The 121,896-nt window shown below is 44.3% G+C and overlaps 1 protein-coding gene and 2 long non-coding RNA genes across 3 annotated transcripts; 1 reads left to right on the top strand and 2 right to left on the bottom strand.

Annotated features, from left to right (window-relative positions):
• Nucleotides 1-7,843: 7,843 nt before the first annotated feature.
• Rap1b (RAP1B, member of RAS oncogene family) lies at nt 7,844-42,501 on the bottom strand. Its single transcript, XM_076554193.1, has 8 exons — nt 42,361-42,501; nt 17,109-17,190; nt 15,315-15,383; nt 13,798-13,854; nt 13,019-13,159; nt 12,207-12,350; nt 11,247-11,363; nt 7,844-9,167 (listed from the first exon to the last, which is right to left on the bottom strand). The coding sequence occupies exons 2-7, from the start codon at nt 17,163-17,165 to the stop codon at nt 11,277-11,279; spliced, it is 555 nt and encodes a 184-aa protein (XP_076410308.1). The 5' UTR covers nt 17,166-17,190; nt 42,361-42,501; the 3' UTR covers nt 7,844-9,167; nt 11,247-11,276.
• A 15,862-nt stretch (nt 42,502-58,363) lies between these two features.
• Nucleotides 58,364-62,251, bottom strand: LOC143269202 (uncharacterized). The gene is made up of 4 exons (XR_013045619.1): nt 61,890-62,251; nt 61,341-61,415; nt 59,405-61,117; nt 58,364-59,186 (listed from the first exon to the last, which is right to left on the bottom strand). It is a non-coding gene; the product is annotated as an uncharacterized LOC143269202 (long non-coding RNA).
• A 37,376-nt stretch (nt 62,252-99,627) lies between these two features.
• LOC143269201 (uncharacterized) lies at nt 99,628-100,568 on the top strand. The gene is made up of 2 exons (XR_013045618.1): nt 99,628-99,694; nt 99,907-100,568. It is a non-coding gene; the product is annotated as an uncharacterized LOC143269201 (long non-coding RNA).
• The last annotated feature ends 21,328 nt before the right edge of the window (nt 100,569-121,896 follow it).

Raw genomic sequence — 121,896 nt, 5'->3', positions numbered from 1 at the left:
AAAAAAAAAAAAAAGAGAGAGAGAGAGAGAGAGAGAGAGAGAGAGAGAGAGAGAGAGAGAGAGAGAGAGAGAGAAAGAATCAGCCAAGATTCCCTTGATCTCTAGGCTTTACTCTCAATCTCATAGACATCCAAAGTGTTTACTGCTTAATTTGGAAGTCATTTTTTTTCACAACAGAGGTTTTCATTTTGTGTGCACACATTTCATATATCGTGCACACTTGCCACAGCCACGTGTGGTGACCAGAGGACAATTTGGTTCTTTCTCTCCCACAGGAGGTCCAAGGCATCGAACTCAGGTCACACAGCCTTTGCTTGCTGAACCATCTTGTTGGTCTTGAACTTCTCGGTGGGTTTTTGTGTTCGATGCCAGTGTCATATAGTAACCAAATCCACTTCTGAACTCTTGTCTTCTCTGCTGATAATGTTTTTTTTTCCCTTTCACTTATTTCAAGATCAGAGTTGAAATGTATTACATTAATATGGAGAAACTAATGTTTTTGACTCCCTACTAAGTATGAGTTGACTTATGCTCTTCACTGTTTCATAACATGTTATCTTTACAACTTGACCTTTACAGTTTGAGCTACAAGGGTGGCACCCTGGCCTGAACAGGAAGTCTCAGGAAAAGGCAGTGTGGTGTGTCTGTCAGTTTCCCCTTTTCACTGGTTTGTTCCACTGATGCAGACCCCGCTACCATCCTTTTTGACATCACAGAACCTGGCTTCTTCAGCCTTCCCCATGCCATGTACTGAGGACCAGTGATTTCCCAGGAATCTGCAGGCCTGCAGCCGCGGCATCCAGCCTCAGGATCCGAGCAGCCACTGGGTTCTGGAAGCTTCTCCAGCAGAAAGCTAGTCACTGGTGGAGCTACTTACTACCCTGGCTCTACTGAGTAAGCAGTCTAATAAACCCTCACTGTCAGTTCTGCCCCTCTAAAGAATCCCAGCTGACGCAGAGGCCCATCAAGAAAACCTTTCGGTTCCTAAAATTTATTACCTTTCCCTTTCAGAGTACAATAAAGCAGTCATGCCATCAGTGACTGACTCCACTGTTCCCCAACGAGTTTTAGGAGTAACTGAGATAAAAACAACAACAAACCCTGTAATAGCCTCAGGAAGATGGACAGTGTCCAACTGACAATCCTGACGGAGGTCGGGACGGTGGCACTGAAAACGTGTCAACTTCCCAGGGCTGACATGCTTGGCATATGGTATCCACCATCTGAATGACATCCTGAGACCAGTGCTTTATTTTTTCTTAAACAAGCGTCTAGGGCAACCAAGCCCATCCATCTGCACCTGTCATCAGCCACATCCTGTCTAGATGCCCTGGCCAGAAGAATATCCTGTGCTGGTTCAGAGCGATGGGGAAATGCATGGTGGGTGGATGCCACTTCCTCCTTCCAGGACGTCCTCTAAATATTGGTGTAATACGATGAGTGAAATGTTAGTGGCTAACAGCATTAAAGTCTCTGGTTGATTTCTTCTTTAAAGACATGGTCTCACTCGGTAGTCCAGACTTGCCTCCAACTCCCAAGAGCTCGGCCTGCTTCTGCAGTGCTGGGATTAAAGGTGCACCCCAACACATCTGACTCCAGTTCAGATTTCATTAGGTCCACGCCATGTTTTCCTGGAGTCTAAATACTCAGCAAAGAAGTAAATACCTGTGTGTGTGTGGGGGCAGTATGCCTTTTAAGTCAGGCATGGAATAGAGAGAGAACATTAAGAAAAGGATACCTCGCCGGGCGGTGGTGGCGCACGCCTTTAATCCCAGCACTCGGGAGGCAGAGCCAGGCGGATCTCTGTGAGTTCAAGGCCAGCCTGGTCTACAGAGCGAGATCCAGGAAAGGTGCAAAGCTACACAGAGAAACCCTGTCTTGAAAAAAAAAAAAAAAAAACAAAAACAAAAAAAAAAAAACCAAACAAACAAAAAAAGATACCTCCTCCCCTGCCCATCAATGCTTGAGGCAGGTGGGAGAGCTGCCCCTGCCCACCACCAGCTGCAAGGGAGAGCAGGACCTGCACCTCGCCTGGGCAGCATGAGAGTCAATCCTCTTGACAGAGGTGGGAGACGAGCATGGGAGAGCTGCCTCCTACTCCCATCAAGGCCTGAGGCAGGAGAATGCAGGTGGTGAGGACAAGGGAGCTGGCAGGCTGACCAACCCTCCAACTACCCAGGCCCAGAAACAGGTTTATGAGTTGGCCCACTCCAACATCCATCCACCCCGTGATCTGCTGGAGCACGTGAAGGGATGGGTCCTGCAAACCGTAAGCTGCAGGATCTCGACCCAGGGAACAACAGGATATCCAAGAGGAGTCCCAGTGATGGCCCAACATCGATAGTGCAAGCAGAAACCAGAGGCCTCGGACCAGACCAGTAATTCTTTGCAATGAACACTATCAAGTAAAGATATATGGATGAAAGGGTTTACCTAGTGACTCACTGTGTCACGCTACGGTTTCTGTGATGACACTGATCTTTCCTTTTTTCCCCCCTTTTTTTCTCTTAAATTTTATTTCATTTTTGGGGGAGGTTGCAAGGGCAGAGAGTGGATATGAAGGGACAGAGAACTGAATGGGATAGAGGTGCATGACATGAAAAATGAATTTTTTTTTTTTAAAAGAATACTCCTAAGAATCAAAGTGGGCTGTAAGCTGCTGTGGGACGGTCTATATGTCAAATTGCTCTGATTGGTCAATAAATAAAACACTGGTTGGCCAGTGGCCAGGCAGGAAGTAGAGACAAGGAGAGAGGAGAATTCTGGGAAGCAGAAGGCTGAGGCAGAGAGACACTGCAGCCGCTGCTGCCGCTGCCATGGCCAGCAGCAAGTGAAGATGCCGGTAAGCCACCAGCCACGTGGCAAGGTATAGATTTATAGAAATGGATTAATTTAGGCTATAAGAACAGTTAGCAAGAAGCCTGCCACGGCCATATGGTTTGTAAGCAATGTAAGTCTCTGTGTTTACTTGGTTGGGTCTGAGCAGCTGTGGGACTGGCGGGTGACAAAGATTTGTCCTGACTGTGGGCAAGGCAGAAAAACTCAAGCTACAGTAAGCTGATACTTTTTAAGTGCCAAAGTATCATTTAAGAGTCCAAAGCTGAGATCATCTAATTCCTTCATTCACTCCTTTCTGGAGTATTTACAGAGGATCATTGCTATAGTCTTGGGCAAAAGCTTTAGCACGGAGCCCCACCTGTAACCCCCTTTCTCCTCTGTGACAGGTTTTGATGTTCTCAAGGCTGGTGCCCTTCTGTTTCTTCCTCTTGAGCACTAAGATTTTAGGCACATGACACCATACCCAGTTTACCTCATTTCTTAAAATACCCCGCCCCCGCCCAAGCAGCAGGACAGGGTAGAATTAAAATCTTGGAAATAAACACCACCATTCAGGCTCTAAAGTTCTTTTCTACCACGGAGCAAATGTCTGATGGGGTAGTGACTCATGGATGCCTCACCTAATCCTAGGATTGCTCAGAATACCTGCAGAGCAGCTTAAACCCAGGACTGCCTGAGGGGCTTCTGACCTTTAGGGAGGTCTGCTGTCAATGCCCCCCAAAGGATATGCTGGCACCCCACATCTCAAACCTTTGATGGTACCTGCAGATGCAATGGAAGGTTTGGCCAATTATCTTGGGTTATCCAGCTGGACTCTGAATGCCATCACAAATACCTTTAGATGCCCCAGAATGGGCTCTCTTCTAGACCCTCGGTGCGTGTGCAGGCCTACTGACATTCTGATTTGGGAACGTGAGAGAACACGCCCCTGGCTTCAGTCACCACAGCTGTTAGAATATCCCTCCTGTTCAGGACACAAATATATCTTTTCCAGAGAATCAGATAAATAGAGGTATAGTTCATCATAAAAAACGCAATTAATACTCTATCTCTGAAACATTTCTGATGAAGTGCCAAAGCATCGTTTAAAAAGAGTAAGAGAAAAAGTGGGTACATGATGGGGAAGGTATGTGGAAGAATCTTGAACTGTCCCATCTGTGGCGGTGACTTGTATTGGTAGCCGTGACACAGCTCAACTTGGATGTCTGCTAACAGTAGCCCTGGGCACTTGGCCGGTAGAGATTCACACAGGCCCAGTATCAAATAGGACGGCATTTCCAAAACCGTCCTATCATTTCCTTAGATTAACAGTCAATTCCCCACCAGAAAGTATACGAGCGCAGGAATGGTGATGTGTGTGGTGAGAGACGACATTCGTGACTGCCACCTCCTCTGCCATCAATCTACCCTTGTAATCCAACCCTTCCACCCCAAGCCTGCTTCTACCAGGTTTCCACACTTGTTCTTAGGAAAAGAAACTTCACCTACACTTACTTACGAGTGGGGGCAACTGTTCAAATGTGGCTATCTAGAGAAGACACACTCGACATAAAACCACCCTTCCATATTTTTTTTTTTTAATGTAGGCGTAACTACAGCTCCTTGCCAGCTTACTTTATCTTCATTGCTGATCAACCCCTTAGCTCCATACCATCCTCAGACATCCCGTTTCTTTCCCTGAGCCTTGACACCCAGGCCATTCCAGTGGCTCTCAACCTGTGGATGGTGAGCCTCTATCTCCAAAAAAATTATGATTCACAACAGTAGCAAAATTACAGTGATGAAGTAGCAACGAAAATAATTTTATGGCTGGGGTCACCACACCATGAGGAACTGTATTAAAAGGTCGCAGCCTTAGGAAGGTTGAGGCCCAATTGGTTAACTAATTCTCCAGTCACTCTTGGTTTTCTGGGTTTCCCCTCTATCAGAGCAATATTCCCAAGTCACTTCAGGGTGAAGTCTAAGTCGACCATCACTCTTTCCCGGGGATCCTCCCTCCACACAGCTGTTTGTTGCTCGTCCCTGGGGCAACTGTGTTCTCTGTAGCGTGCTCACGTGACTATGAGCCGTAGTGGATTCCACTGGTCCTTCCCACTGATGAGAACTTACTAAACCTGTCAGCAGACACCAGATCTACCTTGGCATTACTTCCCCAAACCTAGAGCACATTACACGTTTGACAGTAATAGTTTCTTCTCCTGAAATTTGTACTCACAGGGGACACACACACTACCACACTATAAATAGAAATCCGAATGGGTAATCGGCAGATGACAAGACCATGAAAGGCTTTTTGTTCTCTGCCTATTTAAAAACTGCTGTAACCTTTTAACTGCAGGAGACACGTTACTCACACAGAAATCTCCAAAGAGCAGTGTGTAGTTTCCACAGATCTCAAATGCCGAAGATGCTGCAGAGCCAAGGGCTGCAGATGAACAGTTACCTCACTCACCAACAACAGTGAGGAAGACGAGGCTAACCCAGGTCCATCACAGGTGGACAGTATCATAACTACAGTTTAAAATACACTTGTCCGATAAACCACAAAGTGAAAGCACACTGACAGTTTGAGAGAGAGAAACCTATACACGGTTACTGTTAAGGTAGCCGGAATATCAATCACATTTCCACTCGCCAGTCTCTGTGCATGCTAGTCAAGCACACCGAGCCACACCCCCGGCCTCGGTGACACACAGTACAGGAGCTAAAAAGAACACCTGTCTGTTGAATCTAAGATAAGATGATTAAAGGAAGAAAGCAAAAATTTCACAATGGAATTTTTAATGTCAATTTATGGTAAACAGTCTACGTTTATCTATTTAATTGGAAAAAACAACAACCCTGAACTAGTGTAAAAACCAAACAGCTGCTTAGGGTCCGAAGAGAGCCAGCTCAGGAGGAGGTACGGCACTCATCACGCAGCTGTGGCGGCCGACTGTGATCTCAGCGCAGGGGAGGGAGGCAGAGGCAGGACCCAGACAAGGCAGCTGGCTAGACTAACAGGACCTGTGAGCTTCGGTTTCAACTGAGAGATCTTGGCACGATACAGAAGGTGGGGAGTGATTTTGGAAGACACCCAACATAGATCTCTGGCCTCCACATACCGGAACACACCAAGTGCATCCACACACATTCGAACATGCACCCCACACCGCACACACACAGACCAAAAAGCAAGACCCACAAGTTTTTAATGTTTTTACAAAAGCACATGAGAAAATGGTTTTCTTCCTAGAACCCAGCTTCCTCAACTATTCTCGGGAACACGAGTAGGGGACTCTGTCCCCTGTCCTTTTCCTATCTTCCTATTATTCCTTCGAACCCCCAGGGAAGTCCACCTACACGTTATTTCCATACCTTGGATGCAGCTTCTACTTTTGTACAAGAGAAATGGTCTTTATATAACCACAGCCTACTCGAGTTCAGCAGCTGGACAAAGCTGACCTACAGGACTGCACGACCATTAATCCCCAGGAATGCTGTCAGCACCCTCATTTAGCAGAGGGAAGGCTGGGGGTGCAGCTCAGATGGTGGAAGGTGAAGCCTTGGGTTACAAGAGAAAGGGTACCTAACCATGGTCACATGGGAGGGAGTGGCAGGGTTAAAAACCCAGAAAACCTACTTCCGCTTCTTGTTTGTTTTTGTTTTTCAAGATGGGGTTTCTCTGTGTAGCCCTGGCTGGTCTGGAACTCACTCTGTAGACCAGGCTGGCTTCAATTCACAGAGATCTGCTTGCCTCTGCCTCCCGAGTGCTGGGATTAAAGGTATGCGCCACCATCACCCAGCACTTAGTTCTGGTTCTTGATTCCATATTCTTATTTACTATATTCAAGTGATCATGTTGTACTCCTAGTACTTATCTGCAACTAAGGTGTTTTCTCCATCGGATCAGCTGTAAACTAGGAATTCTAGGCCAGCACAACTGAAGCACATCAGTTTATTCACTATAAACTGGGAATGAGAGGTCTCATCACATCTAGTGGGCACCCCCAGGGATGCTAGTTTAAATTCTACAATATGGAGGGCAACCCTCACAATACATTACCTAGTACGAAACGTCCACAGTAGCAGGGTTAAGAAATCTTACAGATAGGGACTCTAATAGGGCAGCACTTGAGTTGATCTCAGTTGTTGCTGTATCTGTAATCCCAGCAAACGCTTCAATAGTTCTTGACACTTGGGTTTTATCTGCTGGATGAGTACTTACTGCTCAACAGATCAACAGAACACAGTCAACTGAACTGATTTTAGTGTCCCACTTCTGGAGACGTCCCCAAATGATTATAAAGAAAACAAGCTTTACCAAAACATATCTCTCAGGGATAAAAGAACCCAAGTGTCTACAAGAACATTTTCTTTAGGCCTTCCAGGGCACGGAACTCTGTGATTTAATACGTAACAAGTAGGACTGTCTCAACGAAAGCCTTTAATGTCCCATTTCAAACAGCATGTGGTGAGGATTGGCACACACCTGCAAATTAGAAGGTCTCACTAAGTAATTGCTCCAGCAGCTGGGAAATACTATGAAAAAGTGTAAGAGCTTCTTTACAAATTTCACAAATTCAATGCACACATAAGACAAACATTATTATCTAAAAGAAAAGTAGCATGAGTCCACATAAAAATTTTATAACCTTATTAATATCGTAAGCATAATTGGTGCAAACTTCTGTGTACTAGTTCCCCAAAGATTTGCATTCTGCATAAAAAAATCCATAGTGCAGTCCCCCAAGTATCTGAGTCCTTCCTCCTCTTTCCCACCCCAAAGAGCTACTGAACACCAGCCAAAGGCATTTGTTCCTAAGGAATACTGCTTGATTTACAACATTCTTTCTCAAGGAAAAGTTCAAAGGGCGGTTTTATGTGGATACTCAAACAATTCTAGAGAAGAAACAAGAAACAAACCAAATCCTGACATCTTTCATTCATCATTCTTGGGATTAATTTAGAGTCTGGTTTACCTGTATGCTATAAATTATGAAACCACACTGTAAAATAACACCTATCACATTTAAAAAGGTAAACCCATATTTATTTACTAGCACTGTTAAAACATTACACAAAACACATTCAAGTGGCAAGTAATTATACTGCAAGCCCTTGCACGGCAATCCAAATTTATTGAACTACGGATGCTAAGTTATACAAAATTGCACCACTTTAATTAAGGCTTTTAGTTTACATTTGGCCACCTCAAAGTCGTTGTAACATCAGGTTGGTCAATTTCAATACTGTGGCTCCCTGTTGGATGGACACACAATCTTTACACCCAAACGTTAATGCATACAAAGCAACAAGGCATTGTTAAATAAAACCGCAATAGTTACTGCAATTCGGCCTTGTGACCAATTACACATGATTAAAATTACTTCCCACATTCACATCCACAGTACTCGTCCACCAGTTAACAGCTCAACCAAAACGTTACCCATGTGAAACAATCACTAACAGGCAAAGATACTACACCTGTATATTTGGTATTGCAGACACACATATGCATGAGCAAGCAAGGGAGTCACAGTGAGAATCTACAGCTGCAGAAGCCTGGAAATGATTTACAAAAACTGTTAAATCATTAAAAAATTGTTTGAAAATATACACTTCTTGTTGTAGACCCCCACTGTACACACAACTATAAACATTGTTCCCTATGTAAACAAAAAAGGAAACATATAATAAGGAGATTTGAAAAGCCTGGACATTTCCTTCCCAACAGATATTAAAGGCAACGTCTTTAATCTAAGACATTATACTGAAAGGACTATCATATTTTAAAGACAAGATCACTGTCTCCACAGGTTTTTGAAAAATTAAAAAAACTATATAGCTGTGTTAATCAAAGCGCTTATTTTGTATAATACAATGATAATGACCTTGAATTTAAAAAAAAATTACAGTAAGCTACAAGTATCAAAGAAGCGAAGTTATCTGGAGTAGTCTATATAGGAGCTCTTTGGACTTTCTTTTATTATGCTAAAATAGTGGTGCTTTTAGGATTTACATTATTGTACTCTCCAATACAAAGTCTGGGTGTGTTAAAGTATACAGTACACCGTTTTCATACATGTACAACATTGGTGGATGAAGAATGTCTCTTAGCAGTAATACTGGATGATGTAGCCTCTGGTTGGACCAGCTGCGTACTCTACAACTATTATAGAAGTAAAAATCTCTCGGGATACTGGAAAGTGATTAGAATGTGCAAACTGATAAAGTAGCTTTCATCCGCCTCTTAAGGGTACCACCACAGGAAAGTCCATGGAAGATGTTGGTAGGTTTAACAAGGTTGGAATGCTGGCACTGTTGAATTGGGCAACAGTTCTTCAGACCTGTGGAAGGGGAAGAATAAATACATTACCAGACAACAAGGAGCTTAAGGAGCCAGCGAGACAAAGGCTCTTGTTCTAGTCATTACATTAACGACAGCTAAGGCATTTCTATATCTTTATTCCAAAAAAGGTGGCAGTCTATACCACTGCCTCCTGGAAGCCAGACAAATGAAAATTCTAGGCCCAAAGAAGGAAAAAAGCCCTGTGTAAATTTCTGCATATTACTTTCCAAAGACTAAAAAGAAAGTGGAGGCTAGAGAGAGTTTAATGGTCAAGAACATTGGCTGCTCTCCCAAGGGACCATGGTTCCATTCCCCAGCACCCACATGGCTGCTTACAACTGCCTGTAACTCCAATTCCAGGGTATTCAACACCCACTTCTGGTTTCCTTGGTCGCCAGACATACATATGGTACTCACACATGCATGCACACAAAATACTTATACACAAAAAACAGAAAAAAAAATCTTAAAAAATTGTTTATGATCCTAGAATTACATGTGGGATACAAAATGTACGTCTAATCAGGGTTTCTAGCACCTATTAGAAAATGAAGACCTTGACTTCCCATTTCCAGCAGAGGCCAAAAAGCTGGTTCAGTGAACTCAACAAACTGAATTTATTTCATGACAGTTCTATACTACTTTATAGTTTATAAGTTATAGTTCCTAAATCCACATTTATACAGATTCAATCAACTTGTAGATGTAAAAATAAAAAGCTTGTTCTATACTAAAATTACATGTAATCATGTTTTTTGAAGGAAAATTAAAATTAAAAAATATTGAAGTAGCCGGGCGGCGGTGGCACACGCCTTTAATCCCAGCACTTGGGGGGCAGAGGCAGGTGGATCTGTGAGTTCCAGGAAAGGCACAAAGCTACACAGAGAAACCCTGTCTCAAGAAACAAACAAACAAAAAAATTGGAGTAATCTGGAGGAACAAAATCTGATTTGTCAGGCCAAAACCTGCTTACTTTGAGTGACTTTATAGACGCATGCCTATGCTGAAATACCTTTTCTTCTATTCACTTGAGATAAGCACTCGATATGTAGCACAGGTCGCCCTTGAACTTGGAGACCCTCCCTGCCTCAGCATCCTGAGTGCTGGAGTTACTCAAATAAGACAGACAGACAGACTCTCTCACTCTCTCTCTCTCCCCTCTCTCTCCCTCTCTCTCTCCCTCTCTCTCTCAAGATGGAGCCAGGTGTGGTGGCACAAGCCTTTAATCCCAGGCATGCAGATCTGTGGGGTGTGAGGCCTGCCCCTTCTGCACAGCCAGTTCCAGAAGAGCAGAGCTATGTAGTAGGGAAAGAGAAACCTTGTCTCAAAAGGAAACAAGTTCTCAAGGCAGTGACAGAATGCTAACTAAACAGGAGACACTCACCACTGGCACACAGTCCTAACTTTACACACGCTCATCTCACGCAGTGCCTCTGTAGTCTACAATGGAAGGTACCCTCCTTAGTCTTCCTTTGGTTAGACTCCGAGGTTGTGGGGGTCGTCCTCTCTGCCGAGGACTTCCACTTGCTCTTCCTTGTACCTCTCACCTTAACGCTTCCGATTCTCACATATGTCCCCTAAACTAAACTCTTAGTTAACATACTAGTTTGGGGCCCCGATCACGGGCCTCTACAGAACCCATAACAGTATGGCAGAAACCACGGACTCAGAAGCTGGGCAATCTACTGACATTCTGGCTCTGCTGGTGCCACTGACTGTAGGGCTGGGCAGTGCTCATTAATCCTGGAGTTAAGTACAGACAGAGAATCTGTTTTGTGCCCAGTCTCCTCATCTGTCATGTCTTGCCTCAAAGGCTGGTTTTCAAGTGTCCTCCCCGCTCGTGGGTGAGTAGAGGCATCTCACCAGCCTACGTTGCCATACCACGCAGGTTTTAAAACCGTCTCTCTTCTACTATCACTCAGTTACTTTACTTCTGATGACAGAAGTACCTCGTTAATAATCGAGTTCCCAGTATTATCACACTAAGTCACAGCACCGATTTTTAAGGGCTGACATCATTTGCTGGCTTTGCTGGCAGTCCCTGGAAGGAAGTTAACGTAAGATGGATGTCACATACCTGGCTCAGAGCTACAATGCACCCAGGACATTAAAGCAGCTGACACGATGACTTTTTGCGGGCTTTCCCAGGCACTGGAGTTTTCCTGTTAATTTGCCGCACTAGGTCATAAAAGATCTGTAAAGACATTATTATTATTTATTTATTTTTAAGAGGAAAAACAAGCTCAAAACCCAAAAATGAAAAAGTGAAGCAAGAACAAAAAGCTCCTTGCAATTCCTACAGCTATAAGGAAAACCCTAGACAGCCAATATTCATTTGCAGAATGGGTAAAGTCAGTATTCTTACAAATACCAAGTTTTTTTTTCTGAGAAATTTAAAAATGTTTTCCTTAAAGTAAGTACTTAGTTGAAGGAGCTGCAGAAATCTATCCAATTCAGGTAGATCTCTCCTATCCTACCAAAAAAGAAAAGAAAAAGAAAAAAAGCCCCTTTACTGTCTCAGATCTTTCTGTACGCCTCTGCTCTACATGGCTCTTCCCCCTTCAAGAACCACGCCCGTCGTTCTGAGTTTCAGAATGACAAATACTTTTCCCTCAAATCCTCAATGAAATTAATGTTTTCCCACACTGGCCTTCTGCCCAACTTTCCCTTTAACAGTAGTTTCCTTGTATAAGCATTACAAAGACATTGAAATATTGTTACTTCTTTACATGCATATACTCAACAAGACTGTTTTGCCTGTAAGAGAACCTATTAACTTGGAGTTCTATTGCAGTACTTTCCCATTAATTGAACATTCTTTAGATTTTATGCGTGTGTCTCCTCATGAGTTTATGCAGAGGCCCACAGAGGTCAGAAGAGAGCACTGGATTCCTAGGAACAAGAGTTCCAGATGGTTATGAGTTGCCATGTAGGTGCTGGGAATCGAACCCAGGTTTCTCTGTAATAGTAAGCTCTCTCAAATGCTCTCAAGTGTTATATTCAAGATAAAAAGCTTCCTACACACACGTGCACATACCTCATTAACGTTTATCTTTGACTTTGCAGAGGATTCTAAGAATGCACAGTTGTTCCACTGTCTTGCTAGGTTCTGGCCCTGCTCCTTCCCTACAACTCTTTCATCTTCCAAGTCACATTTATTCCCGACCAGAATCATGGGAACCTACAAAGACATTTGTGAGGGTGAAAACAACAGAAACAAACAACAACCACCAAGCTATATACTGCTTACAAAGGAGGGAAGAACTACACCACAATGGACTCAATCACAGTGATCAGAACCACCCTTTAAGAAGGAAGTACAAAGGGTGTTACCATGAAACGCCAGCATATTTCAACACTGGAAACTGTTTAAGGGTGTGAATCTACTTCACGGTTTTTTGGTGTCCGACACATATTTAATGAATTGCACAACACAAAAAGGAGAAATTAAGGAGGCCCCCAGAGCAGAGACTTCAGCTTCTCACAGTCTCAGCGGAGCCGCTCACTTTCCTCCGTATGCGATGAAGAAATTAATCAACTCAGTAAAGTCAACGTATTTATTAATGGTATCGCAGGTTTGGACAGATCTAATGTTTGGGATTTTAAAAGAGCAGTATAGGGAAAGAAACGCTTATTTTGTCAAACCACTAATGACCATTTAAAAACCAGTTTCTAAAGTACACTTCGGAGGGAAAAAAATTCAAAGAAGAATCTAGGCTTTTAAAAGAAATTTAAAATTTTTTTTTATAAAAACTTTAATCCAATTGGTAGAAAAACAGACCCCCACAAATTCTCAGTTACAGCAGTGTGAAAATGAGGGCATCTACCACAGAAGTCAAGCCTGCTTACATCGTCCGTGTCTTTAACCCGGAGGATCTGCTCTCTCAGATCTTGTAAATCGTTAAACGTCGACTGTGCTGTGATGGAGTAAACCAGCGCAAAGCCCTGTCCGTTCTTCATGTACAAATCTCTCATTGCTGTAAATTGTTCCTATAGTAGAAAGATTGAAAGACAAGGATGTGTTTTGATACCAAGTCACAGAATTCTAAAACCTAACTTAACAGCTTAATGAAGAATATGGTAGTATTAGATAACATTTCTTAAAATTATAGATTTATAGCAAGATACTCTCTGAAAATTGCATTATAAGACAGTTCTCTAAAAGTGACACCACATATTTATAGACAACACTTGTTCAACTGGAACAAAGACATTGTGTCTCTAGAGCTGCTCTAAAGCAACTTTTTTTTTTTTCCAAATGGTTTTTCAAGACAGGGTTTTTCTCTCTGTAGCCTTGGCTGTACTGGAACTTAACTTGTAGACCAGGCTGCTAAATGCATTTCATTACAGCAAGAGTTGATACAGTTACTTAAAGTACCTTCAAGAAGGACAACTACCAATCACAACATTTCACACAGCCATCAAAGAATAAACGTGTAACCAAGCATCGTCAACATTATCTGAAATATGTACCATAGTCTTTTAAAGGGACTAGTACAGCCACAGACCATGACATTTTCCACTCTGGCGTTTTAAAAATTTCTTCAATAACTGACCCAGAGCATCTAGAAAGTGCAACATTTAAACCGATCCACACGGCATAGCCTTTATCGTTTTAATTTACGTACCGTTCCTGCAGTATCCAAGATCTCAAGCATACACTGCTGTGCATCTACTTCAACTTGCTGAGGAAAAAAAAGGAAGACATTTCTTTACTTTTGGCGGCTGCAAACTACGTTAAAATACCCGGAACAGTCAAGACTATCTGCTCGATCGATCGATTGATCGATCCAAGTTCCGGCACCTTTGCAGGGTGACCCTGAGCAACAGCTCACAGCAGCCCGGCCACTGTGGCGGCTGAACGAGGGCGCCCATAGGTTACGGCGGCAGCGGCACCAGCACATGGCCCCCACTTGGTAGGAGGACAGCACCAGGACCGGCTCTGCGGTTTCAAAGCCACATCTCACTGCCATTCGCTCTCTGCCTGATGCTATGACTGCCACCTGCTGCCCCGATGCACTCCACCAAATACATCCCTCTACAAGTTGCCTTGTTCAGTGTTTATCACAGCAGTTGAAAAGCGCCGAATGCAGTCATCAAGCTTCAACACCCCCCAAATTCTAGTCAGGCGCAAACTGCCATGTACTGAGAAGTCACTGAGATTCAGCCACAGGGTGACATGCTCCACACTTAATTTTGGGAACAGAAATGCCTTCAAAATAGTTTAAGCAAAAAGCAACGGTTCCAACAATGTCAGCATGACTTTGCCTATGAGCTTTCCTATAATACTTTGGGCATGCCTTTATTTCTCCCCTAGACACCTTTTCTCATCACAATGGAACACAATTTCTGGTGACAAGGAGGCAGGGTCATAATAATGAAATAAAGCATATATCCTTTCTAATATTATTCCTTCGAATATTCCTAGCAATGAAATTTATTTAGAATTAGATCTGGAAGGAAACAGAGTACTTCTCCACGCTGGGGTGTGGAAGGCATTTCCGGTTTTGAGGTAGGCAAATGGAAAAGACAGAAACACAGTAACTTCACCATCAGAGGGCCAGGCGCTACAGGAAAGTAGAGACAACTCTAGGTATCTCTTTGGGTGGTTTTTTGATCTCGCTCTGTAGCCCAGGCTGACCTTGAACTCACAGAGATCTGCCTGCCTCTGCCTCCTGAGTGCTGGGATTAAAGGTGTGCGCCACCACCGCCCAGGCCCTAGATACCTGTACACTGTTTTATCAACATGGCCGTGGTCGCACACAGCGATTCCCTCGGCTGCGGCAGTCTCAGGGAGGATTAGAGTAGGGAGGACAGGAGACCCACTGTGGGCTGTCTCTAGAGAAGAGAGCCGGAGGCCCGTCTTTCCAGTGAGGGAGGCCTGGGAATACGGGACCGCAACCCGAAGTGACGGGCAAATTACGACTCTGGGGTCAGAATTAACTGAAGAGTTCCACAAACATGTGCGTATAAATGCTCACGAGCCTCTGAGAGCAGTAGACAAGTAACGCCAAGATCTACACATGAACTTTCCAACTAACAAACATCTCTTCATCATACTTTATATAAAACATCCGATAACTGCAAACTAAAAATTAAGTATTTACATTTGTATTAAAATCAAGACTTTTAAAAAGTAACATACCTTTCTGTAAGAATCTTCTATCGTAGGATCATATTTTTCAACAAAAATTCCTTGAACAAACTGTACAGTCTGGAAAAAATTAACATAGCATTACATTTCTAAAGAAAAAACACCAAATCTATATCTGTAAATTTTATTTATTTATTTATTTATTTATTTATTTATTTATTTATTTATTTATTTATTTATTTAATTTTGAGACAGGTTATGTATCTCTGGCTAGTCTGGAATCCAATCTGTATACCAGGCTGGCCTTGAACTTGCAGTGATCCGCTGGCCTCTCCCATCCAAAGACGAGATTACAGGCTTGTACCACTATGCCCAGCCTAAACCTGTAGTTTTACACTATGAACTATTTGTATTTGTTACCTCAGGGTTCTATAACCTCAGATTTAAACAACTATGGATCAAAAATATTTGGGGATAAGGACAAATCGGATTGTGTGTGTACTAAGCATAAACATTTTGTCACTGTTAACTATATAACAACTCTTCACTATAGTACACAGTATAGGAGCTGCTCAAATAGCACTTATGTAATATGTAATGGTAGCATCGTACTCCCTCCCCCCGCACCCCGACAGGGTTTCTCTGTGTAGCCTGGCTGTCCTGGATCTCGCTCTATAGACAGGCTGTCCTCAGAGACCCGCCTACCTCTGCCTCCCGAGTGCTGGGATTAAAGCCATGCACCACCACAGGGGGCTTTGGCATTGTAATTTTAACCCATAAACACAGCCAACACCTTCCCATCACTGCAGATACAAATAAAAAAGCAATGTCATATTATGTACACTTCTCAGTTTGATCTAAGCATGGTCAAGTTCTGTGCTAGAGGGCCATTCTAATGACCAAGTAATAAATGACCAAGTAAGACGGTTTCCCTTATTAGCGGTACACAGAAAGTCAACCTGTTTGTTTTGTAGCCCAGGCTAGGCTCTCACTCACTTCAGGCTCCAGTGCTGGGACTGCAGGCATGCACTATCACCTTCATCCTGATCTGTGCTCTTCTGGTGTTCTGCTAAATTCTAAACTATTTAAGGGGATTCTGTCTTTCTCCATTCCCCAACCTTCACTGTATCAACCTGTTTCTTCTTTCTTGCTAAAACTAATCCTTGCCCATTAAAATAATACAAAGCGAGATAGTCAAAGATTCTGAAAAAGACTAATTGCAAATATATAGTACATGCCTATTTATAAATTTAAAAAAGTTAATTCCTGTATGGTACTAAAAATGCAAACACACACATGTACAGGCTGTTACTCTGGAAAGCCTAACCACATTCTCATGTACCTTAACCACTACCCATCCAGATACAACTAACAATTGCCTAAAATAACAAGAAAAATTTTATACTGCCTGTAAAGTTATGGGATAACTTAATTAGATAAACACAAATGACCACAAGCATATTTTAGAAGAGTCAGCTGTGCTGGCACACACCTATAACCACAGTGTAAGTGAGGACTGTCACATACTGAGGACCAGCCCAGTCGACCTGGCAAAAATCATCTTAGGAGACAACAAACACCCACAAAAGCTGGGCTGCAGTCCAGGTGGTGGAGAGCTGTGCCACCTGCATGGAGCCCTGTGTTCTATCCCCATCGTACATAAAACGGGACGTAGTCTTTAAAGCTATAACCTCAGAGTTCCTGGAGGTGGAGGCAGGAGAATTGGGAATTCAAAGTCAAGGCTTCCATTGGCTACACACTCAATATGAGAACAAAACAAAAAATACCTCAGTAGAAAAAGACCATTCTAGAGTAAAAAGCTCCCACTGAGAAAGAATAACTTACCAGAGCCGACTTTCCAACACCTCCTGAGCCAAGAACCACCAGCTTATATTCACGCATGATGCAAACTTGTTACACTCAGTACCTTGTTAAAGAGAAGGGAAAACAAACAAACAAACCGTAAGCCTTGGTATTTACATGTTCTTTATAAGACAGTCAGAGCGGCAGACTGACACAAAAGGATTACTAGACTCGACTGCCACGGGAGCACGGCACAAATCTACTACAGAATTCAAGTGAAGGGCAAGTGTGCTGGCTCAGTACGTACTTTCTATGATGCCTGCAACCTGAGTTTGAGTCTCCAAATTCAAGTGGAGGTAAGAGCCACCGCCACAAGTTGCCCTCTCGTTCACCTGGGTCCTGCATGGTACATGTGCCCACACATGCATGTCACACACACAATAGTGATGGAGTAAAACACAAAGAGTTACTTTTAGCTCTCTCTTAATGAGGCATAGGAGCACAGGGAATAGCTTATCGACTTGTGACACATGCCCCTCATGATCCCGCCCCCAGGTACTAGGCACACAGACCCCTCCCCTAATAAGCCCTAGCATTCCAGGACCCTGCTTGCACACCCCTCCACAAACAATAGAGTAAATTTCTAAAGCTCCCCTGACAACTATTCAAATATATTCCTGTACATAGCCAGGAACAGGAATGAGGGGGCAGATCCAGTCTGAACGAGTTTTGGTACAACTAGTTAGGCACACTGTGCTTAGTGAACTTTTAGAGAATTCCTATAATACTATTTCATGCCTACCCATTACTGGGCGTTACATGTGGTTAAAATCAGGTGCATCACAGGAATGGACATGGGCAGTGAGCAAAGACTCACATAATCAAAGCTTGTCAAGCAAAGCAGAGAAACCACCCATGCTATTCGCCTTGGCGAGCCAACTCTTTCTCTTCCTCCAAGACCCCACGAAGCAAGGCTGGAGTCACTCAGTGTCCGCTCATCCTCGGCAGCACATCTGACCTGCTCTGCAACCTGTGTGCACTTCCTTCCACTCACTGATTGAGACCCAAGAATCTGGAAGCGCCGAGAATAGTGAGTGATTTCAATTAGAGTATCAAAGGGGGGGGGGCACTGAGAAACACCACTAAGGGCTTTCTACAAGATAACATGGCATATCTACTCTTTTCTCAAGCCATCTTAAGACAAGAGGAGGCAATATCCCAAACCACCTACAAGCAGTTGAGTGTATAGGGTATACTCAATGAACAAACTAGAGAAAAATCCCTGTTCTCATTGGAGACAATGTTCTAGAAGAATGTTTGGGGGCTGGAAACACACCAGCCAGGTATGACAGCGCACCCTGCAATCTCAGAACTCAGAACAGCTTCATTTGTGTACTGTCTGGTTAGTTCATGCCACAGGAACAGAGCTAATAAACAGGTAAATATTTACTGTCTTGTCAATCACGAAGACAGGGGCCTGGGTAACTGTAAATAAGCCTCCCAGGGGGCACTTAACAGCAAACATCTGAATGCTCATCAATCAACCACTGTTTCACTCGAGTCACGGTGCTTCTTCAGCCCACACTAATGTACTCCTACCTTTGGAAGTTGGTCAGTCTTTAAGTTTCATAATTCCCCTCAAATATAAAATCAGCAGTTTGCTCTGCCCAGGGGAAGCAGTTTTCTAATACGGTCAGTTTCTGTGCTTAAGTAACCAATAACTGCACGTTTATGTTTCCTGCTTCAGATACTTCCTGCACTCTTCTCATGGCATCATCTCAAAAAGCTCCTCAGCTCTAACTTCTTGCAATCTGTACCAACACTGTTGGAGGCTTCCATCTGACTCCTTGGGCTCATCTCCGGGACAGCTGCCTGAGGACATGTAACCACACAGGCCTTCGTAGAAGAAGGCAACTGGCTGGCCGATTCTCTTTGAATTGCACCGTTTGGTTAGTATTTGTGCCATTAGCTTGATTCTGTAGCTACTTTAACTTCTGCTCATCTACTTGTGAGGAGTTTGGTCTCCCCTGTTTTATGTTGGCCTGGATTGTCTTGCTACTCTACAGAGGCCCCACAACCTTTGGTGCTGGTCAAGCTGACTGACTGACCGACAGCGAAGATGAGTAAAGCCAATGAGCAATTCAGGCGAACGTGGGGGGTTATGATCAAATTCCACAAAACTCGGAGGATGACAATTGTTTCTCAATTTGTAATCGGTTTGTCTTCTAACATCCGCTTTGTCAAGGAACCTCACAATCTGTTAGAAACATTTTTTTCCCTTTGGTTGTGCAGTAAGGTCTTATTCCAGCCCACGATGGCCTTGAACTCTCAGCTCCCTTAATACTCGGTGGATTAGGTGTGAGCCACCATGCCTCACTCAAGGAAAACATTTAGCCCCTTGATATAAGAAAGCCATTAAAAGCACCAAGATAGGTGATAGATACCAAGAGATGTAAATAACCCAACATATTCCCCAAACTGAAACCTGTGAAGAAAATCTTCCAGGCGGCGGTGGTGGCGCACACCTTTAATCCCAGCACTCGGGAGGCAGAGGCAGGCAATCTCTGTGAGTTCGAGGCCAGCCTGGTCTATGAAGCGAGTTCCAGGAAAGGCGCAAAGCTACACAGAGAAACCTGTCTCAAAAAAAAAAAAAAAAAAAAAAAAAAAAAAAAAAAACCCAAACCAAACCAAACCAAACAACAACAACAAAAAAAAAGAAATCTTCCTTAGGGATACACTGGTCACAATTCAAAACTGTAAACAAAAACGACCTTGCTATGTGGCCCAGGCTAGCTCTGCACTCATGGTCCTGCCGCCTCAGCTGAATGACAGGCATGAACCCACACCACATTTCATTTAGTCAGCAATGCTCTCTGGTGTAAGTTGGGTTTATCCACATTTTTTATTGTGTCTATCAATAATTTGTTCATTCTTCTTTTATTTAAAAGTAAGCCTAGGGGCTGGGTGTAGTGGTGCATACCTTCTATCCAAGCACTCAGAAGAGAGGCAGGCCATCTCTGTTCGAGGCCAACCTGGTCTACACAGAGAGTTCCAAGCCAATCAGGGTTACACAGACCCACTGTGGTAGTTTCAATGTAATTGGCCCTGATAATCTCAGTGAGTTGCACTATTGAGAGGTGTGGCTTTGTGGTCTTCTATGCTCAAGCTATGCCCAGTGTCTCAGTTCACTTCCTGTTACCTGTGATCAAAGATGTGGGACTCTCAGCTCCAGCACCATGTCTGCCTGCAGGCCGCCATGCCCCACCATGATGATAAAGGACTGAACCTCTGAACTGTAAGCCAGCCAATTAAATGTTTTCTTTATAAGTGTTGCTGTGCTCATGGTGTCTCTTCACAGTAGTAGAAACCCTAACCAGACACTCATCCTGTGTGACACACACACACACACACACACACACACACACACACACACACACACACACACACACAGAGTAAACCCATGGGGCCAAAGGGATGGCATCTGTGGGGATCAGCACTCAGATGTACACACCCACAAACTGACACACACATAATTAACCCTTAGCAGGTGGTTTACAACTACCTATAATTCCAGTTCCAAGGGATCTGACACCCTTTTGGCCTTTCAAGCACATACATACATACACTTAGGCGTACAAATACAAGTGGGCCTCAGTTATATAATGAGACCCTATCTGAAAGCAATCCCCAATATGTTTTTGTATATTTTTCATTTAGTATTTTTTTAAAGGCCTGATTTTAATGCCACATTTTTGTCCATGCATACACTACCCATAACTAGGAAATCTATTAATACTTCCGGGTACTCAACCAAAGTTTTCTTCTTCCTCGTGGTTTTGTAGCTCACTAATTTCCAAAATGCTTCAGTGCACACCCTTCTAATTTCAAATTAGGGCATGGACATCAAAGGTTTTCTCGGGAAATGCATTTCTCTTCCACTTTTACCCCAAATGAAGATATCGCTATATAAGAGATTTTATATATATACATATGTCATGAGGATTAAGCTGAGGTCTAGTGGTCCAGGCTTGTAATCATGACACTCTGATGTTTTGTGAAAGCAGGAGGACCACAAGTTCAAGCTCACCCTATGTAGTTAGTTCAAGGCCAGCCTTGGTTATGTGAGACCTAGACTCAAGAAAAAAGTAAAGGAAAAGTCTACATACCAAATATGGGGGTGGGGGAAGAGAGAAAAGTAGACTAGGGGATCACAAATTACCAGATTATATTGTTAAAAAAAAAACAAAAATCCTGAATACTGTTTTTAAAGAACACTTTCATTTGGGGCTGGGGAAACATGGTTAAGAATATATACTGCTCTTGTAGAGAACCATTCCAGTTCCCAGCACCCACACTGGGCAGCTCACAACCACCTTCAGCTCCAGTTCCAAAGGATTAGATTGTTTCTGGCCTCTATAGGAACCTGTACACACATACTCTTTAAAAAAAAAAAAAGAATGCTTGGGGGCTGGAGAGATGGCTCAGGGGTTAAGAGCACTGACTGCTCTTCCAGAGGACCCAGGTTCAATTCCCAGCACCCACATGGCAGCTCACACCTGTCTGTAACTCCAGTTCCAGGGGATCTGATACCCATGGCAAAAACACCAATGTACATTAAAAACAAAACAAAACAACAACAAAAAAGCCCACAAAAAGAATGCTTGGATTCTGTTCAGGATAGAATATAGACAAAAGGAATCAGAAAAATGAATCGACAACTATCTTGGAAAGTAAATAAATTGTTGCCATCTTAACACAACAACAACAACAAGGCTGACCCACATTTCACTAACAAAGCAATCCTGTATTTTAAGACGGAACCAAACAACCCCAGTGATATTTTTTGGTACTTCCTTAACCAAGAGAGGCCAGTGAAGAAGTCACTTGGCTGCTTGGAAGACCACATTTAGCTTTTCCTTATATTCATTAAACATCATTCTTTCTTTGTAGCTCGGGATGGTAAAAGATGGTGAAATATGGAAATCAGGGGCATAGAACTGGCTATCTCTGTAATTTACCAGAGGAAAGTCACTTAGTTCTATGCTGGTACTCTTAATTTGTGAAACACAGACTATAACCAATTTTACAGGGTTGATAGACAGATTTTAAACAAGAATTCCATTCCTGATAAAGGCTTTCACCAACAGTCCTTACCAACATTAACCAGGAGAAAAGTGGGTCTAGATCATTTTGGTGATTAGTGTGTGGTCTACAATTGTTTAATGAATGAAAGACTAAAGGCTGGGAGTATAGTTCAGCAGTACAGTGCTTGCCTTAGAACGCACAAGACCCTGTGTCCAAGCCCCAGCACCACGAAACCCCAAAACACTGTTGCAGCACACCACTGACCCTTCTACTCTACAGGCCAGGCCAGGAGTGTAGTGACTCTGAAGCTTGTCAGGGTTACAGAACTAGATCCTGTTTCCAAACACCAAAGCCAGCTGGGCAGCCTGGACTACACAGCAGTGTTTCAGGGCGGCCACACAGTGAGCATGTCTCCACAACATAAAACAAAAGACCCAACCAACCAAAAAACCCTACCCAACCCAACATAAAACAACTCCAAAGAAGAGGTTGCACTTAAGTTTTGAAAAGTCAACCAATTATTTACCTTTATAATAGATACACTCCCATTTAGTTCACATCTAGTATTAACAGATACCATGAAGCCCAACTGAAGACAGCCACACAAATCTTGGTGTTAAATACAAAGGTTTTCCATTTGACCCCCGGGAACTGGTCTAGTTGGAAATGAAACACCCTAGAACAGGAGCAGTGTTAAAACCACCAGCTTTTATGTTCTGCAGGTATGTGCACCCTTGGACTTAAATTCACTCTTTAAATCTTAATAATAAATGCACCAAGTGGGTCAGGAGAAGAACTGAGTCTGAAAACTGAAAAACATTAAAAAATATTTACTGTTGTTTATTTATGTAACCATATGTATGTCTACATATGAGACCAGAGGATGCCAGATCCCCTTAAGCTGGAGTTACAGGTAGCTGTGGCATCCTGGTATGGCTGTTGGGAACTGAAATTAGGTTCTCTGCAAGAACAATATGTGTTCCTAACCACTGAGCTATTTCTTCAGCCCTGAAAAGCAGCATTTTAAAGGCCTGGTATTTTTCCAGTAGAATACTATGTCAAAGAGTCTACAACTAGCTGCAGACACACTTTGCCCCTAGAACGCTGGTAACAAGCAGTTTTCTTATCCCCAAGCTGTTTCGTTTTAACTCTCCTCCCTCAACTGAAACTGTGATCTTAAATTATAAGGGCTATGTAAAACCCTTAACTACTAGTTCCTGAAGTCAAGTGACATCGCTTCTCTCGCTTCTCCCACTGAGCGCGTTCTGTAAGGGAAGCACTTGACTTCTTTCCGCCTCCAACTCCCAAAGTAGCGTCTCATCACTTACAGATAATCACCAAGTTCTCTTCTCACTTCCAAAGACTAACGAATTCAACAGGAGGACACAGTCCTAATCCTGACCTGCTAGGCACAGAAAAAATGCAGAACTGAGCAGATTTTAAAATTATCTTTCAAGAAAAACAGAGCCAAATATCCGTCAGAAATAAAACTCTTAGCCAGGCATAGTGGCTTCCACGTGAGATCTAAGCACTTGGGAGGTCGAGGCAGGGCTGCTTGAGTTTGGGGTTACCTGGGGCTGCAGTGTGAGGCTGTCCCAGGACACAGAACGTAACAAAATAACAAGCCAGTATGAAGCTGTTTATAGCATTCTGTCTATTCTGACCATGTTTAATACTTCGAATAGGGAAAAGTCTTCCCCTGCCATTTTCAGGGGCATTAACGGTTCTAGTAAATAAAGCTCACTCCATCAATCCTGCCAAATCTTTCACTGGCCTGCAGATCATGGTTTCCAGTTATCACAGCAGTCACCTTTTAGTTCAGGACTGGAGCCTAAGAAAATACATTATCTAGAACACTACAAGTATCGGCAATCTGACAAGCATAAACACCAATTTCTTAACAGATTTCTCAGCGAGTGACCAGGTAAAAAAAGGTAGTGACCAAAAAACCAAACCAAACCAACCAAACAAAAGCAACAATCCCTTTCCCCGTCTTTTAGACTCAGCCGTATATTCTATAGGCAAGCATACACACTCAAAACATGCTATCTGTGGAGTATAATTTTGATAGTTGGAACACAGACATTAATTTACTATCTGCCATAGATACTAGACTATGACAAGAAAGGCTTTAGTTAATCGTCTGATAAAACTGGAAATGTGCAGCAACGGTTGAGACCTGACAGGACTGGGCATGACGTTTGCCATGTTATCCGACCTTTCTGTATGTCATTTCCTTATCTGAAAATGTGAGTAACAGAATCTCCTCTTTAGAGTTTTAAGAGTCAAGTGAAATAACTTGTATTGCACAAAATGTTAAGAGAATGGACAAGACAGTAAGTAAGCAGTTGGTAAATATTAATTTGCTAGTTTTAAAAATACTAACTGGCCTAAAAAACAAAAACAAAAAACAAAAAAGATTCCCCTGCCGATCACCAGACTGCTCCCTGGAGCTCAGAGCCTAAAAAACAAAAACAAAAAAAGATAAAAATCCTAACTATAGATGGCCGTTTATAGTGCTTGAAACTTGAAACACCCAAGGACACTAAAAGCAGTGCTGGAGAGATGGCTTATGGGTAAAGAACTTGCCAATTAGGTGTGACACCCGATTTTGATTCCCAGCACCCAGGCCGAGGCCTGTAGCTATCATCTGTATCTCAGTGTGTTTATGAGGAGGCGGAGGAGAGGGTCAAGGACTGCAGGTCAGCTAGTCTGGCACAGGCAGTGACAGACCTTGTCTCAAACAAGATGGAAGGTAGAACTGACACCCGACATTGCTCTCCGACCTCCGCGTGCCAAGGTGCGCCACACTCATGCCTACACTGACACACATTATTAACTCCCGCAATGCACATGGATTTTTAAAAGATACCATTTTAGCTATGACGGATGTGGTGGCATGCCAGCAATTCCACTACTTAGGAACCGGGGACAGGAGGATTTTGGGTGTAAAGCCAGTATGAACTAGACTGTATCTCAAGAAACAAAAGGAAACAAAAAGCATACAGTTCTAAAGGAAACAGTCTATAAGGAGGTCATCATCGCTGGTTTTTCCTGCTTTCCCATTAGAGTCTGGTTCCTTCTCCCTCAGTACCTCCCTCCCGTGTTCTCCACTGCACTGTCTTGCAAACATTTCTCATTACACACACACACACACACACACACACACACACACACACACACACACACACACACACACACACACACACTGAGGGGAAAGATGAACACACAGCTCTGCTGTACACTTGAGTTTCCATGACCACAGCAGGCTAGTAAATGTTTCTGTGAGACAAACTGGCCTGGAACAGGCTATCCTCCTGCCTCAGCCTCTGGAGTACTAGGACGACAAGCACGCATCGTGCGTATTGCTTTTGTTCCTTCCCTTCTCCTTCTCTGTCTTGTTTTTCGAGGTAGGGTTTCTGTGTCGCCCTGGCTGTCCTCAGAACTCGGAGATCCGCCTGCATCTGCCTCTCCAGTGCTGGGATTAAAGGTGTGCGCCGCCGCTGCCCAGACCTCCCTTTCTTACAGGGCCTCATGTCAAGCCTAGTCTTAAATCCTATTCCCACCACTGTCTCAACCACTCTGGAGTCCTCAGACTAGAGGCCTAAGCCACGACACTTAGATCAGTATATTTACGTGTCGAGCCTGCTTCTGACAAGGCCACCAGGTGTGAGTACATGTCGAAGAACAATTATGTCCTCCTTGGTCTTTTTTTTGGTATTAAGATTTATTATTTTATGTGTATGAATGTTTGCTGGTATGAGTATGTATAAACCACATGGGTTCCTGGTGCCCTGGGACAAGAGTTACAGACAGTTGTGAGCTTTCACGTGGGTGCTGGGAACTAGACCCGGGTCCTCTGCAAGAATTGCAAGTGCAAGCCGGGCAGTGGTGGCGCACACCTTTAATCCCAGCACTCAGGAGGCAGAGGCAGGCGGATCTCTGTGAGTTCGAGGCCAGCCTGGGCTACAGAGTGAGATCTAGGACAGGCTCCAAAGCTACACAGAGAAACCCTGTCTCAACCCCCGCCCCCAAAGCAGTACTTTAAACCACCTCTCTAGCTCCAACTCTGTCTTATCTGCTGATACAACAACCTGCAAAGTTTTAGTAGTCAACTTTTTTTTAAAGTCCTATATCTGCTATTAAGGAGAGAGATTGACTTTGGCATTCTATGATTTATACAACAGAAATACATACAAAAGCCAAGCCAGGCAAAGGAATGAGTAAGCACAGATTCTCTTATGCACCCATTTACAGTCTCTACATGCCTGTGGCCAGTGAGTAGGCCACCATGAAAAGAAAGGAGGGGAACTTTCAGGCTGCTTTATCAAAGCGTCATCCAGCAGACTATACAGCTTCCAACTAAGAATTCCGAGTAGCAACACTTTCTAGAAAAGCAGCACACTATATACCACATGTAAATAGCCCACTAAGTGGGAGAGTAAACTGATTAAGTACACAGCATCTGAACATTTAATAATCTAAAATACTGCATTAGAAATGTAAAGCCCAGAGTGCCCCCAGTGCCCCTACAATCGACTACTACTGGGCAGTGTATTTCTGTGGAAGGACACGGGAAGAAGATGGCTACAGCACAATATGAAGGAAATCCTGACAGGTGTTTGCTTCATCTTACCTCCGTCCCTCCCTCCCTCCCCCCCCCTCTCTCTTTCTTTCTTTCTTTCTTTTGGTTTTTTGAGACAGGGTCTCTCTGTGTAACAACAGCCTTGGCTATCCTGGAACTCACTCTGTAGACCAGGCTGGCCATGAACTCAGAGCTCCATCTGCCTCTGCCTCCCGAGTGCTGGGATTAAAGGCATGCACTACCATGCCCGATTACATATGTCAATTATAAAGGGAAACAACATACTTGTTCTCAAGAAGATTGTGGGGGAAGACAAACACAGCAAACAGTCCTAGGGATATGGCTCACTGCTTGATTATAACCTGGTGTCAGGGTTTGGGCTCAGACTGTAGTGCCACCAAAGAGGGAGGGGCACATATTATGAGAATCACAAAGTATGCTAGGAGTTCAAGTGGAAATCAGGAACTGCTATATAGAGAAGGTAGCATCAAGAAAAACTACAGCGTGTCAATTAGAAAAAAGATGATCAGGGCCAAGAAGAGAACAAAGGTACCAAAGGAAGTCTAGCACAAACTTCAGGCTCTCCAGAGAGCACAGCCTGACCCTGATCCCAGGGCGCAGGCACAGGAAGAGGAAAGACACAGCAGAGTAGTCACAGGAAGACAAGAAAGCTCTGCTGTGAAAAGGCTCAGCGGCTCTGACTCTGAGAAAGTGGAAGACACCTGAAAATCACAAAGATTCTAAGAGTAGTAGCAGCTATTAGTAATAGCAGGCAATGGAACAACATATCACATTCATATTAAGATTAATATGTGGTCTACTTTTAAAATATATGAGCCCTGGCTTGAAACAAAAACCTGTTTTATATTGATGAAAACCAAAATAAAAGGGCCAGAAGTAATATACCACAAACAATATACCACATAAAAGAAACTGCAAGAAACTGACCTAAGGACAGTTAAGAAAACTGGTGTTAACTTTACTCGACAGTATTATTTAAATGGCTGTGCCGTGCCTATTATATACAATGAGAAGAATACCAGATACAGTCAGGCTATTTTCCGGATACCACAGTGTCTGATGGCCAAAGCACACCGAGGCTGTGGTTAGTTATACTGCTACAGAACACGGCACCTAAGGCATCTTCCTGAGGTCTCACACAGCTTCCCCACTTCACCTTAAGAACAACTATGGAGGCTAGCCATGGTGGTGCACTATTTTTATTTTTTAGTTTGTGAGACAGGGTTTCTCTGTGTAGTTTTTGGTGCCTGTCCTGGATCTCACTCTGTAGACCAGGCTGGCCTCGAACTCACAGAGATCCGCCTGGGTGCACTATTTTTAATCTAAGCATTCAGGAGGCAGAGGCAGGAGGATCTTTTTCAGTTCCAGGCAGTTAGGGCTACATAGTAAGACCCTGTCCCCAAAACAAAACAAAACAAAATAAAACCAATGAATGAATATTGGCTAAAATGTTCTTGAGGCTGTATGTGAGGCACATAAACTGTCTTGAATTTGTCCAAATGCACTCAAAGTTAAGACTTACTTAAATATGCTGTGGCCTAGTATCAGGTGTCATATTCACTGCTGTATAACAAAAACTTAATGCACAGCCTGAAACAGAAAAGACACCTGGAGATCGGACCCAGGACCTGGTGCATCCCAGGCAAGCACTACACCACTGAACTTCGTCTCCAATCTACTGGCTGTGTCTGAAAACAACTTAATTGGAACCCAGGCATGCTCATTCAGTGTATCATCCATGGTTGTCACTAGGCTAAGATGGCAGAACTGAATGGTCCTGATAAGGACAGTTTGTCAACAAAACCTAGATCATTATCCTGTCCATTACAGAGGCCCCAGAGCAGATGGGTGTGACCCTTTCATACAGATCTTAATGTTGTGATGACCCCCAACCATAAAATTATTTGTTGCTACTTCATAACCACTGTTTGTTACTGTTATGATGCATAATGTAAACATCTGAGAAGCAATCCCCAAAGGGCTGGAGACCACAAGATGAGAATCACTGCCTTCTAGGCTAGCCCCGAAAGAGATGAGGGAAGATTCTGTACCTCACTTTAATGGTGACAAATTGTGTACATATGTGTACCAAGTGTAGTAATGAGAACAAGTGTGAGAACAATCCAGACTCATGGGACTCCAAGGGAGGAGTATAGCTCTTCCTTAGCAATGTCTACTGAGGTTCAGGCAAAGGACAACAGGGTGGAAACTTCTGCAAAGAAAGATGATAACCCGTCCAATGGACAATATGAACTATCTTTTTGCTTTGCAAAGAGACAGTCCTAATTCCGCAGACCTCCATCCATCGATTCTTCAGTAATTTAAATAACCATTCATATTCAAGTTTACGTAAGTCATGGGGGTGTGGTAAATCTCCAAAGGAATAACGTTTGCTGGGGGGGTACACTATAGTCCTCAATGTACATAATTTAATGCTACCATCAAAGGTGGACATCTGCAGGGACTGCAGAATTATAAGTAACTATTCATCCACCGAAAAGGCATCCCTGAGACACTGGTGAAAAGATGTGCACTAATATATTTTAGGCAAGCATAAATCCAGTTTGGAAATACTGGGAGGCAAAGTATAAGAAATCAGAAATCAGGCTATCAGTACTAGTTTATAAGTTAGGAGTAGGAGTAGGGATTTTTGAACAAGTCACACCCATTTTTGTGAATGGAAAATATCATACACATTTCTTAATATAAACACCTAGTTTTTACCTTGTACAGGATAAAGTTGTAAAAACATCATTTCAGTCTGTTTCAGCATAAGGCTGAATTCAGAAATATAACCAGCATCTTCCATGAGAATAGGAACACACAACTACAAAAATATTCCATTTCCCATTACCACATAACTAGGAGCAAATGACATGCTTAATTGACTGCCCCCAGTGTATTAAGAAGCCAAGAGAATATCTTGATTTTAGCTTGTGGACTCGAATCTGCACAACTTTATGCCACACAAGAAACTTCAGGACCAAGATATTGCCAATGGAAATACCCCAGTAAATCTGCCAGAAGTGCAGAAGAGAAAAACTAACTATGAAACAAAGAGCACAGGAAGCAGAAGCACCTTCCATGATTTCCTACTAGTTTAATATTTCAATCTAATCAGCAATTTATGCTGGCCACTTACTGTCCACATTGGCTTGAGTAATTTAACAGTTATTTTGTATTTCTCAGTTTACTCAAAGATGCCTTTGATAATTAGTAAAGGACACTTAGAAAAAAAAGGGGGTGTCATATGTGCCTGGGAGCCATCAAGAATGTCTCCCTTCCACTGCCATACACAGTACCTGCTTACTCACTGGCATAACTACTAGGTTAACAAAATGCAGCTTGGAGGATGGAGAGCCAGCTCAGCGCAGAAGAACATTCGCTGTACTTGCAGAAGACTGGGTTCAGCTACCAGCACCCACATGGTGGCTCACAACCATCTATAACTACCTTTCCAGAGGATCTGTTTCCTTCTTCTGGCCTGAGGGGACCAGGCACGTTACACTGTGCACATACGCACAGGCCAGCAAACACTCAGACATAACATAAAAAGAGACGAATCTTTTAAAAGGTATCTTTAAAACGTTCATCTCCCGCTAAATTTGAGATAAACTATTATTCTCCCCCAAATCACATGCATACATGTTATAGCATATTTTTAACATTAGTGTATCCACCAAGTGAAAAGTCTGGATGTTAGTCCGTTACAATCAGCAGACCACACTGAGGAAACAGGAAGAGTGGGCAGACACTTCCTGTTAAGCACGCTGAGTTTCAAAGTACCCACTGCAGCTCTTCTTCTGTCACTACACCAGGCGGTTCCACTCGGGATTGGAAAAATAAAATCTCTTTTAGGTTTACTTACTTTATGGTCACAAGTATTTGCCTTCATAATGTACTGCACCAGCTGGTGCCCGAGGGTGTCAGGAAAGGGTGTCAGATGCCCTGGAGTTAGTTACGAATGGCTGTGAACTACCACGTGGGTGCAGGGAACTGAATTTGGGTCCTCTAACAAGAGCAACAAGTGTTCTTAATGGCCAAGTCACTTCTCCAGCCCCACACCAGAGATCTAAGAAAAATTCTTTGACTACATTCACTTTGTGTGTGTGCATGCATATGTGTACCTTAAGAGCACAGGCACCAAGATTTGCACGTGGGGGGCAGAGAACAACTTCAGGGAGTGGGTTCTCTCCACCCACCATACGGGTCCTTCCTGAGACAGGAGCATCCCTGTGGCTTTCTGGACAGTCGGTATAGAATGGGTGAGCTCTAGCTTCACTGAAGCCTCTTCCTGGAAAACTACAGTGGACAGGGACTGAGGAAGACACCCAATGCTGACTTCTACCAAGCTCTGAGTTCCAGTAGACTGTTTTAAGTTGCTTGAAAGTACCATTTCCATATCCTAATGTCTTCTTCAGAGAAACTTTCTATTTCTAAACAATCTGATGAATACTGGGTCTTCTCACCTGGTCTCCTTTAAGTGCTCACACTGGACCTCAACACTGATGTGTGACTGCTCATGTTCCATATGGATAGCACTTTACCTTCCTCACTGCACTAGGAAAGAACCACCCCACCAAGTCTCAACATGAAGACACCTATCAACAAGGGCTACAGGTGAAGGGCTATATCAGCCTACAATCCACTTCACAGACCTCTACCAGAGCAGGGCAGCAGCTACCCACCTTGTGTTTTGTACTACTGTGTCTGTGTGTGGAAGTCAGAGCACAACTTTCAGGAGTCAGGTTGTCTTGTTGGACCCTACAATCCATTTCACAAACACCGACTAGTATAGAGCCTGTTCCAAGAACCTCTATTATTACCCATCTTATTATACTGTGCACCAATTCCACTTCATTTTTACCATTTCTCTTAACTATAACAGCTAAGAGCTGTCAATTCTGGCTCCAAAAACACTTGTATTACTAACTGGGTATTTATTTACATTTTTGTATTTTCCTACCTTTGCTAAAACCCTTTGTGTAAAACTGTTTAATTCAATTCTAACATGCAAAAGCCACGAACAACCGGCTCTCAATAACATGTAGCCAGATGGACTAGTTCTCAAGAGACACACCCTAAACAGAAACAAGTTGGCGTGGTAGTGTGTACTTTTAATCCTAGAACTCTGGGGAAGCTAAGGAGCTCTGTGAGTTCAAGGCCAGCCTGATCTACATAGTGAGCTCCAGACCACCCAAGGTTACATGAGATCCTGTCTCGGGAACAAAAACATAGTTGAACAATCAGATACAATACTTTCAAAACCAAGTGCAAGAAGCAGCTTATGCAGGTCCTCAATAAAGACAAACCATCAAATTCTTTATAAACATTTTTTTTCCAATTAAGAGTTTTTAAAGTAGAGGGCTGGAGAGATGGCTCAGCAGTTAAAAGCCATGCATTACTCTAGCAGAGAACCCACTCAAGGGGCTCTGCCCGCTGCTTCTGACACCCTGTGGCACCTGCACACACATGGTTCACACACCCAGGCACATATGTATAAATAAATATTAAAAAGACTAGATCTGGTCAACATTAGGAGGGGATTATAAACTCTTGGAGAGCCCAAAAAAGGCCTCAGCTATTCAGTCTAACTTCTCATAGGAAGATAAGCTCCTAAAAAAGTGAACAACGATCACAGGCAGAGGCAGAGAGAACTGAACCTAAGACAAATCAATGTCAATAAACCACAACTAACCAAGTCCAGGACTGTGCATGGCAGGAAAAATGCCTCAAGCTGAAGGGTAGCCTGGGCTACACAGTGCGCTCTAGACCAGTCTGGGTGGTAGAATAAGGCCCTATCTCAAACCAAAACAGGAAATCAACCGAAACCCAAAACTAACAATAAAAACAAACAAACAAAAGACAGAACCAAAGGTTAGCAACTATCCAAAACACACAGCACTCCTGTAATGCCAGCACCAGGGGTGGGGCTGAGGGCTGGGGAGAGCTCAGAGGCAGGAGACGGCAAGCTGGAGATCAGCCTGGGCTCTGGCTTCAGTGAGACCTGGTCTTAAGAAACAAAAACAGTAGGTATCTAAATAATTTCCCTGATTTATCTTATACTCCCAGGAATCAGCTAAAACATAAAGAACAGTGAGATGATGTCTAATGTGGTTGCCTGGGTGTTTAATGTCCAACAGGTTCTGTTGGGAGCAAAGGCACTCACTGTCAGCTCAGAGGCAGAGAACGCTGCATTACTCTTTGCACAGGGAGACAAGGGAGCTCTACCATTTCTGCTGAACCACAGCAGTGAAGACTGGTGGCCGCAGTCCCGTTCATTCAAACCAGAACCTCCTCAGCACCCTCTTCATCCATCCTCCCGTCTTCCCACGTCCCGCTCCTCTCCCCTTCATGGCTATTATCAACCATCACGTTCTTCTAAACAACGCACGTAGGTCCTAGTGACACACACCTGTACCCTCAGCACTCAGGAGGCTGAGGCAGGACAGCCACAAATTCAAGGTCAGTAAAGGCTCTAACTCCCATCTCAGAAGAAAACCAACAAACAGTAATTTCACACCCCAGAGAAATGTTATCAATTCTTTTCTGTCAGCTTACAAAAGGCCTGCCATGGTGGTACACACCTTTAAAAGCAGGAGGATTTTCAGTTTAAGGCCAGCCTCTGCTACACAGGGAAGCCTCAAAACCTCAAAAACAAACAAAGCAAATCTCTCTCTCTCTCTCTCTCTCTCTCTCTCTCTCTCTCTCTCTCTCTCACACACACACACACACACACACACACACACACACACACACCCCAAACCCCACCCCCGCAAAAGGCCAGTAAAGTCTATGATTCAAGTGATAGAGCTCGTGGCTGGGGGGTGAGGGTGGGGGTTGTCCGCGGGCAGGCGTGGGCACAAATGTATAAAAGCTAGCTAAAAATGGAAGACATTGCACTTAGTTTTTTAGTGGCAACCTGTGATGACTTTGGATGTCCTGGACATAAAATACGATCTCAGCGTGTTCCCTAACTCAGAACCGCTGGACCAGCTGAGCAGTTAATTACTTAATACAAGAAGCACGGAAGCTCCTCTTCACCTTCCTCCCCCACTGGGATTAGCTCCTGCAGGCAGCAGCCCTCGGTACCTAATCCCTCAAGTGGGCATTGTGTGTCTAGTCCTTCTCTAAACCACCCCAACCCTGCCTCTGGTGTTAACTCTGTCCTTTAAAGAGTGCCATCCAATAACCTGAATTCTCTTCAGAGCATGTAAATTGGCCTTTTACTAAAGGTTTCAGTGGGAAAAAAACAAGGCTGGTTTTTAAACCAATTTGCTTTTCATTTTTAATATCTGTGGTGGGTAAGTATTGCATGTGCCTGAAGAAGAGGCCTCTGAAGCTGGAGTTACAGACAGCTGCAAGGAACTGAACACACCCAGGTCCTCTACAGAACAATACCCGATCTTATCAGCTGAGCACCTTTTACTAAATCCTAAATTGTGTGTGTGTGTGAAGGTCAGAGGACAACTTATGGGAGTCAGTTCTCGCCTCCCACCACACGGGCTCCCAGTCATGCAGCAGGCTTGGTGGCAGGTGCCTTTAACCGCTGAACCATCTTGCTGGCCCTATTAACCAACTGTTTTGAGGTCTGGCTTTCTATGACGGCATTGTAGAACAGGCAAGTGTGTTGGTTCCTTTGTAGTTGAAATAGACTGCAGGAGGTCACAGGTCAGGGCCTTTTTCTGTCCTGCTAGTTAGTAGTGAGCTGGCTACACAGCAGGGACATCCTCTCTCCTTCCTCTCTGAGGTGACCGGTGCACAGCGCACCCACAACCTACTCGGCTACCTTTCTGCCTGCTTTCACTGTCTGAAACTCACAGAGCTAGACCCAGGTTACTCTAAAAATCGAAAATTTTTACTGTTTAACCAGATTGCTACGATCGTTCCTAAGTAAACAGGGAAAAGAAACAGCATTTTAAAAAGATAATATTGACATGCCAAGTAACTACCTAAATTTATGTGAGCAAAGGTGACGGGCTGCCTAGAGAAGACCACAAAGAACTCCATCTAACCCAATTTCGTATCAGTAAGGATTCGGAAACAAGGCCACAGCACTCAAAACTTCTTACAGTATCTTGTGCTGGTCACTTTAAAAATCCTGGCTTATAGTCACACAAATTTTCAAGTAACAGCTCATTCCATTATACACTTCTTAAAATGTTCCTCACTTTCACAGAAAGATGTTCCCCTCAGTACTAAGAGGCTATCAAGTATCAAGGGCCCAGTGCTGAGAAAAGCTTTCCAAAATCCTAATGTTTGCTTAAGAGCTATTTACAATCATTCAGAGATACTGTTACAATTTTCCTCAGGACAACAAGCAGCCTTGTTTTTAACAATATGTCAGGGGCTGGAATTAGCAGCTAAGAGCACTGCTGCCCTTCCAGAGAAAACTGGGATTCAATTCTCAGCACCCAGAGAGCAGCTCACAACTGATTTGTGATTGCAGTCCCAGGGGATCCAATGCCCTCTTCTGGCCTCCATGGGCACTGCACGCAGGTGGTGCACAGACATTTAGACACTCACACATATAAAACAAATAAAAAAATTTTAAAAAGCTTAATATTCAACTCTGAGTTTGAATATTTATCAAGCATTCCTTTCTTTTCTTTTGTGTTTTGAGACATGTGTTTTTTTTCCCCCCTCGGTGTAACTAACAGCTCTAGCTGTCCTGGAGCTTAACTCTTTCCTGCCTGCACTTGGGAGGCAGAGACAGGCGGATTTCTGTGAGTTCGAGACCAGCCTGGGCTACAGAGTGAGTTCCAGGAAAGGCACAAAAGCTACACAGAGAAACCCTGTCTCGAAAAAACAAACAAACAAACAAACAAACAAACAAACAAACAAACAGAGGCATGAGCCACCAATGCCCAGGTTACCAGGCATTCTTTCAAGCCAAATTTTTCCTTTAAAAAGTGAGTGGTTCAGGGAACAGAAGAGGCTCAGCAGTTAAAAGCACTTGCTGCTCTTACAGAGGACCTATGTTCAATTCCCAACACCCAGGTGGCGGCTCACAACCAACCAGATACGACTCCAGTTACAGATGATTCGACCTCTTCTGACCTCTGAGGGCATTGCACACACAAACATGCAGGCAAAACCCCCCAAAAGCAAAAGAAAATCTAAACACAAGCGAATGGCTCAGCCTCTGAGCCTTGATCACTTTTCTTGGAGACAATCACTATGCTTTAGTGGGAAGCCAACGTGTTTCAAGCATTCTCCTATTGTCTTATTAAAAAGACCTGTGCACAGGGAGAGAATCAATTCATTCCTAAAACCTCAAGACATTTAGTTGGAACTTTTTTCTTTCCTTTAAACAGTCAGAGCAGTGAAGAACACACCAGACTCTAATCCGATTCCTTCCAAGGTGTCACAAGCTGTGTGCACTTGCCACTGGTCTTGCACCATGGAAACAGATGTCAATATACACTAGAAAGGGCAAGGGACATCCTTGCATTAGTAATATAATAAATAGCTTTGTTCTCGCAGACTCCCCATACACATCTACAAGATCTGCAGGGTTCCTAGGATCACACTCTGATAATCACTGAGCGAAACAATTCCTATGTAAAACTCCTCAAGTTTGGGGATGCACATGGCATCTCAGTCCTTTCAAAGCTGAAGCAGGAGGAGCCCGAGTGGGTAATACAGTAAGACCTTTTCTCCAAAGCAAAACAACAGCTCCAAAAACAATTCACAAGCCACTGTTCGTTCATTCATGCCTTTTTATTTAAGATAATGCTAGAGAATAGGCACTCTATCTAAAGAACGAGTATTACATGAGTATGTCCTACGATTTGCAAAATGTCTACAAATGAGACTTGACTTAATCCTCAAGTGCATCATCTACGTGTCATCTTGCCCAGGGAAAGCCTCAGAGAGGAAAGGCCATGCTTCCCCAAGGCACCAGAGCAGTGCAGAGATTAGAGACACTCATGCTCTTACCCTCTCTATTGTATTTTAAAACCGTAGAGCTGAACATTTGAAATCTCAGCCAATCTTAGCCATATAAATGTTGTGTAGTATCTCCAAATAAGAGAAATTCTGAGTGTGAAAACTAATAATAGTACACATATATCTTGTCCTGATCCCTTTTTATCTGTACAGTATAAAATTTAAGGTTTCCACAGATGTCAGAGTTGTATTACTGAGAAGTCAATTCATTACCTAAAAATCACAGATGGTTATATCTGTAACACATAATGTACTATTAGCACGCATGACCACCGTACCTTAAAACACAGGGTGATGAATTGTATGGAGTACACAGGCTATCTGCTGTCTCAAATTACTAATTGAATGAAAGTGGTTTGTACTTATAATATTCTTTTTTTTTTTTTTAAACTGAAACCTCTAGTTTCATTAACTTGGATTTACTACAGACTGACTCTGAGGGGCTGGGGATGGAGCGCTGTAGTCCTCTGTCCAACACACGGAAAGCCCTAGGTTAGAGTCCTCCACATTCAAACACCTACGATGACGGCTACGAACAACACTCTAATGTGAGGATAAACTTCAGAAGACAGGCATTTGGAGCCCACCTGTAGCTACCACTTCCGGCCTCTCCCCAAGTCCACCTGACACTCTACTACGCAGACAGAACACTGCTTTCCTTTTTTTTCTGATCACACAAGGCAAAGAGGAAAACCACAGGAGGAAGACATAGCCCACCAGTGAGGCAATCAATTGCCTTTCCATTTTCAAAATAGTTATGGTTTAAGTAAAGGAAGACATGCGCAGAGACACAGTCTCCCGTAGCCCAGGCTGGACTGGCACTTGCTGTGTAGCAAAGGCTGACAGAAGGATTGCCCTTCCTGTACCTCCTCAAATGCTGGGATTACAGATACAGACCACCACACACAGGTGGGGACAGGGGAGGGGGGAGATGACATTTTATAAACATCCAGTTGCTGAGATAAATTTTAGATCCTGTACTTCAAACTGCTTTCACTCTGCGCTGCTTGTAACAGGCGCCTGCCTCTTCCTCCAACATCTCCAATAGGCTTTATCAATCTGCATCCTCAATCTGCATCCTCAACCCTTGGTACAGTTCCCCTAGCAAGTTCCCTCCTCAAGTCCCGATCTAGTTTAGACAGAATAGTTTCACTGCTATAAAGCAGCACAGCTATAAAGATATGAAACAGTATTTAACAACCAGAGCCTTAGGAACCAGTTCAATATGTAAAAACTCAAACTCAGGCTGTAGTTAGAGAATGATACTCTTAATCTAGAAATGAGTGTTTCTACTATTCAGGTATCTTGAATGTAACCAACTTTAATATTATCCCTCTGTATAATAAAAAACAAGATGGAAATTTTGTAATTCCTGTTGCAAATATTTTTAGAGAATTTAAATGTAATTTTAAAACCTTATACCCCTAAAGTTTCATGTCTTTCTTTTAGAGTTTTAGGGCTCTCTGGAAATGTAATCAACTGCTGTGTACCCTCAATTTGAACATTAGGAGTAAGCACAGCACTGTTTATGAAGTGTGGGGAAAATAAGTAACATTCTTTGTCTTCATGAATTTTAAAATTGTACTATTTTCAGGTGGCAAAAAATTCCTGATTAACTTTTTACAAAACAGAAACTCTATTGCTAAAGGGATTGATCTTCGAATCCAGTCAAGTTGGTTCAAACAAACGACAACAGATTATAAAGCAAGTCAAACTTTTACTCTAAATGGTCAGTTCCTTCTAGTCTCTCTTTCTTAGTTATGCGTACCTGAGTATATGTGTGTGAATGCACATGCATGTGGGCATCTGAGGAGGCCAGAAGGAAGGTGGCTAGAGTCCCCCACCCCCACAGGTGCTTGGGAATCGAATTCAGGTCCTCTGCAAAAGCAGCAAGCACTCTTAACCCCTGAGCCATCTCCAGCCCTTCATATTCTATTCTATGTAGCTACTGTTTCCACTGTATCCTTGAGATTTCTAAAGAACTAATTTCAAGACTTCAGTCCTCAACTGGTAATCAGAACCTTTCAACACTCCTGCAAAACATCTCCAAGTACTGAAAAGATTAGTTTCAGTACAAGAGCCACACAATGCTGCTTACACACACAGCACAATAAAAATTTTGTCTAGTGTTACAATGCATCAAGCCATCGCTTAAGACATTGTTCTTGTTCAAGAGAGTTCAGTTTGGAAAGACAAAACAGTACAAGCTTTGGCCTAATCTATGTGACTAAAGGGTCCACAAAAATGAGAAAAAACAAAAAACAAATATAGAAACAAAACAATACATACCCTTCACATAAGAACTAAACCAAACCCAAATACACAAAGTATATTTAGTTACAACTTTAAAAAGCCCTAGACAGTTGAAGTGTAATTATTTTTTTTCAGTGAGGGATTGGATCCAGCAACTTGGAAAACAGAGGCAAACACTTACCACTGAGCCACATCCCCAGTCAGAAAGATGAATTTTTATGGACTCTACAGAGACGATATGACATCATTGCTCTAGAGAAATAGTCTTTGACTACTTAAAGCATAAACACTAAATGAACATAATAGCAGTTCAAATCTAAATACTACAGATCGACATCTATCTACCCCTTAAAATTTATTTCCTGGGAACGACACATGTAAATCACTAAGATCTCCCTGACATTCAATAATAAAATGCCAAATATAAACTACACTTTGGGGGTGGGAGAGGTAAAATCAGTTAAGTTCTCTCAGATCTAATTTTACAGGTTAATTTCATTCAAGAACTATTTATCAAGTACCTTAACAAAAAGCAAAGAAAGCTGAACATGAGTCCAATCTTAGACTTTACACTTAAAACAGCATGTACAACCAGTTACATGTAATCAACTTCTGCATAGGCATAAGTCTTCCAAAGATCTTCATAAAAGTAGATCAAGTTATTTATGTATTTACTTATACACAGGGTTTCATTAGTGCAGGCTAGTCTTTAATTTATGGCAATCTTCCTGCCTCAATCTCTTAACTGCTGGGATTATAGTTGCAAGAATACCATGCTCGGCACCACTTTAAAACACACACACACACACACACCAACAACCTGACAGCCCTTACAGGCTCTTTGGTGGGAGGACTCTCTTTCTTTCTATAGGTCAAAAGAAAATAGTGGAATCATTATAAATGAACAATGATAAAATGATGATCAATTTGTACAGAGTGAGACCAAAAAAAATACAAAAGCAATTCTTTTTGAAAAGTTACACTGTTCTCTTTGGTCTCTTTGGATTTTCCATTAATCTCTAAATTTAAGCCCCAAACATCACTAGGGCCCAGGTAAAAATGCTAGGATTAAGAATACAACAGAATTCCTATCCTCATGGTGTCTTCATTTAATTCCACTTAACTTCCACCGAGAATCTATGTAAACAGTAACATGCTGGTCATCTGAGGCATACAAAAGAAACAGATCCCGTCCTTGGCCTTTACAATGGAGGGGACTAGATAAAGATACACAACAGTCACAGAAGTTCGGAAGTGATACAAGCCGCGGAAAGGAAGAGGGATAAGTTGGACAGAAAAAGGGGAAAGACACAGGCATCCTTTCTGTGCTCTGGACCGTAGACTAAAAATTAAGCTGGCTTAGCACTGGGCCCTTCAGCTGTTATTAAAACCCAAATAGCTACACGTTCTTCAGCAGTTCACTTTGTGGCTTCCACAGATAAGGTTCTTCAACTACTGTGAATGTCAACCAGAAAGTACAAGGGAATATAATGTACTATAGAGATTAAAAGTATGGATGAGCTCAAACAAGACTGTCATTAGGGATTCTGTGTCTTTAAGTAAAATTGTTTCCTCCCCAGAGTATTAACTTCTTCTAAACCCAAACCTGGGGATGACACTACCTACGTGATTATTCCACACCATTTAGCTAACCAAGGCACTCTACCTTGGAGAGGAGAGAGTAATTGGACTAGCAATCTTTGCAAGATGTCACTCACCACTGCAATGTCACATTTCTTCCTGTGGGTTCTTTTATGAATAGACCACTGCCTTACGAGTCAGCAGACTCAGGTAACTGGTTATCTTATCTATTGTAGGCCTCAGTTTCCTCCTCCATAAAATGACAGGGTGGGACCAGATGATTTAAACAGTCCCTTTCCGGCCCTTAAAAAGTACCAGGACTCTATTAGGACTTAATACATAGATTCCAAGTTAGCTTTTAAGAATGATGAGCTTTAAATGAAGAGAATTTCCCCATTCAATTAAGTTACTTCTTGCTAAGATAAATTCCTGGTAGGCAAGTCTCAACAACGTTCTAATTATACAAAAGAAAACTGCAAAAAAAAAAAAAAAATGAATTTACAAGTTAGAAGCACTCGGTATATGTTAATACACACTGTCAGCAAAGCAAACATTCAGACGAGGCTCAATTAATTTAAAAATATTAAAAGTCCAGCCTTCGCTGTAATGTCAACTTTTAACTCCGTAAAAATGTGATTTCCTATTCCTGTCATGTCAGGAGTCACAGGGCCAAAAATGTCTTTCTAAAGTACTGGAGGGTGGGAGGAGGCAAGCGAAAAGGAAAGTAAGCCCATCCGCTCAAACTTTGAGGGGAAGATCTTTCTCCCCAAAGGTATCTTCCCCCTCCACCCCAAGGAAAATCCGGAGGGCTCAGTTCCCTCGGAGCAGTTTCAAAGAAAATTCATGGCGCTGATAAGTCAGTTTCAGAATCAGACATATTGAGAGGGTGGGGGAAAAAAAAAAGGAGAAGAGAACAAACTTCCTAGATTTTTTTCTCTCTCTGCAAGAGAAAAAGGAGATTTCCTCTTGCTGACGAAGGGAAAGGCCCCTTTAACATTTTTTTTTTCTCTCTCTCTCCTCTTTCTGCACGGTTGGCGGCGGCCAGACTAGGTGGGGCTCGCTCCGTTTGCCTTCTTCCTCCGGCCACTTCCCGCAACAAACGAAGCCAGCCAGCCGCGATCCGGGCAAACTTTTTCCCCCCGTCAGGCTCGATCCGGCGGGGCGCCGGGGAGTGGTCCCTCTCCCCCCCAACCCCGCTCAAGGCTCCTCCGCCGCCGGGCCCCGGGAGCTGGGAGCAAACCCCCGGGGTGTCCCGCAAAGGACAACTTTTCTGGTTTCCGCTCTAACTTCCCACCCACCCCGCGGCGGCGGGGCGAGCGGGGCCGCGGCGGGGCAGGGCTGCGGGGCCGCGGGCGGACGGGCGAGCGGGCGAGCGCGGGTGGGGGTTCCTCGGGCGCTCACTTCCTCCGCCATATTTCAGACATTTGACCCCTTCCGCAAAAGCGCGCCGCCCGCTCCCCGCCGCGGCTTGGAGCTTCCTCCACGGGCCGCTCCGAGGCGGCGCGCCCGCGGAACCGAGGGGGACGCGGTGGGGTGGGGTGGCGGCGGCGGCGGCGGTGGCGGGGACCCCCGCAGCCACCTGCCGCGCGCCCGGGCCACCATCGCCGCCGTGGGAGCTCCCCCCCCCGGCTCGCACACACACACGCACGCACACACACACGGCGCACACGCACACCGCCCGGCCGCCCCGCCCGGCCCCGCGCCGCACCCCACCGCTCCCCTCCAGCCGGCGCCCGTCCTCCCCCGCCCCTGCCCCCGCCAGCCTCGCCAGCCACGCACGCGCCCGCCCGCCCGCCCGCCCCGCTCCGCTCCGCCAACCTCTCGCGCTGTCACCGGGTCCCCGCCGTCGCCGCCGTCGCCCCGCGTTCCCTTCGGGTCGCTTGCTCCCGGCGCCACGGCGGTCTCTGCCGCCGCCGCCACCGCCGCCGCTGCCTCCGCCTCCGCCGCTGCCGCTGCCGCTGCCGCCGCCGCCGCCGCTCAGGCTGCTTTCCACGCCTGACTCTGGGCGAGGTTTGGCGGTGTCGCCTTGACGTCAGGCGTTCAGCCTCGCTCTCGCTTCCGCCCGCGGGCGGGGCGCGCAAGGAGCGCAGCCCGGGAAGGGGGCGGGGCAGAGGGCGGGGCCTGGCCGGAGGGGGCGGGGCCTCGCCCTCGCCTAAGGCCTCGCCCGGCCTCTGGCCCGGCCCGGCTGAGCTGGAACCGTGGTCCTTCCCCATCCCCGGTTCACTGTCTGCGTCCCCGGGGTGCTCCGATCCGCTTCGCCTCCGCCCGCCTGCTGGCTGTCCGACAGAATCGGGAGTCGGTCCCCAGCGGAGCGTCTTCCCCTCTCGGCCCCAGCGGATAACGGGGAGCTCGGGGCTTAGAAACCCCCTGAAAGCCTCCTTCGCGGGGCCTCCCTCCCAAGTGCACACTGGAATTCAGTCGCCAACGCCCCCCGCCCCCCAGGCCGTCGGTGTTCGCGTGGTCCTTTGTGCTGCGGGGAAGTAGCTGGAGAAGTAACGGAGAGAAGCGGTCCCCACTCTCAGAGCGCAGTGGAAGACCCTGGCGAGGGCAGCTTCTCATTTTTCTATTGGCCTTGCTTTTGGGTTTGACGAGTATTTCAGCCTGCCGTGTGTGTCTTAACCAGGGCGAGCCGTCCAGATTACCCTGCCAGACGCAGTTCACAAATGGATGGTTCCCAAGCATGCTTAGACCCTGTACCTAAATGAACACTGTTTATGAGAATTAAGAGGCGTGGTTCATGGCAGTGCACTCCTGGGACAGTATAGATTACTCATAGGTGTGAAGTCTATAATGTGACTCCTCCGGAAAGCACTGTCCAGAAATGTCCTGTTCCAAAGAGCACAAGAATTCACATAGACTTAGATCATTAGAATATTTTCACACCACCACCTTTAATATTAGAACCAGCCCTATCGGAAGCTTTGTTTTGGAGAGTTTGTTTCTATTCTTTGTTTTCCCCTCATTTTGTAGTCCTGGCTGGCCTGAACTTGCTATGTAGACCATGTTGGCTTTGAACTCATGGAGATACAGCTGCCTCTACCTCTGGAGCGCTGGGATGAAAGGCACGAGCCACCGAGGCCAGCTACTGAAAAGGTTTTGATGGGCAAAAAAGACTTAGAGAGGAAAACACGGAGGATGGTAGGCAATTTAGCTGGGCACTGTACAAATCATTCTGGAAATGTATGAACTCCGGAAGAGAAGTGGAGAGCGTAATTTCACTCTTTTAAGAAGTGACAGCTAAATTAATCTGGCTTAAGTGAGTGGGCATGAACGAGTTGTAACTGGGCCTCAGGACACAGGTCTGTGAGAGCTTCACTTTTCTGCAGGCTGAGCAGGAGGAGGTTCATTGCAATTTCTAGGGTGGCTGAGGCCACAGAATAAGTTAAAACCAACCTAGAGAGCTTTGTGAGCCTCTCAAAATAAAAAGTAAAGGAAATAAAAAAAAAAAAGGTAGGGATATAGCTCAATGGTCCAGGGCTTGCCCAGCATGTGTGTGAGTGTAGTAAGTCAGCTCTTTAGTACAACAAAAAGGAGAAACATTATAATTAACGTGTGTGTGTGTGTGCTTATGCACACCTGTGTGGGCACAGAGAAGCCACAGTTCAACACCAATTAGTCTTTTATCACGTTCTGTTTTATTTTTGTGAGACAGGATCTCTCACTGAACCTCAATTAGGCTCCAGTGACTGGCCAAGAAGCTCCCAGGATCCCCCTGGCTCCATCCCCCAGTGCTGGGATTACAGGCATGGGCCACCGCTCTGGATTCTTCTGTGACTGCCGGGGACGGAGCTGAGGTTCTCATGCCCGCGTAGCGGTGGGTGTTTCCTAGGTGTTCTACCGTGTATATTACTTAAGTAAGCACGCCACCTATTTCAATAATTGTTATTTTCTCAGAACATTTTTTTAATGGAAGTTTCAAAGGCAAATTTCAGAGCAGTCGATTGGAATTGTCATCAATTATGAATGCATAAATTGCAAATTCAATTTTGCTATCTTATCAATTATTGAATGAAAATTCGACAAGTCTGAAAGCCTGAAATTTTGAGCAAGAGTACTGAATAAACTTTTTTTTTTTTTTTTGCTTTGTTTTTAAACTCTTTGATATTTGGCCTTTTTTTCCCCCTTTTCATTCAGAAAGCGAGTTGTAGTACAGTTTGTAGAATTGCTTATTTTAAAGTACTTCTATCGTCTCACTTGGCTGATCATCAGTGCATCTTGGTTGACACTGGGATTGGTGTGTAGAGAACGGCCGAGCTCTGTATCTTGTCGCCCTGGATTCACGTTTGAATTTGAACCCCTTGCCCTATTTTCCTGCCAGACCAGAATGTCTTCCGCTGGCAACTCCACTAACCCCGCGTGCAAACTGAGCTCATTACCATTGTCACCAAACCAGTTTGGTCCCCTTTTCCTGGGCTGATTGGGCCACCATCTTCCAGCCTGTCACCCTTCCCTGCCTTCTCTTGAATAATAATCCATCAGCTGGCGCATCTGTTAGCAGCAGTTGGACAAGATCGTCCAGGCTCCCCTGGTCTGTTTCAACTAAGCCCACGCTTGTTTATGTTGACACAACTTGGCTCCCATGGACGGATGTTTGCAGCCTAGTAGCTTCCAGCGGCCTACTGTGACCCATTTTACACATTGTTGCCAGATAAATTATCTTAAAGCAGACTCAGTAAGTCCCTCCCTTCCTGAAGAAGCCTTCAATCCCTCTCCTCTGCAAACAACAAAGTTATGTCACACTTTCCCTTTTCACTTAAAACTTCTCATGGACTTTCCATCTTGTTCAGATGGGTTACTTTCTTCCCGCCCTTCCTCTGGGTAGAGGTGATTTCCAGTGTTTGGAATGCCCCTGCCCATCCCATCTCATTTCTCAAGGCCCATCTATTTTCTCTCAGAAATAATTCCCCCCACCCTGCTGTGTCAACCTAATGGTGTGTTTCTTTCTCTTTTGAATCCCACAATGCAGTACTGCTTTCCTTCTGTCAGCTGTGACTTTCCCTCTAAACGGGGTTTGCACACTTTTTCTGCCAAGGACCAGGTAGTGAACATCTTAAGTCTTTGGCACAGAGGGTCTGTGTTGTAGCTGCTGAAGTGAGCGGCTACTCATTTCTGCAACAATAACACAAAAGTAGCCATAAGTAATGCAAAGGGGGCCAGCAAGATGACTCACTACTTACTTACAAGTGTTTGTGGTCAAACTTGATAACCCAGGCCCCGCATGGTAGAAGGAGAGAACTGATTCCTACAATTGACCCTTTGACCTCCCCACTCACAGCACAACACACACACACACACACACACACACACACACACACACACACACACGTTAATGTAAAAGAAACTACAAAGAATGGATGTAATTGTACTTCCATACAACTTGACTCATGGATAGGGGCTGGAGAGATGGTTCAGCCTTTAAAAGAGATTTTTTTTTTTGCTCTTGTAGAGGACCCAGGTTCAATTCCCAGCATCCACCTGGTGGCTCACAACCATCTATAACTCCAGTTCCAGGTCGGAAGCCCCTCTTCTCACTTCCACAGACAATAGGCAAGCATGTAGTGCACATGTGTACATTCAGGCAAGACATTCATACACATAAACTAAATAAAAAAACAAAAAAACAGCAACAACAGAAAAAAACCAACAAAACCCAAAACTTTACTCATTGACTTTAGAATGTGCCTTTCATGTAATTTTTATCTGTCACAAAGTGATTTTTTTTTTTTTTTTTTTTTTTTTTTGGTTTTTCGAGACAGGGTTTCTCTGTGTAGCTCTGGCTGTCCTGGAACTCACTCTGTAGACCAGGCTGGCCTCGAACTCATAGAGACCCGCCCGTCTCTGCCTCCCAAGTGCTGGGATTAAAGGCGTGCGCCACCACCGCTAGTCTGTTATGTTGCTTTTTAACACTGCTGAGCTCTGTGCTGAGCCAAAGTCATGGACATGACACTCACGTAAGTAGCCCTTGTTCTTAAAAGGGGCCCATGGCTGCTTGAATGTTGTCATCCTACCATGTTGACATTTAAAAGTTTCTGTTTATTTATTCATTGATTTCCATATTCATTTTTCATTTTGTACTGACTCAAAAGTTATGGAGCCGATCCTGCGTGTGACAGTCAAATATAATACCTAGCCCAAGATGCATATTTCTTACTTTGTCACTGTCGGCACTGGCGTGATGCTAACCACATAACGGGGCTTTCAAGATACATTTGCTGGCACATCCTGTTTCTAAAGTAGTGTGGAACAGGAGCAGACTCGAGAGTCGGTTCAGCGCCACGGTTTTTGTGAGTGGAGTGGTCCTGGGTAAATTCTGTAACCACGAGGTGACTTTTCTCTTCTACCAGGTGACCGAGGGATGACAGCATCCGCCTTACAGAGATAGGGGGTAGAAAGTAGCCAGGCCTCAGCCCCCCCTTCTCCCCAAGCAGAAGCTTAAAGCTAGTTTTTCCTCTTTCAGGAAGAGTAAATTACCAGACTACTCACCGACCGCCATTGCAAAGTTGAACCTGACACACTACTTCTAATCTTCTATGCTTTTTGCTTCCTTAAAATTTTACTTTTACATCTATACTTACTTTAGTCTAGATGTTACTTTCATCTCAAAGCACAGGAAAGTATAAGAGAATAGATTATTATTATTATTATTATTATTATTATTATTATTATTGACAAAGTCTTGCTATGCAGCTCAGGCTGGCCTTGAACTCACAGTATCCCTACTAGCTTTAGCCTCCCAAGTGCTGGGATGACAGACATGTGTCACCACACCTGGCTCATTTAAATAGGTTTAAAAATAAGAGCTTTCAGCTAAATGTGGTCCACGCCAGAGCTCCAGGCTGAGGCAGAAGGATATTGAGTTCTGGAGCTATATAGCAAGATCCTGACTCTAAAATGGGAAAGAACATGAAAGCCCTAAATGTATTATTTTTCTTATCAGTTAACGATTATCAGCCTAAACAAGGCTCATTCTGTGTAGCTTCCAGCCAAGCTTGTCAGGAGCACTAACCTGTATTATTATGTTATTTCATTCACAAATGTAAGTACTGAAAAGTGAGCCTTGAAAGGCAATGTGTTGTTGGCTGTTCTTTTAGTGTGTGTGTGTGTGTGTGTGTGTATGTCAATATGAGTATATATATATATGTGTGTATACACACACACATGCACACACATATATGGTTCTGCACCTTTCCTTTGCAACTACCTTCCACGGCAGGAGTTGGAGGTTGAGAAGGTTAAGACCACTTATTGGATGCAAAAGTGAAAAAAAAAATCGTGTCTTAAGTTCCCAGTTAGTTTCCCACAATGTTCTTGGTCAAAGATTGCATTCCAAAGTCTACATGGCTATTTTATAAAGTCTGTCGTAATCAAGTAATTAGCCAGGAGACCAGGTAAGGGCATCGGAGGCTCTGCCACTGTGGGGAAACATCTCAGAACTTGCAGTCTCCTAGGATACTTTGTGTACCTCTAAGATTTCTGTTTGGGGGGAACCCTGTACTCATAGGAAAGAAAAATGAAGCTTGGCACGTTCCCCTCTGTGTAACAACTGTAATAACTGCTTATCCGTCTGCAGTTATATTTCAGATTGTGTCTGACCTCCCCTGCAGCAGTTGTGGGTTTGACCAACAAACCTGCCTAGACTGCATTAAATAAATCTAACGGTTCCATAATCTTGTCATTGCTAATGTCTATGATATAAAGCACAGATTACACCTAAAATTTCCTCTGCTAGAGCCTTAGCTGAGAAAAGCCATAAAAATGAAAATGACATTCTGAGAGCCATCAGAAAACCACTGCAGAAACCGACTTCATGAAATACACTCTGTCATGAAAATTTCATAAGCAATTTAAAGAGCCGGGCATGTCGCTCTGAGGAAAAACCGTTTGCATCCCATGTGTGAGGAGGCCCCGTGTTCCGGCCTCGGAACACCGGGGTGGCTGGGTGGGGGTGGGGGGTTGGGTGGGTGGGGGGAGCAGTTTAAATTTAGAGAACCTTCGAAAGCCATATGTAAGGCCCAGCAGACTCTAGGCTGTCCCCGACTCAAACAGTTAATACGCAAACGGTGCTTGAGAGTCAGACGAGTCCTGGAACTTTATCATCAGGCTAGTAATTACTTCCTAGTCCCCATTTTCTCCAAGTCCTGTAGATAGGTTTTAATGGCCCATCATACAGACAAGAAACCAAAACTTAATCATCCAAAGCCATATAGAAATATGTGGCGGAGTCGAAATCTGTATTCTAGTTTATCGGCTGCTTTCTGGCATCTGGCAGCCCTGTGTGTTCCTTTATGAATACCGTTTGTCAGCCAGAGGGGGGCGGGAAAAATCTCTCATGTCTATTTGATACTCATCTGCTTTTCTAAATCTTGCTCCTTCTTCAAGGCACAGTGGTCTCTGAATTTCTTTAATTACGACTACGCTGCTCATTCGGTGCTTACTATTCATTGCCTGCCCCAAGGTGCTTCTATGTCCCCTCCGTACTGCGTTCCTTGAGAACTGAGTCCAGATCTCACGCTTGTGTATGTGCCATATTGCTGGGGCCATAAATAAGAAGTTAATGCCACTTTATAAGGGTTGCCAATCCTGGTTATAGGCTCTAAAGTAGTCATGGTGGGCCTGTGACCTGTGGTGCTTACTTAACTGTGTTTCTTTTTTTTTTTAATTATTAAGCTTTAAGATATAGGGCTTTAAAGCAGTATTTAAAATAGAGGGTCAGGTATAAATTGGAAGTATGGTATAGCCCCGTGGCAGAGGACAGGCCTACCATTTGTGAGGTCCTGGGATTGCTCCTGCACCGCAATAAGTGAATGAAGAAATAAACTGAACAAAGGAAGGAAGTAGTATAGAGTAGTGGCTGGGTGGGCGGGCTTTGCAGTTATTGTACATGCTGGTGTATAGACTCCTCTCGTCTCGAGGAACTTACTTGTCGTTCTTTCTTTCTAATGTAAGTCACAGCAATCGAAGCTGTGTTCCAGGGTGCAATGGGATTGACTAATGCCAAGCAGGCAGTACCCACGGCAGAAGGGGTCCACTGCAGCTGCTGGCGGCCATCATGTGAAAGTTCTCAGTAAATGTGGCTTCCTGCTGCCTCCTCTGGTACAATATTCACTTTGTGTGAACTGTAGGAGTTCAACAAATGCTGGTTAACACATTCCTTTTCATTTGTTTTTTTGACAGTCTTCAGTTAAGGATTACTTGTATTATGTAGTTTATTTCTCTCTCTCTCTCTCTCTCTCTCTCTCTCTCTCTCTCTCTCTCTCTGGTGTATATGGGCAACTGTGAGTGTGGCTGCACAAACACGTGTGTATATGTGTGCGTAGAGGTCATAGGTCAACACTGGATGTCTTCCTCAAATCTTCATTTGGAGGCAGGATCTCCCACTGAGCCTGAAGCTTCACTGATTTGCCTAGACTGGCCAGCTAGCCAGCTCCAGGGATCCTTTTCTCCCTGCTTCCATGTGCTTGGATTGCAGGCACCTCGCTGTACCCCGCTTTTATGTGGGTGCTGGGGGGTGCAGACTCAGCTGGACTGGACCTAGAGATACTCACGTGTAGGTGCTGAGACGAGAGGTGTGCACATCATCAATGGCTTCTGTGGTTTTATTTTTGTAGGTAGTCTGTGACTGGGGATTATGTGGTCTTTGGAAACAGTATTTGATATTTAGAGTGTGTGTTCAATAACAGGACTTGTTTGTTATTGTGACAGGGTCTCACAAAATAGCTTTGGCTGGCCTTGAAATCACAGAGCTCTGCCTTTCTCTCTGCCTCCTTCGTGCTGGATTAAAGGCATGAACTCATACCTGACTCAATGTGACTCTTCAAGGAAACTCAAAAGTGAGGCCTGTTTTAATCCACAGATACTGAAAGCACAGTGTTAAGAGTCCCCTCAGTCATGACTGTTCAGCATTTCTATTGCTGATCTCTTGGTTTTTCTCGATGCATCCTTCTCCTGCTCCTCCTTCCTTCCGTTAGCTACCCTGCCTCAGTCTCGCTTTGGGTTACACCTCCCTCAAGGCTTGTTCCCGGGCCCTTTCCTTGACTGCTTTTTTTCTGGGCTGTTTTGTAATTCCACCCTGACTTTCTACGCTACCTCACTACCTCGATGCGGTGACTCACCTCCCCATGAAGCAGCGCCAGCTGCCTCCTGGAAAGCCAACCCTGGCTGACCTCTTCCTCCAGGAATCCTCCCACCACTAAATGGCATCAGCTCCCAAAACAGAAATCCGACACTTCCTTCTACCTCGTTCCCATATCAACTTCGTCCAATTCTGATCGATTCTACCTCTGAGCTCTCTCACATCGGACCCCTCGTTTCCCTTCCCAGGGATGACTTAGTTTATTGATATGTTCCCCCTTTTGTCTCCCTTTCCATCCACTCGCTGGCTGTAATGATTTGATTTTCTTGTATTTGTCTGTATGCGGCACATGCACGGATATATGTGTACTTGTGTGTACAGGCACGTGTGCATGAGTGTGGAGTTCAGAAGTCAACATCAGGTATCCTCTTCTGTTACCCTCCATCTTTTGTTCTTATTGAGACAAGATTTCCTGCTGGGCGGTGGTGGTGCACGCCCTTAATCCCAGCACTTGGGAGGCAGAGAAAGCCAGGCGGATCTCTGTGAGTTCGAGGCCAGCCTGGTCTATAGAGCGAGCTCCTGGATAGGCACCAAAACTACACAGAGAAATCCTGTCTGGAAAAACACCAAAAAAAAAAAAAAAAACAGACAAACAAACAAACAAAAATATTTCCTCACTGACGCTGGAGCTCACTGACTGGTTGGACTAGGGGACAATAATCCTCCTACCTCCCTAAACTCTGGAGTTACAGTATGCATGGCCACACTATGCATTTTATTCTACTGCCGGAGGTCTGAACTCAGGTCTCAGGCAACTACTTGGTCCACTGAGCCATCTTTCTAGACTCCTCTCTTTAAAGTTCTAAAAATAACTTTTATTATAGAAATCTGCAAACATACAGAAAAGACTGATGAACCTGTATGTCGTCATCAGTCCATTTCGACATTTAATCTCATTTTGTTAATCTCAGAGGAAAGAGCATTCAAGGCGTTATTTCATTTCACTTGTAAGTAATTCAGCATCCATCTCTCCCAGATCAGAACAAACTACAACATAAGCAAAAACTGTGGGTAGGAGTGGTCCATGCCTGTAATCTGAGCTCCTTGGGAGGCTGACATGGGAGGCTTGTGGGTTGGAGGGCAGCCTGGGTAGCATCTGGGACAGCAGCAGCATCTCAAAACAAACAAGCACATAGGCCACGCTGCCACCATCACATCTAATAAAGTTAAATTTGATTTTTGAACCCATTCTCACATCTAGTCCATCTTTAAAATTTCCTGATTGCTTTAAAGGTGACTTTGATCGGTTAACTCACGGTACAAACAAGTTGAAATATTTCACAGTTGTGCCTCTTAAATATTTTTAGGTCTCTCTGCTCTCTCTGTTGAGTAGCTGTTGGTGTGTGTGTGTGTGTGTGTGTGTGATATGCATCATTTCATATTTTCCCGATTCTATGCAAATGACAGCACATCAGGCCAATACCTTCATGAGCATTCTGTGATAAAAAACAAAACAAAAACAAACGGGTAGCTTTTATGAGGCATATTTCAATGAGGTCAAGAGTAAGAAAGTAACACCCCACCACCACAAATGTACACACGTTCTGCATGGATGTTATCTTATGTGGAGAAAATATGCACAACAATAGAAAATTATTTTCTAATGTCAGACAAGACGAAGCTAGTTATTAACTGTTGTTACAAGTGAGCCTTTCCAAAGCCTTTCCAAAGCCTTTCGAGTGGGGAATTTATACTCCTGTTCTCAGATTAGGAAATAAGTTGAGGGAAGCCAAGTTAGAAATACGAGGCAGAGGCTGGAGAAGTCTCTTTCTGGGAGATTCATGTTCTTTCCATCTGGCAGGGATGCTGTAGAGATGAATAATAGAGTGACTAATGAAGGGTGGTTTAATTAGGAGAGGGAAAAAAAAACAAACTACTAAAGGACAATTCTGGAAGATGCTTTCCCAGGTTCAAAGAGTCCTGCCCACGTGTGCTGCGGGGAGTCGGCTATTTTAGCTAAAGACAATATATTTAAGAGAACAGTTACTCAGTAGGGCTCTGATAAAGTTTTAATAATTTTAACAGTGGTTAAAAAAAATAGCCGTCTAAGGATACATATCACCCAGTACCCTGCCCTAACTGATGCTTACCCCCTTTTTTTGTTTTAAAAATTACATCCTTTTGCTTCTTTTTTTTTTTTAGACTGACATGAGCATCACTAATGTGCCTATACACTTCCTTCCTGCTCGGCAGCAGACCTCAGAACCACAACTTTTTTTTTTTTCTAGGATCCCTTTTTTTTTCACTTGTAACTGACTTTATCTAATTCTTTAGTGGTTGTTACATCCTTAACTCTTAAAAAGAAAAAAAAAAAATATCAAAAGATCCTGGTACCTAGCCGGGCGGTGGTGGCGCACGCCTTTAATCCCAGCACTCGGGAGGCAGAGGCAGGCGGATCTCTGTGAGTTCGAGGCCAGCCTGGGCTACCAAGTGAGTTCCAGGAAAGGCACAAAGCTATACAGAGAAACCCTGTCTCGAAAAACCAAAAAAACAAAAAAAAAAAATATCAAAAGATCCTGGTACCCAAGGGAAGGAAATTACGATTAAAACACTTACGGCCAGCAAAATTCTGTTTTACGAGCCTGCCTGCACGTAGCCATATTACCCAAGCTGTGAGCCACCCCAGCTTCCTGCTGCTCTCCAGGTAGTGAGCGGAAGATGACTGATAAGAATCCCCACTAGATATTTGCATGGTCACAGTCGCTTCATAAACGGGGTATCCCGCAACAAGCCCAGAGCTGGAGGGCGGCAGTCTTTGCAGAGCGATATGAATGTACTTAATGCCACACCCAACTGTACACGTAAAAGTGGCTAAATTAGTTGCCTTGGTTATGTATGTCTTACCAAAATTAACAACAACAAAAAAATGTCTTGGTTAGGACTTTGAGGTCCAGAGTTGACAAGCTCACAATGGGCTGGCATTTGCTTGATGATCTGAGTTGGCGCTCCAGTTCCCACATGGTGGAAGGAGAAAACTAACTTCTGTTGTCCTCTGTCCTCCACAAGGGGTATGTGATCGGTTGTGTGTGTGTACGCGCGCACGCACGTGCTTGCATGCACTATATATAAAAATGTATATATAATAAAATAAATTATTTTTTAAAATTTAGAAATAAGGCCAGGAGGTGGTGGTGCACACCTTTAATCCCAGCACTTGGGAGACAGAAGCAGGTGAATCTCTGTGAGTCTGAGGCCAGCCTAGTCTACAAAGTGAGTTCCAGGACAGGCTCCAAAAGCTACACAGAGAAACCTTGTCTCTAACCCCCCAAAAAAATAGAAATAAAAATATAATAAATATTAATATAGGATATATAATACGTATGATATATTTATATTATTTATAAACAGACACACACAGATATATAAATTTAGACTCTAGAAACCTCCGTTCAGGTGGGGGACTTCCTAACAGAGTGGTGAGAACCCACACTACCTTCTTAACTTTTGAGTGTCTTTGCCTGAGGGGAGGGGTGACAGGCAAGGTTGAGTGTGGTGGCACACAGTTATCATCCCGGTATTTAGCTTGGGCCACATGGGAAAGGTGTCAAGAAACAAAATAAAATAAGATGGAAGACCCCATCTCAAAAAGAAGACCAGAGTCAGATTTGTGACCCTCAGCCACCCCCGGTGCCAAGTCTGAGCAGTGCCCGTGTGCAGTTGCGGCTGCCCCAGGGTTTTAAGTGGAGGACCGATCTCTCTTCCTGCCCTCCCTTTGCTTGATCAAAGCTTGGAGGCACCGGGGCACCAGAAGTGCACACACAGGAGACTGACCCACATGACCTGAAGGAGCAAGAATGAATGACGGCAGCGTGGGAGAAGACTAAGAAGATGATCCAAGGACACAGTGGAGAATACAGCGAGGGCAAGCACGGCCTCACCATGCCATGGACGCCTTTGGTGACACCATCAGCCAAGAGCTCGGGCAGGTGATGGATGGCTGTCAGCGAAGCCTCAGGAAAGAATGTTCGGGGATCTCTTCCGTGTCGGATCCTCAAGTCTGTGGTTTGGAGACAGAAGGGCCTCTGTGGCTCCTGTGAGGACTCAGGGCCAGCGTGGGTCTTGTCAGGCTTTTAGAGCGACTGGGGCCCTAGAAGATCAGATGGTTCACGAGACTGGCCAAGTGGTCCCAAGGAAGGAGCGAACCATTCTTACGAGCTGTTCTCGGGCTCAAGGCCATCAGGGCTGCGATGAACCTGAGTTCAGAGGTCTCCCATCCTTTTGGAGCAAAGGATACATGCAGCCTTGTTAAGTCCGACTTGAGTCTGTTACGGCGAACGCACCACATTTATGGACATCGCTTGTCAGGAGAAGCCCCTTGTGAAGGTGTAACTGTGGAGCCCATCACTGTTGTAACTGATGCCAGCCATTGCATCCTTCCAGCTCTACAAGCCAGTCATTTGCTGCGAATGAGGCTGCGATGGTTTGGATGGGAATGGCTCCCATAGGTTTGTAGGTTTGGATACTTGGTCCCCACCTGCTAAGGCTGTTTGGGATGGGTCAGGAGGCTCGTTCTTGGAAGAGGTGTCTTGCTAGGACCAGGCTTTGAGCTCTCTCTGCCTCCTTGCTTGCAGTTTGAGATGTGAGCGCTCAGCTGTTGCTTCAACAATGGCCTTGCACTGACATGACGGACTCTGACCCTCTGAAACGGTAACCCCCCATTAAACCCTTTCTTTTTAAAAGTTGCCTTGGTCGTGGTGTCTTATCACGGCAATAGAAAAGTAACAAATACGTAGAAGCAGCAAGACTCTCGATCGTGGAATTTGAAGGATCAGATTTAAATATCAGTAAATGCTGGCTTGTTAAGAGCATCTGTGGTGGCCGGGCGGTGGTGGCGCACGCCTTTAATCCCAGCACTTGGGAGGCAGAGGCAGGCGGATCTCTGTGAGTTCGAGGCCAGCCTGGGCTACCAAGTGAGTCCCAGGAAAGGCGCAAAGCTACACAGAGAAACCCTGTCTCGAAAAACCAAAAAAAAAAAAAAAAAAAAAAAAAGAGCATCTGTGGTCCTGAGCAGGGTGCAGAAGGCTACCTTAAAATAGCCTCGAGGACAGGAACAACCGCTGCGGAGATGCTAAGGCGGCCAGCTGTCCCACTGTGTGAACTGATGGATGGCGGCAATAAAGGACTTGAGGACAGCATAGCTAGAGGAATTTTATCTTCACATTAACCCACACCTTTACCAATCGAGACAAAAAATACTCGTATCATGTAGAATCTGAGTTATTATTTGAATTCTGTGAATTATTATTTTTTTTACAAGGCTAAAATGTTACTACTATTTTTAACACATGTAATACACAGCTTTGTGACATTGAGGACTTGTGGCTTAGTTCTAAGCATGGGGCTTTCATTTTATCAAAGGATGTGTAAAGTTTTCTTGACCTTAAGAGAAAAAAAAAAAAGAACTTTATTCCATCAATAAGAAGTATACACAATACTCAAGAGGCAGAAGCAGGCTGACCTCTGTGATGTGTGAGTTCTAGGGTAGCCGGTGATACACAATGAGATCCTATCCAAAAAAGAAAAAATTTTTAAAAAGGCAGAGGAGTGGGGTAGGGAAGAGGACAAGAACACAACCCATTTGATGAGCTTGTGAATATTAAATAAAACAGTCTATGTATAATTATTTGCATACTGCTTTGCCCACAGTCATACTCAATGAACGCTAGCCACTATGATTTTACTATCATTTACTTCTGTGGGTTTTTTTTTTTTAAATTCGGTCCATATTTAGGTCCCTTTCTTCTTCTTTTTTAAAAAAAGCTTGATTTTTATTATTTTTAAGGATGTGTGTTTGTGCACATGAGTGCAGGTGGCCTTGGAGGCCAGTAGAGGGCATTGGGTCCCCAGATCTGGGATGGCAGTGGTTGTGAACTGGCTGATATGAGTGCTGGGAGCCAAACTCTGGCCCTCTCTCTGTAAGAGCAGCATTTGCTCATAACCATCGAGACAGTCTCACATTTAGATTTCTTCATGACGTGGTTCCTGAGAGTGATTTCTGAATCCGCCACCGCTAGGGAGGCGTCTCGTCCCGAGTTACTGATGAACATGACATTCTGGTGAGTTGAGGTAGCTGGATGGAAACACTAAAGTATTAGAATGACTATAATAGTACCCTGCTCTGCTTGGGAAATGAACTGTGCAAACAAATAGTGTTGATTTCTGAATACTCTGAAGCTTCGGGCAGCTTTTCAGTGGCTTGATACTGCTTGCTGTGTGATTTAAGTTGCCACTACCAGAGAATTTCCTCCAGTGTAGATCATGGTTGTTTTTTTTTTTTAGTAGAAAGCAGGTGGTCAGTATGTATCTGCTGACTCAGAGTACTTTCAGAACAATAACTGAGAAACATCTCAGTTGAGCACTCAGAAAAGCAGTCTGATCCACTTGACAATCATTTGTGTGTGAGAGAGAAAAAACACTAGAAAGAGCCGCAGAGCGGCTGCCTCTTGAAAAAGCTAAGGTAACTAAACGCGGGCGCATCAGTGTGCTAAACATCTTACACATGAACCTCCCACCCGAAGGTTGCTGGGATCAGTGGGTCCAGTTCTAAGACTGGACGGGCTCAGAAATGGCCCGTGTGTAGGGAGGCAGAACTGGAGGGAAGGTGACGTGGTTCCAAAGCCTGAACCTCTTCTCTTAGACCATGTGTCCCAAGTCAGAAATCCCAGCCACGTTGGTTTCTGGTACTGGGGCTGGCTGGTGTCGCGTTCACAGCTGCCGAGTGATCTGAAGTCACCCTTTGGAGTTACTGTGGGCACTGATGGATCTCACTAAGGGAAAGAAGCTGCTGCCCAGAAGGAAATGAATCACAGTGGCACAACAGGGTCCCCATTGCCCAGAAAAATTCCTTCCTCTCTCTTAGCTAACCTGAAATGTCACTGCTGAAGTCGTTCCCGGCTAGGAAAACAAAGGTGCCATTGTTTTGTATGTACACCCTTGTGACCTGAGCGTGAGAGGATAGGCTGGGTTCCCTCCCGCCCTCTCATTAGCACAGGTTAGTGTGTCAGACAAGGTGACCGTCCCAGGAAAGGCCGAGAGAGACATTTGAGCAAGTGCCACCAGAGCTGGGGAGGGAGGCCCAGTCTGAAGGGTCCTGGAGGGCTGGGGCCAAAGCTGTGTAGGACACAGAGCAGACTGTAGCCACACTTCCTGTAGCGGGGATGGTTTGTTCCAAGGGACGGATCAGTCAGAGGTATCTTGAGCGGAACAGGAATGTGCTAGGGGGATACAGAGGCAACTCAGGGAGCCACGGAATTAGTGAGTAGCCAAGGCCTCAGGAAGGAAGGAGCCAAGGCGAGTCCCAGAACTGTGGCCACAGTTCATGGAGGTCCCAGCCTGTGGCCATGCAGTGATCTGACTGTTTCAGAACTCAAGTGACAGTGAGGGTACGATGTGTCCAGTGTCCAGTGCGCAGTGAGCTTCCGCAGCAGTGGCTGTGTGAGGAGGAGGAGAGGTCCAGGGGAAGTTGATGTAACAGAAACCGGAACCTGCCTGTATTCAGACAGTGGCTGTGGTGGTGACTCTCTTAGACAGCTTTCACGTCCCCCACAGTGATGGATCTTATCTGGCAGTCCTTCCTAGGGGATATTGCTCAGAGGTATCACAGTGGCTAGGACTGCGTGCTTGCTCCCCACCCCTCCCCCACACAGGGTTTCTCTGTGTAGTTTCAGCGCCTGTCCTGGATCTCGCTCTGTAGCCCAGGCTGGCCTCGAATTCACAGAGATCTGCCTGGCTCTGCCTCCCTAGTGCTGCGATTAAAGGCATGCACCACTGCTGCCCGGTGCAAGCATGCCTGAGCTCAGATCTCTCTTGGGGCAACATAAGTACTCTTTATGTTTGTTTGCTTCTCTCCATGGTGGTGATAATCATAGCTCCTGCCACACGAGACCCTTCCTATGAAATGAATTCATACCAGGAAAGAGCATAAAGCCGTGCCTGGCTGACGGGATGCCTCTGATCAATAGCTATTATTGTCTGCCTTTTGGTGCATCAGACTGTTTACAGGGCTCGTCAGATGGGTTCCCTTAGAAAAACACCACGAGGGCCTTCATAACATGGAGCTTGATGAAAAGGAAGAGGCGATCCCACAAACATTTTGAGACGAGTTGTCTGATTAGTTAATGAGCACAAGCATCAGTGCAATACATTTTAAAAGGTACGTGAAGGTCTATTAAGAAGCAAAAGCAAAGAACAGGAGGAAAAATAAACATAACCCGAAAGGAACAACCCATAAAAGAAACTGTCGATAAATGTGACCGCATCAGATTTGAAAGCGTTTGCTCTTCAAAGGGTACAATTCAAGGACAGAAAATACATGCTCCAGAACAGAAGAAGGCAGTTGCTGGGCCTGTGAGACGGCTCAGTGGATAACGGCACTTGCCGCCAAGGCCGAGGACCCAAGTTCAAAGCCCGGGACACAAATGATGGCAGAAGAGAACTGGTTCTTGTACATTGTCTTCTGCCCTGTGCACACGAGCTCTGGGACACACGTGGGTCATACACCATAAATAAAGAACTGTAATAAAAAGGGCAAAGAAGAAGGTATTTACAATTCACATATATGATTAAAGACTTATATCCCCCCCAAAAAAAGAAAAGAAAACCCATCACAACTCAATAATACTAAGACAAAAAGGGGGGGGGGCAAACACACACACACACACACACACACACACACACACACACACACACACAGAGCTGGGGATGTGGCTCAGTGGTAGGATACTTTCTTACCATGTATATATGGTCCTAGGTTGAGTCCCAATACCATAAATATGACAAGAAAAGAAAAAAAAATGAATGGAAGATTTGAAAGATATCTACCAAAAAAGCTCTATGAGTGGCTAATAAACACATGAAATCATCCCGACCTTGATATCAGACATGCAAACTAAAACTCATAAGGAGTTATCATTCATTCACGAGACCCTCAGTAGAATGGCTGTGATCCCCACACTATCAGCATAGGGGGTACACCCACCTTTGTGGGGAGAATGCAGAATGGGATGGCCACTTTGCACTGGCCAACTAAGAGTTTGCTGAGGCACTTATTTATTTACTTGTTAGAATATTTTGTATTCATTCACTGACAATTTCATATATATCTAATGTATCTTAATCAAATCCAACCCAAATCCCTTCCCACCTTCCTCAGGGCTCCCTAATACTTCCGCCTTTCATGTCTTCTTCTCCTTCACTTCCTCCTCTCTTATAACCCACCTCGTCCAATTAATGCTGCCTTTAAGGGCATAGGTGTGTGGCCATCCACCAGAGCACGGGTAACCCACAGCAGCCACGCCCGTTCGGCAGCCATCACGAGGTGGGGTCTCGTGAGTCGCAGCCCCGTTTGCACAGGACATGTTGACTGGCTTGATCCTCTCCAGGTTCTCTGCAGGTAACCACAGCTGCCGGGAGCTGGTGAGGGCAGCAGCCAGGTCGCGTCCAAAAGACAGCATAACACAGCACTCCTCCCCATCCTCCGGATCTTGTGTTCTTTCCTCTACCTCTTCGCCCATGCTCCCCGAGCCTTGGAGCTGTGTGTGTGTGTGTGTGTGTGTGTGTGTACACAACATGTCTATTTCAGTGAAACAACAGTAGTGGGGTTCCTTCCTAGATGTCAAGCTCTTTAAAAGTTCACTATAAGCTGGGTGTAAAGCAGAGGTTCTCAGCCTTTCTGACGCTACAACCCTTTAACACAGTTCTGGTGAACCCCAGCCACAAAATTATGTTCGTTGCTACTTCATAACTATAATTTTGTTGTTAGGAATCGTCATGTAAAGTATCTGATATGCAGGATATCTGATATGGGCCCCCTGTGAAAGGGTTGTTTGATCTCCCCCGCCCCAGGGTCGAGCGACCCCCAGGTTGAGAACCACTGGTGTAGTAGTTCATGCCTGCGATCCTAGTACTCAGAAAGCTAAGGCAGTATTTAGAATTTGAGGCTAGGCTGGAATGCATGGAGTACCAAGTCAGCCTAAACTAGACAGCAAAATCTTGGCTAAAGAACATAAACAAAGCCAGGCGGCGGCGGCATATGCCTTTAATTCCAGCACTAGGGAGGCAGAGGCAGGTGGATCTCTGTGAGTTCGAGGCCAGCCTGGTCTACAGAGTGAGTTCTAGGAAAGGCGCAAAGCTACACAGAGAAACCCTGTCTCGAAACCCCACTCCCTTGCCCCCCACCCCCCAAAAGACTATCTTACAGGAGCCTAAGTATATGACATTCCTAGAACAGGGAAACCTACGGAGGTAGAAAGCAGCTGAGGACCGCCTGGGCCTGGGGCTTCAAATAACAACCAGACAAATGGGGAGGAGGTGACCGAAATGCTTGCAAATGGGATTGTGGACTGGAAACGGGCTGGGTGCTGTGCCACAGGCCTGTTATCTCGGCATCGGCAAGTGTAGGCAATGGTTTATTTAGTTTGAGGTCAGCCTGGGATACATGAGATCCTGTCTCAAAACAAACAAACAAACAAACAAACAAAAAAACAAATACAAAATAAAACCAACCAACCAACCAATAAAAAAATGTCAACCCAATAAAACCAACCAACCAAACAAAACAAAAACAAAAATTAAAACCTCCAAACAAAAATCCTGATTTGCAGTGATGTTTGTAAAGCTACGACTCTACCTAAACCACTGAAATATGTACTTAACATTTGAGACTTACAGTATGTAGATTGTACTTCAGTACAACTTTTATCCTGTGTCAATCACTTTGATTTAGATGCCTTACCAGAAATTACTGAGAAGGAAAAAAAAATCTTAGTTCAACACTGTTAAAACCATTTTCTGGGTGGGGTTCATAGATTCTCTCTCTCTCTCTCTCTCTCTCTCTCTCTCTCTCTCTCTCTCTCTCTCTCTCTCTCTCTCTCTCCATAGCCCAGGCTAGCCTTGAACTCTGAAACCTCTGGCCTTAGCCTTAAGTACTGGAATTGCAGGCTTTCCCTGCACACACAGCTTTCATTATTTTATGCCTAGCCTCAGATTTCACCCCCATTTCTCTTGCTAATCCACCCTGGAGAATACCCCACCCCACCCCCCTCCCCCGCCCTCAGAACTAGGGACCAAACTTGGGGCCTTGCATTTGCTAAACAGCACACCCTCTACCCTTGACCTGAATCCTGAGCTGGAGAGTCCCTTGCTGGGGTTCATAGATAACTTAATATCTACATATTAATCATCATATCTGCACCGTGAGCTGTAGCTATTAGCTTACCTATTCCTGCTTCTGTTGGATATTGAGGAGATCTCAGCATTGCTGGAAGAGGACAAGCTACTTTCCAAGGGCATTTCACCAGGACTGATTTCTGTGGCTGCCTGTTAATACCAGGAATTTCTTTTCTCGGCTCTCAGGGGGTCACGCAGTCCTTACCTCGACAGGAAGAAAACAACTTTCAGGTTGAGTACCACTTCAAAACGCCTTCGCCTGGTTTTGACTTCCTGTGTCAAGGCTATCAAACATTCCGAAACTGAAGCCGCTTGGGGGTTTGTTTGCTTTATACTCACATATTAATAGAAGGTGGCTGGAAAGAGCGGCGCTGGTTCATTTGCATATCCATCGGTGTGTCCGCCATTCCACACAGTGTGTTCTTGAGGACCTACTCTGCATCCCCCCCCCCCCCCCCACTAATCTAGGTATTTAAGAAGCAGCAATGGGGGCTGGAGAGACGGCTCAGCAGTTAAGAGTACTTGTTGCTTTTATAGAAGACGGGAGTTCTGTTTCTAGTACCCATGTCAGGTAGCTCACAATAATCTGTAATTCCAGCTCCGGGGGATCTGAAACCTCTAATCTCCGTGGCCGCTCCCACTCACATGCACATACCCACACTCGGACACACACTTACGTATAATAAAAGAGTCTCAAAACCGAAAAGACATAGCCATGATAGGATAATCAGGCCTCCGCTCGCACGGAAGGGTCTTTTCTGCAATGATGCAACAGTGAAGACACATTTTCCTGCTTTTGGGGTTTTCTTTTGGCCTTGACCCCTCTTGTGGCTGCGCTGCTGATAGGGTGAGGAAATGGTAGCTCCCAGAGTGGAGACCTGAGCTCCCAAGAGCTCATGGTGATTTTGATTCCTTGGCAACAGTCAACCTTGTTAAACTCTAAAGGGACAATCTTGAAGATTTATTTTATTTTATTTTTTGAGACAGGGTCTCTCTACATAGCCCTGGCTATCTTAGAACTCACTAAGTAGACCAGGCTAGCCTTGCACTCAAAGAGATCTGCCTGTCTCTGCCTCCCAAGTCCTGGGATTAAAGGCGTTCACCTCCATGCCCGGTTAAGATTTATTGTATTTTTATGTGTGTGTATGTGTGCACGTGCGTACCCTAGGGTCCTTGAGGAGGCCAGGGGAAGGCACCCCATCCCGTCAGGAAAGCTACAGTTGATTATGAGTGCCTGACAAGGACGCCAGGAACCTAACTCAGGTCTTCTAGGGAGGGTAGGTGCTCTTAAGCATTGAACCATCTCTCTAGCCCCAGGGACAATCTTTTTAAAATTATTATTACTAATATAAAAATTAAAGTATAATTATATCATTTTCTCCCTTCCCTTTTCCCCCCTCTAATCCCTTCCATTTGTATCCCCTTCCCTTTCAAGACCATGGCCTCTTTGTTATTGTTTTACACACACACACACACACACACACACACACACACACACACACACACACACACTTAAAGTTATAAGTACAACCTGCCTAGTCTGTTCAGTGTTGTTATATGTATTTGATTTCAGGGCTGACCACTTGGTATTAGATAACCGATTAGGACTCTCATCCCTCGGGAGACTGTTTCTCCCCCTCTCAGTATTCTTTAGTTGTTTGTGGCTCTTTGTTTGTGGGAATCCAGTGAGATTCTCCCCCCCCCCCCCCCCCCCCGTTCTCTGTTAGCTTGCCTAGTGGATCTGTATGTCTTCAGGTTTTGTTTAGGCAGACATACTGTTTCTGTATCACGTGTCAAGCTGTCCTGCCATTTCTAGGGGGCACAGTCTCACAGCAGATTCCCCGGTCCTATGGCTCGTACAGTCTTCCCCACCCCTCTTCCAAAACGACCCCTGAGCCTTAAGGTTCAGGAGCTGTGTGGTAGATGGGTCCAGTGGAGCTGGATACCCCCTTTCACGGCAAGCGTCAAAGTCTCAGCAGAGACCACAGAAACTTCGGTGGGGGGAGCAGTGACTCTGCCATTGTCACGGGACTCCCATTACCCCTGCAGATTAAACTGGAGTTAACAGCAAGTTAGGGGAGTTTTTACGGAAAAGAATGTTCTGCACTTACTTAGAAGCACATCCATTGTGTGATGTAGAGCGCTTTTGTGCCGTAATTTCCCCCAAGAAACGAGAATTATTTCTTAAATATTTCATATTTCTGTGATTACATAGTAAATCAAGATTGCTTTTTCAACTCTTGCAGTATATCAGCTTGGTGTAGGTAGTCAATGGCGTGAAATAACATCGTTTTCAGAAAAAGAAATGAAAAACAATGTGTCTGGTTTGCAGACTCCACAGAGGAAGAAAAGTGAACAGTTAGTCAATTTCTAATTAGGACCAAAAGATGCAGCTCCAAACCTTTACATTTGAACAAAATGGAACAGCATCTAAGCTACCCAGAGTTAAGCTGCCCCAGGATGCCACCTTTGCTGGGAAGCGTGTTCAGTCTAGACTCACCCTGCGCTCAGTGGAGTCCAAAGAGTCTTGTAACACAGTTGGTGGGCTACCACATAAGGGGACCCGGTCAGCTGTATCTATCAGAAAGGGCTAGTGTGCCAAAGTTCCTTTTCTCCTGTCTGTCTGGAGACTCTTACTGCTTAGGCAATTTCCTGTGAGGTGAGGGATGACAAATGCCTGGTAACCACGCCCATGCCTGCAGCACCACTTACCATTCCACCACGGAGCCCAGGGGTGGCCTCAAGACCTTCACCAGCTCTGCGGTCCAGGCCCCAGGGCCAATCAGTTGGAATGAACACAGGACAGAACCTCTTTTCTATCATTGAATTGGAAAACTAAGGTAGATCGTGAACTTGAAAGACTATGGTAAAAGGCTAACATGATACCCGAGGAGAGACTGATTCAGCCAATAGCAAAAGCTTCGTTTTTTTTTAGGTTTATTTATTTATTTACTTTATTTTATTTTGATTTTATTTTATTTTTTTTTTTGAGACAGGGTTTCTCTGTATAACCCTGGCTGTCCTGGGACTTGCTCCATAGTTCAGGCTGGGCTCCAACTCAGAGATACGCCTTTCTCTGCCTCCTCCTGAGTGCTGAAATTAAGGGCGTGAGCTGCCACACTCTGGTCATTATTTATTTAAATCAAATTAATGCTTCACCCTCGAGAATCAGAAGAGAGTTGGAGCTAGAGAAAGATAAGAATGGTATTAACTAGTCCTGGAAGCCACAGGGCATGGCCAGGCCCAGAGGAAGTGAGAGATGAAGGAAAAGCCAGCCTTGGCTTGTTTCACAACTCCCTAGGGTCATGATGCTTCTCCCCGGATATTTTCTTATTCCAATCCTGAAGGGTTTGGTGGAGAATGACTCAGAATGGGGGCTACTAACAGTGAGTCAGTCACCTACCACTTCCTGCGTTACCTGGACGTTTCTGGAAGTCTTTCACTAAGTACTAGTTAGAGAAACCCAGTCCCACCCTCCTTGACGCAACTGGCAATATTTTGCTTGTGGAGACCCTGAGTAGTGTGCAGCAACCAGTAGTGTTCATCACTTCTAATGAAAATGGAAATGAAGTGTCCTGTGGTCACAGAGGCTGTGAGGTCTGTGGTTTTTACATCCAATGTCCTGAAGTCCTATGTGCAGTCAGGCAAATCTGGGACCTTCTGCTGCCAGTTCTTGGCTAAAGCATCTTAATGATGGATGCTTTTCATTGGCCCATTTTATAGAAGGACAAAGACCATACCTGAGCAAACTTTCGGATTGTTATTTTTTTCATTTGCCATGTGATTTGTGGCATATCTTGTTACTTCTCTATTGTCGTGTTTGTAAGGTGGGATACTTTTTTTTTAAAAAATGTATTTTATTGATACATATTAGTTGTACAAAAATACTAGGTTTCAAAAAGTTCAGAGGCATTCGGGGTGGTATGGCCATAGACAAAATAATGGGTTTCACTGTGAAAATGTACTTCATTTATTTACTTTTAAAGATTTTATTTGTGTGTTTGTTCGTGTGCGCGCACCATGCATGTGCACACAGAGGGGTACACAAGTGTACCCTTGGAGTCCCCGGAGCAGGAGTCACAGGGGTTTTTGAGTTACCTGATGCATGCTGGGGTACAAACTAGGACTCTTGGCAAGAGAGGCTGAGGCATCTCTCCAGCCCCGTGAGAATAATTCTTAAAGAAAAGAAAAAAGGACAAAAGGGAAAACAAGGTTTGGGGAGTGTAGACGGAGTTTTCCATCCTGACCCCCGTTCCCAAATAAACATGCAGAGGCTTATATGTGAATGTAAATGATCGGCTGATAGCTCAGGCTTCTTACCCACTAGCTCTTACATTTAAAGGAACCCATTTTTTTTAAAAAATAACATGTATTCTTGTTTTTTGTGCATTGGTGTTTTGCCTGCACGTATATCTGTGTGAGGCTGTTGGGTCCCCTGGAACTTGAGTTACAGGCAGTTGTGAGCTGCCATGTGGGTGCTAGGAAATGAACCTGGGTCTTGTGTAAGAGCAGTCAGTGCTCTTAACCACTGAGCCATCTCTCCAGCCCCAAATTAACCCATTTCTATTAGTCTATGTATTGCTACATGACTCATGACTTTACCTGTCCTCAAGCATCTTGCTTCCCCAGGGTCTCCCTCTTGACTCTGCCCTCCTTCTTCCCATCATTCTTAGTTTGGCTTTCCCGCCTAACTTCCTGCCCAGTTACCCGCCCATCAGCTTTATTGTTGTTTGTTGTGTTTCTCCAGACAAGGATTCTCTGTGTAGCCTCAGCTGTTCTGGATCTCACTCTGTAGACCAGGCTGGCCTCGAACTCACAGAGATCCATCTGCCTCTGCCTCCTGAGTGCTAGGATTAAAGGCACTTTTTTAAATTAATTTTATTTTATGTGCATTGGTGTGAGGGTGTCAGATCCCCCTGGAACTGGAGTTACAGACAATTGTGGGCTGCCATGTGGGTGCTGGGAATTGAACCCCGGTCTTCTGGAAGAGCAGCCAGTGCTCTTAACTGCTGAGCCATCACTCCAGCCCCGGTCAGCTTTTTTATTAACCAATAAGAATAGTGCATATTCAGCCGGGCGTTGGTGGCGCACGTCTTTAATCCCAGCACTCGGGAGGCAGAGCCAGGCGGATCTCTGTGAGTTCGAGGCCAGCCTGGGCTACCAAGTGAGTTCCAGGAAAGGCGCAAAGCTACACAGAGAAACCCTGTCTCGAAAAAACCAAAAATAATAATAATAATAAAAATAAAAAAAAAAGATTGAGGAGGAAATGGCTCAGTGGGTAGATTGATTGCTGGACAGACATGCAGACCTGAGGCCAGAGTCTCAGTAACTAACTGCGTGAGAGCAGAGTGAGGCGGTGAGTGTCTGTAACACTGGCACTGAGGGTCACAAAGATGGAGGTGGGTGGGCTCCGGGGACTCGCTGGCCAGTCAGCCGAACCCAAACAGCAAGCTCCAGGTTCCGTGAGAGACCCTGACTGAAAAAATAAGGGGGGGGGGGAAATGGTAGAGGAAGACTCCTAATCTTCACGTCTGGCCTCTTTATGCACCTACACAGACACACGCACACATGCACTCACGCACACATGCATGCACATATGCATGCATACATGCATGCACACTTGAAGAAAAAGTGAGCAAGGCTGTTGGGGGTGTGGCTTAGTGACAGAGTCCTTCCCCAGCGTGAGAGGTCCACTGGTTTGAATCCTGGGACAAGGGGGGAAACAATGAAACAAATCAAGCAGTGAAGTTCATTGAATAGATACTGTGTATAAGACATTTAAAGCTGATCCGGGAGAATCAAAGATGGGATGAACACAATGCTGTCACGGAGCTTCTAATTTACCAGTGGAGAACAGAGTCAAGTAGAAGATGAACAACTCAAGACACCGGAAGATGACTTTCAAGGGAAACGTAGCAGAGGATTAACCCTGAACCTCGGACCAGGTCTCTCGCTTATTCCGATTGGAGCGATGTTTGGTGAAGGCGGGTACAGATGTTTTCATTTTTGTTAATGGTGAAACAAGAGGCTGGCCTGGGAATTTTACTACCTTATGCATTATTCATGAAGAAGAAACCAGTGCGGCTGCAGGGTAGGGCCCAGCGGTTGAGTGCTTCCCAGCATGCTCAGGGCGCCCAGCTCCATCCTCCACACCACAAAATCACAGAGCTGGTAAATAGTTTGGAATAAATAATACATGTATAAGGCTGTGTGTGGTCTACGTTTGAAAATTATAAAGAGCTCAGTCACACAGGTGAACAAACCCAGGCCCTTTTGGATGGCACTCAAGGGTACTGTAGAGTGAGGCGTGAGGATGTGATGTTGTCAGAGCAAGCTGCTCCTCAGAACTGTGGGAAGCCTTGGAGTGACAAACTAAAAATACACCAATTATCCACAGCTCTCTTTCTCTGAAGCCTTCATTGTTGAGCCAATAACAAACCGATTTAAATGAAAATGCAATTGTGATGATGTTCCTTGGCTTCCTCCTCCTCCCCGAGGTTAAATCCCACCCTAATTAGCATTTTAATTAATTAAGTAGTTCTGAGACAGGATCTCACTCTGTACAGGCCAGGCTAGCCTGGAAGTTACTAGGTAGCCCAAGTTGCCTTCCAACTCATGGTGAACCTCCTGCCTCAGCGTCCCAAGTGCTGAACATGCAGGTATGAGTCGGCATACCTGGCGGTGTTTTTGTTTTTTAATACCTAACTTCAGTCAGGAAAACAAAATTGAGAAGTAGGGCATGGTGGTACATGCCTATAATTTCAGTAGGCTGAGGCAGGAGGATCATGAGTTGTCTGTCAGCCTATGCTATACAACAATATAATCCCCAAGCCCTAATTAAAGATATAGGCTGCTCACCTCACCAGAAATTCTGTTTTATTCCTAACTATATTTTTTCCCCTGAGGCACTAGAAACAGAACCCAGGGCCTCACATGGGCTGGGCAAGTGCTCTGTTGCACAGCTTATACTATTATCTAGTTTATTCTTTCCTGATACCTGCAAATTTACACACCGAATTTTCTAGAAGAGTGGTTTTCAACCTTCCTAATGCCGGGACCCTTTAGTATGGTTCCTCATGCTGTGGTGACCCCCAACCATAAAATTATTTTCGTTGCTACTTCATAACTGTAATTTCGCTACTGCTATGAATCATCAGAAAAAATACTTGATTTGCAGGATATCTGGTATGTGACCCCTGTGAAAGGGTCATTTGACCCCCCCAAAGGGGTCTCAAGCCCACAGGTTGAGAACCACTGTTCTAGAACATGAAGAATAGCTGCTAGAGAAAACACCAATGAGCAAGGAAATCTCTGCCTGTATCTGTTATCCCTCTTAAACATTGAGCCAACTACCACAGCTAAGATGCTTCAAGTTAAGTCAACTTACCTGAAACACACTGATAGCAAATTAAGTCAAGTAGAAACGTCACTGCTGTTTCATTCAAATTGCTTTAAAAATTGAAACTTCAGCTGGGCGGCGGTGGCACACGCCTGTAATCCCAGCACTCGGGAGGCAGAGCCAGGTGGATCTCTGTGAGTTCGAGGCCAGCCTGGTCTACAGAGTGAGATCCAGGACAGGCACCAAAACTACACAGAGAAACCCTGTCTCAAAAAAACAAACAAAACAAAACAAATTGAAATTGCAAGCGTCATTAACGCCTGTCCCCCCCCCCCCCCCCCCACCCACACACTGAGATTGGGTTTCTCTGTGTAACAGTTCTGGCTGTCTTTGGAACTCGCTTTGTAGACCAGGCTGGAACTCACTGAGATCCTCCTGCCTCTGCCTCCCGAGGGCTGGGGTTAAAGGTTTGTACCACCATCACCCGGCTAATGGCTGGTTTTGATGTAGTAGTGGGGAGCCAAGCCAAGGCTTCCTGCCTCTAAGCTGGTGTTCTACCAGCTGAGCTACATCTCTAGCCCATCTTTGTTTTAAGACAATCTAGTTCAAGAGAAAAGAGCACAAAACCTAAGAGACAGCATTCGGCAGACGGGGGGAGGGTGAGCAGCCTTTGGCTTAGGGACAGCTCCTCTCTGGCAGCAATGACGTCATTACAGAGTCTGTCCAGCGCATCGCTTTCTCTAGTCTTTTGCTCGGCATTCTCCAGGGAGCGGAGAGATGTGGCATCCGTCCTTTCCTCAGGCTTGCCTGGAAGGGCGAGGCTTGCTCTGGAGCCGGGTGACTTCATTTGTCCTGGAGAATCGAAAGTGGGAGGGGACGTTCTTGAGGAAAGCTCCCCAAGGCGGCAAAAGAGTTACTTAATTTGTCTTAAATCACACAGGCACTTGAGTAGCAGCAGGCTGAAACGGAGCCCAGAACTGACAATCTCTACCTACAAGGGACAGCTCTGTCTCATCCTGTGCGCCATGACGTCATACTGCTTATCTGGTTTCCCACCTCCACAAACTTGTTCCCTCCCTCCCTGTTTCCTACTTAAGTGACTGACACGTTTTATTTCCAGCGAAGCCCCTCATTTCCCACTGTCATTTGCAGAACGAGACTGGTTGATTCCTTCACCCCGAGAGCTGCAGAGTATATCCATGAGATTCAATACTAAGAGCAAATGTGTGAGCGGTGTTCTTCCTTCAGTAAGATGTTTCATTTCTTTTTATGCCTCCCCCCCCCCCCCTTGTAGGAAGAGTCTTCCTCTGTAGCTCAGGCTGGTCTTAAAGTTGAGATCTTTCTCTTTCAGCCTCCCGAGTGCTGGGATGATGGGCACAGGCCATCACATGAGGCAGTTGATGTTTTTAAGAGCTGCGGTCTCTCACAAACTTGATAGTAGTGGCCCTAATCCTTTGCTTTCCGCTCGAAGCCATTTTTCTTTTTCCTTCTGCTTCCCATGATCATCACATCCCCACCCTCTCTCACCTTTCCCTTCCTTTTCTTCTTTCATTCTTTCCTCTCTCTTCTTCATACCTTTTCCTTTTCTTTCATTTGTGAGATTAACGTCTTCTGATAAATACCAAATGACGAAGAAAGAAACTTAGTCAGGGTCTCAAAGGCCAAACACTCCCCCCTAAAAATAGGACTAATCTGGCTTCAGAGCACTCTCATAGTCAAGTTTACAGAAAATTATTTGATATTGAAGATAAAGGCCTCGGTGATGGCCTATTTACCAGATGTCAAAGGAACAAGCCGGTCAGTGAGATGCCCCTTCCCCACACTGATAGCTCACTTGACAAATGGTTAGCAATTTTTTGTGGCAAACACTCCAGGGCATGCTATTTAAAATAGACCTTATTTAAAGCTTCTCAGTGGGAAGTGGGTCATTGTTCACTGCCAGCGCTCAGATACCTTAGTGTTTTGTACAAAATTTACGACTTCCAAAGTGGAAAATTAAACTCACCTCAGCAAGTAACAGCGCTGACCATTATTCCATCTCATCACAAATCTCTTAAAACATGGAGAGAGGTGAAGGAAATACATCCTTCTGGAGTTTGGCTTCCATGCTGGGAGCGTTCCTTTGAGAAACAGAGACCGCACCCGGAAGCGAGACTGCCCAGCCACCTACAACCTGAGGGCCTGGCCAGTCACTAAATCTTTTTCTATGTAGTTCTATCATCTGCAAAATGGGCATCATGCCTGGACTTAGTTCCCATGCAGTTGGTCAGATAATGGAAGACGTATTCCGTGCATTCCCTGATTCTGAGTCAGCGTTTTATAAATGCCACCTCTTACTCTTCCAGCTCTCCGCAAGTACCTTAGGTCCTTTTGGTTGACCCTTTGAGCCAGCCGTTGCTGCCTCTGTTTAACTGACAAGTAAACCCATGGATTAGCTACCTTCCCCTGAGCAAACACCCGACGAAAAGCAGCATCGGGAAGCAGTGGTCATTTTGGCCCACAATGAAAGGAGGAACACAGTTGTTTGTGGTGGGGACAGTGTGGTGTCAGGAGCCCGAGGAGGCTGTCGCAGTGACCTGCAGTCAGGAAGCAGAGAGAGGTGGATGGGTGCTCAGCTCACGGTCTCCTCTCCCTTCAGTCCAGGCCTGGGGCCGTGGAATAGTGCTGTCCACGTTTAGGGTGGGTCTTTCCTCCTCAACTACACCTCTCTGGAAACCCTCCTCGATATACCCAGAGATGTGTTTCCATGGTGATTCTCAATCGACTCAAGGCTGTGAGGAAGATTAAGCATCGTTGGGCTGGCAAGATGGCTCAGCTGGTAAAGGGTGTGGCACGCAAGGATAAGGACCAGAGCACCATCTCCCAAGCTCACATAAAAAGCCAGATGCTAGGGTGCGTGCCCGCCCATTAATGGTGACGTTTGCTAACTGAGCCCCAAGGTCACCGAGCTCGCAACCATCTGCTCAGATCCAAAGCCCACACACCACACTCCACTGATGTCTCTGCGCGGAGATGATAAATCACTCCAGAGCACTTCTAGAAGATCTTTGACTTCCAGAATGAATCAGAAAAACTCCATTTTATCAGGTATTAAAATAGCCAATTAATTTTAGTAACAGAAATATTGGTAGCCGTTTACATTTTTAATTTCATGAGGAAGAGATTATTAAAAAATCAGTTGATAAGGAAGTTTAGCTGAAGGAGGAAGAAAAGTAGAAGGAAAATGAAGAGGAATGTGAAGATGAAACACACACACACATACACACACACACACCCTCATACTCCAGAGACACACTCTCACACACCCTCATACACACACACACACAAATACCCTCATACACACACCCTCATATGCACACACACACACTCACACACCTGCATACACACACACACTCATACACCCACATACCCTTATACACACACCTTCACACACACACACTTATATATACACACACACCCTCACAACACACCCTCATACACACACAAATACTCTTATACACACACAAATACACATACCCTCATATACACACACCCACCCTCATACATAAGCACACAGACAAACTTTCTCACACACAGACACACCCTTTCACACACGGATGCATGCCTTCATACAGAACACACACCCTCACACAAATACACACAGAGAGATACCCTCACACACACACACACACACACACACACCCTCATACACACACACACATCCTCACACACACATACACAACCCTCTTTCTCTCTCTCTCACACACACATAGTTAACAAGAATAAAAAATAAATATATTTTTAAAGCAAGAGAACCCGAACCGTGGAATTGAACAGGGCCTAGCTATTTGAATTCCAGCTCTGCGGAGCGGGAACCCTAAGCCTCGGTTTCCTTTGTGTAATTCTAGGATAGCATTATCTACTTTAGCGATGCTTCCCTTGTTCAGAGACAAAACCATACCGTGATTGTGAAATGCTTAGGCTAAGCCTGGGAGTCTGGGGCAAGAAAGATTAGCAGAACTAGCCCGTGGGACAAGTTTCGGGGGTTGTGTAAGTTTCCCAGGGTCTTTTTAATAACGCTGAAGAACCCTCAGCACTGGCATCATCATAACACTGTGGAATTTTAGAGACGGAGGACAAACCAGAGAGCTTTCTAGTTCGGTAACTTCATCTTGTGTTTGAGGAAACTGAGCCCCAAAGAGGCTGATGGGCTTGGCCAAAGTCACGTGGCTAATTACAATAAGCGTTTGGACTAGAACTCAGCCTGCCAATGACTCCCCTCATTCTGAAAAAACTGCCCATGGCTAGGCCACTTCAACAACAAAGGGTGGGTGTCTGTGAGCAGAGTTCGGGGTCCCAGTCCAGTGACATGCATTACAAAATCAGATGTTGCATTTGATGGCCTGTCTTCTCGTGCTGCTTAACAAGGAGCGCGTGCTGTACACGGTTCAGTGGTACAAGTCTCTGTCGTAATTATTTTTTATGACCAAGTCAAGAATGGGAAAAATAAATTGAAGATGAGTAGGAGATGTCTCTGGAGGCTTCCTTTAAGGCTCTTGAAGCTGCTATGCAGTGTGCGTGCGTGCGTGCGTGCGTGCGTGCGTGCGTGCGTGTGTGTGTGTGTGTGTGTGTGTGTGTGTGTGTGTGTACTAGGAATCAAACCCAGCAGTTCATACACGAGGAACACCGTGTGTGGAGCCATAGTTGAAGTGGGGGATAGAAAAGTGGTCTGGGGCAGAGAGGACTCAGGCTTGTTTGAGCTTTGGTCCTAGCTTTCCTACTTGGTCACCTGCGGACTTTGGGTGAGTTCAGTGTTTGTTTACGTATGAGCTGGGGATCACAATGCCTTCTTCACACGGCTGTTAGAAGACATGGGGATATTTTGTGAAAGATACCTGGCGTGTGCCAAGCATTTATAGTTAATGGTGACTGAGTTCATTGTTTGCACAGCCGTGATGCTTTTGGCCACCATGAGATAGCGCGAGCTCAGAAACTAGTGTGGGTGTGGAAACTAGATCGCTTCTCATGGCCGTCTTAGAGTTGACTGTTGGTTTATGAGTGGCTTTGAGGATACTCTCCATTCCCGGGGACAGAACAAGTTGGAGACCTTATCACTGGTATCCTATATAATGGATTTTGTTGAAAACGTTTTTCTTCATTACAAATTGCTGAAACTTTGGATTTTCTTTTTTACAGCGTCTTTTTTTTTTTTTTTTTTGGTTTTTCGAGACAGGGTTTCTCTGTGTAGCTTTGTGCCTTTCCTGGGACTCACTTGGTAGCCCAGGCTGGCCTCGAACTCACAGAGATCCGCCTGGCCCTCCCGAGTGCTGGGATTAAAGGCGTGCGCCACTACCGCCCAGTGCATTTTCCTTTTTAAAAAACATTGTTTTGTGTGTGTGTGTGTGTGTTTGAGTATGTGTGCATATGTGTGTGAGTGTATGTGTGTGTGTGTGTGTGTTTGAGTATGTGTGCATATGTGTGTGAGTGTATGTGTGTGCATGGGTGTGTGAGTGTGTGTGTGTGCATGGGTGTGTGAGTGTGTGCATGTGTGTGTGAGTGTGTGAGTGTCTGCCACACATGGGAGAGTGCCTAGAAGAGGGCGTCAGATCTCCCGGAGCTGCAGTTACAAGTGGTTATGAGCCAGCTGACGTGGGTGCTGGGAACAGAAGTTGAATCTTCTGGAAGAACAGAAACTGCTCTTAACGGCTAAGCCATCTCTCCAGCTCCCCTTTTCTAGTGAACCTAACACGGTGCAGAAGTACCTGTGTTTCTTTTCTCTTACTACAAGACTTCAGTCTGGTGCAAGAGTCCAAGGAAGGCAGTGTGACTGTCAGGTGGAATTTTGCATGGCCAGGCAAAGGCATGAACGTTGAAAGATGATGGTACTAGGTCTGCGGCTATGACCACACAGCATCGCAAAAGCTGACTCACGGTCCACTTTCAAGACTGTCATGTGCTCAAAGACATACGCTGGGTCCCAGTCCTCATCACTTCCATGTTCTTGTCCTCTTCCTCTTCCTGGTGGTGGTGAGGTTTGAATCTAAGCTCCACACATACTGAGTGCATGCTGTTCCTCTGAACTACACCCCAGGCCTCTTACCTTCTTAACAATATAGCAAAGCCAGGCGGTGGTGGTGCAAGCCTTTAATCCCAGCACTCAGGAGGCAGAAGCAGGTGGATCTCTGTGAGTTCGAGGCCAGCCTGGGCTACAGAGTGAATTCCAGGAAAGGCGCAAAGCTACACAGAGAAACCTTGTCTCGAAAAACCAAAAAAAAAAAAAAAAAAAAAAACCAAAACAAAACAAAAACCCCAACAACAACAAAAAAACAATATAGCAGGAAAGAGCTTTCTCAGAGCAACAGCATTTTGAAGACAAGCTCTTCCTCTGGGCATGCATAAAGCCATAATACCATAGTGATACCAGTTCTGAAATCCAAAAACCAATACTCACGTACTAAAATCAACATTATGCTAATGCTATCATCAGCATGACTTCCAATATTCTTATTGATGCTGCTATTTCTGATGCTACTATTTATTAAGTATATACCAGGCACAATGCCAAGAACTTTGTAGGTCATATCGTGTCTAGTCCTTATAAGAATTCTTTGATGACAAAAGATGAAGAACTTAGTGTCTGTCAGGTATTATAGTCATTTCCTTAAATTCTCCTCCTCCTCCTCTTCCTCCTCCTCTTTCTTCTTTTTAAGAGTTGGGTTTCTTTGTGTAGCCCTGGCTCTCCTGGAACTCTGTAGACCAGGCTGGCCTTGAACTCACAGAGATTCACCTGCCTCTGTCTCTCCAGTCTCTCCAGCTGGGATTAAAGGCGTGTGCTGCTGCCGCTGCTGCTGCCGCTGCCGCCGCCGCCGCCGCCGCCGCCGCCGCCGCCGCCGCCGCCGCCGCCGCCGCCGCCGCCACCACCACCACCACCACCCACCACCTGGCCACCTTAAATTCTTTTTTTTTTTTTTTTTTTTTTTTTTTTTGAGACAGGGTTTCTCTGTGTAGCTTTGCACCTTTCCTGGAACTCGCTTTGGAGACCAGGCTGGCCTTGAACTCACAGAGATCCTCCTGCCTCTGCCTCCCGAGTGCTGGGATTAAAGACGTGCGCCACCACCGCCTGGCTTAAATTCTTATAATAAGAGAATTGCTATAGATGCAATTCCCATGCATGAAGATCAGAGAGGCTAAGTAACTAGCCCAGTCTCACACAGCTGAATATGTGCAGAGCAAAGTTTTAAAGTGGCCTCCCCAACTCGGGTGTAATACATGTTCAGAACTGCAGTTATAAACTTTCCATATGATTTCTACATCTGTTGGTGAAAAATCCTGATAGTAAACTGTCTCAATAGAATGTATCTTTTTTGTCTTGTTTTACTCTATGACAGGTTTTCATGTAGCCAAGGATGGATCCTTGAGCCTCTCCCATCCAAGTGCTAGGGTTACAGGTATTTATTACCATGCCTAGGCTTAGAATTTATCTTTCTATGGAAAGATAATCTTATCCTCAAATTTAACTTGAAAGTGTATTTTTAAACTCAAGTTTATTTTACTTTTTCTTAATTTCACTGATCTGATTTGAAGACAGGCTTCAAAAAAGTGGCTCTGAGACTGGTTTATAGCCCTTGTTATGAATAACCATCAGGCTGCCTTTTAACATCTTTGAAAACAATTCAAAACATTCTATGTGAAAAATTCTTCACCTTATTTTATTTGTGCATGTCTCTTTAATAGTAGACAATGACACCAGACCTATTTCCTTAAATTGTTCTAATCAAGCACTATTTTATTGTAAAGATGTCTTTCACTAAATTGGATTTGGGGGAGAGCTTAGAGCTTAATGTTTGTGGGGAAATTTCAAAGGAATTTGGTTTCTATTATTTTTTAATTTCATATTGGATTTTAGTGTTCAGAGAGATGTCCTATATAGGGCCTTTGAGACTGAAGCCTTTTATCTCCAGACTGGTCAAAATCTAATATGTACAGAGTCAAAACATGGACGTTTCCCTGGGTCTCATTCCTCTAAAAGGATGTTCCTGTTAATAGTTCATTTCCCCCTTACTCTGTTTAATTCTTCTATTCATTTTGAGACAGGATCTCACACTGTAGTTCAGGCCGGCCTCCAACTCATGGCAACCCCTCTGCCTCAGCTTCATGAGAACTGGAGTTACAGGCATGAGCCACCCCACCTAGTTTTCATTTTTTCCCTTAACCTGTGCTCTGGCCTATGGCTGCAATCTTGTGCTGTTCTTCAAGTTCATCTCACAGCACAGGCCTTTCTGGATAACAATGACCGGAATCAGAGATCCAGCACATCACAGCTTTTGCTAGATCCCTGCACTCTGAAAGGTGCTGAATTGAGGTCCAATCCTGCCTGGCATCTAACCATGTCCTAGACAGAATTCCTATGAGGTCTCTGATGGAACGCAGGAATCACGGGGATTCCTTGATGATTTAAGCAGGGGTCTTAACATTGGGAACCTGTCAATCTGCACTTCGAGTTGAGAGGTACAGAAGACCAATAAGAAAAAAAAATCACAGATTTATTTTCATAATCCCTGCTTAAAATTTAGTATTTCCCTTCACTAAAAATGTTGACTGCAAACCACAGTCGAATTAACTTTATCTCTGATTCTATCTTCAGTAGAAATCACAGGCATTTTCCTTTAACATGACAGTCATGACATGCCTCAAAATATCATTTATCCCCATTTCTACTTTAAAATCATGGTAATTATTAGACCTACCATGACATCTTGAAATTGAATGTCTTAATAAGAAGGCACATCTTAGAATATATTCCAAAGATATTTTGAAAGGTGTATTTCAATATAATTGGTTTGCAATCTCAAGTGTTTTATTTTTGCAGGTAAAGACATTTTTTTTTTCCTGAAAGGGGATCACCAGACTGATGAAGGAGTGCATAGCACAGAATAAGTTATGAAGCCCGGAGGAGTTGATAGAAAGATGCGTGGGCAGAGGAAACTCTGGACCAATACAGTGGGCTGTCCAGAGCATTGTACGAGAGAGGCACATTCATTGCCTCTTATAGGTTTCAGCGAAGATGCTGCATCTTTGGTCTAGTGGTTCTGAATCAGAAACGTTCTTAGAACAGGAAGAAACTCAGGCAGCCCATAGCCAGGGATGTGAGCGGATCCCAGAGGCCACAGAAAATGGGACTTCTGGTCTTGTTGTGTCAGACATGGAGCCCAGGTGGGTCCAGGTGGGCCCAGGTGGGTGGTTGTTGCATAAGGCTGCCTGAGCCGCCAAGCACTCCTGTATTCAGTTTGCGAGGACAGGCGACAGAAGAAATATACAGACTCAGCTTAAGCCCTCCTTAAGGAGCATCAAGCTTCAGCCTTCCAAGATGAATATGGCTCTGATAGGACATTCAGAAGCTGACTGCGCTCACCGCTGTCATGGGATCATCATGCTATTCTTTGATTATTTGTTAATGCTAGTATTTACTTTTAAAGGCATAACACTAAAATATGCATAATTTAGGGGAAAGCATGTACACTCCTTGGATTAAAATTTGCCATGTATAATGAGAAATACCAAATTGCAGTGCTTAAACAAAATAGATGTTTATCTTCTCACATGGAAAGAGAAAAGGTCCAGCAGCAAAAATCTCAGGAATAGCACTCCATTTCCATAATGTCACTGAGTCAAAGCCAGTTTATTTGTTCATTTGCTTGTTTGCCACTCTGTTCTTAGGATGCAAGGCTAAGTCTACAGGTTGCCTCATGCTTTACTAGGGCTAACTGAGCTTTTGCCATGGTTTCTGCATTCCAAGCAGCATAAAGGAAGAACCACAGAAGGTTAAAGAAGTCTTCTTCTGTAGCTGGAGTTATCTCCAGTCCCTTCTGGGCCTGCAACCACTCAGACCCAAATAAACACACAGATACTTATATTATTTAAACTGGCCCAATGGCTTAGGCTTCTTGTTATCTAGTTCTTATATCTTAAATTAACCCATAATTCTTATTTATGTTTAGCCATGTGGCTTGGTACCTTTTCCCAGTTCTGCTCTCACATCTTGCTTCTCATGGCAGCTGGCTGGCAGTGTCTCCTGACTCACCCTTCCACTTCCCAGAATTCTCCTCTCTTTTTGTCCTGCCTATACTTCCTGCCTGGCTACTGGCCAATCAGCACTTTATTTACTAACCAATCAGAGCAACACATTTACTGCATGCAGAAAGACATCCCCAGCATTCTTCCAGCAGAACAATTTTCTTTCTAGCACCTTCTCTGGAGGTCCCGTTTAACACTTTAGTTCTTACATCCTCTTTGGGAACACAGCCCTACCTATCCTCAAGACAGAATACTATCTCATCATTGGGTGAATTGCCAATGAAACCAAGGATCTATTGTTGTTGGGGATTTTTGTTCTTTTGGGGGGCTCACCTCCCAGTTTTCAAATAAATCACACATGGAGGGTTATTCTTAATTATGATCGCCTTAGCTTGATTTAGTTTCCTAGCCAGCTTTTCTTAACTTAAATTAACTCGTCTATCTTTTGCCTCTGGGCTTTTCCCATTCTTTTACTTCTGTAAATCTTACTCCATAGCTTGCTGTGTAGCTGGGTGGCTGGCCCCTGATGTCCTTCTCCATCTTCTCTTATTCCTAGACCTTTCCAGATTTCTCCCTCTATATATTCTCTCTGCCTGCCAGCCCAGCCTATCCTTTCTCCTGCCTTGCCTGCCATTGGCTGTTCTGATCTTTATTAGACCATCAGGCACAGCAACACAGCTTCACAGAGTTAAACAAATGCAACATAAGCAAAAGTAACACTCCTTGAAATAATATTCTACAACAATCTATTTTTTTAAGAAGAGAGGGGAATCCTGAGGGGTGCCTTAGGATCCTGTGTATGCAGGGGGATTTTCAGTAAAGTGTGTGTATGCTTTGGAGGCGTTCTCAAGGGAGAGTGTTGGGATAGCAGCTACAGGTGCCTTAGGTCCTAGACTTGCCTCAGCCTTTTATCTACGGCACAATGAACCAACTACTTAGCATCTTTGAAGTTCAGTCCTTTCATTTTTAATGTGGATAGTTCTTTCCCTTTCTGCTCTTCAGTTGTGACTCATAGTGGTGGCGATGCATGGGAAAGCACTTTTAAAACCCTGAAAGCTTTGAATAAATGCAAGGCTATTTTTCTTCTTCCCTGCATCGCAGATGCTGTAATCGGAAAAGGATCTGTTCAGTCGATCTCCCAGGAAATCGGAACACCTAAAACCTTAAGCCAGAAACAGCTGCCAGCTCCGATACTGACTTATCAACTTTGGATAAAGTGTTTTCTAAGCTTAGAAAAAGTTGTCACCAGACCGTTCAATGATGCCAGATATGTGCACTAACAATTATGTTATGGTAAAGAAAGATATAGTAAATATAGAATCTGTTCTAGTTTCTTTTCTGCTGCTGTGGTAAAACACCAGGACAAAAAGCAACACAGAGAAGTAAAGGACTTTTTCTTTCCCCAGCTTACAATTCCAAACCCTGCCCATCATTTCAAGGAAGTAGGGAAGAAGGAACTCAAGCAGCTAGCCACATCATATCCACCATGAAGAGCCAACACATGCATCTTTGCTTTCTTGCTCTCAGCTAAATCTCTCCCCTCTTGAAATGTTCAGGACACCCCCCCCACCCCCCCCACCCCCCGCTTAAGGAATGATGCCACCCATGATGGGCTGGGTCTTCAATGAACAAAAACGAAAGTCCCCACGATATTCCCACAGGCTGATCTAGATAATTTCCCATGAAGACTCTCTTCCTGCGTGTTCTAGGGTGTGTCAAGTTGACAGTTAAAACCAGCCAACGCAGTATCCTATCTGATGGCCAGTGTCTCAAGCGGAAGACTTGCTCGTCACTGAGAGGACAGAGTCAGCTGTAGAGAGCAGAAACAGAAAAGGTTGTCCTGGAGAATTTATAGTGGCTTGTAGAGTCACTGGGGGCAGAGAGCCGAAGAACGAGCCCGCAGGCTCTCCTTCCTCAGGTGCCATGGTTAACACTGGCTGCTTGACAGGGTCTAGAATCAGCTGGGATGATGACAGGCATCCAGGAATACCTGTGAGGGATCACCTAGATTAGGATAACTGAGGTGAGAAGATGGACCATCCTGAGATCGCGAACTGAATAAAAAAGGAAAGTGGGCCAAACCCAAGTATTCTCCACTCTCTGTTTTCTGACTGATGATGCAACACGACCAGCTGCTTCCGGTTCCTGTTGCCGTGATTTCTCCATCACGATGGACCCTGCCCTTGAACTGCGAGCCCATACAAATCCCTTCTCCCTGAACTCGCCTTTGGCAGACTATTTTACCACAGCGACAGGGAAAGCCACGAATCTATCAGGTTAAACTTCCAAAGCCGCTACCCGATCAGGAAGTCACCTGTTTATTCCAGAGTGTTCCCTGGGAGCTGGGCTCCAGAGCCCCTCCGCTGCTGCAGTGTCATCCAGCTCTATCCACACTAACCAGCAGGGGTCTTCCATCCTTTCTCACGTATTTGACTTTACTCCAAACCAAGTTCCACTTGATTGCATCCAAGAGTTGAAACCTCAATTCATCCCGAGCCCTAGTTTCAAGAAAGTCACACACACACACACATATATATATCTTTTGTCTTACTCTCTGTTAGAAATGTGTTGGGATATCGTCTGTGTGCGTCAATCCGCAGTATCTGCTGGAAGGGTTCTGAAGGCGTCTAAGAAAGGGAAGGTGCTCTTTGAAGTTCGAGGACAGTGGGAATGGATCTCCGGAACGAAATGATTCCAACATGACCTAATATCATCATCTGTTTGACTCAAATATGGATTGGCCGAAGAAGAGCTGGAGAACGGAGGATATTCATGCTCACATGTGTTAGTCCATTCAATAGCATGCCAAGTTAGGCCCGCGGCTATTTCATTAAGAATATTATTTGCTCATCTATATAAATTTCTGTTTGCGTCCATTGATCGGGACCAGAATAACTAACTCATTTTAATGTGTTTACACACTGTGATGGAAGCACAGTAATAATTAAAGTTCAACATGAGCAGAGATGACCTAATGAAATTCTATCGACTAGGAGAGTTCCGAGAATTCATCTTTCCACTTGAACAGCTTGACAAATAAAATATAAAGCATGAAGGGGGGTGAAAAAAAAAGCATGGGTTAGAGTCGCAGAAAAGGTTCTAATGGTTTTTTGCTTTTTGTTTTTCTTTTTTTTTTTAAATATAGAGGACAATGTATTAGAGTTAAGATAGATTGGTTGCTGTCTGCCAGATTCTGAGAAGGGCGGACTGGCAGCCTGATAATGCAGGACTTCCTTTAGCTGTGGAACCATGACCTCATCCTGGTTGGTACTCTGGGGAAATAGATTAAGATGGTCAGTGGGTGGGAGAATGGCCCTGACTCTTCTAAACACTGGCCATCTTGATGGACAAAGTGACAAGGGAAGGAGGATCATGGGACAATGGGCCCTCGAGACAAGCTTGCTCTCTTTCTGGACCCTGCTTCTTGGCCTGTGGTGTGGCTTAGTGGATAGAGTACTTGTCTAGTGACATTGAAGTCTGAATTCCATCTTCAGCCTCATAAAACGGCAAAACCTCTTCTGTTTTTCCCTGAGAGAATGACTCTCAGTTTTTGTGGTTGTTATTATTTTCAGGGTGGTTTTTTAAAACTCTTAGAATTTAATCGTATGGTTTTCTATGCATTGATATTTGGACATTGTTTTAGATCTTACATATGCGTTCGTTAAGAAAATGTAAAGTTACTCTTTACCCCCCTCTTTTTTTTTTTTTTTTTTTTTTTTTTGTCTTTTTGAGACAGGATTTTTCTGTATAGCCCTGGCTGTCCTGGAACTCACTTTGTAGACCAGGCTGACTTCAAACTCAGAGATCCACCTGCCTCTGCCTCCCAAGTGCTGGGATTAAAGGTGAGCCCCACTACCACCCCTATAAGTTACACTTATTTTAAGAAATTGTACTAATTTATTTATTTATTTTTTATTTGTATGCATATGGGAGTCCACATGTACCATTGAGTGTGTGTGGTGGTCAGAAGGTAACTTGGAGCTAGTTCTGTCCTTATGGTATTTTTGTAGTTATGATGATTATTATATGCAGAAAAAGTCTCACCTTTAATACCTTCCTTAAGTCATAGTTCAATGCCACTTTTGTAATTTTACAAAAAAGATATTCTTTACCTTAATCCCTGAATATGGATGCTGATTCTCTCAACATATTTAGTGTTCTGTATTTAGGATGTTTTATGAAGCTATTTGGAATAGTGTCACAGGGACAGCACACAGGGATCTAGGGTCCCCTCACATTTCACTGTGTCACAGAGCTATCTGCAACCTCACTAACTCTATTGCTTTCTGGAGTATGCGCAGACATGACTTCCTAAAACCAAACAGACAAACCACAGCACAGACAATTTTTATAAGGGCTCAGTCATCACCAAACATGCTTCAGCTGGAAGTGAAGGAAATAAAAGCTGCAAATGAACTAGAGGGAGAAAGAGAGAGAGAGAGAGAGAGAGAGAGAGAGAGAGAAACATTTGCAAAGTAACCCCCCACAGCGCACTTAGGGAAGAGCGTTGTGACATTTCCTTTTGCTTCCATAATGGTTTGCTATTTGGTTGACCAGCTGGCCAACCAGCCTCTAAAGGCTTCATATCCTGTGTCCCAATTATAGGACTACCAATTAATGCATTTGCAGCGTTTTGCAATGACATTTTGGATCATTTAACTAACTGCTTTACACAGGTTTCCCTTCCTTTATCAGCGCCATAAAAACCGAGGCTGGTGGCAGCATCTGTGGTCACTGCTAAGAGGGGCCTCGGAAGCCAGTGCACCGTGGCTCCTCCTTTCCTGTTGCCTAGCACTTATAGCAACACTGAAAGGTTGGAGAAAAACGAACCACGCATTTGGTAAACACACAAGCAGTATGGAGATAGGTTAACTCTGGTAATGTGAGGAATTATCAGGAACCATAAAACTTGGCAATTTTTCCATCTTGGAAATGTGCACCAGGGATAGTGAGTGCTAAGCCACACCTGCACTCTGATAATACTTTAAGAAGGATGATCACTGAGGTTAGGACAATTCTGTATTCCCACTGTTGGAACATTAGGTGAACAGCGATCTGAATCGTTCATGACCTGAAGGAGCCGTGAGAAGTCTCTGCTTCTGCTGTTGATGTGGCTGGCACGGCAGACTTATCGCCTCCTCCTCCTCCTCCTCCTCCTCCTCCTCCTCCTCCTCCTCCTTTTCTTCTACAGTGGTCCTCAACCTTCCTAATGTTTCAACCCTTTAACACAGTTCCTCATGCTGTGGTGACCCCAACTATAAATTAATTTTTGTTGCTACTTCCTAACTCCAATTTTGCCACTGTTATGAATCATAGTGGAAATATCTGTGTTTTCTGGTGGTCTCAGGTGACCCCTGTGAAAGAATCATGTGCCAACAAAGGGGTCACGACCCACAGGTTGAGAACTACTGATTTAAAGGACAATTTGGATGGCAAAAAAAAAAAAAATTCAAAATAGAAATCTACCTTTTGGCTAGTGAACGAGATAATGATTTGGGTGGGAGCAGTCATATTCTCAAAATGGCATACAATTTGGGTTTTAAATGCACCACACCCTTTAGACGTGTGTGCCCATTTCTAAATGTAGTCATGTGCGGTGTCCGTGGCAGGAGGCATTCTGAACCTGAAATGTACATCTCATTATGAGTGAATCACTGTGAATCACCATGTCATAATAAACTTTGCAATTATCTTTGTAAACATAATAGTATTTGGAGTGGGTGATGGGTAGGTGGGGAGACAGCAAGGAGCAGGACTTTGGCAAATATTAATATGTGTGTACTTTTTGTAACCTTATTCAGGTGTTCCATTTTTATTTTATTATTTATATTTATTTATGTATTCATTGCTTGTTTGTTTGTTTTGTTTTTCATACCAGGTTTCTCTGTGTGGTTTTGGTGCCTGTCCTGGAACTCACTCTGTAGACCAGGCTGGCCTGGAACTCGGAAAATCTGCCTAAAGCTATGCATCACCGCTGCCCAGGAGGTGTTCCATTTTTAACAAGATGAGAAAAAAAAACAAGGCAAAAAAAGATAATTTTTTTTTTTATCTCTCAGAGGCTTTGAGAATACATACAACTGTGAAACTTAAGTGATTTTTCCTAGAAATACTGTGTTTTCAGGAGTGAAGTCAGATTTAAGGAGTCTTACTTAGCAACTGGGGGGGGAGGAGAAGGGGGAGGGGAAGGAGGAGAGTACAGATGAGCAGAATAAGGAGGAAGTGGAGGAGAAAGAATAGGAAGGGAAACAAAAACTGTGAGAAGGAGAGAAGGGATTGAAACAACAGTGTGGACACGCCCCCTGTCCCTCCCCCCCCCTCCCGCCCCTCCTCACCCCCATCCACGCCATGGTTCCAAGAACTGTTCCCTTCTCATTCTCTACGCACTGGATTGGGCACTGGATTGGGATCTTTACGTTTGTGACTCTCTTGTTTAGACTTGAGAATTCCCTCTTTAACCAAAACACTGACACTATTATGTTTGGTCCCTGACTTAGGGTTTTATTGCTGTGAAGAGACACCATGACTACAGCAACTCTTATAAAGGAAAACATTTAATTGGGCTGGCTTAGTTTCAGAGGTTTAGTCCATTATCATCATGGTGGGACATGGCGGGGCATGCAGGCAGACATGGTGCTGGAGAAGGAGCTGAGGGTCCTTCATCTGAATCTGCAGGCAGCAGGAACAGACAGTGAGCCACGCCGGGCCTGGCTTGAGCTTCTGAAACCTCAAAGCCCGCCCCTGAAGATGCACTTCCTCCAACACCACCACACCTACTCCAGCAAGGCCATGCCTCCTAATAATGCCTGTGAGCTTATGGTGGGCATTTTTCTTGCAAACCACCATAGCTGCTAAACATGTTAATGTTCTGAAGCTTCCCACCAGGAGAGAGATTTTCCCTCTGGTAAAGGCTGCATCAGGTTCCTAGAGTAAGGTGAAGATGGGTTTTTCTGACTGGTGCCTCCCGTATTTCTTTCCTAATGCTATTTCCTGTTTTCCCTTGTGCCCACGACAGTGTGCTGCTCTGATTCCTGAGTCCACCCTTATATACGTTAGTGGCTCCAGGCCCACAGAATCCACTCTGAGCCTGCTGCTCACTGGAGCTCAGCCCAGACAAACATTATGTATGGTGGTTTGAAAGAAAATGGCCCCCATAGGGCGTGGCACTATTAGGAGGTGTGGCCTTGTTGGAGTGGGTGTGGCCTTGTTGGAGGAAGTGTGCCACTGTAGGGGTGGGCTTTGGGGTCACCTATAATCAAGCTATACCCAGTAACACAGTTGCTTCTGCTGCTTGCAGATCAAGATGTAGAACTTTCAGTTCCTTCTCCAGCACCATGTCTGCCTGCATGCCACCATATCCCGCCATGATGATGGTGGACTAAACCTCGGAACTGTAAGTGAGCCACCCCAATTAAATGTTTTCCTTTATAAGAGTTGCCGTGGTCATGGTGTCTCTTCACAGCAATAGAAACCCTGACTAAAACACTAAGAAATATATATATATATATATATGAAAATTTCCCTCAATATGTTCTGATCATATATACCTTCCCTCCCCCAACTTTTTCTAGCTCCATCATCCTTCCCTTCCCACTTGACTTTATAACCCTATCTCCAACCCCCCTCCCCACTATTGAGTAGTTGTGTTGCCCAAATAGTTTTGGATATGTGGCCTTCTACTGATGTATGATCAACTTATTAGAGGCCTTAGTGTAAGTGGGACAAACACTTTGCTCTTTGCATTTGACCTGGAGTGATCAGAAGAGTGGCCGGAAGGCCTCACAAACCAAAAGCCACCCTACTACAAAGGAGCTTTTAATGCAGCAGCTTTCATGTTGCGTTGAAATGGTTTGAAATTACCGAAGGCATACTTTTAACTTCCTTGGATTCAATGTAAATGCAGTGCTTTTGTCTCTCATTTTTCCTTTCAAATTGTAGATATGTTCTTTTAAAAAACTAATTGCAGATATTTGCAAAGTATGGGCATAATAATGTGGGGGACGGCTAATAAAAATCTACTGGAGAGTGGTTTTGTTTTTTCATTTATTTATTTATTTTTATTTGCCTTGGTGTTTTGCCTCCATGTATGTTTGTGGGAGGGTGTCAGATCTTGGAGTTACAGACAGTTGTGAGCTGCCACGTGGGTGCTGGGGATTGAACCCAGGTTCTCTGGAAGAGCAGTCGATGCTCTTAACCACTGAACCATCTCTCCAGCTCTGCTTTTTTTTTTTTTTCCTTATACAATGTTCTTTGTATGATCTGACTGTTAGTGCCATACATTTTATACCAGCGTAACTATGACCAAACCTGTTTCCTCTTTGGTATTCTTCACATAGGGTTCTCTGCCCACACCCTTCTTTCTTCTTGGATCTTTTGTGTTCCATGCTGGCCTCAAAGTCATCATGTAGGTGCTGATGACTTTCAAATCCTGATCCTCCTGCCTCCACCTCTTGAGTGCTGGGATTAGTTTTTGTTTTTGCTTTTTTTTTTTTTTTTTTTTTTGAGACAGGATCTATGTAGTCCAGGCTGACCTTAATCTCCTTAAATACCAGAGGCTGGCCTTGAACTCCTGATAGTCTGTCTATATCTCTTGAGTGTTGTGTTTATAGGCATGAGCCACCATGCCTGGCTCACAGATACATTTTGCAGTACTGCGGATTGAATCTAGGACCCTGAAAAGGCCAGGCACACAGTTCTACTACTGAGCTATAGCCCTAGCCCCCTCAGAGATGAATTTTATTAATAAAAATGAAATGATCTCGGCAATCCAGAAAATGATTTTGTTCTTCTTCAGTTTAGTATCTGGGATGATATGTTAGAAGGGTCAGAAGAAAGGACAGCCTAAGTGGCTGAGTGAATGAGGACTGATTAGGACTTCACACAGACCTGCAATGTGCAGTTTCATAGTCACGTGACTGCACTTTCATGCTTCTGAAAGGGCCCTCAGAGTGGAAGAGCAGTTTGAAGAGAAGGGAAGAACATCAGGAAGCCAAGGGATGATGGGAGGTGTCTGGCGCTCTGTGCCAGTCTTAACATTTCGTAGGAAGCTGTGGCCCGGCTGCTTCACATGAGTTCCTGAGCTGCTGGCCCTAGGGCAACTTCCCAGGAGCTGGGCTAGGCCAGATTTATGTCATGGAATAATGATTCTTAAAAATAATCCATCATGCCGGGCGTTGGTGGCACGCACCTTTAATCCCAGCACTCGGGAGGCAGAGCCAGGCAGATCTCTGTGAGTTCGAGGCCAGCCTGGTCTATAGAACGGGATCCAGGACAGGCACCAAAATCACACAGAGAAATCCTGTCTTGAAAAAACAACAACAACAACAAAAATCCATCATTTACTTTCTAGTTCTCTTAAGCACCACACAGATGTTTATTGATCAACTAACATCAATATCGATTAACCAGCATCTGATAAAGGAAATTTAAGAGAAACAAAATGAATAGTTAGTCCCACGTTCACCAATCCCGCATCCACGAACTCAATGGACTGTGACTGGAGAAGACTTGAAAAAATGTATCTGCATTGGACAATTGGGTCTGTGTAGACGTTTTTTTTCTTGCCATTATTCTCTAAGTGATGGAGCATTAGTGTTAAATTAGGTAATTCAACCAATCGAGAGTTAAAGTGTGAAGAAGCATGTGTAGATGCTAGATACAAGAATACTTTAGAGCTGGGTGGGGTAGCTTATGCCTGTAACTAATTATCGTACTTAAGGGGCTGTGGCAAGAGGATCCGGAGTTCAAGGTCAGCCTGGCCTGCAAGAGGCCCTGGCTCAATACCAAAAACAACCCAACCCAACCCATCCCAACCCAACCCAACCCATCCCAACCCAACCCAACTCAACTCACTAAATCTAACCAACTCAAATCAAAATCAAAATCAAACACAAACCAAAAAAATTCAATCACATAATAAAAAAAACCTCTTCCCTATATTATATAGATTCCTTTTATAAAAAAATAAATTTGTAGATTTTGTGTCCATGTAGCCCTGGAACTAGTCCCATGCAGAGTCTATGGGATGACTATAATAATTCATTAGTGGGTGAGTGGGTGTGGTAGGGAAGAATTTCACAGTCTCTTAATACTTCAGCAACTCAACTCTAATTACACCAAGGTGCAATCTATGTGATAATAATGCTTAACAGGGGAAAACAGAGTTTGACTTTCAAATCAGAGAGATCTGGTTCTGCATCTTGAACTAGTCTGCTGGCTTGGGCAGATCCCTCAACCCTGCTGAATCTCAGTATTGCCTTCTGTGAAATTGGAATAACAATGCTGGCTGATGATAACCCTTGTAAGAGATGGTACCCAGCAAACTCCAGCACTAACGTTAAAATCATTCCTTCGTTCTTTTTCTCCATGTAGTGCAGATCGAACCGGCTCTGATCATGTTAGACCAACGGTCTGTCACTGACCTATACCCTCATTCTGCTCACTTAAATTTTATGTATTTTAGAATCACACACATCTGGAATCAACTTTTATTCGTATAACTGATTTTTTTTTTTTTTAAACAAAGCCACAAGACAGCCCTCTTAGTACTTCTCTCAGGCCACACTTTCCAAGCCTGCCAAGTGACACCTTGTGACCAGCTGCTCGCCTCTCACCATCTCTCTTGTCTAATAGGTCCAGCTGACCTCTGCTGACTTCTCTTGATCAGCCCACTGCCTGTTCCCTCTAGCTTGCTTCTGGGCCCTCAGCCTGGCCTGGCCCACTCCAGCTGCTCCCCTGGCTGTTTCCTGGTCCCCACAGAAAGCCTTCCTTCCCAAGGCTGCCTACGCAGCGCAGCACAGCATTCTTCCGGGGTCTTCGAGAGAGATCCCCACCCGTCCACAGGTGCTTTCCGCCAGACCAGCTGGAGCTCAGAGAGGGTGTGAAAAAACCGGAGCTGCTAGCAGGGAGGAGAGACCACCAACTGCAACCTCTTCCGGCAACACAACCCCACATCTCCGGATCCCCACCAGAGACGGGAGGATCCTCTGAGCGGATTTCGATGCCTTCCCACTCCATCCAGCTCCCGTGTCCCCAGATGTGAGCACTAGGGAAGGTCAGAGGGTCAGCAGAACTTGCAGTTAGCAAACCAGGGTAAAATCGTAGATAACCCCAGAGCTGCAGTTGGGAAACAGAGCCAAGGATGTTTTGAGACCATTGGCAGAAAACACGGTGGGAGGAACATCCGCCTCCTTGGGTAACTAGAGAAGCCTCTCGCTATTCGCTATTCGATTGGGGCTTTGCGCTCCCGAGAGCGCCTTCGGTTGGGTTCCTAAGCCCAGTTTCCTCTCTCCAGTGAATGCAGGGTGTGGTGCGGCATTTTCCAGAGTGTTCTGTGCAGCACTAATCCCCTGAGATGCTTTCTAAGGAAAGGTTTCCATGGTTGAATAATATTATGTATCTCTGTAGGCCTGCTCCTTCAACAAGATTGGCAGAGGACAACTGATGTGTAAGCATTGGCTTTGAGTAGCTGTGTTTTACCTAAAGTCTCTGCCAAATTAACAATTAATCCTAAGCAATAAAACTAAGGCTTAATGGGACCAGAGTTGTGGGTCAGTGGGAAAACAAGGCCTGGTGTGTACAAAGCCCCGGGGTTTGATCCCCAGCAGTAGCAAAGTTAAACCATACAACAAAAGGAAGTTAGTAGGTACATTTAAAGTTTTGCCAGGCTTGGCGGTATACACTACCAATCCTAGCAACTGAGAGGTCAGGATCTAAAGGTCAACACCATCTTCTGCTACACAGTGAGCTGGAGCACAGACCTAGTTGCGCGTCTCAAAAAAAAAAACCCGAAAGAGATGTCGGAGCAAGAGCCCACAGGTTAAGCGCCTGCTGCACAAGTCTGGCAATCTGAGATGCATCCTGGTGAAAAAGTTGTCCTCGTACTTCCATGGGTTCTCAGCTGCTCATGTGTACCTGTGTGCCCATGCACATCATGCACACACACGTCCGTACGCACTCATACAATAATAATAATAATAATAATAATAATAAAGTTTATAAGCTCACGTGCACTTGTGTAGACATACTTATCATGCACACACGTCCATGTGCACTCAGACAATAACAGTAATAAAGTGTAAAAGCTCATGTGCACCTGGATGCACATACACATCACGCACACACATCTACACACACTCATACAATAATAACTAAGTTTTAAACAGCCACCTCAACCAACCAAAGACCTAATGTTTAATGGCCATACTGTTCCTAATCTGACATTTGTCCCTTAGAGCTTTTGCCCTCCACGGTCCCTCTGATCAGCTAGTAATCTTCTCTCTGAAGATAGTTACCTGACTTACTCCCTCAATTTTCAGATTTTTAAAAAGAGGTATCTTCTCTGACCACACTATTTAAAAGAGCCTTTCTTTTCTCCTCAATGTCCTCTTCCTATTTATCCCCTTGCCCTATTTTGTTAGTTTCTTTCATAGCTGTTAAAACTCTCTGGCATCTTATGTTATATAATAAGCTTTTCCTTGATAAATCTATGGTAATTAAAACAGCAGTGTCTGAGGACATGCATTTATTATATGCATTTTTTTCAGTGCTGGGACTGGAACGCAGCACTTAGGAGAGTGAGTGCTCTACCATTGATCTACCCCAACCCTCTCCAGCCAAAGGCATTGTTTTCTTTGCTTTCTGATATATCCATTGATTGAACATGGCCTGATGCAGAGCTAGCACACAAAACACCATTGTTGAATGAGCTGGGATGGTGGAGAAAGCCAAGGGCTCCCAAGGCAGGAGACCTGCCGCATTGTGAGGTATCCACCGGAGAAGGTATCCACTCAGACATGGGTGTTTAAGCCACTAGACAGTCTTTATTAGTCAGCCAGCGACTACACTGGGTGTTCGCGATCCCAGTGTAGCCCTGAGCCTTTCTCAGGGTGAGCTTTTAAGTACAAAAGCCACATCCTGGGATGATACACCTCAGTTAGCAAGAACAGTTAGCCAGAATTGGAGCCACAGAAGCCAGAAGGCCGGGTTAGCACACTAAGGGATTTCCTCAGAACTGTGGGCTTTGATGGATTAGGCCTTTGTTCTCGTTTTGGCAGGTGGTGTTACCTGTGTGCAGGTTACACTATCAGATGGAATGGACCAAAGGATGCTTCCATCATGATGTCAACTGTGCTAAGGTCCAGGGGCCTGTTACAGTATCATAGCCCTACTCTGTGACCTTGGCAAAACCTTTTCACCATTGCACAGGCTGGGCTAGCTGGTCCAGGAGCTTCCATGGAGTCCCCTGTCTCCATCTCTCCTCTTTGCAGCAGAGCTGGGGTTACAGATGCATGGCTACGGCGTGAGCTTTTATGTGGGCTGTGAGGAACTCAAGTTGTCAGGTTTTTGTGGCAACCATATGGAGGATGTGTCAAAAAAAATAAGATGGTTGGCTCTTGAGAGCTAACACCCGAGGCTGACCTCCAGCCTCTGCACATAGGTGCAGGTAAACCTGTACACAACTGTGTACCTACAGGAGCGCGCACACACACACTCACACAGCACCTTCACACTCACTCTCACACCCACTTACACACACACACACACACACACACACACACACACGATGACCTGGAGAAGACAGACTCATCAATATTGTTCTCCATCACAGCAAATGTTAGAAATTCTTAAGAGAGCAAGACCCGGACATGGAAGCTTCTGGAACAATCTAGTCTCTATTGGTTCTTGGACGCAACTCTCGTTGACACTGGCTTTTAAAGAAAGTTGGTTTCATCCAAATGACAGTCCTGTGTGGTGAGTGTCATCTGTTGTTTTATTTGCATCTACCCCCACACAGAGTTAGTTTCAGTATTGCGTGGTACCCAAGGCCACACAAGGAAGTGAGAGTCCCGGCCAAAAGGCTGACTTGGCTGGATCTGCTCCTGACCCTACATGGAAGTGGCCTCGCATGCGAGTAAGCAAGGTTAATTTAGCACCTGCCTCACTCTTCCAGTAGCTCTCTGCCGAAGGTCTAAATCTTAAACACACGGGGTGCCATGAACACTGCTGGTGGCTAGAATCAACCTTGGGCGGCTCTCCAGGAGACGGAGTAGGGAAGGAAAGAAGAAGCAGAGCCTTAGGCTACAGCAATGGCCTCTCCTTCGTTCCTGGAGAAAATGTGTTTATATGAAGACTGGAAATCCCTGAGCTTGAGCTGCATGGAGACTGCCTTTAACTTCATTTCGTTGTATAATTTTCTGTCGCCACGCCTCATTTCTTCTCCCCTCTTGTTTCTCTTTAAGTCACCAGCCAGTATGTTTATTTGCATGAACTAATTATCTGTGTGTCTCCATCTGAATCAATCTGATAATTGTAAATGATTTGAGTAACAAATCGGAGACTTAAATCAGTGGGAAGGACGCTGAGCTTTTTCTCCATCACCACTGCTGGCCTAATGAGGGTTTAAATCAACGTTCAAAGCCTTCTGTTTGTTTCAGCATTAAATTTAATAAAATACTTCAACTGTTTTGGCAGTCAGTCTTGATATTCGAAAGATGCCCTCTCAACATGGTGATGTTGAGAACACTGCCCATTAAAAAGAGGAACCATTGCTTTAAAAAAAAAGTCTCATCTTGACAATTTTCTATAAAACAGCTGAAATCTCTAGGATAAAATAAACAAGATGATCTAAGCTTGATGGAACACGTCTATAACCTTAGCACTTGGGAGATTGAGTCAGGAGGATCGTTGATTCAAGCCTAGTCTGGGCTGTAATATGACTTCAGGGCTGGCCTGGGCTACCTAGCAAGACCTCCATCTCTGAGAAAAAACCACCTTCCTAGCTTCAAATATTAAAAAAAAAATGTTGAGATCATAAGAAGGTCACACCATACCTGGCACAATGGTGCTTTCGTTTTTTCAGTTCAAGTCGATTTTCTCTTTCTCTCTCTCTCTCTCTCTCTCTCTCTCTCTCTCTCTCTCTGTGTGTGTGTATAGGCCAAGGGGAGGTCAGGTAGTGTCTTCAGATTTAAAATGCTAGGATAACTGAATCACCAGATAAGGATGCTCCAAAGTAAAAAGTTTCAAGTCAGAGGCCCTGAGTTTCAGAACCTGGCTTTGTGTGCTTCTCAGGCTGTTTTATGCAGGTCAGGAATAGTTTATCTTTAAAAGGTCCCACTTGGATATTTTGGAACTTCCTGTATTCATAGCAGTCATAAAGAATTTCTCTCTCCTGAATTTTCACAGTGACTTATTGACTTGAAAATACTTGTGGGTGTGTTTGATCTTGTGTTTTGAGGAGAGACTTGTCTGCTGTACCTGCCTTCCTATTCTGTATAATTCCTCATGGCATAGATGCTTAATGAATATTTGTTCATTGCATAAAAACAAATGGATGCCAAAAAAAAAAAAAAAAACAAAAAAAAAACACATAGCCGGGCGGTGGTGGCTCACGCCTTTAATCCCAGCACTCGGGAGGCAGAGCCAGGCGGATCTCTGTGAGTTCGAGGCCAGCCTGGGCTACCAAGTGAGCTCCAGGAAAGGCGCAAAGCTACACAGAGAAACCCTGTCTCGAAAAACCAAAAAAAAAAAAAAAAAAAACAAATGGATGAGAAAATACCTCCGACCAAAATTCATACAAGCATTTGCTATCATGATTACAGTAGAGTGTACTTCTCTGAGTTCTAAACTAGAGATTTTTAATATAGGAAATATAATACAAAGAGAGTGAATGGTACAGGTGTGGTGGATTTGAGCAAAGTGCTATGGCCTTCGTGTCAGATAGAATTCTCTGTGTTAGGAACTTCACTTTCTTACTTATTATTATCCGTAGTCGTATATGTCATATGCCATTGCAAGCACTGGAGTTTGAACCAGGATGTCTGAGCTCTTCATTAGTTTATCATTTGTGAGGAGTTGAAATCTTTGACAAAGCACAATATTTGATTATGTCATGAAAGACGCTGTAAAGTGATGATAAGACAGGGTACAGGAGAGGCCCTGTAGTTTAGGGGTGCAGGAGAGGCGCTGTAGTTCAGAAGATTTAGAACTGTTTCTTCAGATATTCATAAGATTCCCTCCCATCCAGGTTACAGGCTCCACTCCTAGCTGAAGAGTTCCAGGAATTAACAACTGTTGAGAAAGGGAGAATTAGTCTTCCTCAGGGATGAACTCCTTAATTGGTTATCTGGCTCCAAATGGTCAGCCCTAGAAACATATACATGTAAGCAACTCTAAATGGACCCAGCAGTGTGTGTGTATATGCACATATATATGCGTGTGTATACATATATGCACATATATATAAAACTGTTTATATATTATACACACATACATACACAGTTTGTGTATGTGTAATTGTAACAATTATAATAATTAAAAAAGAAGAGACCATGAATTTGAGAGTGTTTGGCATGGAAGGGCTTGGAGAGAGGAGAGGGAATACCCATATATGAAATTTAAAAGTAAGTTTAATTTTTAAAAAGTTGGAAAGAATAGCATACATGCATAGGTGTAGCTCAGTGATACACTCACTGCCTGCCTAACGCGTGTAAAACCTTGAGGGTACAATCCCCAATACGAAAGAAAAAAACAAAACAAAACGACCAAACAAAAAAAATAAGAGGATGCAGAACATAACAACGGACCGGCATGGTGTGCGTGAGGGCAAGCTGTGAGGTAGAGGGCACGAACGTATCAAGTTCAAAGTCAGGAGGACAAGGCAGAGAAGTCCTCGGAAGAGAAGGGTTGAGCAGGTCCTGCTTGAAGGATGAGTAGGATGCTCGTACAGTTGTCTTGCGGGGAGGGCAAAGAAGATGTAGAGAAAGTTCCGATGGTGTGCAAACAGGAAGTCTCTATCCAGGTGCCGGGGACCCAGTAACCTATACAACCTGGTATTGTCCGGTAAAGAAGGGCAGGAAGAGACCCAACCAGATCAGAGAACAGGATTCTGGATTCCTCCTCCACTATGACTGTAAGTATCTTGATTTACCTGGTCCACGTGGCTGACACCTTTAACTAGTCTCTGATTCTGGCTTCTTTCCCTCTGGAATCCAGTTCACGACTCTTGCTATAGTGTATTCACAGTATTATCCGTAACCCCAGTATCTAGGGCATTGAGACAGGAGGATTGCCTTGCATTAGAGGCCAGGCTGGCCTAATATACTGAGTTCCAGACCAGACCGGTGTGCCGCGGAGGGGCTAACCTGGGTGAGAACATTGCCGAGGTCATCCACCTACACACGAGTGTGGGAAAGGAGAGGGAGGTGGCTGAGGGATGTGGTTGGTTGATGTTGCCTTGGGAGTGTTTCCCCAGTTCTTTTCAGATTGCTTGTCGTCTCTCAGCAAAACACAGAGACCCCGGGAGCGGAGACGGATAATGGAAAAGACATGGGAGCCTGAAGAAAAGCAAGAACAGCATATAAAATAGTTTGAAAAGGAGGGGGTGAAGACCAAAGAAGTCTTCCAAGTTTTTCGTTTGTATTATTACAGCAGCCTAAGCCTTAAGAAAGCACCCCTCCCAGGTCTCTCCAGGACTCTGCTCTCCTTGACTGGCCGAGCCCTAGCCACAGTTCTGCTTTGGCATCATCTGTGTGGGTGCAGTCCAGCGGTGCTGAGTGGGAATGCTGGGTCAGGCTCTTAGCATCTAAATCTCGGTTTCACTGCTGGGTCTGTCTTCTGGCCTGGGAAGATTAATTTTCCTGCCTCCCTTTTCTCCTCTGCACATGAGAATTAGTAATTGTCCTTCCTTACTGTAGGTGTCACGGAGATTATGTAAGATAACGTATGTGAAGCAAACAGTAATTATTAGTCAGAGTTATTTTTTGCTGCTGCCGTCCTCTTCATCTTCCGTGAGGACATATGGTTCCCCAGGGAGAGGGCTGTTATATTCATCTTGTGGTCCTCATGATTCCTTGTACAAAGCGGGGATTTAATAAGTGTTTTGCGGCATAGAATTGAGATTCAACCAGTCCTCGGTGCATTGCAAGCGGCCTAGAGCCTTCTTCAAAATCACCCAATTCTTGAAAAGCTGGGAACCCAGCATGCTCTCTTTGAAGGCATAGTCAAGTGTCAGGTAGGTAGTTTGAATGCTCTACTACCCTAAAAATAAGTTCACAGTGTGGTTTTCAAAAGTGTACCCTACATACCCAAATGTCACCTTTTTTTAATTTTTATTTTATTTTTATCCGGCACTAGCGAGATTGGATCACACTGTTTTAAGATCTTCCCTGGGAGACTGAGTTTTGTGAAGCTGTCGGGGGACCTTGGATGCATGAGGAGAGTCACAGCTGTGGGGATCGGGTGACTGGAAGCTCAGAACATGCCTGGTAAGAAAAACCATCATTCCGGGTCCTACTATATAGCATTCCTGTGACTTGTTTTCCAAAGCAGTCTGCGGTCCGACAGAGACAACAGAAAGGATTACTTAGGCCGCTCATTTCTATTATTATCCCAGAAAAGCCTTATGAACTGGGTATTTGTAAGTCAAATGGCTTTAAAAATAGTACACCAAGGACCAGGGTTGTAGCTCAGTGGTACAGCAGATGCACACACAGCAGATTTAAGACTCCTGAGTGCAGCTGGGTGCAGTGGTGGCGCACGCCTTTATTCCCCACCGGGGAGGCAGAGGCAGGTGGATTTCTTGAGTTTGAGGCCAGCCTGGTCTACAAAGTGAGTTCCAGGACATTCAGGGCTGCTCAGAGAAACCCTATTTCAGCAAACAAACAACCTGAGGTCGAGCTCTTCCACTGGAAAACAACAACCAGATGCACATTGTTTCTCAATGAGAGCAGACTGGTATTGACTGTAGAAGTTATTTAGGTTTGACAGTTCATCCCTTGGGAACAGTATTTCCTTTCGTGGAGACAGCAGAACGGACCATGCTATTACAAAACATTGATGATAAAAGAACAAGGAACCAAAAGAAATAAAGAGCAGAGTTAGGAATGGCAGGGAGAGCCGGGCGGTGGTGGCCCACACCTTTAATCCCAGCACTCGGGAGGCAGAGACAAGCAGATATCTGTGAGTTCAAAGCCAACCTGGGCTACAGAGTGAGTTCCAGGATAGGCTCCAAAATTACACAGAGAAACTCTATCTCGAAAAACTGAAAAAAAAAAAAAATGTCAAGGAGGCTTGACTATGGACACATAGCGCAGATGAACTCATTATAAGGGTAGCTGTAATAATTACGTATAAACATTTGAATAATAACCACACTCCCCAAATGATGTGGAAATTATACCCCTTTCAATTGCATAAAACAGTTTATATACCCATTACCAACACAGCCAAGGAACATGTAATGGCGGGGAACCTGATATCTTCACAAAACATTTCCAGAAAAAAAAAAAAAGACATTCAACTTTTCTTTACTCACATTCAGTTGTGAGATCCAAGGAATCACATTTCATTATATCACAGAAATAAAATATCTCAGTGGCACTGGTTCCTGCTGGTTCTGCAAACTAACCTATATTTAGAAGCAATTTTGTAGCTTCCAGATAAATGCATTTCCTTCAGAGAGGGGGAAAAAGAAAAAAGCACTTCTCACACACACAGCCCAGCCCGGGTGACCGAGAAGTGGCTGTTTCTAATGAAACTTAAGGAATTCGTGATGTCATCTCGCGTGTGCCAATCCCTCCACGAAGAGAGGACCAGACAACGCCACAGCCCGTGGGGATCCCGCACAATCCGAAGGGTGTGTGTGTGTGTGTGTGTGTGTGTGTGTGTGTGTGTGTGTGTGTGTATCCAAAGCACATCGCGCTGGGTCGCAGTTTGCCGCCAACACAATGGGCGTATAGAAAGTGAAAGGGAGTGTTCTGTTTTATGTAACTTGTCTCTGGAAACCCTGATGACAACCCACCCCCCCACCCCCGAAGCCCCTCCAGGAACCAACATGGAAAACCAGTTGTTAGTCGCCATCCCGTCCCGTCCCACCCCCTCCCCCAGGCACGTCTGCTGGTGGTTCCCCTTTGTTTTTACATGATTTTTATTTTTGGTTAAAAAGTTAGGCTTCCCGAGCTCTAAAATACATGGAAACCTCCTGCTGTCTGTTCTAGAACGTTGGAAGCTGCTCTAACATTTTAAAAAAAAAAAAAAAAAAAAGCGTAATAAAATTTAGTGCATCATAGGCGATAAGGCTGAGGAATGTTATTTTGTTAAAGTTGGCACCAGAGTTCCTCTCAGAAAGGGAAATGTATTTACTTTGAAAAATACCCTGCGAGCTTGGGGAGCAGAGCAGAGCTCCTGAGGGGCTGGGGTGTGGGCGGAATGTTTCTAAGACAAAGGCAGTGATTTGGCAGGAACTTCAAGAGCGTGGAGGCAGGGGAGGAGGAGAGGGCTGAGCCAATGGGAGGGCGAGCCGGCCCGCAGCCCCCCACCCTCCTTCTCCACCCTCAAGTGACCCAACTCCCAAAATATTTGGTGCAAGTCATTTGTGTTGCTGTTGTTAAGAGAGTCTAGGTAGGGCAGGGCCTAGGTCTCCATCAGCTGAGTGGATCCGAGGTGCCATGGGGTGGACCTGAGTGGAGGTAGGAAACGGCCCCCAGGTTAGAAATCAGTTTTGAGTTCAGAGAGGGTGGTGGGCTCCTGGATCCGAATACCAGGGTTTTTCTGAAACGGATGGGGCTGGATAGATCCGGATAGGCTCTCGGTTAAACCATCCGCTTTCTGGACAGAATCACTGTTGTGTGTGTGGGTGGGAAGCTTCCTGGCATAGTGTCACATGTTGCTTTACTGACAGGGACGTGGAAACAGGGCTCCATAAACAGCAGGCGTCAGAGCTGCTTTTGCAATCTTCGAATTGGTCAGACTCCAGTATTTTCATGCAAGAGGGTGATTGGTAGAAAATGAATCTTCAGCGGGATAACGAAGGAACTTTAAGGTTCTAAATTTACATCTCGCGAATGCCCAGTGACATCAGTTTTTCAAAATCAATTGAAAATCTTTGAGAAGGAGATAGAACTTCCGAACCCGAACGACACTTGACATTTCCCAAAGGATGCGTGATGATCTGGGAGGTTAGGGCGAAAGAGAGGGTGAATCTGCATACTAGATTTTGCGAAAAAGTATTCATACCTGTGCTAGGACCAAATCTGGTGGACCACAATGTGAACTAATGGACCAAGGGTGGAGATATATCAGACTGTGCATTCACTGTGTCTCAGATTTGGGGCAAAAAAAAAAAAAAGAAGAAGACATCATCTACAGGAAAGACTCGATGTGATGTGAGCTGGAACTCCATGAAGTGTTAGCTCCTGCCTCTCCTGCAAGCCTTTTATTACCATCAGTTATAAATTCTTCCCTGTGCATCCCCTTTTGTTTTTTCTTTCCAAAAGTTACTGCCATTTGAAACGATGAAGAGGTCCTATTCAGGATTAAAAATAAAAACAAGCAAACAAACAATCGGTTTGTACTCTGCCTGCCAGCCATTGCCCTACCCGGCCAGTGAAGCAGTCTGCCATTGCTCACTGTGGTTTCCCTTGCTCTCCCATGCCGCCTGCCACCTAATCAGAGTTCAACAAATATTTGTTGAATCAGTTAATGAATTTCATTCCACATCTGATCTGTAGAGATTACCCAAATCCTCATAGGCCACGGGGAATCTAGTAGTGTGCTCCTTTTATAAGGGAGACCCAAGCTGAAGGATTCTAGGCTGGTATTTTGATCTAATTCCTTTTTATTATCAGCCTAATCTTGGATCATGTAAATGATGATCACACTATATCCGTCAAGACACTTTGCAATAAAAGATTCACCGTTATAGCTTATCCGAATTCAGAGTGAATCTGGAGATTCAATTAAATGATATCACCCGAGAGCTCAGTCCTAATACGGGGGAATGTTTTGATGTTTAGTGTTTCTTTTAGGTTAATAGCATTATTAGCTTGTATTAATGGATTATTAAGAGGATGACATCACATCTCAACTTGAGAAAGAAAATTCAGTGGTGGAAGTTATGTAGTAAGATCTATTGATATGATTTAGCAAAATTTCAGTTATTTGAAAGTGTAATGTATTTAAAACGAGAACAGATAGGGATGTTCTTTAGTGCCAGATTTTGGATAATTAGAAGAAGGTATTTTAGGATGAATACAAATGAGTTGTTTTGGTACAGTGGGGTTTATTTTCTATTTTATATCTTATTGCCTTTTTTATGATGCTATTTGGATGATCTTATACTTTGTCATAAAAGCCTTGATTTAACTAACTAATTGATTATTATTATTATTATTTTTATATATAGCTCAGGTTAGCCTTGAATATTCTGTGTGGCCTGGGAGGACCTTTAACTCCTGATTCTTCTGCTTCTGATCCCAAGGATTATAGGTGTGAACTACATGCCTAGCAGGAGCCAATACAACGCAGTATAAAACAAAACAGACCCATATGGGAGGTACGATAGAAGAAAATACACAGAAGATATGCGGATGATAGGCCCAGAAAATGTAGGAAGGTGGTCCTTCCTAACACAAGAGAGACTAAAAGGAGAAGGGCCATGAGATGAGTTGTTTGTTTGTTAAACAAACAAAAAACAAGCAAACAGGTTAATTTCTTTTTTTCTCTATGTAGTTTTTGGGCATCGCTTCCCTAGAATAGGCTGGGGCTGGCTGCCTCATTCTTACGTTCTTACTGTGTTCTAGCCTCTCTGGAATTTCCCCTTAATGACTGGTTCTCAGAATCCCGACTTCAGCTTGTGGCTCAGTTGAGTGGATGGCTTTCTGGGAAGCCTTGTTGAGTGGCTGTTTTGTGATCCAGCTTGCTCTTTTTTGGGTCCCCCGTATAAAAGTTTTCTCAAGTATTGGGAAAATATAACTTATCACAAAGACAAAACACAGACTCGCAAGCCAGTGACTTTCTGAGAAATGTTGGCTGCGTGAGAGGTTATTACCATATTTGGATTGGGTTCCTCTTGTGTTTCTGTAGATTAGTGCAGTTCATTTTGAATTTAATTCCTGATTCAAGATTTACTGCGTTTCAGGTTCCCCTCTTCAAGTCCTGTGTCTGTGGTTGGAAACCAGTTTTGGTGAAAAAAGTCCTCGGCTGCCTGTGTCTTTGCCAGTATTGCTACTAGGACAAGATTTTATTTCTTTGAGTTCTGGAGACCGAAAGCAGGGCCTCGGTTACACTCTCATGGCGTCTCACCATTTCTACACGAGACCGTTACATAATCTTTGCTTTTTGTAACCTTGACCTACATTTTCAGAGAGCCTTGGACTAGCATTTTTCACATTTAGGGCTACTGAGTAAAACGATGCCATTTTGCAGCACGCTTTGAGTGTACTGCCGGAAGCATAAGTTAACTTATAAAACATAAATATAACCAAAGCAACCTCCCCAGTAGGTACCATTCTTGGGTCATTTCTCTGGACTCATTTCCTTATTTGGTCATGAAAAAAAAAGGAAAGAAAAAAACTACTTAAGTCAATTTGTTTTTCAAATAAGTTATAACAAAAATGAAATTCAAAATTCACCTTGCTTGAGATTCTTTAGAGCAGTGGTTCTCAACTTTCCTAACACTGCGACCCTTTAATACAGTTCCTTATATTGTGGTGACCCCCAACCATAAAATTATTTCATTGCTGCTTCATAACTGTAATTTGGCTACTGTTACGAATTGTAACGGAAATATATCTGGTATTTGCTATTGTCTTAGGCAAACCTCAAAAAAGGGTCATTTGACCTCAAAGGGTCGCAACCTTCGGGTTGAGAACCACTACTTTAGACTGTATTTTGTGACTGGTGCCTCTCATCATTCAGCTGGTAGGTTTGTAGACCAGGCTGGTCTCGAACTCACAGAGATCCACCTGCCTCTGCCTCCCGAGTGCTGGGATTAAAGGCGTGTGCCACCACTGCCCGGCTCTATCCTTTTAAAGATCGGAGTATCATATAAACTCACAGACACTGAGGCAGCATGCAGAGGCCTGAACAGGTCTGTAAGAAGTCCTTTGCATATATGTTATGGCTTCCAGTTTAGTGTTTCTATGGGACTCCTGAGCATCCAAAATGTGAGTTTCTTGGGCTCTCTTTCTTCTGGTTGCTTGTTTTGTTCAATTCCAATTTGTTAGTTTTTGCTTTATTTTTTTTATTTTTTTGGTTTTTCGAGACAGGGTTTCTTTGTGTAGCTTTGCGCCTTTCCTGGAACTCACTTGGTAGTCCAGGCTGGCCTCGAACTCACAGAGATCCGCCTGGCTCTGCCTCCTGAGTGCTGGGATTACAGGCGTGCGCCACCACCGCCCGGCGATGTTTTTGCTTTATCTTATTATTAAAAATAACTTAAAAAAGAGAAAGGAGTATAAAGGACTGTATCTGTATGAATAAATTTCCATATATTCTACAATTATATAAATATAGTAAAACATTAACATTTTAAGCTTTATTTATTTTATGTTTATGAGTATTTTGCCTGCATGTATGTTCACTATGTGTGTCCAGCACCTGAGGGAGCCAGAAGAGGGCACTGAGTCTCCCGGAGCTGGAGTCACAAATGATTGTAAGCCATAGGTGCCGGGAATCACACTGGAGTCCTTTTGATTCTCCGAGGCTGAAAGAGCTTTGAACTACTGCGCCCTCACTGCAACCCCAAGTTTCAATATTTGAGGGCAGTCAGTGGTGAATACCTGGGTGTCTAATTTATAGGATATTAAATATACATGCACATTGAAATATAAACCGGAAATATATTTATATGCTTGATATACCTCAGAAAAAAAATCATAGAATTAGAACCTTCTGACCAATGAGGAGGTTCAACACCAGGGGATATTCTAATTCATCACTTTAGTAAACTGAATGAGTAAATTGAGGGAAAATGTTTAAGAATATAATGAGAAGTAGGCATGACTGATGTAAAGAAAAAATAATGAAAGCTGCAATTTGATATCCGAACAACTATGGGAACTACTATATTCTAAGGTAGGATAACTCAGGTGAGAGCCATCAACCCTCTTCAAGATGACGTGGAAAACTGATGCAATTTCAATGTTTTGAGTGCTTCAAATGAATGAAGAAAAGAGGAGGCACTGAAATTGGTTACACATCAGGCAAAAGACAAAGTTGTTCTATTTTACCCAACTTACAAGAATGCATTTCCAATAAAGACACAAGTGTCAAGGATATATTTATAAAATTAGCTAGGCATGGTGGCACACGCCTTTAATCCCAGCACTTGGGAGGCAGAGGCAGGTGTATCTCTGTGAGTTTGAGGCCAGCCTGGGCTACAGAGTGAGGTCCAGGAGAAACTGGGGCTATGAAGAGAGACTGTTACCTCAAAAATAAATAAATAAAAGTAAACACATTAATTAAAATAATTGGGAGACCTGTGGAAGAGCAATTTTCAACGTTTTTTAAATTCTGATCCCCACATGAATGTGTACAAAGTGCATGTGGATAGAGACCACCCCCACACATGCACACATGGAAACCCCGATAAAAAATGTCACATAATTAGGTCAGTGTATGAAGACCTTTGCATTTTTAGAGAAAAAGTCTGCATTCTTCTAGTGCGTGTGCATGCGTGTGTGTGCATGTGTGTAGTGTGTGCCTGTGTGTGTGTGTGTATGTGTGTGATGCCTCAGGTCATTAGGCTGTGGTTAAGTGCCGTACCCTCTGAGGCATCTTGCTGGCCTGAGCTTTGCATTTTTAAACAGTGAGTGCATGCATGCAGCAACCCCTCTTCCCTTGTGTACAGTGTCATTTTCCTGGGTTACAGCTGCATGTAGTCATAGTATAAAAAATGCTAAACGGAAAATTCCAGATAATGACAGTTTCTAAGTTTAGAATTGTGCAAGTCACGAGGGGCAAAATGAAGTCATTCACTTTCTTCCTCTATTTCACTCAGGACTCTGACTGTCCTGTTGTCCAATGGATCCAGGCTGTGTATACCACCCTCATGTTAATTGTAGGTGGAGTTCTTTGTCGGGACCGTTGGCCGGCTCCCAAATAACCACACAGAGACTTAATATTAATTAAGTAGTTGTTTGGGAGCCAGCGGTCCCGACAAAATCTTCTCCTACAGTTATGTGGAAGAGCCACCAGGATGAAAACATGGGATTAACTCTGGTATTATGTGGCAATGCTATGTATTTCGGTTTTGGTCCTAATCACGGTGAAGGCATCCATTGGCAGCCTTGGGATGTATTCCTGGAGGAGTGTAAAATCAGAATTTATTTTGTATTTTCTCATAGGATCCCAACAATAATCCAGGTGAATAGTATATCATTATCCTTTATGTGCTGCTGAAGAAACTGTAATTAAAATAGTTAAGTGACAAGTGAGATGATACATTTGTTAGTAGAAATTCTCATACTTAAAATAGTTTATATTAGATTGAAATGTAAAACTATGCCACATTCAGCCATTGCAGAGAAAAATTAATAAATGATGGCAGTTTTGAATATCTCTAACTCCTTTCACATAAGGACTAAATGGATATGATTTGAACTTCCATATTTCCAACAAGATTGAACACAATGGCAATCTCTGGTGGTGCTGTGAAATTGGCCATGGAGTCTTCTCTTCCTAGAGAAGCCGGGAGAAGTACCAGTCTTATTTTCCCCAGCCTAAGGGAAATTAGAAAAATGACCCTTTTCCCAAACAACAAAACTTCATAAAAACAAACAATCCCAAACCTCACCACCTCCCCCGCCCAAATACTCTACAAGAGTAAGAAACAAAACAAATCACAAAAACCAAATGAGGTTTATAATCTAATTTAAAGTATGGTGTCTGTTAATTTACTTCCTCATATTCTGTTGTGCTGGTTTCCCTGGGAATCCGGGTTTGTGGGTGAGTACGCAAGGCTGGGGACAATTAACAAACTCGGAACGTTTACTATTTATATAACATGAATAAAGGATAAAGAGATGTATGTAATGCTTTCAACACACCCCGGGTGGTAGAGGAAGACAAAATGGCATGGCCACAATTCCTCAGACACGACTCTGTCGGAAAGCATCGCGAAACATCAGATCAGTCGTGTGAAATCATTTTAAATCATCAGTAATAAAATCAGAAAAGGTGCCAAGAGTATCAGGTACTGGCCTATACATCTGTCTTCATCTGGCAAAGGTTGAACCAGGATTTGAGATCCATTTCAGCTACGATGGGCGGGACTGGCTTTTTTGGCATGGCAGAGGGCTGGTGAAGGAATGAGCTGCCAGTTTGGAGGCAAACGTTTATTTTGGGTGACTTGGGTGACTTGGATTTAAAGAGGTGAACCTGGGAAGATAAGTTTAAATGCACAGCCTGTGGCTTCAACTTTTAAAAACACGAAGTATTTTTAACTGTGTAGGCCAGACTGGCCTTGAACTGGATACCCTCCTGTTTCAGCCTCCCAAGTGCTGGGATTATAGGCATGCACAACCATGTTTAGCTTGGTTCACTTCTATTTACTCTACCACATGTCTGTCAGTCTGCCTGCCTGCCTGCCTATCTATCTATCTGTCTGTCTGTCTACTTATCTGCTTACTTGTCTTGTTTTGAGATAGGGTCTCATATATCCCAGGTTGGCCTTGAACTTGCTATATAGCTGAAGATGGCTTGGACTTCTGGCTCTTCCTTCCTCGACCTCCCTCGTGCTGGGGCAGGTGTGTCACCACACCCAGCTTTATGAAGCATTGGGGATGAACCCAGGACTTTGTGTGTGGTAAGCAAGCATCCTACCAACTGAGATACAACTTAAGCTCTTGGTTTAGTTCTTAAGAAAAGGCAAGGCATGTCTTTGTATCCTTCCCATGAAGCACACAGTAGGCTTCGTGCCTGTGCCTGTCACCTACGCTTTTGGAAAAGTATCTGAGAACAGGAGGTGAACTTGTAGCCAGCTGCAAGGATTGTTCTTTATTGTACAGAGCAAACATCTGTAAGAAACAGTTCACCTTCTACAGAACATGTGGATTGTAGAAAAATTTGAAAATCCAGGATGTGAAGAGAATCTATGGTCATACTATACATCTGTGTATTTCCTTACACTTACCTAAAGAACTTGTCTCAGCTTTGTGTATGTATGATTCTTTTGTAAGATGGTTTTTTTTCTTAAAAAACAACACTATAAAGGAAGCATAATTTTCTCTTTTTTGTTATGTATTGTGTGTATGCCTTTGTGCACGCATGCAGAGGTCAAAACAGGATGTTGAGTGTCTTCCTCTATGGCCTTGACACAGAGCTTCTCCCTGAACCAGAAGCTCATGGTTTTGGGTTAGGCTGGCTGTCCAGGCAGTTTTCAGAAGCGTCTGTCTCCTGCTGCCCCTACCTCTTCCTGCTCCCAATCCTGGGGTTACGGGCATGCCATAGCAACATCCAGCTTTTTTACCGGAGTGCTCGGTGTTCAAACCTGGGTCCTCATGATTACAGAGTAGGAATTTCTACCCACGGAGCCCTCTCTCCAGTTCATTTTTTTGGTTTTGTATCAGGAGCTCACTACATAGTCTAGGCTAGACTAGAATTCGGGATTCCCCTGGCTTAGCATCCTGAGAGCTGGGATATCACAGGCATATATTACCATGCTCAATGTAGGAAGCATATTCTTTTTTTCTTTTTTTGGAGCTGAGGCTCGAACCCAGGGCCTTCTTGTGCTTGCTAGGCAAGCACTCTACCACTGAGCTAAATCCCCAACCCTGGAAGCATATTCTTAACCATTAGACATGAGAATAATTTTAAGCATGATTTTAATGGGTAAATAATATCCTGGAATATATTTATATATCCTGGAATGTAATCATAGATCCTGTCAATAATTCATGTACTGATGTTCCTGTTTTTGAGGTTGTTTGGAATGTTCATTGTAATAAATGTCATTGGAGTAGATCATCTGTGCACATGTTTCTCTCACAATTCCTCTAAAATAGATTTTTAGAAACAGAATTACTGTTTCAAAAAGTATAGACATCTCACACTGAAAAAGTATTCTTGTGTAAAGGCTATACCAATTTTATAGCTAGCATGTGTGTGTATATGTATCTAGCATGTATGTGTGTAGTGTGTGTGTGCATGCCATGGCTCTTGCATTGAGGTCGGAGCACAGCTTTCTGGAGTAGGTTCTCCCTTTCTAGCATGTGCATCCTGGAGATTAAATTTAAATCCTCAGGCTTTGGAGAGTGTCTGTAACCAGCATTTCCAGCGCCCTCAAAACAAAGCATTTCTGTGGAGCAGCGGTTCTCAACCTTCCTAACGCTGCGACCCATGAACACAGTTCCTCAAGGTGTGGTGACCTCCCAATCATAGCATTATTTTCATAATTTTGCTACTGTTATGAATTGTAATGTAAATATATCTGATATGTGGCCTTGCATTGGGGTCACGACCCTCAGGTTGAGAACCAGTTCGGAGGCTTCTTTTACAAGTGATGGCCTTGTCAACCGAGCTGATGGATGTTTGGAAACCTCTGCTCAGTGTCACTAACCAGCAGTTGTTGCTGTTGTCCCCAGGTTCTCTTCTTACAATTCAGTTATTTCTTTGTGAGGTGTTTTCTAAAACCCAGTAAACATGGCAATAAGACCAAAACTACAGAGAATTTCCTTAAACTTTTTCCCCCCGAAATTGCTTGATTCATTGGTTGTGTGCACGTGTGTGTGTGTGTGTGTGTGTGTGTGTGTGTGTGTGTGTGTGTATGAAGGACAGCTTGCCGGAGTTGGCGCTCTCTCCTTCTACCCATGTGGTTCTGGGACTTGAACTCAAGTTCTGGGGCTTGGCCACAAGGGCCTTTTACCCACTGAGACATTTCACTGGTCTGAGAATTCCTCAGATGAAACTGAGACAACGTCGGACTGACGTGTGAGAAGACCGAATGGATGCTCGCTTGGGGAACATTTTTCCCTAATAGTTGCTTTGTGACTTTCAGAGTCAGGAAGAAGCGCTTGATGAGCTAGGTTGAGCCATCACGTTCCTATTTCAAGTGTTTCTAGAAACAGCACAATTCTGTGCATGTTTTAAATGGCTCACAATTAAAAAATGATGATAAAGCCAAGCGATGAGCTGTTTTATTTAAATGTAGCCCCTGACATCATCTTGACCTTCTCTTAGCTAGGTCAAGCAGTCTTCCTTTAAGCTGGTTATCTCTGTGTATGTCTGTATTACTTCCTGGTTGATAGAGTTCTGGAGAAGGAGATTTTTTTGTATTGTTTGTTTTGAGACAGGGTTTCTCTGTATAGCCCTGGCTGTCCCGGAACTCACTCTGTAGACCAGGCTGGCCTCAAACTCAGATCAGGCTGGCTTTGCCTCCGGAGTGTGGGGACTAAAGGCATGCGCCACCACTGCCCGACTAGAAAGAGGCTTTTAATTTCTGCTTTCCAGCAAGATCTTGAGGACGAAACTGGTAATGTGGGTGGAGAAGGGCATTCTGAGTCTACTAGCAATGGAAGAAATCCCAGAGGAGATTACTCCATGATATAAGCAGGTGAAAATAAGAAAATGCCCCACAGTTCCCACCACCCCACAAACATTGATGCTTAGAAACAAGGGGGGAAATATTTCCAATTAACTTTACCTCAAGAGATCTAATACCTTTCACATGCAAAGAACTCATAAAAACCAGTGAGAAAAATGTAAACCGTCTAAAGACTAAATGGATGAAGAACATGAATAAAGGTATCACCAAGAAAAGCAGAAATATGTGTGTGTGTGTGTGTGTGTGTGTGTGTGTGTGTGTGTGTGGTGTGAAAATTCCCCACACACCCCCTCCCATGTTTCTGGGGATGGAACATGTTCCTCACATGTGCTAGGCAATGCCATCCTCTGTCACTGAGCCACAGCCTTGTCCTTTCCAGCTTCACCTTTAATCACAGAAATGTAGAGCAAAGCAATGAAGCACCATGTCTGATTCCTAGATGAAAAAAAATGTCCTCTTAATAAAATGAGAACCAAGCTGCTAAGATGTCGAGTAGGAAAGCATTCTTGTGCAACTCTCTGGAAAGCAGCTTGCCAGTGTGCATTAAAGGCTTGCAAGCCGATGGCGCTCTTCGATGCAAGAGTCCCACACCCAGCGACTTACCTAGGCAAGCTCACAGTCTGAAATGGGAGGAGGGGAGCTTTTCCTCCATGCTGTTCGTCCTACCAAAACCGTGGCAAAGCGATCCCGGTGCTAAGGGATGGCTCGATAAGTTGAATCGTGAGTCATCCAGATAATAGGCTGTTTAGACTTCCTTTAACATTGTGTTACAGGGATTAAAAATATAACACAGCGAAGATATTCAGGATGGAATTTGAAGTGAAAAGGCTTTTGTAAAAATAGACATTCATCCACATGGGTAGATACGGAGAAAGGTTACTAGAAAGAGTTTTTACCAATATGTCAGCAAGAACTATTTCTGACTGAAAAAATTTCATACTGTTAACAATGATTATATGCAAATAGGACTGTGAGTTGACAGTGTGTTTATGTACTTTTCCCCCTCAGTCTCACTGTGCAGCTCAGGCTAGCCTAGAACTCATGAACTCATGCTATCCAGGCTGGCCCCAAATTTTTGGCAAGCCTGTTGACTACGGGGATTACCGGTATGAACCACCATACTTGGCTCAGGATAGTATGCATACGTTTTATTTATTTATCTCTTTAAAAGATTTATTTATTTTATGCCTGTGTGTGTCTGCTGGTCTGCATGTGTGCCGTGTGCATACAGGTGCCCCAGGACTCCAGAAGAACTGGGGTTACAGGCAGTTATGAAGTTCCAGATGTGGGCACTGGGGATCAAACTCTGGTCCTCTGAAAGAGCAGTGCATGCTCTTAACCACTGAGCCATTTCCCCAGCCCATCGGCATAATACATACATACCAAGATATCAGCAAGAACTATTTCTGGTCATCGTATATTTTTTAAAGAAACCTGTCTGTTCTAGAAAAACAAGAGTAAGGAACAGGTAAACGGTTCTTAGGCTGAGGGACGTTTGAGAAAGAAGAAGCAGAAGCCTGTGCAGGATGAGGCTCTCCTTCGGGCCTGAGGTGTTGGAGAGCAGACACGGGGAGACCCAAGGAGAGGGCTCTGCCCATCAGGGCCTGGGGTAGGAGAAGCAGACAAGCTGGTGAATGGAGACCGAGGAGGTGGTCAAATCCCGGTGTGACTGCGGTCTTCGCTGGTGGTGACAGCTGAGTTTCCCTGAGGCCCAGGAAAAGCTCTGAAGTAGACACGTACAGAAAGCAAGATTTTGTGGTGCCAGTCCCCCTCAAACTCTGCCCCTCATTCTTACGACTCTCACCGACAGCTGGCACCAGTGATTCAAGACATTTTAAGTAGAATACTAGTAGTGAGCATTAGCAAGAACTTACTGTGTTAGCCCATGCTAAACACCTCTCCCGCACGAGCTTACTGAATCCCGATCACATCCCGGAAGATAAATGTCATTAACTTTACTTCCTGTCAAGGAAGCTGAGGCCCAGATACCTTACCTCTCCCAAGATCTGACTTCTGCACTAATTTTATAGCAGTTTTCATGTATCAAATAATTATTTGTGTACACTAAGGTTAATAAGACAGATACCTTGAAGCCATCCATATTTTTTATTAATCAAGAAAGGTTTGCTAATTCACCCCTGAAGTATTTTATAGTCAATGACTTCTTCGTATCTCTTCTCTGTCTCCTTGTCTGTGTAGATGAAGAATTGTTAAAACTGCTCTTCATACTCCTGCCTGGTCCATCTCCCCAAATCTAATTAGGGGTTTTGTTATGACACCATTTAAATGATGGATTACAACCAGGATAAAACCAAATTCCTCTGCGGGGTATATGAACTGTCACGCTTTCATCTGATTTTTCTGCATTTTCAAACTATTTTTATTTATTTTATTTGTATTTATGTTTTGGTTTTTCGAGACAGGGTTTCTCTGTGTAGTTTTGGTTCCTGTCCTGGATCTCGCTCTGTAGACCAGGCTGGCCTGGAACTCACAGAGATCTGCCTGGCTCTGCCTCCTGAGTGCTGGGATTAAAGGCGTGCGCCACCACCGCCTGGCTCTTTCCACCTTCTTACCTTCCTTCCCTTTGCAAATGCTTACAGCATGGTGGCAACTGTGGAGATACTGGGGGAAAGAATACAAAGAAACATATACATTCCTTCTGTACAAGAGAAACTTAAAGATGTAGTGAGAGACCTGGGCATCTGCACAATGAGCATTACAGTTTTTGACTTATGTACAGGGCACAGTGACTACACAGAGCGATAAATAACAGTTTTTTTTTTTCTGGCAGGGTTTGGGTGGAGAGATGGAGTCAGATAAAGTTCACAGAGGACATGACCCTTGAACTGAATCTTGAAAAGGATGTAGGTCATTTTTTTTTCTTTCTCTTCCTCCTCCTTTTCTCCCAGTCCCCTGTTTTTGGATAAAAGATGGAGAAAGATGCTTCATTTAGAGAGCTTAATAGGAGCAAAAGTGTGCATCTTTGTCACAGGAAGGAGCGTGCATGGGCGTGTGCAAAAAAAAAAGGGTGTGCAAGGCCCGTGTGTTATGCTATGAATGTGCAGTGCTTCTCACAGGCTCTTTTTTTTTTGAGATTTTTTTTTTTTGTGTGTCAAGATGTTTTGCCCGCACGTGTGTTTGTACACTATGTGTGTGAAATGCTCTTGGAGGCCAGAAGAGGGTGTTCGGGACCCTGGAACTGGAGTTATAGATGACTGTGAGCTGCCATGTGGGTGCCGGGAATCAGGCTTGGGACCTCTGGAAGAGCAGACAGTGCTCTTAACCACTGAACCACCTCTCCAGTCCCCAGGCTCGTGTTCTGAATGCTTGTTTCCCATCTGGTTGCATTTTGGGAAACTGTGGAAAGCTGAAGAAGGATGGTCTACCTGGTGTGGGGGACAGGCTTTTGAAGGTTGTTCCTAATCCCTTTTTCTGGTCCTACCCATTCTGCTTCTTGTTTTGCTGTAGACTTAGTTAGCTTTTCTATTGCTGTGATAAACACCATGGCCAAAAAGGTTTGTTTCAGTTTACAGCTTATGGTCATTCTTGAAGGAAACCAGGGCAGGAACTCAAGGCAGGAACCTGGAAACAGGAATCAAACGAGACCCTGGAGGAACACTCTTTCCTGGCTCGCTCTCTATGGCTTGCTCAGCCTCCTTTCTTATACCATCCAGGATCACCTGTGCAGGAGTGGGGGCACCACCCATGCTGTATGTGCATGGTGAGTGTGTGGGAGGGGCTGTGTGGTGGGGTGTGGTGGGGTGTGGGGCAGTGCGTGAGGATGTGGATGTGGTCATGGGAACAAAGAGACAAGCACCAGACTGCACAGTTCTAGATTCTTCCCTGAAAGCAATAGACAATCACTGATAGGTTTCAGACGTTGGATAACACAACTCAATTCGAGATTCAAAGATCTAGTTGGCTCTATAGCGGAGGTAGACTGGACGGGTGTAAGACTGGGAAGGCAGGGAGGCTATTTTGGAGGTTGTTGTTTATAGGAGAATTGATGAAGGCCTGCAGGAGTTGGACTAAAGAAAGAACCGGGGTGTTCTAGAGATGTTAAAGGTACAAAAATTCCCTGGCTTACGATGACTAATGTTTTTTTTTTTTTTTTTTTTAACTTTGCAATGATAGGAAAATAATACCCAGTCAGGAGAATTTTGAAGGCAGATCTTTCCCAGGCTAGTAAGGCTGTACAGTGATGTCATATGGTGCTGGAGAGCAGCCGAGAGCCCAGCTCCCAGTAGGTCACATGATCCTGAGAGATGGCAGACACAGCTGCAATGCAGTGTATGGCTGAGCTACCTACCACACTTGGTGGGCTAGGGTTATCAATGCACTTTGGACTTTCGCTATTTTCAATTTACGGTGGCTTTACCAGACTTGTTTCTCAGAGTACGTACGGCGGGCAGCCTGGCACAGCCTGTCAGCTGTTTGTGAGACAGACACAAAACTTGTAAGCCTTTCAAAACCTCGGTAACAAGTTCAAGTCATAATTTTATAGTTTGTTAAATATACTAATGGGAGAAACGGGCCTGAGTTCTGAAGCTCTTGCTTTCCATTGCGCTTTTCTAGCCGCTGATCTTTCTTGTGTTAGTCCAGGGTTGGGTGGCGGGAATAGGAAGTATAAGTGCATGTCACTGCAGTTGACTGAAATGCTGTTTCTGACGCTGGGTGATTATGAAGTGACTAAGGGGTGGGGGGAAGGAAGGAGTCAAAGATGAGTCTTGGGTTTCAGCAATAGGGTGTGGTAGTTACAGAAAATGACACAAACAACACCCTTGTGCCCTTTGGCATAGGTGACAAATTCTCACTTGCCTATTATTTTAGGTTATATCATTCTTAAAAAAAATACTCAGAGTGTTTATTAAAAAAACACATTTTGTCTTTTTTTGAGATAATATATCATTCCCCACTTTTCTTTCCTCCCCCAGGCCCTCCCATCTAGTCCTCCTCGCTCTCTTTCAAATTCATGGCCCCCTTTTCTTTAATTATTATTATACACACACACATACGTGCATATGTATTTTTAAATGTATAAAGTCATCCTGCTCGGTCTGTATAATGATATGCGTATGTGTGTGTTCAGGGCTGAACATTTGGGACTGGTGGGCTCGCCCCTTGAGAAGACTATTTCTCCGGCTCTCACTATGGAGCACGCCGCTGCCATAGTTCTCCAGCACGCCTGTGGTTCTTTATGTAGGGGAGGCTTCCTGAGCTCTCTGCCTGCCATGGTAGCGTGGCCTGTTGGTGTCGTCCTTGTTCAGCTCACGTTTGCGCGGCCACGTCGGTGAGACTTGGTTGTGTCGTCTCGCAGCAAACTCCTTGTCCATTGGCTCTTCCACTCTGCCTGCTCCCCTCCAGCAATGGTCCCTGACCCCGAGGTGCTGCAGTTGGGCGCTGGATGGGTCAGTTGTGACTTGGGCTCCACGACTCTGCATTTTGAGTGACCGGAGTTGTCTGTCATGGTCTCTGTGTTACTTTTTAAAACAATACCCTGTTGGTTATAATTTTATAGGATAGATTTTAGTAACAGTGCTGTCTGGCAGCTGTCTTTCAAAACTCCTTAAATTCTAACACTTGAATTGAAGGTCTGAGTTGGTGCAAGAGCGTCAGTGTCAATCAAGTCCGGTTCCTGTGCCGACCTCACTCCCGAGCAGCGCCAGGTCATTAACTCTCTAACTATCTGTTCTGGTCCTGGGTTCCCCGGGTGATCATGACTCTGCCTTGATCCACAGGTCATCTCCCGGCAATGTAACCAGGCCAGGCTTCCCCCTGAAAGGGGAGCCTAGTTCAAAAATCAGCCATCTTCAAGTTTTTGTTTTTGTTTTGTTTTGTTTTTCTCTACAATGCTGTGGATGGAATACAGTATCTCATATGCACTGGTAGTCAAGTGCTCTGCCATTGGGCTATGTCCTCAATACTCTAACAAAAAGTTGTTTATTGTTGTTTGTTTGTGTGAGGATGTGCGCTTGCCACAGCACATGGGTGGAGGTCGGAGGATAGTTTTTGAGGGTTGATTCTTTCCTTCCACGAAACGGTCTGGGGATTGAACAAGCTGACAGGCTTTTCCTTCGAGGAGTTTTATCTGCTGACTCGTCTCACTGGCATTTAATAATTTTTTTTGACAAGGACTCTTACAATTCCATTTGTCACTGGGTCCTGCAAACGATGAATGGGATCTAGATGGCCGGACAGCTGGAAGACGTCTCCTAGGGATGATGCTCTTTGAGAGACTGCATCAGGAGTTCACGGACACAGGACCTTGTCCCCACATCTGGATTTCAAGATTTGAGCTTAGAGAGCAACTGTAAATAATTTCACAAAGATGAAGAAGAATGTTTTCAGTGCTAAGAACATGCCAGGGAGAAAGTGTTAGGGTTCTTATGGAGCCAGGCAAGAGCTAGCTAAGAACACTATCAACAACCAATGTGTGTCAGGCAATGGCCAGCATTTACATTGTGCTACTGAGTATGGCTGCCCTTCTCTGAGGCACTACAGTCCTGTTCTACAGTTGGGGGGTACCAGACACAGAAAGCAGAGCTGGGTACGGTAGCACACACGTGTAATTCCAGCACGTGGGAGCCTGAGATAGGGCAATCTTGAGTTTGAGGCTAGCCTATGTCATATAGTAAGTTCTAAGCCAACTTGATGACATTTGTGTGGGGTGGGCAGAATCTGGAGAGGAGGCTTAGCAGTTAAGAGTGCTTATGCCTCTGGCTCTCGCAAAAGACCTGAGCTCAGTTCCCAGCATCCACTTCGGGTGGCTCACAACCACCTGTAACTCCAGCTCAAAATCGGCTCCAAGGCCTTCAAGGACACCAGCACATGTGGTGCACATAAACTCACACAGGCACACACATACACATAAATTAACAGATGACTAAATGTTTAAAAAAGAAAAAGAAACACACCACAAATCATACAGATACGTGCCAGCCATACCAGGCCAGTGTGACCACAGGATGGAGTGTGTGTCTGTGTGTGGCGCTGGAGATGGAAGCCCTTGCTTATGGCTCTGTCCCACCGAGCTGCATCGCGAGCCTCCAGAGAGAGTTTTCTGTGGTGCGTCTCCTCTCTACTAAGCAGAGCCGTATCCTATTATGCTAGTTATTGCCTGTGGCTTTAGCAAACCGAGGAGCTGGGTCCTTTAAAGGTCTACATCAGTGTGCTCGTGGAAGCTGGTAGTGAATTGCGCCACGGAGCAGACACATTCTTTACTTCAGAACGTCTATTATGCCTCTTTCCAAAAAGGGGAGATGACTAAACAGATCCTACTTTAACATCTCATAAATGGCATTCAGTGTCGACCCAGGGGATTTTTAGCTTCATATACCAAGCTTATATGCTAGAGGCAATGTGTTCGTCCTTGGAAATTTATACTATAGTTTATTCCTTTCAGGGAACTGGGGATTTAGCTCATAGTTGCTGGATAGGCCACATGATCCGCTAAGCCATTTTTAAATTAAAGAGCGTTCCCTTGACTTTATTTTCTGATCTTCACAGGCACCTGAACACATGGGTTGAAAAAAAAAACCTCGACTCCAGCACAGTGGTTCTCAATCTGTGGGTCGTGACCCCCTTTGGGGGCGCAAATGATCTTTTCACAGGGATTGCATATCAGACATCTTACATGTCAGATCTTTACATCACGATTCGTAACAGCAGCAAAACGACAGTTAGGAAGTAGCAATGAACCTAATTTTACGGTTGGGGGTCAGCACGGCATGAGAAACTGGATTAAAGGGTCGGCAGCATCACGACCCTACTGCTGGTCTGCTGTGACCGATTTTCTGTGTATCTGAAAATGTAACAGGGGTAATAAAAATAAGCACATCTTATGGCTGCCACGAGACGAGGAGATGCCTGCCTCTTCCTGGAACAGTGCCAACCTCAGAGTGTATATATACGTAAGTATATGTACATATGTATATATAAAATATATACATTTTGAAAACTGCTATAGAACTGTGCATTTGAAGGATCTTGGAGGTGATCACTTTCTTCAGTCTCAGCTTCCTTCCCATGAAATGAAATTAATGACGTCTGTCACAGAGGGTGCTACAGGGATTCAACATGATTTTATATATATATATATATATATTAGAAATGCTTAGCATAGACTAACATAGTAAGTTCTTATTAAATCTTAGCTATTATTAGTCTATGTAAACTCTCTCTAATGTAGATCTAGGTAATTTCACAGTGATTTGGGGGCCCAATATAAACCCCCTCCCTTTTTTTGGTTTTTTCTCTGTGTAGTTTTGGTGCCTATCCTGGATCTCGCTCTGTAGACCAGGCTGGCCTCAAACTCACAGAGATCCGCCTGGCTCTGCCTCCCGAGGGCTGGGATTAAAGGCGTGCGCCACCGCCACCCAGCATAAAACCCTTTTTCCTTATTTATCTGTTCACTTTCTTTTAAGACAGGGTCTTATTTGGCCCTATTTGGCCTTGAGCTTGTGACTCTCCTGCCTCAGCCTACCAAATTCTAGGATTACTGGCATGTGCCACCATATGTACTTTTCCACTTTTTATTTATTTATTTATTTTCTTATTGCATGCATATATGGTATGTGTGTTCTCTTGTATGTGTGTACGAGTGTGCAAACACTGGTGAGGATGCAGCTGGAGGCCCAAAGTTGCTATTAGATGTTTTCCCTAGATTGCTTTCTAATTCGTTTAGTGAAGCAATGTCTCACTGAATTGAGAACTCACTACTTCCAGCTGGCCCAGCTTAGGGATCCTCTGTCTCTACCTCCTGAGCCCTGGTCCAGCTTAGGGATCCTCTGTCTCTACCTCCTGAGCCCTGGGCTTCCAGGCCACTGCCGTGCATGCCTGGCTTTTATGAGGGTTGTCGCTCACCCTTGCGAAGCAAGCAGTTTATCCACAGACCCATCTCTCCAGCCCCAATTTCTTTATAATATCATTTTTCCTTGTCTGGGGATGAAGCTCAATTGGTAGAGAACTCAAGTAGCTTGCAAGAAGCCCTGAGTTGGATCCTTAGCAACTGCCAGAAGCCAGTGTCATTGGGAGGTGGGAACAAGGGTGTCCGAAGTGAGTGGCCACACTCAGGCTACACAGTGAGTGTGAGGCCAGCCTGGGCTGTGCAGGACAATGTCTCCAAAACCAGCCAACCAAAATCTCAAATCTAAATGAAAAAAAAAAAAAAAAGCCTCAAAATCCCAAACAATAATATTTTTCCTTTTTTTTTTTTTTTTTTTTTTGCAGGTCATACTTTGGTAGAATGAAATGTGTTGGTTTTTATCATACAGTGATACTTTTCTGTATTAATTATGCATTTTAAAACTAAGCCTTGGAAAGGCACATTGGTCTCTTTCCAGAGGTCCTTTTATACAGGGCTATTAAAAAAGGCACAAAAGAAATAAGGTTTATCCATTATTTAGGGCCTTGTAGCAGTGATTACATCAACTCAGTCTGACCATCCGTTGGCTCCCAGAGCCCATACTTAGCTGGATTTCAGGGAGCAGACTAGCTGTGAGAAGCCAAGGAACCTGTCTCCCCCTGGGTCCTCTGTTCTCGCCGCCTCAGCAGGCTCCTTGGGCCAGCCTCTGCTCCGTTTCCATTGACTCCCTTTGCTCTGTCTACAGTAGGTAGGCTCAGAACACTGCCATCTTCCTCCCGCCCCCACGATGACTAAACTTCTACCACTGTAGAATACTTCTCTCCCCCAAACTCTTCCCACTCTTCATTTGGGAGGCCAGCTCCCACCTTTAAAGGGTACCTACGAGGAGGAGAGAGGGATAAGAAACTTTTAGATAGAAAGATAGCGAAGAGGAGACAGAAACATAGGATAGATAGATTTGGGAAGACTTGGATCAAAATTCACCCTTTTGTCTCTTCAAAAGGGTTTTTTAGAACAGTGCCAAGGGGCGGGGCAAAAGACCTCCCCCTCGCTAGATCAAAGCATACCGCACAGCCAAGTGTAGACCCTTCCAAACACCTGGTAACCATGCCTGTGGTCAGATCATCCCCTTATGCAGCTCTGCTGAGGAAAGCAAGCTCCGATTCTGGGACCCTGAGTAAGTTCTCACTAGGAAACCTCTGTGGGTCTCTACACATTTCCCTCTGCCATGATTTTCCAGAACCTAGCTTCAAAATTCGGAATCTCCTTAGCAGGTTCTGGGATTTTTTTCTTAGTCTTCATCCTTGGTCCGAAAATACCATATTACTGAAACCTTGGCAATGGTCAACATGTGGGTCACCACCCCTCGGGGCGGGTATCAAAGGACCCTTTCACAGTGATCACCTAAGACCATCAGAAAACATGGGTATTTACATTATGATTTCTAACAGTAGCAAAATTACAGTTATAAAGTAGCAACAAAAATAACTTTATGGTTGGGGGGGTGTCACGGCAATGTGAGGAACTGTATTAAAGGATCATAGTGTTAGCAAGATTGAGAACCACTGTTGTAAGATTTTGGAACATTATTTGTACTTTTTTTTTGCCATTTGTGTCTTAACTTGCTGATAGAAAGTGGTCACACACACGAGTACGAACACACAGACACACACAGATACACACACAAACACACAAACCTGCATACGCGTGTGAGCTCTCACACAAACTAGAAACCAAAGGCACAGAAGAGCTAATTTAAGAGTCTAGTACAGAAGTTCCTGTCGCTCCTCTAGTACTGAGAAAGGACGTCTCCCTTGCTAGTGAAGAGTTGGCGGTTTTTGGTGCAGTGATGAATTGGGATGGCAATGCTATTTAAGGAGTGTATTTGTTAACTTTCTTGCTGTCCTGATAAATATCCAACCCAAGCAGTTTATGGAAGGAACTGTTTGTTTATTTTGGCTCTTAGTCCAAGATAAAGAAAGGTCCCTCATGGCAGAGGGGGTGTGGAGGCAGGAACCCAGGCGGTTGGTTACATTGTATCCTTGCTCAGGATGCAGAGAGGTGAATGCCGGTGTGAATGCCCGTGTTTAATCTACTGTCTCCTTATTGCTCTGTCTGGGACCCCAGCCCACAGGATGGCGCAGCCACATATGAGTTGCGTCTTCCCTCGTTGTTAAACCTATCTGGAACCACCCTTGCAGGTGACCGGGCATGCCCAGATCTTGCCAAATTGATAATGAAGATTAACCATCACAGGGGGGGGGGGGGGAGGGGGATGGAGCAGTTTGAACTAACTTTTTTTTTTAACCTTCAGTAAGACAAAAAAACGAAAGACTAGAAACAGCACACAGAGCAAAAGACCAAAGGTTTCTTGAAGGCAGAGATCTCTGTGTTCCTTATTTATTCTAGGACCCCAGTGGCATCTTAGAGAATGTCTCTACACTGAAAATGCATGAGCATATAATTAATATTTTTAACTGAGAATGTGTTTATACTGGCCCAGGGAGAGAAAACATTCCCTGTGCCAAATACCATGAGACTTTCCCAAATTGTGGTATACACAATCGTTATTGACACGTTTCTGATGCATGCTGTCTTCAGCTGTTGCGAATACTTGCTATCAGCCACTAGTCCCTGTAAACTTGTAACTTTTAAATCATCTCCCCTATAATATGTATTTTGTGCAAAAATGGCAGAGGGGGAAAAAGAAGACAAAAGTCTTTTTGTTTCTGGAACATTTCCTTGTGTTTTTTGACCTCTTGTTGAAATCCTGCCTAAGAAATAGGTCGATGATAAAGGCTAAGAATAATTTTGTTGCAGAGTTAAGGTAAATGAGAAACTGGGCTGAGGGAAGCTTTATTTCAGTTTCAGATATCTGACAAAATTGGGAAATTGGATAAAAGGAGTTTAGGAGATTATACTGGCTGAAAATATACAGGTATTTTTGTATTTGTTCCAAAGTAAAAGCGTCTGTTTCCCCCACACAGAGACGGCTATGTAATGGTCTCGCTTCTAATGGAACCGCTCATTTCCAGGGCTATTGTAGTTTTGAAATGGGTTGGTTTTTGGATCCTAGGTCCAATTTCATATTATTAAACTCTGAAATTACAGCAGGCTCTCCACAGAAATACTCGAGTCTGAGAACGGCTTCCTGGGGCACCCTGAGACGGTTGCCTCCAGAGTCTAAAGGGCTTGTTTGCAACCTGATTCTTCTGTGCGGGACACTTGGTGCGATGGCTCTGGCCTTTCCCATGGGCTGTTTTTCTTCCTGTACTCACTGGAAGAGCTCAGCCTGGGCCGTGAAGCTACTCACAGTTCTTACAGCAGTGATAGGGTAGAGGTTAAGAGTTCAGGGTTTGGAGATAGACTTGCCTTTCATTGCTAATTTTTACCATCAGGTGTGGACCACCAGTCCACTTATTCAGTCTCCTACACCTCATTACCGCAGGTTCTATGAGTGTTAAGCGCTCACCCTGGTCCCAGCACCC

The sequence above is a fragment of the Peromyscus maniculatus genome, chromosome 18 (genome assembly GCF_049852395.1).
Source record: "Peromyscus maniculatus bairdii isolate BWxNUB_F1_BW_parent chromosome 18, HU_Pman_BW_mat_3.1, whole genome shotgun sequence".
NCBI classification, from domain to species: Eukaryota; Metazoa; Chordata; class Mammalia; order Rodentia; family Cricetidae; genus Peromyscus; species Peromyscus maniculatus.
This window is presented reverse-complemented; position numbering and strand designations above follow the sequence as displayed.

Coding starts and splice junctions, on each gene's coding strand:
- Rap1b (XM_076554193.1), bottom strand. CDS start 17,165: ATGCGTGAATATAAGCTGGTGGTTCTTGGCTCAGGAGGTGTTGGAAAG. Junction 15,384..17,108: donor GTGTTGGAAAGTCGGCTCTG/GTAAGTTATTCT, acceptor AATTTTTTCCAG/ACTGTACAGTTTGTTCAAGG. Junction 12,351..13,018: donor GGGTTAAAGACACGGACGAT/GTAAGCAGGCTT, acceptor ATGTCTTTGTAG/GTTCCCATGATTCTGGTCGG.